This window comes from Callithrix jacchus, chromosome 6 (assembly GCF_049354715.1).
Source record: "Callithrix jacchus isolate 240 chromosome 6, calJac240_pri, whole genome shotgun sequence".
Taxonomy (NCBI): domain Eukaryota; kingdom Metazoa; phylum Chordata; class Mammalia; order Primates; family Cebidae; genus Callithrix; species Callithrix jacchus.
Genome location: NC_133507.1, coordinates 53,350,484 through 53,494,662, shown reverse-complemented (window position 1 = coordinate 53,494,662; position 144,179 = coordinate 53,350,484). Strand labels below are relative to the sequence as shown.

General features: G+C 35.9%; 1 protein-coding gene across 6 annotated transcripts; it reads right to left on the bottom strand.

Moving 5' to 3' along the window:
• Nucleotides 1-29,500: 29,500 nt before the first annotated feature.
• On the bottom strand, nucleotides 29,501-98,231 carry LNPK (lunapark, ER junction formation factor). Of its 6 annotated transcripts, none has more exons than XM_035304481.3 (14): nucleotides 97,580-97,686; nucleotides 91,808-91,896; nucleotides 89,605-89,646; nucleotides 88,620-88,807; nucleotides 75,894-75,952; nucleotides 66,438-66,478; nucleotides 59,739-59,822; nucleotides 59,605-59,656; nucleotides 48,042-48,254; nucleotides 40,444-40,549; nucleotides 38,986-39,056; nucleotides 38,013-38,183; nucleotides 36,367-36,449; nucleotides 29,501-30,602 (listed from the first exon to the last, which is right to left on the bottom strand). In XM_035304481.3, exons 2-14 carry the CDS (start codon nucleotides 91,832-91,834, stop codon nucleotides 30,594-30,596), a joined length of 1,146 nt encoding a protein of 381 aa, XP_035160372.1. In that variant the 5' UTR covers nucleotides 91,835-91,896; nucleotides 97,580-97,686; the 3' UTR covers nucleotides 29,501-30,593. The 6 variants fall into 6 exon arrangements, with proteins under 6 accessions (XP_035160372.1, XP_035160370.1, XP_035160369.1 ...); XM_008998666.5 differs by lacking the exon at nucleotides 29,501-30,602 and adding an exon at nucleotides 34,820-36,192; XM_008998664.5 differs by lacking the exon at nucleotides 29,501-30,602 and adding an exon at nucleotides 34,820-35,795.
• Nucleotides 98,232-144,179: the final 45,948 nt, after the last annotated feature.

Genomic DNA, 144,179 nt, shown 5'->3' with positions numbered 1-144,179 from the left:
GAGATACTGAAACTATCTGAACCTCAAATTTAGGGTACTTCAGGAAAACTCACCCGAGTGCCAAGGCAAAAAGGCAAATAACGGTGGATCCAAACCAAATCCTGAGAAGTTTAAATCAGCACCAATGCCTGAAGTGAATGCTCAGGCTGAATCATTGTATCATCCCTCATCCTGCAAATATCATTTTTAAAAGATAAACATTCATCTACAATAAATATGTAGTGGAGGATATCAGTCAGCGTATTCCCCAGTCTTCTTTCATGAGCCATCTTTCAAGTCTTAGCGTAAGGAATAGTTGTGTGGGAAAGTTGGTTTGTCTTATACTTACAGATATCATTAATTTCATAGCTTATCAGATTGTCCCTCTTTCCACTGGCTGCAGGAAAACTCAGAGTCAAATCAAAAATATTGTCTATTGCTTCTAGTAAGTATTAGACCACTGTTATAAGCACTTTGAAATTAGCCTAATTCCTGGCTCCATTTTATTTTCCCCACTCTTTCTCACTGACTTAAAAAAATTACTTCTAATGTTTATTATCTTGATATCTTTACTACCAAATAAATTGATCTTACATCCTTTGTGGAACAAGGCAGCTGGATGTATGTATGAATGGATGGATGGATAGAGAGAGAGTAACCATACAAAACAGTCTGGATAGAGGCAGTGACATCTCCTTCCTGGAGAGTCTTAAGAACAAGACAATTTTCATGACTTTGGAGTAGTTTAGTTACTCTAATGGCCCAGTGCTCTCTAGGTCACGTGCGAGGTCTTCAGTACTGCTCCTAGTGGTTTGACAATGTGTAGTTATTGATTTCCCAAATGATTCAGTTATAGTATCATCTGTGGGCCCTTTTCTCATAGACAAAACTATCAGTGGGAACAGGCAAAGATACCTGTCTAAAAGTAACAAAAAGCTAACTTTGGTGGGGAAAAGGAGGCACAGGGTGACAGTAAAACTTCTTGATGAAAATTGGAGCAGTCCCTGAAGATTTAGGAAAAGATCATCATGAACATGAACATTATAGATGCATCACTGCTGATACAATTCCAAAATCATGAAGACTATATACTGGGAATATAGGATTGTGTTAATATTTTTAGAAATTATCTTCTTATTTAGATTCCTTGACATTATATTATAGTCAGGGCTATGCTTCACCAAATCACTAATTGCTTTAGATGATTCATATACATCAATTAATACACATTTCTTGAGCATTTGCATATGCTAGATTGTGTTCAGGATATGAGATAGATAGATAAGTGAGATATAATCCCTACCCTGAGGGTCCCTACATTCTAGTGGAGACGGACACATTAATAATTATAATACAGTGGCTCGGAAAATCAGAACAAGTTTCACAGAGAAGGTGAGATATGAATTGGACCTTAGGAATAAGGAGTCACTCAAAACTCAAAGCCAAGGATGGCAAGATCAGGCAGAAGGCAAGAGTAGAGGCCTAGAGTCATGCAAGATGTCAAGGTTCCAGGACAGCCTGGCATTTGGCCTGACTGATGCTTAGATAGGAATGGGGAAGCAGTTTACATTCCCTTGCAATGTTTAGGTCTTTGACCTTTATCCCACATGTGGCAGGGAGCTACTGGGGAATTTTACATAGGCAGTAACATAATTCAAATTATATTTTCCAAAACTAATAGTGATTTTAAAAAATGGGGAGTTAGAAATACAAAATTATTGAATCAGGTATTCTTTATGACCTTCTCAGTATGGGAAATACTAAATTTGGAGTTATCAACATGTGGGTGCATACAGTATAATTAAAACCATAGGAATGGGTGAGTTCGCCAGTAAAGGAGCAAGAAGAGGACCAGAAGCAATGCTGACCAGCTGGTGGGGTGGGCAGAGGACAGCAAGCCATTAAAGAAGACTGAGAAAGAATGCCAGAACTAGAAATCATCTGGATTCAAAAAAAGCGAAGTTGCAGATGGATCAGGACTAAGAGGGGCTGTCAATAGTGCCTAGTAGAGTAGGGCAGTAGGGAAAAACCATCAACCAGGCACTCCATGGACACTGGGGACTTTTGCAAAAGTAGCTGAAGAAAACAGTGGAAGCAGAAGCCAGACTCTGCAGCTCAAGTGGAAAAAGCAGGAGCAGACTTAACTTTTTCAGATACTCGGCTGGGAAGAGGAGGGAACAAGGTAGGTCTACAAGAGGCAGAGTAGAGGAAAGATGCTTTAAATTTTTTGAAGGCTTGTGTCTGTAGGCTGATGGAAAAGTATAGTGAAGAGGGGAGGGTAGAAGAGAGGAGAGAGTGAGGGTGAGGTAGGAATTGATAAGAGAAAAATAGATGGCACAGGGCTTGGGAATGGGAGCTAGGAGATGCAAGCAGATGAAAGGACCAGTTTTAGAAAACCATCCAGTAGCACTGGGATAAAAGACCAGCTTAGCAAATTATTAGGCATTAAGAATACCAAAAAGAAATAAGGCATGCCAGCATTTTTTAAATGTTCCAGCCTGTTCTGTTCAACTTTTGAGGACCTAGCCATGTGACCTATTTAGAAGTCAGCCAGTAGAAAGAAAGAATGGTTTAAAATATTTTGTTGTGTTTTCTTTTGTTCTATTTTAAATAAGTAATCCTGGAAAAATTCATCAGTGCTTGGGAGAGATCTACCCCTCTACCATTTTTCTCATTTAATTGTTTTGATGTAACCATTGATGTATGGAAAATATGTTTTAAAATACTCAGATAAAATATCTCATAAATATTCTTACTACTTATAGAATAGGAAAATAAATGTTTGCTAACAAACAGAAAGCACGGTGTTTGTGAAAGATACTGTGGCTTCCAGGCACAACTCCCAGATCCCATGGGTTTGGATCCTTACCAAGACAGATAGTATTTCTTCTGTCTTTATAGACAAGCAACTCTGGAGCTAAAACTAGAACCAATTCTAGATCCTTCTCACTCTATCAAATATGATGCCTCCTATTAGAAAAAATGACCACCTGCACCATTAGGAAGTACAGAGAAACAAGCACTTTTATACAATTTAAGATTAGGAATACTTCCATCCATAACTCTTCACAATTAAGCACAGCTAAGGCACTGGCTATCCTCCGTTGTAATTCACATTTCCAAAATTGGCAGCTGGGCTTTTCTCATAGATTGCTCACTCTGTTTTCATCTGATGCCCAACACCTACTAGGAGACTGCATAAATCACATATAGTTCTTCTTTCTGGCAAATTGTCTATGCTTAACGATTTGAATTAAATTAAATCTAGTAGAGTCAAGAAATTTAAATTAAATCGAGTAGAGTCAAGAAACAGAATTTCCAATGTGTCTTATAATAGGATAAATCCTTTAATAGGCTCAATCTTTTACCAAGAATATAACAAGTTCTAAAATTAAGTACAACGATTTAAGAAATAAAAGGACTCATTGCCGGCTATAAGGCACGGAGCTATGTTTAAAAATACATTAAAGCTGAGTGCTGTGGCCTGTGCCTGCAGTACCAGCTCCTCGGGAAGCTGAAGCAGGAAGACAGCCTGAGCCCAGGAGTTCAAATCTAGCTTGGGCAACATCGTGAGACCCTGTCTCTAAAAAAACAAAAAATGATAAAAATACATTAAGGTGATATTTTTAAAGGCAGGATTAGTTACATATATTCCACCTGCAAGCAAAGAGAAGCATTAATTTGACTACATGAAGTTTCTGCCACAGTAAGAATGAAGCCTCTACATGTCACTTATGTTTAGGTTAATCTGCAATACACGACCATGCCACGTGACCACGGAGGAAAATCTGCTAAGTGTAGAGACAGGCAGGATGGTCAGGGAAGGTCTAACCAAAAATATAGCATTTGAGCTGGACTTTAAATGGTTGTTAAGATGTCAATAAGATAAGAATTAAAGGAGGAATTTGGGTAGAATGGCAGAGACGGTACCAATAAGACAAAACTGAAATGTACATATGTTTAGTCATCCCACCAAAAATTGATCTCCTCCTGTCTGCTAAATTCTGAAAATATGGAAATGAACCAGACATGGTCCAAACTCCCACAATTCTCACAGTACATGGGGAGAAGAGAAACAACAATCCAACTAACAGCATGTCAGTGTTTTCTTCCTTTAAGATACTTTGAACAACCAGAGTGTGAAGCTGGAACTGCAGCACATTTGGAGCTGCGCGTATTGACGAAGCAGGAGAAGGGCCATTCCAGCTGCGGAGCAGTGTACACAGACAAATAGATGCTTTTCCTGTAGGGTTTCTTCTTACAATTATGTGAGTATGGGAATAACAACAATTAACATGGATTGAGCTGTTAACTTTTTGCCAGATGCAGGTATTGAATCTTCATCAAATCCTCTGTCCTTCTAAGCTAGGTATTATCTCCACTTAACAGATGAGAAAACTGAGGCATAGGGAGTGAAGCAGCTTGCCCGAAGTCACAGTCAGAAGCGCAGATTTCAGCTCAGGAAGTCTGGCTTCAGAGTCCATACCCTTCACTACAATTTCATCACAAATTATTTATGAGGTGAGGTCAAGGAAATGTGGGAGACCTGCTCCTACCAATTTTATCAATTGTCACACTGTTACAGGCTCAGCATGCTCCTGCTGCACAACTCTGCTATCTTATTGGAGAACAGTTATATTTTTTAAGTCCTGAAAGTTATCTGGAATGCAATCAGCCTCAAACATGCATTGAGCATTCAGAACACTGCACTTAAGACACTACCACCTCTGTTCCTGGGGCATTTGTATTTCCATTTAGAAACTGTGATAAACTATTACCATGTTTTCCACCCTAAATCCCCCTCCTGTTGAGAACTTCTCCCCAACCCCCTTCCTCTTCAACCCTGTGATCCCAACGAGAACTACCATGTTCATGCATGACTTCTTTGGCCACAGCTGATGGATCTAGAGGTGTATCTGGCTGGCTTTATTGAACTAGAACTGGGAAATGAGAGTTTTATAATAAATCTAATGGCAGGAGTTGTAACATAGGCTTGGCATAAATGCTGTACATTCTCCATCCTATAAAGCAGGGGTCCCCAACTCCTGGGCCACGGACCAGTACCAATTTGTGGCCTGTTAGGACCCGGACCACACAGCAGGAGGTAAGCAGTGGGTGAGTGAGTGAAGCTTCATCTGTATTCACAGCTGCTCCCCATCACTTGCATTACCACCTGAGCTCTGCCTCCTATCAGATCAGCAGCAGCATTAGATTCTTATTGGAGCACTGACACTATTGTGAATGCATGTGTAAGAGATCTAGGGTGCATGCTCCTTATGAGAATCTAATGCCTAATGATCTGTCACTGTCTCCCTTTCCCCCCTTCCCCCAAGATGGGACCGTCCAGTTGCAGAAAAACAAGCTCAGGGTTCCCACTGATTCTATATTATGGTGAGTTGCATAATTATTTCATTGTATTTTGCAGTGTAATAAAGTGCACAATTAAATGTAATGTGGTTGAATTATCTCGAAATTATTTCCCTCAAAGGTTCACAGAAAAATTGTCTTCCACAAAACCTGTCCCTGGTGCCAAAAAGGTTGGGGACTGCTGACATAGAGGACATTGCTTTACAGCCATTAGGATTAAACCCAACAGACAAACAGAAACACAGTTGAAAGTTGGAGAGAATGCTTAGATCCTATTTCTGTAAGTTTTAGCCACATACCTCCCTGCCGAGAGCCAGTTCAGCCGTAGAGACCTCCACCAAGGCGGTGCTGAAGGAACTGAGAGGCAGACACCCAGACAAAACAGCAAAGTGGGTCTGTCTGGGAATCCAGCAGCCTTCTGAACCAAGAACCTCTGAGGCTGACAGCATTCCAGACCCCCAGCAGATTCTGATCCACGTATTTATTGTCTCTGAACAGGTGAGTATTATTAACAAACAGGTGTTCTGTATTTTCTCATAACACAAAAATACACCAAGTAGGCAGCTGTTGCCCACTTACCACTGACTACAACCAAACTAAAAAGTATTCTCCACGAGGGAGCCACAGGGGCTGTGTCAGAGATCTTAAAGAAGTTTTAACCGGTCTATGATATTTATACCTTGTCCTGCCACTTTAGAATGCCCCAAGTAGTTTTCCACTTGTTGCAGAGGGGAGCAGCTAGGTTTTCCTTGCCATCATTCTATCTAGCAAATAGTATATTTTATCTTACTCTCAGCATTTCTCAATATTCATAAACTTAACATTTTCTCAACACCTCCCTTGCCTCAATTTAGGTCACATGAGATAAACCTGTAGCCTTCTCAAATATTTTCTCCTTTCTTAAGCTAATTAGAGTTCTGCCACTTGGGGTCAAAAAGGGTTCTGGGCAGGAGCAGTGGCTTGTGCCTGTAATCCCAGCACGTTAGGAGGCCAAGGCAGTTAGGTCAGTTGAGGTCAAGAGTTCAAGATCAGCCTGGCCAACATGGCTAAACCCCATCTCTACCAAAAATACAAAAATTAGTGGCGGCACATGCCTATACTCCCAGATATTCAGGAGGCTGAGGCAGGAGAATTGCTTCAATCCAGGAGGTAGAGGTTGCAGTGAGCTGAGGTTGTGCCATTGCACTCTAGCCTTGGTGACAAAGTGAGACTCCGTCTCAAAAAAAAAAAAAAGGAGGGATGAGGTTCTGACTAACACCAGCATAAAGGATTCATAAACGTTAAAAAAAACTCCAAAACACCTTTATAAAATAACATGTGAAAAAGAACTGCTGTATCACTATAAAGTGACATGTAAATATATACAGAAAGTTTAATCAGGGAACCCTTCCCTGAAGGTAGTGATTGGCAACTGTCCACTCAATTAACATTGCCAAGTGGTTCAGTTTCATCCACAGTTCTTAGGACTATCCATCTTCTCTGACCCCAGAAATTTTAGAACTAGGTGATTCTCTATGCTTTAAACCATGGCAGTTCCCCAAGCTCTCTCTTTTTTTTTTTTTTTTTTTTTGAGATGGAGTTTCACTCTAGTTACCCAGGCTGGAGTGCAATGGCGCGATCTCGGCTCACCACAACCTCCGCCTCCTGGGTTCTGGCAATTCTCCTGCCTCAGCCTCCTGAGTAGCTGGAATTACAGGCACACGCCACCGTGCCCAGCTAATTTTTTTGTATTTTTAGTAGAGACGGGGTTTCACCATGTTGACCAGGATGGTCTCGATCTCTTGACCTCGTGATCCACCCACCTCGGCCTCCCAAAGTGCTGGGATTACAGGCTTGAGCCACCGTGCCTGGCCCTGAGCTCTTAAAGAATCTGGAAGATATATATTCTCTCAAACCTCCCGCAGTGGGGAGAGATAGCATGGGGAGAAATGCCAGATATAGGTGATGGGGAGGAAGGCAGCAAATCACACTGCCACAGGTATACCTATGCAACAATCTTGCATGTTCTTCACACATACCCCAAAACCTAAAATGCAATTTAAAAAATAAATAAATAAATAAAGACTCCAACTCAGTTGCCCTTGAGATAAAGAGACTATCCTTGTCACATGAGCTTTTGAAATCCATGGCCTAGACAGCAGAGTCAAGAAAAGTTGGAGAAATTCAAAGCAAAGGGGATTCCATGCACAAGAGAGTCTCTGTTGCTGGCTTTGAGATGCAGGGGGCCAAAAGTCAAGAAATGTGGGTGGCTTCTGGGAGCTGAGAGCAGCCATCAGCTGAAGTCAAAAGGAAATAGGGGCCACAGTCTTACAACTGCAAGGACCTGAATTCTGCCAGCACCCTGAGTGAGCCTAGCAGGGGATTCTTCCCCAGAGCCTGCAGGAAGGGACGTATCTTCAGCTGGCACCTTGATGTTGTCCCCATGAGACCCTGAGCCAAGAAACCAGTCACACTGTGTCCAGGCTTCTGATGTACAGAACTGTAGTTAATAAACAGATGTTAGTGGGGGGAAAAAAGAATCTGGAAGATATATATTCTAAGTCAAAATGATACAGAAGATATAACTCCACAATAAAGCAACAGATTTTTAAATATATACTGTAGAGTCTAAACCCCAAGTGTGCACAAAAAGATAAACACCACAAGTTCTCACTTATAAATGAGAGCTAAACAATGTGTACACATAGATATAGAGTGTGAAATGACAGAAAAGGGAGATTCAGAAGTGTGAGGGAGTTAGAGGAAGGTGACTGCTGAAAAATTACTTAATGGGTACAATCTGAGCGATAGGTACTCTAAAAGTCCTGACTTTATTGCTATGCAATATGCATATGTAACAAAGTTACACTCGTACCTCATAAATTTATACAAACTTCTAAAATTTTAATAAACCCAAAGTGCATTCTTCTCCCTTCAAAGCTGGAAGTCTAGGACTTTCCACTTAGCTCCATGAGGCTGCCATGTCTCAAAGCAACGTTGGAACTCCATTTGAAGGAGGGCCTTCACAGCTTACCACCTATCCATCTGAATAGTCTCAGTGGTACCAAATCTTTATCACTGGAGAAAAGTCTTGACTTTTGTGATAAGCCAAATATTTGGAGCCAAGCTTGTTGATTAAGGTGAGTAATCAAACTTAGAAAACCATTTGGTGTCAAAAATAATATTTGAGTATAAACCTGAAGATAGATTTTTCTGTCATTATTTACAAACTGCCACTGACAGGTGGTTTTGCTCAGTTGTGTACTGTCATAATTTTGTAATACAGTATAGCTTAACTGCAAAGTAAAATTTAACATCTTATTTATATGATTTAACTAATCACATTCATAAATGTGGAGAAAGAAAACTTCTTCTCCCTAAATTCAAGTTCTTACAATAAGAGGAAAAGGAGGACCAGATGTGGTGGCTTATGCCTGCAATCCCAGCATATTGGGAGTTCAAGGCAGGAGGACTGATTGAAGCCAGGAGTTTGAAACCAGGCTGGGCAATATAGTGAGACCCTATCTCTAAAAAAAAAAAATTAAATCAGCTGGGCATGGTGGTGTGCACCCATAATCCCAGCTACTCAGGAGGCTTAGGTGGGAGGATTGCTTGAGCACAGGAGGTTGAGGCTGCAGTGAGCTATGATAGTGCCACTGCACTCCAGCCTGGGTGACAAAGTGAGACCCTGTCTCAAAAACCCCCAAAATGCAAAAGATGTGCTGTCAAATTGATATAATATGCAAACTTGTAAAACAATCAGGTGTGATTTTTATAGAGTCCTCACTTCCAACCTCAATAATACTGAATTATCTGGACTGTCCTCTAGCCCAAGGGAAACATTTATTACCCAAGGGATGAGAAGTGACAATATGCCAAAATTCTTTACAAGTGCTTATTTTCTCTTTGAAAAACATAGTAATTAAAATATAAACAGGGTTTTTATTTTTGTTTTTTGTTTTTTTTGCCTTTTAATAAGTTTTCTTCCTCCACATTCTTTTGACCACCCATTGAGACCAATGAGTCTACTGAAGATACTCCAGGTGCCCAGGAGATAAGAACATTGGAGGATGATCTTAATATTTTCAGAAATGTTACCACTATGAAGAGCACTTCCAAAATCTCCTTTTCACATATGCTCTGTGAAGTTATGCAACACAAAGGCTTCAAAGCAATTGCCCAAGTTTCCCAGAAAATAAATACATCTGATTTGAAAAATCTTACATCAGCAAAAGTGTGCAAATATTATTTGTACCAGTTAGTTCTTAAGTAAATAAATAAGTAAAGTTCCAGAAAATCTTTTTTAAATTTCATTTTTTCAAATACTACAAATAGAACTGTGACATGGCATGGCAAGGCTGGCTGTTTTACTTGTGCTGTTTTACTGTTTCATATTCTGAGAAAACAGAGAAGCTATTTTCCCCAAAGAGTTCAGGAGGGCATACGATTTCATTTCTTCAGAAAATTGTTTCTCGGGATTTCAATCTTCTTAGCTGGAGATGACAAAACATAATATCAGAAACATTTATGCTTTTTATCTGCTATATTTTCAAAGCATAAATAAAAGCTCAGTATACATTTAAAACAGGTGGATTCCAACTTAGTGATAAATCACATACATATTGCAAAAGTTTTATGATCTAAGAACATTTTAATTTTAAAACGTTTAAGACACAACCAACATAAAAATAAGCTCTTTAGAATTATTTTGCATTGTCACTCTTATTTTACTTCAATAGCATTTGATTTTCTAAATCTTAGGGTTAATGAAGCAACTGATAAAAAATTAAATGGATTTTTAGAAAAAGGAATTCAAATGGGCACCATTCAGCTAAAGCTTCCTCTTTCTCTTTCTCTACACAGTGGAGAGCACTATTTTGGTTTTCATCCTCATTACACTTCTATTTATAAAGCATAGCATAAAAACTTTAAACCTCAAATGTTTTAAGAATAAAACAAATCATGCATCTCTGAAAAGATGAGCATAATGGCTTTTTTTTTTTGTAGCATGCCTAGTGCGCTTTTCAACTGGTCTTGCACAGCATTAGCTGAGCAATTCCCAATAGCATTAATATGCGCTTAAGTTTCTACTGTCCTATCATTTAAGCAATAATTTGAGGATCAGTTCAATTTCATGGGAATTTCACTATTCCAGGCTGGTTTTGTGGCTTTGTGACATAGAGAAATTTAGTTATTGAGATCACTTAAGGATTTGTGGTCTTTTGTGAAGTAATGGAACACATACATACACATATGCCATTAAACTAATGTCATGGATAAGACAAGTTACAAAATAAGGTCACTTCTGAGGTATGGATTCCCATCACTCTCCAACCCTTCTCTCAGCTCCCACTTGTTTGCAGACACCACAGCAAAATATCAGGGTTGGTCCCTTAAAGGATTTAAAGGACACTTAAATAATACTTGAGTCCTTATTCCATTCTGGTTGCTGTCTTGCATTGAAATATTATCTCTAGAAGATCTCTGGTCATACGCCAATTTCTGATTTGGGATTTAGCATTGAATCTTGTTAGTAGAGTTCTCCACATGTGTTTGATATATGCTTGAGTTGAAATAGCACCCATAAGATCACATCCATGTAACTGCTTTGCCCAATTAGCCATAAGCAGAAGTGTCTGAGGACAGAACAAGAGTCTTGAGCACTGGTTGGTGGTATGGGAGAGCACAGGAAATAAAATCCTACCTGAAAACTCAAAATTCTTATGTAACTGAACAAGATTTAGAAAGAGGCTTCAGTGTGTCTGAGCAACTATATTCTTGACATCCAAAGTTATTTCTAATGGTTGCAAGAAAATTCATAAAAGTCACCATTATATGCTTTAGGCAGTTTTTCATTTTATAGTGTCTCATTTGTTGGGAATGGGAGAGGCCTGAGCTGTGAGACTTCTGAACTTTCACATTAATAAACCTACAAACATTTCAGCAAGTCTTTGGGATGCTCTGGCAACTCACTGTGCACTTTACCAATGATTCTGCTCCAATCTTAGTTTAACTTACTAGGACAAGCCCTGAAAATGGCCAGTTATAAACAGCTGTATCCACATTCATCAAGAAAATGAAATACAGGCTCTTCTGCTATAAGCAGTATTTCAGAAAATATCTGTACTGTGCAAAATCACAGGACTTCTAGATCAAATAGGATTAAGAGCAGACCATTCAGAACTTAAGCAACTTTTTAACAAGAACACCAAAAAAAAATAATAAACCTAATAAAATATTCTCAGTTTTTAAAAAATATATATTTAACTTCCTGATTTAAAAGATACTGCGAACACAGGGGGGGAAATGAATATTTTACTACTGTAAAAGAAACAGAAAGAGAGAGGCTAGCTTGATGGAAGACATAAAATGAAGGGCTGAAGCTACTGACTTGAGGAGACAAAAGCAAAATACCCCTAAATCAGAGAAAGCCACACAATAAGGACTTCTGAGAAGAAGTACGTGGCAAAACTGTTTATGGTGTAATATTTCCCCTAACTTAGGCTATAAATTCTATACCCTATGATCTTCCATAGCTGGCTGTATTCAGCTGACAATGCTTTGCAATATAAAGCATTAATAATCTGAGAAAAATCATGTATGACCAACATGACATCTGAATTACACTAGCTTCATTTTCCTATTTGCCAGTTACATAAGAGCTAACTCATATTACAGAAACACAGAATAGACTACTGGGAAAGTTGTTGCCCAAATATAGAGATGGTATTTTTTGGAAAATAGAGATATCTCAGTGTCCTATTGTCTCACTAGTTCTATAACAACTTAAAGGCAGACGTCTGAAACAAATAAGCCTCCAAGATCCATCTAGTTCTTCCATTGTAAGAAATTCAATTCTGAAGGCTCAAGGGCAATTTAATTTTTTAAATGTTAGGTAAATGGCAGTAAGTGTAGATGTTATAGATGTGGATGACAACCAGTGTAGGTACTATCTGGCAGGAAACTATTGTGTGGCACCTTCAGTAGAAGAGGAGTATTCCGTAGCCATGATTCTCAAATTCCAGCACAAGGAAGAGGCTCAGTCAAACGAGAGGACAGTTCATCAAGTCACCCATCAAGAATACTCATGCTTTGGAAAACTTGTGCCCAAGGCCTATTGGGGCTTATAGATACAGGAGAGGAACTTTTCATTCACAGATCGTTGAAAATGCACTCATGGTAGTTGACATTTTCCACATTTTGGGATTGTTCAATTAATTCATGACCAACAGGCTATGTTCTACTCCTGCTTTTCAACAAAAGAATGAATTTGTCCAGGCCTCTTTCTTAGGCTCTTCTTGATTTTAAGCAGCTAACTTTTATAATCTATTTTATCCAGCACAAAATCTGAAACACAAAATAGAAGCAGTGGTTGACTTCCACGCTGCCTTTTGTTTTACCTTGTTGGCCCCTTTTTGCCCTATTTGAATAGTACTGAATCTCCTTCACATTCTGTTCTTAATGGGGTTATTTACCTTGCATACCCAATGAGACTGTACTTTATATAACAAATTCTCTGTTCTGAGATATGTCTGAGAGGGCAGCCTATTTAGCTATTAAAAGGTACAACCTTTTAACTGAAAGCAGTCTTAAGGCTTGACACAACTTTCATACTGAGCTTTCAATTATGTAAAGATGTCACCATAGCAGACAGAGGTGTTTACATTTACATACACAACTAGATCAGCCATACGAATACCCACTAACTTTGCAAAATGGCTAGTAAAAAAAGCTCATTTTTACTACATGTATATTGCCCTTACTTATGTGTGTTAATGAAAAACATGTGTACTAGTAATGCACACAGGGCAGTAAAGAACAATCATTTTTAATGCATTACTATTGCTATCAATTATGGATGCTAATGAAATGCATGAGACTACAATGCATATGAACTCTTCAAATTTCCTTTTAGCCAATAATTCTTCCCTCTACACTTTTTACCAGAAATGATCACATTGACTACCTTAATTTCATTTTATTATATTATTTCCCAGATGGGAAACAATGACCAGCAGAGAAATGGCCAAAAGCCTATAAGCAGAAAAGGAAGGAGGAAGAAGCACATAGCCCAGATAATCCACAATTTGGTCAGTAAGTTTGGCTTTACCTCTTTGATGGGGTGGTTATAGAGGTGAGAAGGGAGGTGGTCAATGGTTGGAGGCTAGAACAATTTTTTTAAAATTTTTTTACTTATTTAGGCTTATATATGTCATTGTATTTGAAGGTAATAATAAAAATAATTTTTAAAATATTTTTTCCTAAAATCTAGCTGACTTTTGCACATTTTACTCTCAGATTCTCATGAACATTCCCACCTAGTCTGCTTGATTAAATGTTGTGCTGACCTAAAGACAGTATGCTTTTAGTGGTATATAAAGGCATTGGAAGAGCAGCTCTCTTAAGCCAAAGTGGGTTGGTCTCAACTCTCAGGAAAAGAGTAATTGAAAGGAGAATCTCCCCCTGGACATAAATCATCTCCTCCATCTCTTCTGCAAAAGTCCCAGGAAAATCCAGGCTGTATATTAATACTAATGCTTAGAGGCTCGTAGGCTATTTCTAGAGAATTCAAATATTTATTGATAATCTATCTTCCAGGTACTTGGAATACAGCAGGGAACAAAACATTCTGAAATTTCTGGCAAGATGGATTTTTCTTTCTACTGAGAGAGGAGGTATAATAGACTAAATAAGTAAAATATACAGTATGTTAGTTGGTGATAACATTGCTACTGAATGTTGGTGATAATAGAAAAGCTAGACAGTTTTAATGGAGGGGGGAATATAGGGAAAGAGAAGATATTTTAAATGCAGTGTGCTTAGGTCAGTAACAAGGTATATCTCAGTAAAGATCTTAGGGGTCAACCCAAGCAGAGACTTTCAAGGCAGGACCATAAAAAGAAAGGGCCCTGAGCAGGAGTATGCCCAGTATGTTGGAGGAACAGCCAGGACACCAGTGAGGCCAGACACAGGATTATAAGAAGGGAAACAGCAAGCAGGGAATGGTGGTGGGTAGTATAGGACCTTATACGCCATCAAGATAATGGACTTCTACTCTAAATAAGATGGAGTACTAGAGGAGGGTTTTTAATGCTAATCCTGTGAACAGGATCACTCTGGCTGCTGTTGAGAATGAACTGTGAGGAAAGTAAATGAGTGCCTGCTACAATAACCCAGCTTAGAGGTGAGAGGGGCTTGGAGCTGTAAGAAAAGTTGAGCCCATGTCTGGACAGCATAGGGTGAGAATAGAGGCTGCCTATGGAGATAGCCAAGATCTAGGTTGTGAATGAATTTATTTCACAAATTTTTATTTATAACATTTATGTTGTGTGAAATCCATCCATAGGTGAGGACACAAACTGGTGGCCTTCAGGTGTGAACCTTTGTTATAAAATACATCTGTATGTGCATCATTTAAGCCTACTGCACATCCATCTTAAAAGCTGAGTCAAATGTTTGAGGAATAACAAAAGGACCCCGTGGAATCTTGGGTCTCTATGGAGCTCAGTATGAAAACTAGAGCTACCTAGCCTGTTGGAAAAGATACATCCTCTGCAAAGACTGGTGGAGATGGCCCCAGACTTCTCTTAGGAGGTGTCAGCAAGGTGGAGGCTGTTGAGGTGGCTGGAAGAATTAGGACAATCCACTTCCTCATCTCTCTCTTCTTGACCTTCCTGGTGGGCCTGAGTATCAGAGACCTACACCACTTTCTCATCTACCTTATCAAACATATGGCAATAATATTGGACAGCAAAATGTCTTCATAGAGTTTGTAGAAAAGATGTTCTTTGTGAATAGAACCTCTCAATTAAATATAATAAATAGGAGTCATGAAACACATGTTGAAAAGCCATAAAGAACTAACAGAAATGTTGATACTGATCCCAAGTTCAGCAGAAGAACATGCAAAGTACTGGGGATGAAGGTGCCAGGTGAGCACAGGATGACCACAGAAGAATGTGCAAAAAAGGAAGGGAACAGGAAGGGGAAGCAGACTTTTATGGAACACTCTGGAGGGCCAGTGCCTCTAAAGATTAAGTGGAGAAAGGCTGCTGGTCATCAATACCTGCACTTCTAGGTAAAGTTCAAGAGGATGACAGCTCTGGATAGCAGCAGCCCACGCCCTTCTCTCCTTGCCTTCTACTGTGCCACAGCAGAAAACCTAGAGGCACAAGAAAATCCAAACATTTCTTCATTCAAGTGCCCCAAATGTCAGAGGAGGTGAGGATCTGCTAGCAGAACACAGTGTCCCACTAAGAAACAAGCCAAGCCCTGTTCTAAGTTGAGAGTTGAAGGTAACTGTGATATTATTGTGTTCATATTTCTATAAATAACATGCTTTCATCAACTGTTCTTAGCTTATAATTCCCCAAAGCTGTTGTGATTTCTCCCCAAGGCAGCCCATAAAAACCCTGCCTTTCTGTCTTGGAGCTGGTCATAAAGAAATTATCTGGCCTATCTTGACTGATTAGAGGTCATAAGACCCCCATTTCAGAAGAGGTCTTGCCCCATACCCTGAAGGAAGGAATGCTGACAGAGAGGCCAAGGAGAATCAGAACAGTTAGGACTTGCTGGGTTTCTGTTTAGTCTGTTAGTATTAGTTCACACCCTGTTTGTCCAGTCCAATGAGATGAACCAGGTGCCTCAGTTGGAGGTGCAGAAATCACCCACCTTCTGAGTTGGTCTCACTGGGAGCTGCAGACCGGAGCTGTTCCTATTTGGCCATCTTATGCAAAAATTCTGGTCTTAATAATAGCAAAATCTCTAATAGTGCTTGGCAAAATCAAGCCAACCCAAGGAGTGGTCATTTTACCAAAGGCATTTTTCAGGATATTCCTCATTTCTTCAAAATATTGAACAAAAAAACCCACTATGGAACATTTTTACAAGATATTTTAATTACTGTAAAGTATATAAGGTAAAGAGGAGTGTTGCAGATAAAAAGCCAACCTTAACAAATGGACAAGAATGGAGGTTACATGATACATGTAATGTTTATGGGCTTAGTAATCACATCAAGCAGTGTTCAAATCCTGCCTCTGCAGCTTACTAAGTGACCTTAGTTAAGTTACTGAATTGAGAACTTCAGCTTCTGTATCTAAAAGATGGGCATGAAAATAATCTATTTCAAAGAATTATTCTAAGGACCAAATGACTCTGTATATGAACTGTCTTGCTGGGTATATATTAAGCATTCAGTTAATTATAGTTTCTCCCATAGGAAACCAGCACATCAGAGTGGCCTTCACTTATACTGCTGTACATAATTAGACAGTTAAAATAATTACCCCTTAGGTAAATATTCCTATAAAATCTTATATATGCCATAAATTTAGCTGAATTCTAATATTTTAAATAGCAAAATTCATTCTTACCTCTATTATTAATACAAATTATCACAATTCTCTATTGTGGAGCTTGAATTAGATCTTGCTATAATTGCTGTCACAAGACAATTCTAGACCAAACTGCTCTGATATGCATTACAGCACGCTGTATTGTGATCATTTAAAAATGTATATCAGAACCTAGGTTTAGGAAATTATTTTAATATCTATAAGAAGCAGTCTCAATATTAACTTTGTTGTGAAATACATTAAGGGAAGATCAAAGATTATGGTGCCATATTGAGTATAAAGAGCTTTACAGAGCAAAGCAAGTACATATTGGAAGACAAAGCAAGTACTTATTAGAAGACAAAATTCATTTCTCTTAATTAAAGGAATTAATGAGCTGTATGTGTCTATATATGTGCATATAAAGGGAAGGGGAGGAAATATGTAAATGCATGCAGGGAGCTTTCATACTACTCCACTAGCTGAGTGCACTTTAAGCTGCTGCAAGAAAAAAAAATCTTAGCTTCTCAGATTCCTTCCTTCCCAATTTTAAGCCCATGTCATTCATAAAGCATTCATTCCTCTTTTCTACTTCCAGTGTAATGGCGATCCCTATATTTTTACTGCTTAAATATTTTCTCAGGCTTTGATTCTCTCTCCCTTTTGAAGTTGAACATAAGTGAACTGTTTGTTTCCCAAGAGACTTTGCACATATGAAAATGCTCTGAATTTGGAAATAACTATTAACATGAATTTAAACATTTTTCTGTAACAAAGTGATTTTTGTTGCTATTATTATTCTAGATTTTAAACTTTTTTACTTTAAAAATTAGAATTGCTGAAAGTAATATACATATTTGATATTAAATTTAGAAAATACAGGGAAAAGGGTAAGGAAAAAAAAGTAACCCATATCCTACAACCAAAATAAAATCAGTTAAAAGATTATATTTCTTTTCCAGTTCTTTATATATACGTATGTGTGTGTATACTTGCATGTAGAGCAGACTATATATACTGTGTAACTTTATATCCACTTTTCTCTTAATATTAAATAATGAGAATTTTCTCACATTATTTTTAAAACTTCAAAATATTTTAAATGCATTATTTAAACACCCTCTCCCATTTCTGAACATTCTGATTGCCTATTTTTTTCCACTGTCATTAATAATTCTGTCATGAACCTCATTTTACCATGCAACCAGCTTTGGCTTACAGAATGCAAGTTCACACTCAAAATACATTCTGAGGAAGACATTAAAGAAGAGATACAAGGGAAAGGACTGAGACTAGGCATCCAAGCCCCCAGCCTACCTGCCTCAGTATGAGGGACAAAAACACATTACCATTTGACAGCTGCTCTGAGGTCTGTAAAAAGTTAGTTTAAAAGGTTCCAGTCTCTTCCCAATGGCCAGAGGTCCACATGGCTTCAGATGATACCAAATGGTCTATACTTGATTCTCGAGTTTAATAATGGCAGTTCACGTGAGCAGAGTTACAGGAAGCAAGTGTGATCCTACACACGAAGCACCTCACTCAGGCGGTTTTGGTTTAAGAATACAGCTGTGTACATATCCATCTATAAACATGTAAGCTAAAAGGGCTAAAGACTCACTGGAAACCCAAGAAAAACAATTAATGTATTACAATGAGAGAATGCAGTAAAATAGGTTTTTAAAACTTTTATCATTGTGCTTTAGATAGCCAATTTCAAAATAGAGAGAGAGAAAAATAGGAAGACATTTATGACATCATTCCATAGGCAAGAGCTTCCTGGGAGGGGGAGACTAGGGGACAATTAAAGAACAACCTGTGGTGGTAATGGGCGGAAACACAATCTTTATAATATTAAATCCAGTCTGATATCTTATGATTCCTTACAATACTCCCATTACTTTCAAAATTCACCTTTACCAAGTGACAGATTACTAACCTGACAAGTTTCAAGCTATTCTCATGCTTGAAAGTGATCCTTGATAAAGCTATCAGAAGTCTAAAAATATTCAAGACCCATGCACTGAATTTATTTGTGTATTAATTTTGCCACTTGTGCAGCATTGCTGCTTGTTTTACCCGACAGTATGGCTTCTGGCCATAGGAATATTTTGAAGAATTCTATAATGCTTGAAGAAAAGGTTCTTGAGATCCAATTGATTTTTTTTTACCTCATCAATCTAACTATTACAGTAATGATAATATCTTTGATAGCTATTCTCCAAGAAGAGAGCTACAACATTTCTCCTTTACCAACACATGGTCCCCTTGAAAATCAGATGAGGGCTATGTCTTCTCTTCCTGAAGAAATATGCATGTACACCTACAAAATTCTTCAATCTCCAGAGGCCCTTGGACTCCCTGAATCCCTGTTAACAGACTCTATACCAGAAAAAAAAGGGAATTTACAAAGAAATTGTAAACTGGCAGACTAAGAGTTGCAGAGAGAAATAAAGGATGGGAAGTAGAAAACGAAGTTTCCCACCCTGGGCCAGACTTGGCCTAGACGTTTCCTCTCACTTACTTTTCACAGCAGTTCTGTGCACTACATATTTTTTTATAGTCAAGGAAACTAAGGTTTAGAGAGGTTATGTGACTTTCCCACAGGTCTTACTGCTGCAAAGTGGCAGAGCCAAAACACAAACCTGATCTTCTGACTTTAAGTCCAGTGCACACCTCACTTAGCACTTACAAGGTGAACTTACTACAGTTTCACCTTGGGACTTCTTAAGACTGAAATGAACTATTAGACTAAATGCACCTACTGTGAACTCCCAGAGAGGAGGGTCCACGTCTCATTCCCTCTATATCTCCAGCACACATATGGCACATAGAAGGCATTCCATAAAAGAGGAATGAATGAATGAATAAATGCACACACTGGGGCAACAATCCCATTGATAGTGGCAGAAGGTATATGCAGCTGTATGTTGCCACAACATAAAGGTCCTTGTTGTCACTAAATATTCCTTTAGATGACCACTGAACACAGACATTAATATATTTTAAAAACACATATGGTAAAATTCTTGTAGTAGAACAGTGTTTAATCCTCTTGAAAAATAACCTTTTCATAAAACACAAAGTAGCTTTCTATCAATCTGCCCCATATTATCAGAAGAATTAACATCCTTTGTTAGCCAATTAGTGTAGCTTATGAAAAGCAACTTATATTAAAAATAAATACATAAATTAGGACTATTTTTTTAAATACTTAATTTTACTAATTTCCTAACTAGAACTTAAGTGCATTTTTGTTTTCTTTTTGTTTTTGCAATAATTGCTCTGAAGATAAAACCGAAGCACCATTTCAATGTAATGAAGGTAATTGGTGCATTTACTGCTCATGTCATGTTGATGTATGACTATGTATCAAAGGTCATCCTTCTGTACTCATACATTATCAAATTTGAAAGCACAAAATTTGATTCTGAACAACCTTTATACTGGGCAAAATGTGTGTGAAAAATAGATAGAGTTCTACCTTGGGTTGAAAAAAAAAATGAGCCCATGTTTTGGAAGCAAAAGGGTCAAGAAGCCATTGGCAAGGTTAGATGTCAGCACTATGAATCTCAGACTGTCTTAGCTTATCAATGAGGTCTAGTACAATGATCACAAGCTAAAATTGCTGTACTAATGAAGACAAAGGTCTAAAAAATTAGTTAGTGCAGTCCCTCTGACAGAGGGCAGTACCTGGTGGACAATAATGCAGAAATAAGGATATAAATCACTCTTTAGAGATAATAAAACCTATAACGCACAAATTGAGTTGTTTACATGTCTATTCAAGGCACTGTTATAAACAGAAGGTGTCAGCTGCCATATCTCTTCTTACTCATCTGGAATGCAGCTGCCCCAAATTCAGCTTCTTTATTAGAAAGCAAGGCATCTGCTTCCCATTCTCTTCTTCCAATTCCAGATACACAGCACTACTTTTCCAACACACAATTTAGTAGTCTTGTGCCATCCCGACCTGAAAGAAGTATTGGACATTCACTCTGGCTTCAAAGTTTTGCTTACAATTTTGCTGGGTAGATAAATTGGTCTTATCAGAATGTACTAAAACATGAACAGCTGCTGTTTTCTCCTTTGATGGTTCACGTGCAGGGGAAAACTGGGAAGGAAGAAAATCCTCTCCTTTTTCTGTAATGACTGTGGTTATTTTGAAATAAATAAAATATAATTTAGTTTCATCAAGCCCAACTACAGGAGATTGTCTTATTGAAGAAAAGATTATACAAACATACAAAAAGAATCCAGTCTTCAAAAAAGAAAACACTGCTGAAAAGGACCAGGAAGGACCCATTACATTCACCCAAAACATGTCTCAAGCATATCAATTTTCTTTCAGTCTGTACTTTATTGTATATAATTCACACCATTCCATTCTGAAAATTCAAGTATTCTTTGGGTATGTGAATATTCTTAATTGAGAATGCAAGTCCATTGCAAATACATTGTATTATTTTTTTGTTGCTAGAAAAAAAGATATTTTTTAAAACCAAGCCACTGTAATTTAATAAAATGTGTCAACTCGTGGCAGCTAGGCAAAGCCTTTAGAATTCTTGCTATAGACAGTAAGGCACAAGTAGCCAGTTTCACTTTTAGAAAAAAGACAATGAGGCTGGGCACGGTGGCTCATGCCTGTAATCCCAACACTTTGGGAGGCCCAGATGGGTGGATCACCTGAGCTCAGGAGTTCTAAACAAGCCTGACCAACATGGTGAAACCCCTGTCTCTACTAAAAATACAAAAATTAGCTAGGCGTGGTGACAGACACCTGTAATCCCAGCCACTCTGGAAGCTGAGGCAGGAGAATCGCTTGAACCCGGGAGGTGGAGGTTGCAGTGAGCAGAGATCACACCATTGCACTCCAGCCTGGGCAACAAGAATGAAACTCCATTTCAGAAAAAGAAGACAATGAATAACTTGGTTAGCTTTAATTCATAAATTATACCACACTAGAGCAAGCTTCAATTGCACTTGCCATGTACAGTAACACATTTCCTTTTGATGCTTTTTATTTTATTTTTGAGATAGGAGTCTTGTTCTGTCACCCAGTCTGGAGTACAGTGGTGCGATCTCAGCTCACTGCAACCTCCGCCTCCCTGGTTCAAGCACTTCTCCTGCCTGACCCTCCTGAGTGAGTAGCTGGGGTTATAGGTGCATGCCACCATACTTGGCTAATTTTTTGTATTTTAGTTGAGACAGGATTTCACCATGTTGCCTAGGCTGGTCTCGTACTACTGAGCTCAGACAATCTGCCCACCACAGCCTCCCAAACTGCTAGGATTACAGGTGTGAGCCACCATGCCCGACTTTTTTTTGAGACAGAGTCTTGCTCTGTCACCCAGGCTGGAGTGCAGTGGTGTGATCTTGGCTCACTGCAACCTCTGACTCCAGGGTTCAAGCAATTCTCCTCTCGGCAACCAGAGTAGCTTGGATTACTGGGTTTGCCACCCTGACTAATTTTTGTATTTTTAGTAGAGACGGAGTTTCACCATGTTGGCCAGGTTGGTCTTAAACTCCTGACCTCAAGTGATGCACCCATCTCAGCTTCCCAAAGTGCTGGGATTACAGGCGTGAGTGCCTGACCCCTTTTAATGCTTTTTAGATGCAAGTATCTGACTTTAAAGTCTGAATTCCTATGACCTATATACTGGAAAATAAAATATTCTTACATTATTTTGCATGTTGTATGTATGTGCATGTATGTCGAGAGTCCACTAGATACAGATATCAAAAAAGCAGCAACTTTATCCAGACAATTTCTAACTTAATGCCAACTATAACACTTAGTTAGAAAATAGATAATGAATAAAAATAAACATAAAAACAAAAATATTTTTAAATACCTCGTTCCATATATATTTATGGGAGCAGAAGTTGAAGGGTACTGAGATCTTCAATGGGAACTTAATAAACGAACCCAAAATATTTCATGTACAAGTTAGAAAACTTACCCAAATCATGGATTCATGTGAATTAGGGATGAGCTCCTATACTGTAATCCCCTTGAACAAATGTTGTGAGGTCATCTCCAGTTCAATTCATTCACGATTAGAGCTTCTCCTATGTTGGGCATTGAGAGTACAAAGCACATGAATCCCCTCACCCTCAATGTGCTCACAGTTTCCATATTCTTATGTCTTAAGCTAATCCTTCTCACTTTCTAGCTTCAACTCCTCAATTTATAAGTTTCAGGAGAAGCAGCACACCAACCATTGATGCTGAGAAAGTCAGATCTATCAGTTATATGAATCCACTCTAAACATACGTGTACCAGGCATCATGCCAGGTTTTGTTTTTATTTCCTGTTATTTTGTTTGAGGAGAGCAAAAGTGAGAAAATAAAAATTGAGGAACACGGCCTATCTTCAGTGTTAGGTCACAAGGGAGATAGAATGAATAATAGGAGGGGTCAGGAAACTACAAGATACATAAAGTGTATAAAGTGCAATCAGAACAAAAAAGCAAGTAACTGCTTAGAAAATTTGAGGAAGATGTCACTTGGAAGATTACAGATAATGCTAAGTCTTGAAGAAATGAGAGTTTAAAAAGAATAGATCATATGAAGGTAGTGCATGGCACCTCTCAGACATATGAAATACTTATCTATGGCCAAAGCATAAGGAGACTACTGGGAAATAGGCTGAAAAGGTGATTTTTGACTCAGAAGGGCTTCCTTGCAAGTTGCCTAAGGAGTTGCAATATACAAATGAGTCATAGAATATTTTTAAAGATGTGTGTTTTAGAAAGCTCCAAAAGCAATGTGGGCAATGGATCAAAAAGACAGAGAAACCAATTGGAGTTTGCCTAAATTGTGAAGAACAAGTTACCTGGCCCTTTCCCTTCTCAATATTTCAAACAACTTTAGATTTGCATAATTCTCCAAACTACAAAATCTGCCCTGAGTATATTTCCCATACTACGTTTGTGGTCTTTGTGTTTGTGCCTACTACCTACTCAACAGATACTGTCTTCTATGTGCTGGACACTGGGAAAAAAATGATGAGCAAAAAACAGATATGGTCCTGCCTTCAAGGAGTTCATAGTTTCATATGGGAGATAATATTATGAAGGAATTTCAAGGAAGGGAGTTGAGTAGAGTGTCTGGCAAGTCTTAAGACTGCCCTGAAGAAGTAACAATTATCACAAAAATACGAGAAATGAAAAACAGCATTAATCTATTTTTTACATCTACCAAAGGAGAAGATTCATAGGTACTAAAAAGAGCATGGACTCAAAGATCCTAGGTTCAGATTCCATTTGCAATGCCCATAAACTAAATAATCTTGGGGAATGAATTTAATCTGTTTGATAGGATTCTATCTCCTCACACAGTTATAAAAACTGTGTGAAAGTACTTAGCATACAATGCCTGACCAAAAGAAGGTATTCAAAAAATGTACATTTAATTTCCCACTTTCTTCACCCTTCAAAATATTTATTTTCATGAAAATAAATGATTTTTCCCAGCTGTCCTAAATCAAGTGCTAGGTATCTGGTAAAAGTCATTGGCAGCTGAAAATCTTGCCTATTCTTACAGAATCCTGGACTAAGAACTTAAAAATCTAATTTATGAGGGAGATTTTTGAGAACATTTTTTAATCCTTCCAGAGTACTTCCAACTTCCATATCAATTTTGATGCCAAAAAGGAAAGTATAAATACTTTAAAAATAGAGAAAAATGCATAAAGCAGAAAATCTAGGTTTTAAAAAGCATCAAATAATATAGAACTATATAATTGGATGGTGTTTCCTTCTCCTAAAGTCCATTAATAGAATGAATTAAACCATGTCTGAGAGAAGCTCTGGAGGAGCAAGAATGGAAAATTAAATGGAATCTAAGTTTCAAACACAGGCAAACTGATAAAGGACAATTGGGGCAGGATAGTTACTACCCAATAAATTTAGTAATTTTTAGTCATTTAAAAATAGCATTAAAGTAGAAAATGTAGATTCGTTTCTGAGGAAGAAGAAAAATAGGCTGAGAAATAATATATGGAGTGATACAATTTAAAAAGGTTTTCATTCTGTACTCAATTTCCATTCTTGTTTATATTCTAACAAATGTACTTTTCTATATTTATATATTCTGTCTACATTCAGAACCTGAATATGTTTACTTACTGACCAGTAGAATACATACACTTAAAACTTTAATAATTTTGAAACACGTCAAATTACATAACTGTAAGATATAGCAGATCACCAATTCACAACCATCTCTACCTTGGTTCATCTTTACATAAGTATTTGAGTTACTTTTAATGTCTCTTTAGGAGTTCATAAACTATATCTAGATCTCTACTACAATTTTCACAATTAATTAAGGTTATACCAGATGGTAACTCCATGACTATTTCAAAATAGCTATTCATAATTCATAAATTATCTTTATTCTTTGGCCCTTTAACTAACTGATTTGCACACAGGCAATAAATCCAACAGGAAATATTGTGAAGTATATTGTAAGAAGAAAGTTTTAAGATCATTAAGTAGTTGCTGTCCACTGGAAAAAAAGTAAATTTGCTGCATTTTTTAAATAACCTTAAACTCTGACACCAACATTGAAAGGCAGTGTAAAATTAATGGTTCAATACAAATCATCCTATATTAACAGTTAAGATCTAAGTTCCAGCTTGGCTCAGATGCCTGCTACACCTAAGACCCTGTGTCTTAGCCCACCTGTGTTAAGGAATACCTGAGGCTGGGTATATTTTTTAAAAAAAGATGATGATGAAGAAGCATATTTGGCTCACAGTTCTGCAGGCTGTACTGGAAGCATGGTGCCAGCCTCTGCTTGGCTTCTGGTGAGGGCCTCAGACCATTTCCACCCATGGCAGAAGGCAAAGGGGAGCTGGTGTGTGCAGAGATCACACAGCAAGAGAAAGGGAGCAAAAAAGAGAGGGAGGAAAGATACCAAGCTCTTTTAAACAATCAGCTTCCATCGAGGGACAAATAGAGCAAGAATTCATTACTGCAAGGACAACACCAAGATGTTCATGGGGGATCCGCTCCATGACTCAAACACCTCCACAATGGGGATCAAATTTCGACATGAGATTTGCAGTGGTCAAACTAAATATAGCACCATTTCTAAATCATTTAGGGTTTCTGGAAATTCAGCATACAATATTTAGTGAAAATTATCATATAATCAGAATATCTCTCCCCTATTACACAAACATCCACACCCAAAGCTATAGCTCTCCTGATACAATTATGTTCTCCATAACAATGGTGACTGTGTGTCCAACGCATAAAAAGAGTTTGTATGAGAAATAGCAACTTCAAGAATAAAAGGCCTAGCTTAACAAGAAGTAGCAAAATCTCCAAACTTGGGTTCCAAGTGGAATGATTCCAATTCAATTAAACAGATACTTTTTATTTAGTGCCCCAATGTCTATATGAGTGGAAGCATATCTCAGGTAGAGGAAAAGCTCAACAAGGCTGAGAGATGAGAAAAGACTTTGTATATGCAAAGCACAGAAAACACTAGTATTGCTACTTTTAAAACATGTGTGTGGCTGGGGGAGGTGGCAGTAGCCATAATTGTGGTGCCGATGCCAGCCATAACTAGGAGCAAAATTACACAGGGCTTTGCAGGCCTTATTAACAAATTTGGACCTCATCTCAAGAAGACTCAAAAGTCACTGAAGGGTCTAAGCAATGGTGTAGCATGATTCATTTTCCACTTTTTAAAAACTTATGCTGCAGGACACAGAATAGACAGCAAGTGTACAAGGTCGGAAACAAAGAAACCAGTTAAGAGACAGCTTTGGTAATCTGAAATGATGGAGGCCAAAATTAGAAGGCAGTGCAAGAGAAATTAAAAGTAAGTACTCTGAAGTCATTTACCTACATTCAAATCCCAGATTTTCCATTTACCAGGTATACAACTTTGAGCAAGTTGCTTCCTGCTATGGTTCGAATGCTACAAAAAGCATACGTTGGAAACTTATGCTGAACTGTTGTATTGGAAGCTGGAGCCTAATGGAGATGTATAGGTCATGAGGGTGGAGCCCTCATGAATGGATTAATGCTCATTATAAAAGAGCTTGAGGTTGCAAATTCCATCTCTTGCTCCCTCTTGCCCTCTCTTAACCTTCTGCCATGGGATGACAAAGCACAAAGGCCCTCATCAGATGCTGCATCATTCTTTTGGATTTCCCAGCTTCCAGAACTGTGAGTCAAATAAATTTTTGTTCATCACTTTACTCAGTCTGTGGTATTCTGTTATAGCAGCCCCAACAGACTTAAATACATATTCTCTCTACAACTCAGCTTATTCTTCCTATAATCCAAAGATAAAAATCTTCACGGAATTCTTGCCAAAGTACAAACAAAATAATATATATACATCAGTTAGCATGTTGCCTGGCACAGAATAAGAATGTGAATGTTTATCATTATTAATGCAACGTGAATAGAGTAATGAGAATATAACTAGAAGATGTTTAGGAGACAAAAATTTAGTTTAAATAAAAGAAAAAAGAGAAGTTTACAGCTTCTGGCTTACAGAGTAATCTATTTGATAAGATGAGAAACAGACTGCTGGAATGTTCTGAAGGTTTGAAGCAAAGGATAGTGTTTATTCTTAAATATATTGATTGTGAGTTCATTCTTGAATATATTGTGAGAGACATGCCAGTAGGCAGGCAAATATATAGATCTGAAATACAGGAACAGATCAAAGCTGGAGATCTGTGATTCAGAGAGACAGATAGTAAGTCCATGGGTGTTGAGAAGAAACCCTAGAGAAAGAATATGCACAGTGAAGAAATGATGACACTAGGTAGAACCTAAGGAACACCAACACTAAAAGGATATTGAGAGCAAGAGGCCAGATAAATAAGAATACTACTATATGATATGTGAAGAGCCAAAAGAAAGTGTCTCAAAGAGGGAGTATTCAACAATGTCAATAGTGCCAAGCAGTGAAACAAGAGGATTTGACAGCGAAGTATTTATTCACATAGTATGCATCAAGCATACTATGGTGCTAGACCATACTCAAAGGTGCTAGACCCTTGAGATACAGATGTGAATAAGAAAAGATCCTTGCACAAACAGACTTGTTGTGAAGATAGTAAACTAGCAAACAAATCAAATACAAATTGTAATAAGGATGGTCAGCAGAGAGTACCATGATAAGAGAGTAAAAGGAAAAGGCCAGTTTTAGGTGGGAGTTTCGGAAGGCATCTCTCTGAGGTAGAAAAATGTAAGCTGAAATCTGAGGCAGAAAAGGGCATGGTCAGAGAACTGAAAGGAGTTCCATATGGCTATGGCACAATGATGAAGGAAAGATGGAGAGAGAGAAGTTAGACCATGTTTGTAGATCATGCTCACAACATAGAAGAGTTTAGATCATGACCCATTGAGCATCTGTAATCAATGAAGCTAAGATCACTCTAGCTAATAGTAATTAACAGTTTGGCTTTCCTCATTATACTAATCTTAATAATCAGAAATAGGACATTTTACTACTGTTTCAACCATTAACTGTTTATTAAAATAATATCAGAATAAGCTTTTCTATCTTAAAAAATACTACATGGTTACAAACATGTTACCTATTGCATTAATTTTACTAATCCCCATCTAACCTTCCTCCATATTTCTTTCAAAGATATTTGTCATAGTATCTGTTTGAGTCCATCAAATGTCTCTAAGGTACTCACTCATTTTCAAGCAATGTATATCAGAGTTTGAATGTTTTATAACAACATGACTAAGTGAGATGTTGCTAAAATGTGTATGGGTCAATAACATACAAAAAACCTGATGAAATTCATCACCTTAAAAAAGATTATATTCTATAGTTTCAGTTTCCTATTTCCTTAATCTATGTATTTATATACATACATACACTAAAGGAAAGTTGATACAGAAAACATTGGCTTGAATCTGAGCAGCTGAATTACACATTTGTATTCCTTTTTAATTTCCTCATCTGCAAGAGGAAAAACTTATGGTCCTTCCATATTTTAAAGGCATCAATAATAATAAATGCCATCATCAGGTAGGGTGCTAGGCACATTAAATTATTTTTAATTATCCCAATACCTCTCAAAAATAAATATAATTCTTCCCATTTTACAGATGAAAAAAATAATCTCAGTGAGGTTAGGTGACTTGCCCAAGACTACAGTAGTGGAATTTAAGCCCAGTACAGTAGGCTCAAAAACTCTGGTTACTATACCAAGATGTCCCAGACTGTTAACAGATTGAGTTCCTTCGAAAAAAAAAAAAGTCAGATAGGAGATATTATATCATAAAAATAGATTTTTAAATGATAAAAATATTTTGTTCAGTTTTTAAGAAACTGTGTATAAAGAAACATTAGCCAGATGCACCATTTTTATACAGGTATATTTTTGCCTTCAGCATAATAACTTGATTTCTTTTTTTTTTAATATTGGAGGAGAGAGATAAAAGGAGGCCATAACAGATAATCACACTGTATTTAAGGTCCAAGAATTACCACTGAGTCCAATTTTTTTCCAGTTAATCCTTAATACAAATATTAAATTCAATTAACTACCAGCAACTCACTATCTATTCTCACAAAACTTGTTTCTCAAAGTTAAAAATTACAAATGGCTGGCCTAAGATGTTCCTGAATCAGAAAAACCTAACTTCTGATTAGAACCTCTAAATGTCACTATTTCTCTTAACCAGAAGGAAAACGAGTCTGAATAAAAGTATCATAATTTGCTCTAAGCAGAATCTACAGATGTATTGTATTGTGAGCTCTTCCTCCTAAGATTTTTCAGGTAGCCAAGTCACCCACCAAGATACTGTTTGAAGAAGACTAGATATTTAACAAAATGAAACTGATGCCAGATTTTTTTTATTTTCCTTAATAAAATATAAACAAGAGCACAAAATTCACTTATATATATCATCATTTTACTTGTATAAATAATGCTCAGAATTCAAGTACAGTCAAGTGCAGAAATATTTCCTATAGGCTAATGTGTAAATATAAACTAATCACATACATCACGTGCCGTTAGCCCAGTTTAAAGACATGAAAAACACTGCACTTGACTGTTTAATTGCATTCTCATTGAGAATTCGTACCAGTGCCTACATAGTTACAGTTTTACTTAACTGTTCCATTGCATTCTTATTGAGAATTCGTACCAGTGACTATGTAGTAATAACTACAACTTTCATACCACTCAATGTAAACACCTAAGTAGACATTTCCCCCAGTTGTAAATATCTCAGGAGCTAAACTTCTACCAATTTTTAATAATGAAGTAGTCAAAATCTTAACTGAGTTTCATTCCTTAAAACAAACACAATTAGAGAACTTGCTCTTAACCAAAGTTCTTCCTATGCCAAGATGGATATTTACAGGTTATACATACAGAAAACAAAATGCAATCATGTTTGTTTACTTTGAGAATAGACAAAAAATATCTAAAAGCTGTCTCTATAGTGTGAGTCTTTGTACATTCAAAAGGATCTTACTTCAGTGATATCACTTGCTTTTAATTTTAATACCTAGTATATATAACTTTGCGATGTTCAAATAGCTAGGCAATCTGAATTCAAATGATACACAAGCATACCCTTAGACAGGCAAGAAAAGAAAGTACCACCGAAAAAGCAATAACTGACATCAATAAGACTATAAATATCCAGTTGAAGGCACGTGGAAGCATTTACTACTCTGCTGTCAAAGACTCTCCACTTAGTTCAGGATCAGGAATAGAATCAACTCTGGGAACTGTGGAGTTGGCTTCCTCATTCTCAGTCTCTTCTTTCTCTTCAATCACTGAGGCTTCCTCATTCTCAGTCTCTTCTTTCTCCTCTGGCTCCTCTGAGTCAGATGCTTTTTCAATCACTTGGTTTGTCTGTTCTGTAGCTGGTATTTTGTCATCTGTCTGCTCTGTACTATTACCAAGAACATCTTGTTCTAAAGATTCTGAAAAGATAAAGATTCAAGACTTTAGGAATACCCAAATGTTAAAACTGCTAAATAAGGCAAGCAAAAGATACACACACACACACACACACACACACACACACACACACACAGAGAGAGAGAGAGAGAGAGAGAGAGAGAGAGAGAGAGAGAGAGAAATCATACAGTTGTCTAACACTATCCTTAAAATCTTTTAAAATAAGTACCTAACTCCCTTTACAGTATGATTGAAGAAAAAAAATAACTTAGACAAACCCATAAACATACATTTTCTAATGTCCCATATTTTCATAAAAAGTAAGTTCCTAAAGACACATCTGAAAGTTGAATGTCCAAAAATCATAGTCCCAAAAGAATTATGTGCTATAATACCACAGTCCAGCAAACAATGCAAATGTATTAATGTCCAGATTGTTTCCTGAAGAAATTGTTTCCCTTGTGTCCAGGCAACCCTGTGAGCAATGTGTAAATGTGTACTTTTATGTGTGGGTGTGGGTGGATGGTGCTTTCCTACACTGATGTACGACTCTATTATCCAAAAACCGGGAAGTCAGGGTCTACCTTTTTCAAAGGCATGACAAGTCTCTCTCCTCATCCCTCTGCAAGAAACAAGTCCTCGGTATTTAACCTCTGGGTCAGAATGTGCTACATACCTAGCATGCTAGGGAGAGAAAGAGAAGGGTCTTTCAACCCCACCTCCATAGCAGAAGCTAAGTAAGGGTACTAGTCCCTACATGAAAATTTACTCCTTTTAACCTCTAACTCTTTTTAAGTATGATTGAATTCAAATCCCTTAATAATATAACAATTGTATTAAATAAACTGCCTTTAATTCTTTAAAGAACAGGATAGGGGAGGGAATAACTGGAGCAGACAACCTTTGGGACACGTATTTCTACATTACAGATAAAAATCCAGCTTTAAGGTATTTATTTTTGTAAAAAATAGCAATTAATATTTTTGCTAGGAGAAATATGGCTAAACCACATCAGTTACGGGAAAAAAAAAACAGATTTTTCTACTCTCACAGGTGATTGCTTATGATATACTACAAATGTTACTGATTCAAAAAATCTGGAGGGAAGGCCAGTCCTAGTGAAAAGTTCTAATTAAGTTTCTTGTATAATACAGGCCAGTTTTGCTAAATAAATAAAATTGTTTTACAAATAAATTATGTGTTATATGCACATGTGTTAATATGGAAGTCTTAGAAATCCATGGTTTTACCATACCAGTTTTAATAAATACAAATTATCTATATCTCACATACTCTATGACAATACTTTTAAAATATTTTAAAAGAATTACGAGGTCAAGAGATCGAGACCATCCTGGTCAACATGGTGAAACCCCGTCTCTACTAAAAATACAAAAAATTAGCTGGGCATGGTGGCGCGTGCCTGTAATCCCAGCTACTCAGGAGGCTGAGGCAGGAGAACTGCCTGAACCCAGGAGGCGGAGGTTGCAGTGAGCCGAGATCACGCCACCGCACTCCAGCCTGAGTAACAAACGCGAAACTCTGTCTCAAAAAAAAAAAAAAAAAAAAAAAAAAAAGAAGAATTTCTTCAAAGAGGTATAGAGGTATCTTGGACTCTGGCTTATATAATTAATTATAACCACCTTCCTCCTTTTTATATGCAGAATAACGGCCCAAATTCCACAATTAAAAACATTTTAGTTATTAAATTATAGTAAAACTTAATGATGTTTTCCTACATGAAACATTCCTATAATCACAAAAAGTAGCAAAAAAAAGTCCATAAATTAATTTGTACCAAATTTCGTTTTTAAAAATCTTATTTGTATCTTAATATGGAACTTAAAGTGGCATTGCTACACCCTTGGAATCTTACAAAAATCCAAGTTAGAAAATCAGTAAGTCACTCGAATTTTGTTATTTCAATGTTCCAGAGCAGAAAGGAAAAGCAGAAAGGGCAAATGAAACTACAGGCAACTACAAATCATTTCTGCTACAGGAGCAAACAAGTTATTTGTGGAAAACTTCAGGAGTCACCAATCATTTGTAATACTACCCTCACAGAATTTATCCAAGATAGAATTTAAAGAGTCATGGTTTTCCATAACTCTCTGGCCATACAGCAATATTTACTTGGCAAGAACTTCACAATTTCTTATAGTTTAGTACTTCTGAAACAAACCAATAAAGCCACAAGAAATGAAAAAATAAAAAGCTCAGAATCCAGGATGTAACTCACCAATAAACATGTTTAAGTGAAAACAGGCCCACATAGTTTGTCATATTCTGTCTGACAGATTGCCTCAATACTGTATTGAAACAGGAGAGGTATCAAAATTCAAGGCTTGTCATATTAAAGTTTTGTGATGTTACTATTTTCAAAAATAAACTTTACTAGTCAAAGCTAATTTAATATACAAATTCTGGGGCCATAAAGAAGTGGTTAATGCAAGGAGGAGAACTACAATCCTGAAATTTTTAAATGTCTGCAACACAAGAATTCAAAGAAACACCATGTGCTATCATAATCAGAAAACAACATGATACACAAAGTTTTCCAGTCACTATTATATTTCAGAGAATATGTGAAAGATTACAAAACTGATGAAATGATGGGTGGAGATTGAAAATAATCAAAGAGCCTATTAATGATTACTTTTCTTCTCCTGGGTTAATTTGCAAAAAAGCAATTTTTTAATAGCAGTAAGACTACAAAAAATTGGTATGTGACATGACACAATGTAGACATCAGCCAGTCTAAATAAGATAGTTAATTGATGTTTGGATGCCAATGCCATTTTGTAAGAAGTCATCAAACAAGATCTAAATAATTAAGTGTAAAAGATTAACAGATAATTACATATCAATTTAATAACCACAAAGCTTTATAAGAAGATTAATGTATAACAAACGTGCTTTTTTCATTTCTATGGAAGCATATCATTTGCCTATTCTAACAAAAACAGCAAATTTCTTCCATGAAGTTGTAGTTTAAAACAGCTTGTTGGAACAAATATATTTCTGAAGATGTTAATATTTGGGCATAAAATACTATAAGAGAAACCAGGCTTTGTGTTCACACTAATTAAAGAACCCTACTCTTCACTGTATGGCCCAGTGCAAGACAAAGATATGAAACAATTACCTGAATAACCTAATTCCATCTATAAGAAAAAATTTAAAATTCACTCTGGCATCTATAATGCCAAGAAAACAATAAACCACAATGTGATAAAACAAAAAATAATCTATGCAATTTCTTTCTTTCCCCACTCCTGCCATCAGCCCACCCCAGCCTCAATATTCTTAAGAGAGTTTTTTTTTTAAACCAAATAGTAACAATTGGCTTCCAGTTGTTTGGGCATAGTCTAAACTCAGCTAGAAAACTGAAACTCATAAAACAGCATAATTATATAAGGAATATCACTGCCTTACCTATAAACTACATGCATGTAAAAACATGTAAGAATATCATATTTAGGTTTTTACTCTAGTTCTTGAAAGAACAATTTTTTAAGAAAATTAAATAATAGTCTAGCAAAACAACTTCATAAATTTTTGCCTTACTAACACATAAAAATTTTGCCTTGCTAACACATAAAAATTTTGCCTTGCTAACACATCAGTGCCCAGTATATATGTAGGCTACAAACTTACCAAATGACTCAATATATAAAATTCAATTAAATTATAACCACTCATAAGAAAATCGTTAGTATTCAACACATAGAATATCATTAATTATTTACCATTTCTGAACAAATCAATTAGACAGGAGTTTTTTGTTTTGTTTTGTTTTGTTTTTGAGACAGAGTCTCACTCTGTTGCCCAGGCTGGAGTGCAGTGGTACAATCTCCACTCACTGCATCCTCCACCACCCAGGTTCAAGCAATTCTCCTGCCTCAGCCTCCCATGTAGCTGGGACTACAGGTGTGTGCCACCACGCCCGGCTCATTTTTGTATTTCTTAGTAGAGACAAGATTTCACCATATTGGCCAGGCTGGTCTCAAATTCCTGACCTCGTGATCCTCCCAAAGTGCTGGGATCACAGGGGTAAGCCACTATGCCTGGCTAAGAGTTTATTAGGCAATGATCAAAAACTATACTACTAAGTGAAGGTGTTTTAGAAAAGGGAGTCAGAAGACCAAATGATCTCTATGTCTAAAATGAACATTCAAAAACATACTATAAGCAAGTTTTTATCTTGAGAAAGTAGCACATAAGTAAATATAAACAAAGGTATAAGAACATTATTTAATGGATTTGGTAAATACATGGAATTCAACAAAATTTACATTACCAAATAGTTTAATTTTCTGGTGCATCATAACAAAAATATTAAACACAGAATTTTCCCTTGTTCAGCACAATCTAATGGTAACAGTATTTTATATAAAAGAAAGGGAAGGACTAAAATTACATTATAATTTCACCTTATATAAATTTTGCTTGCTATTTTTGATAGTATTGATTAGATACCATGAGTTTTATTATTAGGAAGTTATTTCTAATTGGAGAAAAACTGTATTCTACTGAAATTATTGCATGAAACCTAGACAAACACAACTGAGCAACAAAAACACAATATCAACATTAACATTTTTTAAACATGGTAGTCAAAAAAATCACTGCACTAGAATACTAACAATGTAGAAACCTAGAACTCCAATGATTATCACATATCATAAAAAGGATCCTATATATCAGTATTTAGAAAGTACATTTTCTAAAAAAGGTAAAACTGATAAACCACTTTAATGTGAATTAGCAGAGAATCAAGTATTATGGTGCTATTTATTTAACCATAAAAGAAACTAAGGAACCTAAAAGCAATTCATTTCTTGGCATATCATATTTAGTATGTCCTCAAAAAGACAATCTATATACCCAATTTCTCGTTATTTCTTTAATAATCTATTACCAAGGCATCTGGATGTAAAATTCCAGAAAAAAAAATATTCTAGGTATTCAGGTAAGAAATTAATGGGAGAAATTTCTTCTAGGTCTCCTCCTTTGATGAAAACTTTCCAAGATTCTGTAAGTTTTTCTAAAGAGCGGTCCAGAAATTTTAACAGCTTTGTGCCTCATCCTAAATGCAAAATCTTCCAATATCAGAATCCAGGCAAAACTTAATTTCAAAATCCTTATATCACAGATTGAAAAATATATATTTCTTCTATTAATTCTTGATTGTTCATAAAAACGGTTACTGGTATCTGTTTAAGGAAAAGTTCAGATGGAAGAAAGTTATCTTTTGGTTCTATCTGTAACTTCAATAACTTAATCTCTACAATCTCTGTTGCTATCAAGGAGCCACTTCAGTACTTTTAATAATATAAGAATTAAAGCAGAGTTTTTCTTCAGACCTCAAGTATCTATATCATTTAGAAATCAGAAATCTAAAACACTGGCTGTTAGCAAAGAGTAGATGATTGAGATGGTATGGTTTTAATTAATAGTTCAATATAATCATAAGCCACCAGTGTTCAAAACAAATGCAGTTTCATCTGTTCATAAGAAATACTTCTAGTTGTTTACAAAGGAAGCCAGCTTGGAATTGATAACTGTGTGTCATAGTGTTGAGTTAGAAGTCTTCAGAAAAGTTTCAGTCTTCTGGAAAGTCAAAGAAGAAAAAGATGCTTATGGCCACTTTGATGAATCCAAAGAGAAGTATGAAAGTTATTATTCTAGAAACTATCTTAACCAAATGGAATTGTTGCTTCAGTTTTTAGCATTATGGAGTTATCAAACTCTGCCTCAAGTTTTGTCTTCACCTAATAACATTACCTTATTTGGGTTGAGTTTGAGCCAGTAAGACTTCTTTCCAGAGATTTCAGACAGAAAATGAGACATCTGGGGTATTGCTCCTCCTAGATTAGATGAGAAGGAAAGGTATAGCTGGGTGTTGTTTGCTAACTATCCACCTTGATCTTAGCAGAAGATATAAAATATGGGACTCATTATCAAGATTTTCACTCTGTTGTCTGTTTTTTCTTGTCTTGTCTATTTTTTTTTTTTTGTCCCAACTATTATCTTTCAAATATTCACTTTAGCTTCTCTAAACAGGACTAGTGATAGAAATGACTTCAGATTTTCCTCTAGGCATCTTCAGTATGAAATCCTTTAATTTTCAGTTCCAAGAGGCTGCAATGGTAAGGCAGGTGGTTTGCATGTGACTGCATGCAGCTCAGGGCACGACTTAAGCAAAAGAAAAAAATTGTCATTCTGTTTGGAGTTGATGCTGCAGACTTGGAGAAGATGAATGCATTCATTCAGTGTTGAAAGTATACAGGCCTCTCTCACAGCTATCTGTATTCAAATTCGTTTCAATATTTGTTAGTAAGCCAAAAGCCAAGCCCAATTCAACACAAGCATTTTAGGTTCACTCTTCAAAGTTAAAAAAAATACATAGATACTCAAATCCCATACTAAATTTCTGATATCTGAAAATTCACTGCTTCATATCATGTTTTCAATTAAAGCAACTTTTACAGTACTCAATGTTTTTATGAAGAAGATATCAAGTATATATAAATTATAATTACTAGAAATTAAAAAGAATCTTGACTGATAAATAAATTATGGGAACTAAACTTCTAATATGCATATTTTTTCTATATCACACATAGCACCAAAATATTATAGCCTAGCTCATAATTTTGGCAAGCTTTATAATTCAGAGCTGATTAACAAAGAGCTCCTAACCAAATATTAATGCTGTAGTAAGAAAGAGCTGGCAATAGTCAAATCTCCCACCTAATCTTTTCCATTTTTTCATGAAACCTCCTCAAGAATTCCTAAAACAGAATTGTGAGATGAATTCTAAAACCCAATAAATTCTGATATATTCTGTTTCTCTAAAATAAAGTTGATTTTTATGTCAAAGGCAATGTTAATCTTGTGAACCTTTATAAATTGTCTGTTTCAATGAAATATCAGTCCTACTGATACAGTCATCCAAAAAAATGCAAGGATAATGTTATAATTCCAAAGTTTCCTGCTTCCTGGTAATATCTACCAATTCATGTGGTAGATACAAACCTATTTTATCAATGTTAATCACAAATCTTATATTTTATCCTTTGAGTAGTTGTTTCATAATTCCAATAATCTGTTTCATTCAGATAAATTGAAAAAATTATCCCATGAAAATATTACTAATCAAATCTCCCAACGGTTTTTAGAAACGGTCACTCCATAAAGAATGTTTAACTAGCTGATGCTAGATGTTGCTTATCACAATACAATCTACATGTTAAAAGTGAAAAAATCACACCAATCACACAGGAGGCTATAGTAACAGAGCAACAGCCGATATATCCATGCGGCAAAATCTGATAAATTAATCCATCCTTACCTAAAAGCATTATGCTTTTATTACTGTTAAATAACAACATGTTATTAAGGGATAAAACTGTTTAACATATCCATACCTTCATTAAACTGGTTGTCTGATGAAAGCACACTTCCTGATGGCAAGGGGCCAACTGAACTTGAACCTTCCACCACCTGCCTCTTCTCAAAACTAAACTCGGGAAGTCTTGGAGCCTGAGGTCTGGTTTTTCTTGCGGGGTTCAAGAAAAAACAGTAGGCACATCGAAAAGCTGCAGAGAATATTTTAAAAATAAGCAAAACCACAAACCAAACAAAGTTCAAGGACTAATTAGTTAACTCACAAGATTACTTAGTGCAGAGATACTCAAAAGAACCCTTTAAAAGTTACTGTATTTGTTATTTTAATAATATGATAGATGTTCTAAACAGAACTAATTTACAGCATATTTCCTACTTATTAAAATTAAAATTGTAATACTTAAAATTAAAGGCAGAAAAGGCATAACAGGTTATATAGCAGGCTAATTATGTAATAAGTTACATAGGAGGTTGATAGCAAATAATGATTTAAATGAATTAGTGAGATTACATTTCTAGTCACCAGAATCATTAGGTATTTTAAAATCCAGAACCTTACACATGTACCCAAGAAAATGCAGTACACAGTATTTTAGAAGCATTTTTAATTTACCACAGTAGTTTTTAATAGTGGTTACACATGAGAATCATCTGCAGAGCTTTAAAAAATGTACTGATGCCTGGGCCCCATAGTCGGTCCCTTAAAGGAGACTCTTTGTAAATGGGTCCTGGGTATCATAATTATTTTAATCTCTTCAGGTGACAGTGATGCACAGTGGGCTTTGCGAACAACTGGCCTAGAGGCTGTTCATTATATAGGAAGCAGTCTAAATTGTCTTCCCTGCTTTGCTCTATGTACCAAAATAAGGATAATATGCCTAACCAATGTATACAAAGAGAGTATATAAAATAAAGTGACAACACATAGAAAATGGCATAGAATAAAATATTTAAAAGTAAAATACTTAAATCTCATTGCCCAATAAAACTTACCGATATATTCAAACTCTTCCTTCAAAGCCATGCCATTATGAGAAAAACACTGCTGACATATAAGTGCATACCTACACCATAAGGAAAAATGAACAAACCAGTTACAAATGCAGGCAAAGCTTATGGGAGAGGGTATTTTACCCATCATGGCTAATTTATATTTTAATGTAGCTAAATATGCCATAACAAATTACGTGATAGTAAAACATACACAATATTTGTTAAAAAAAAATTAACCAAAGCCCAAATTTAAAATATTTAAAAACATAATTTATACATCAAATTTAAAAAAACTAAACAGGAGTTAAATGAATATGTCTTTACTAAGTTAGCAGAAACATATTTGATAACTGAACACTTAAATTTGGGAGGCCGAGGCAGGTGGATCACGAGGTCAAGAGATCGAGACCATTCTGGTCAACATGGTGAAACCCCATCTCTACTAAAAATACAAAATATTAGCTGGGCATGGTGGTGCATTCCTGTAATCCCAGCTACTCAGGAGCTGAGGCAGGAGAATTGCCTGAACCCAGGAGGCAGAGGTTGCAGTGAGCCAAGATCGTGCCATTGCACTCCAGCCTGGGTAACAAGAGCGAAACTCCGTCTCAAAAAAAAAAAAAAAATTTGGTATTTCCCAAAGTATAGTCCTGAGGATGAAAGCCTCCAAATCTGTGGTCAGATAAGGAAAGTTGGAACCCTCTTAGAGATTCACAAGGAATATTATTAAAACCTGAGAAGTCTTCTAGCAAATAAACATATTTTTGTTTAGTCCCACCCAAAGATTAATTTCTATACATGATTCCTATACTTTTTCCAGTTACACTAAACATATTTCTCATTTTCTATTTATATACTTTCTCAGTTCTCTGTGGATATACTCAACAAATACTTGCCTGTATCAAATGTCATTCTATTTTGAATAACATAATTAGGAGGGCTATCAAACACCTACTATCCTATGAATTTTTAAAAAATCTATACTTTGATCATTACTCTGCACATATCACACGATCTTCCTAGAGTTATTGTAAGAATAACTGGAAAAGCATTTTCAGAACTGTTAAGTACTAAATACATGCAAATTGCTCCTAATGTTATTAAAAGTACTACTATCACCAAGTCCAGTACTGGTATCTATAAAGCTCCATTTCTTAGAACCTATCAGAATTGCACTATAAGGATTTGCTCTTTAAGTTTAAAAGTTTCAGTGAAATAATCCACTTTCTCTAAAAGTTATAGCAGAGCTAATATTTTTTCCAAATGGATTTAATGCAGACTACATTGTCAAAACTTCTACTGTCAAACAATTGAATATGTATTCTTTTGCAGGGCTATAAAATATTCCCTTATGCTCTAAAATCAGAAAATAGGTGCCACAAAACTGTAGAACATCTAGTGTGTGTACACATACACATCCTGATTTCATTTCCATTTATCTACCACCCCAGTAAATATTACCTGTTCTGTGGACCATCACCAACCAAATATTCTACAATTCTATCCAAAGCGCCTCGTTCTCGGGGGAGAATAGGTCTTGCTAAAGGTGGACCTGGAGGATGAAGACCTATTAAATAAATACATATAAAATTTATATGTATGAAATACACATAAAATTTAATTCTATTATCAAGAACTATCTATGCTTGTTAACACTTTTAAAAGGTTTTAACAAAATTACAAAATAATAATTCTTACAAATCTCTGAAGACTATTCAAATTTTCATTAAAAATACTACACTACAAAAATATATTTAAATATGTGCTAATCTACATAATCTACTAGATTCCTACTATATAATCTATTAGCAAATACAATTATGCTTAATTCTGTTCAAACTGATTTTTTAAAATGCTCCAACTCTTAAAAATCTATGTAATCGTAAGTCAGGGGACTTCCATTTCAGATCATAATAGAGTTACAGGAGTCAGATTTAACGTCCCAACTAAAACACTGTGCAAAACATATGAAGTAACAGTTTTAAAGACACAGGATATCAAGCAATGTAGGTTATTGTTCCCTGAGAAGACTAAAAACAAGACACGCCCTACATCTGCCCCAGCTTATTGCCTATAGAGTTTTTACTCAGCAGTGAAAGGAAAATAAACCCAGCTGAAGGGTAGCAGACTCTCATAGTTGAGGAGACAAAGCCAGAATTCTGAGGAGGCCAAGGCAGCTTGAGTTCACAAGAAAAAGTACCAAGGAGGAGAGAAGGCACAGAAAAAGAACAACAAAGATCTATAGAGGGTTTACTAGAGAATTCAGCAGAGTACTGATTGGTGCATGCATGTGAGAAAACTATCTGAGGATGGAGGAAAAATTACCCAAAAATGTGAAAAGAAAGTGTTCATACAGGGCCAAGAATATTGCCCATTTCCATTAGGAAGGAAAAACCTCCTAACACACAGGCCATTGGGTATTCAGAAGAGTACTGTATAGAAATTTTTAAAATCTAGCATTCAATAAGGTAAAATTCACAATGTCTGGCATCAGATTAAAAATTACTAGACATGCCAATAAGCAGGAAAATATTACCAATAAGAAAAATCAATCAAAACTGACCCAGAAATTATGAAAAATGACTGAATTAATAGACAACTAATTCTTATGACTGTATTTCATGTTTGAGAATCTAGAAGATTCAGTATGCTAAGTAGACATGAAAAAAACTTAAAACCAAATTGAATTTCTACAGATTAATGTCTAGTATAAAAAATCCAGATTATGTGTACACCAGTTCAGAAACTGCACACACAAAAAACTGGTGAACTTTAAGACATAGCAATAGAAACCATACAAAATGACACCCGGGTGCAGTGGCTCATGCCTGTAATTTCAGCACTTTGAGAGGCTGAGGCAGACAGATCACTTGAGCTCAGGCATTCAAGACCAGTCTGGGCAATAGCAGAAAGTCCCATCTCTATTAAAAAAAAATACCAAAATTAGCTGGGTGTGGTTACATGCATCTTAGTCCCAGCTACTCAGAAGGCAGAGGTAGGAGGGCTGTTTGAACCTAGGTCAAGGCTGCAGTGAGCCATGATCATACCACTGCACTCCAGCCTGGGTGACAGAGCAAGACCACAGAACAACCTCAAGCAGCCAATATATATAATTGGAATCCATCAAGAAGAGGAGCGAAATGAAGAAAAAGACAAAAATATGTAAAGAAATAATGTATATTTTCTAAATTTGATCAAAGCTATAAATGCACATATTCAAAAATATCAACAAATCCCAAGCACAAGAAACATAATTTTGTTCCAAGACAGTGAATGACCAAATTGCTTAAAACCAATAATAAAGAGAAAAATATTAAAAACAACTGGAAAAAAATACATTATGTACAGAGAAAGAGATAAGAATAATAGCAGACTTCTCATCAGAAAAGATGCAAGCCAGAAAACGATGAAACAATCTTTAAAGTTCTGAAAGAAAGGAAATGCCAGATATAGGTGAAGGGGAGGAAGGCAGCAAATCACACTGCCATGTGTGTACCTATGCAACAATGTTGCATGTTCTTCACATGTACCCCTAAATGCAATAAAACCTAAAATGCAATTAAAAAAAAAAGTTCTGAAATAAAAAATTGTCAAAAATTCTATATCTACTGTGAACATCTTTTTTAAATGAAGATATTTTCAGATATAAAAAACTGAAAGAATTCATCACTAGAAGAGCAATACAAGAAATGTTAAAAAGAAGCCCTTAAGGCAGAAGTAAAGTCATAGCAGATAGAAAGTAAGATCTACACAAAGGAATAAAGAATCTAAAACAGTTATCACATGGGTAAATATGTAAAACTTTTTATTATTTAAATCACCTTAAAAGATAACTGACTGCACTGTATTATGCATTATATGTAATCTAGAGATAACTTGAAGTATATGGAAGGATATGTATAGATTGTATGCAAATACTATGCCATTTCATATAAGGGAGTTGAGCATCTGTGGATTCTGGTATCCGCTGGGGGATTCTGGAAACAGTCACCCATGAATATATGTTCTTTCAAGTAAATAGAAAACATTTACCAATACATGGCATTCTTACACATAAAATAAGTATCAATACACTTTTAAAGATTCAAATAACACAATGTATGTTTTATAACAAAAGAATTAAATTAGAAATCAGCAGCAGATAAACAACTGAAAAATCTCCAAATATTGGTGACTAAATAACATACATTTGAATAACCCAGGACTCAAAGAAAACAGGAAAATTAGAAAGTATTTTAAATTGAATGAAAGTGGGAAAAAAATCAAAATTTATGATATGCAGATAAAGCAGTACTGAGAGAAAAATTTGTAATGTTAAACACCTATATTACAAAAGAAGATAGGACTAAAATCCATAATTTCAGCTTCCTCATTATGAAAATAGCAAATGAAACCCAAAGTACAGAAGAAATGATAAAGATCAGAGAGGAAATCAATACAATAGAAAATACAAAAGAAAAGATGGTTCTTTGAAAAGATCTATATAACTGTTAACCTCTAGCCAGACTAATGGGGGGAGGCGGGGGGAAGAAGATACAAACTACTAATATCAGAAATGAGAAAAATGGCCTAACTCCAGATTGTAAAAACACTAAAAGGATAATTAGGGAATGTTACACGCAACTTAATGCCGATAAATTCTATAAGTTGGATAAAATGGACAAACTCTTTGAAAGACTACCAAACTACCAAAGTTCACTCAAGATGATAAAAATAGTTATTTGATTTGTTAAATTTTATTGTGAATTTTTGCATCTATGTTCATATGTAATATTCGTAGTTTTCTTAGAGGAACTAAATTTTTAGTAAAAAAACAAAAACACCTTTTTCTCTCAGAAACAAACAAAAAAAAACAGGCCTAGATGCTTCAACTGATCAAATCCACTGAACATTTAAATTAAGGAAAAAATAATACCAATTCTACAAAAATTGTTCAGAAAAATAAATAGGGAATACTTACATGAAACCAACATAACTCTGATACCAAAACCAGACAAAGTTATGACAAGGAGAAAATAAAAAAACACAGACCAATATTCCTAATGAGTACTGATATCAATATTTTTAACAAAATATTAGCAAACTGAATCCAATAACATGAATATAAAATAATTCATCACAATAAAGTGAGATTTATTCCAGGAAAGCAAAGGAAGTTTAACATTTAAAAGTCAATTTAATTCACTATATGAACAGGCATTAAAACAAAGAAACAAACAAATCCCAATATAAACATCTCAATAGATGTAGAAACAGCATTTGAAAAAATCCATAATCTATTACTAATTTAAAAAAAAAAACAAAAAACCTTCAGCTAAGTAAGAATAGATGGGCACCTCAAGTTGAAAAGGAGGATTTATTAAAATAAAAAAACCCTAGAGCTAACATCATGTTAAAATGTGAAAGAATAATTGTTCTTTTCCTAAGACCAACAAAAAGGCAGGGAGGTCCACTCATAGTATTAATAGGAATTAACACTGTACTGAAGGTTCTCACTCATGTAATAAGGTAAGAAAAATAAATAAAAGAAAACCAGATTGGAAAGGGAGAAGTAGAATTTTCTTTATTCAGACAATGTAGCTGTCTAGGTGGAAAATACTATTTAATCTACAAAAAAAGTTATCAGACTAGATAGAGCCAATAAATTAATTTATCAAGGTTATAGAATACAAGAGCAATATACAAAAATCAATTGTATTTCTACATATACTAGCAATAATCAGTTGGAAAATAGTTAATAAAACAATGCCATTTATAATAGCATTAAAAATATGAAATAATTAGATGTAAATTTAACCAAAAAACGTGCAAAATCTATACACCAAATACTACAAAACACTGCTGAAAGATATTAATGACCTAAATAAAGAGAAATATACTGTGTTCATATAATAAATTAGACAATATCAGAAGAGATTAATGGTAAGTAGGGAGTGGAAGAATAGCACATAAAATTTAGTTAATAATTTTATTTTATATAAAAGTAATGATAAAAATAAAGAGTTACACATTCAAACTTATGAATTGTAACCCTACATAACCCCTGAAAATTGAAAGAGAACTATTTGCAGGAGATACTCGGAATTGAGACAACACAGAAGGCACTGAGAAGAAAGTGACAGAATAAAATAAAATGTGTTATTTGCTTTTGTAAAACAAAACAGAATGAACCTAATAAGGTGAGTAGCAATGGAGGTTTACATGGAGACTTCATAGAAGACTCTGAAACAAAATGGAACCCTGTTGAAAGAAGCCTTGCAATATACGGATACAAGGGTTTCAAAATGGCTGTGATAAAATCTTTAAAGTATTCAAGATGGCTTTAGGATAGTAATACTGTATTATACTAATATTTTAAAGGAATAAAAAAGAATTTCAATTTTTAAGTAATCACAAATGTAAAGGCTATTACCATCTATAAAAGGGCAATTGATGTCAAAATTATAGCTATTAGTAAATAAAAGTTAGGTTCTAGAGCAAGTTCTTAGTATTAGAAATCAAGTACACCTTTTTCTTTCTTTCTTTCTTTTTTTTTTAAACATATCTTGCTCTGTTGCCCAGGCTGGAGTGCAGTGGTGTAATCTCAGCTCACTGCAACCTTCGCCTCCCAGGTTCCAGGGATTCTCCTCCCTCAGCCTCCCAAGTAGCTGGGATATAAGTGCCTGCCACCACTCTCAGCTAATTTTTATATTTTTAGTAGAGACAGGGTTTCACAGTGTTAGGCTGGCCTTGAACTCCTGACCTCAGGTGATCCCCGTCTTGGCCTCCCAAAGTGCTGGGATTACCGGTGTGAGCCACCACACCTGGCCCTCAAGTACACTTTTAAGATTCCATCAGTAGCAGGGTGCAGTGGATCATGATTGTAACCCCAGCACTATAGGAGGCCAAGGTGGGTGGATCACCTGAGGTCAGGAGTTCAAGAACAGCCTGGCCAACATGGTGAAACCCCATTGCTTTAAAAATTAGCCAGAAGTGGTGGCACATGACTGTACTCCCAGCTACTGGGGAGGCTGAAGCAGGAGAATCGATTGAACGCAGAAGGCAGAGGTTGCAGTCAGCCAAGATCCATGACACCGCACTCCAGTCTGGGCAACAGAGCAAGACTCTGTCTCAAAAAAAAAAAAAAAAAATCCATAAGCTAAGTTACTGGTTTATTTGTGCTAACGACATTTAATTATTATCATCGAGAAATAATCTTGAATCCAGACATGGTCATCCCTCATTATCAGATTTTCAACTTGAATAAGCAAGCCATATTAGATTTGGAAAGCATTTAAGCCAACATAACTTTTGCTACAATATTTTACTTCTACATATTTAAAGTGAACATACCCACAAAAGAATCCGGATACACGAAATAACAGATTTCATAAAAATATCTTAAAAGTTTTGCACATGCATCTTTATATTCATGCTGTTCTAGACAATGGTAATTAATACAAACATCAAAAGCAATCATTGTAAGAATACTGGTCATTTTTACACAGCTTGGCAAATTATCAAGTACCTGCTGGTTATTAATTTTCAAACATATGGGAGCCCTGTGGTAATACATGTTAAACTGATTCTCTTCCACAAATATGGCATAAAGAAAAAATTAATTATTAATCTTATTTATAATAAATTATTTAACTCATTCACATCTTTGGCAATGTACAATTTAAACACAGTCACATAGAAACGAATTAAAAACTTTAGTAAAACATGTTATATTTACACAATCATAAAATCTAGGCTATTATTCCTTCTATAGCCCTATTCTTACATGTGTAATACAGTTTTTATTACTATATATTGTAAATTTTTTTCTTAAAATAAGTTAGATATAAAAATGTATATAATCCATACATTCACAGCTAAAAAAGTTATTTCATTAAATAACCAGGAATTTCTATTTACAAATCATGGGCATCTTAAATCCACCAGATAACAACTGAAAGATCAGTAATTTTCAATCAATTTAACTTTTCTCATTTTATAAAATATATGGCTGCCTTAAGTATTGTCATTATATATCAAATTTAAAAGTATTATTTTACATAACTATTTTTAAAGTTTTAAGATTTGCATACATTTCATTTATAGTCAGTATTCTTAATTTGTTAGTAAATGAACAGTTTTTTTAATCTTCTAAAATCTTATACTGCATTTTTGAAGGAAAAGAAAAACATCTACTGTACTAAATAACATTCCTATTTTTTATTGATTTTACTACACAAATGCTCTGGTTACCTGATATGAGCTACTGCCTAGCCTCAAAATCCTTATAAATTATATATCAGTAATTAGTCATGAAATAAAAAAGTAATCTACATTAGAATTAAATAATCTAAAAAAAAATTTACTATCACATTCAACAATATGACTTGGAAATCTATATAAAACAATGCGATCTACACTAAAGCAATGGACTTCCGTGCCCCAATCACACTCCAAAAGAAACTGCAGGGTACTATAGTCTATTACACTTCAGAATGGGATCTTCCCCTAGAGATCCACCACAGTGAAAAGAGAATCTATGAAATAAAATAAAAGAGAATATATTCATTTAATAGAACTTTATAAAGTATCTATCAGAAAATACTAAGGTTCTATGCCCATATTAACAAATATTGTATACCACAATACAAGAGTATTATTCCTGAAATATGTTAATTGTCATGTCTAAAAATATATGTACGCAGTTTAGCCAAAAATCATTAATACATTCCAAAAGTGTTTTCTTCTATCTCCATTTTATATAAATCTGGAGGCATTCTAAAGTTGAATATAAAAAGATGTGCTATACTGTTGACTACAGACTACTACTACAAAGTTTTATTGCCATTTAAACAAAGAAGCCATAACAGTTAAATGAGCTCAAGAAATAGGTTTCAGTATCACAAGGTGCCAGCTGTAAAGAGTTATGGCTAATTGAATATGGAACTCCTGCTTAATCAGATAACTGCTCTGCTATTTTCAAATAAAATGCCATTTCCATACCATCTGAAAATGGCCCATTTTATTGGTAACCAGAGAAAACAATATAAACTGTAAATAACATTAAGTGCTCTGTTTACCCATTCCAGGCACTGAAGTAGCAGGGGATCCAAGATGTCTTGGTAACACATTTGATGGTAGTGCTGGAGTAACAGTCCTTTCTGGGGGTCCACCAGGGGCAGAACTGTCCTTTGGTGGTCCAGGAGATACTGGAACTTGTGGAGGAGGGCCCTGGTTAGGACTTGCTGGTGTTGGAGAAAGTTTTCTTTGAGCTGCAGTTCGCTGACGAATCTCTGAGAAGAGTAAGTATATACTAGACTTAATTTCCAATATATCATATTAACCAATATCACAAACAATTTATATTTACTAAAATTCTGCATCTCCAAAAAGCACTGTAGTTTCAAAGCTGCTTATAAGAAATCTATAAAATGTGACATTGAAAACAAAGTACTATATTTCTGAACTTACAGTTCAACTGTACATCTTTACACAAGCTGTGATCTAAGTGTAGCTACTGATATCACTTTTCAAAATAAATTCAGTAAAATAAAATCACCCAATTATGTGTCATGTCTTTTTACAGTACTCTTCCTAATTATGATAAAGGAAAGACAGTTTATCAGAATTAGTGAAAACTCCAAATTGCAGAGTTGTTTTTCAAGATTTAAAAAACTAAAAACTAAGAGTTAAGTGAATAAGTATATTCTGGAATATCAAAGTCATTAATCTATGTAGTCATAGAAATGCTGAGAAAGTATTTTTACTATTAGGTACCATTTCCATTCTCCTTTATGATTTGCTATGCTTTTGGCAAATTTGTTCTGGCCAAAACATTCAATAGATCTACTCTGTATAAACAACATTTCATCATTAATAAATCTTAGCTTATAATTGCAGAAATTACAAGATTCTCTGTAACAGGGGTCAGCCAACATGCCAAATCCAGGCTGCCGCCTGCTTTTGTAGTTTTATTAGAACACAGCCCCACTCTTTTGTTTACATATTGTCTATGACTGCTTTAGAAGAGTAGAGTAGTAGCAACAGAGACCATATGGCTCTCAAGGCAATTTAACTATATTTACTATCTGCTCTTTTCAAAAGAAGTTTCATGACCCGTACTCAGTAACATAAAATTCAATTCTATTATTCTCCATTACCACCAATATTTTCCTTGAAGGTCAGTGGTAAGATTTCACTTAAAGAAGCCTTTGTAATTTTTCAGTTCTACCTATCACATTAAATTATCACAAATCCTGAATTAGTGGACTGAAACTAAAGAAGTTATTTTTAATTGGCATAAATAGTAAAAATACATACATCCAGAAGCAAAACACTTGTACTCTATTTGACAGTTAAAGATTTTCATGAAAGTTCATTGCAGAAAAGTACAGCTCCAGTGTCAAATCTTAGTTCATCACAATCTAGTCTACCAGCTAAGAACCAGGGCCCTGAAGTCAGAAGTATTTGGTTGGAATCCTGGCTCTGGCTACATGACTTCAGATGGATTACTCAACTGTGATAAACCTGTTATTTTATCTGTAAAATTAGTATAATAATATTAACCAATATAATTGTTAGGAGGATTAAATATGATGTCTATAAACTGACAGCTCACATTTACTGAATACTTACTATTTCAGACAACAGTGTTTTTATACAACTAAGTATTTTCAAATTATTTTAGCTAAAATTACTGGGACCAACTAATTTTCCACTGGTTCACAGTTTAGTCTTTAACCAAGCCAACGCAATAATAAATTACAAGCATAGTATCATTATATAAATGGAAACATCTTTATATTTTGCTACTTTACATGCAATTTTATATAGAAATTCAGCTGTTACCTGAACAAACCATATCCTAATATCTGCTAATTGGCTGCTAACTTTACTCACAAGGAGTACTTTAATAGGTGGTTGCATATTAGGGAAAGCCATTAAATGCTGCAAATGGTACTGAAATCAACAAAATCATATTAGGATTTGGTAATTTAAACTGCTAATTTAAAAATAAGGTACCAAACACTGTAAATCATTTTTTCACCAACTTTCAGGTAAAGCATAACTCAAAAAGTGATATTTTTCTTCCAGATAAATAAAAATTTAGCATATATTAGACTTTATTAAAAGCAGCTATTATCCTTCCTCTTCACAGACTTGAGACTACTTCCTCTAAATGTGCATTCGCCCAGTGAAAATTACCTGAAATGCTTTTACTATCACTAGTACACTACTGAAAAGCGACCAACTAACAAAGGACATTACGTCAAGCATTCCATAAAAAAGACATACCTTAATAATTCTAAATCTAAATTTAGGGAGCGGGGAAAAATGTTATAGCAGAGTCACAAAAGGGAGAAAATGTAGTTTCATCATTTTCAAAGGAAAAGCAAGTAACAAGGGTTACAATATCTTCAAGAGTTTAAAATAGATACCAGTGTATTTGGCAAAACATTATAAAATATTCTGGTAGTCTCAGTTTAAAATATTTCAGATTCATCTACTTTTAACTATTTGTGTTTCATAAAGTTTTCTACAACTCTAAAAAGTTTCCAGTACTCAACATATTGGATATACTCAACATTTTCTGCCTTAAATGTAAGAAAGAAAACCCCCAAAGAGCCACCAGGCATTCCACAGGAATCTGCCAAAAAATCATAAGAAGCACGCCATGAGGTTAATTCTCAACTGGAATATGTTTTAACATCCTCATCAATGATCAATGACACAACAAAAATCATACTGAGTATGAGGACATGGCTGTATTAGGTTTAAATTCAAAATGAAGCAAATAACCAACTTCTTTTCAAAGAGGTTATAAAGGGTTATGAATAAAGGTTGGTTAGTGGGTGCAAAAATATAGTTTGATAGGAGAAATAAGAGCTAGTGTTTGACAGTACAGAAGGATGACTACAATTAACAATAATGTGTCATTCAAAATAGCTAGAAGAGAAGAACTGGAATGTTCTCAACATAAACAAAAGATATGTTTGAGGTGACGGATATCACAGTTACCTTGATTTAACCATTATAAATTGTATGCAAGTATCAAAATATCACATTTACCCCAAAAATATGTACAATTACATATCAATTAAAAATGAAACAAATAGAATCCAAATGATATATTTTAAAAACTACTATATTAAACAGAAGCTTAAATTAATGATAAAACAGTATAGCTGTGCAAAGCAAAGACTCTGGAATCAAATGGTCATAATTTTAGCTCCAACCTGTTTACCTTTTCCAAGTTGATGACATCACTCAGTTTAGTTTTCTCATAATGTGAATACTTACCTCTTAGAGTTGTTGTAAAGATGAAATGAGAAAATCAAGACAAAGAGCTTAGCCAGAGCACATTTGAAGTACTTAACAGGAAATAACTATTAGCAGAAATAGTGCACATCTGAAGATTCCAACGATTATAATAAATCAAAAGCTAAGCAATCTAGAATTTTTAAGGCAATTATTTTAAATATATAATTTACACATTTAATATTTTCCTAAAGTTATTTGTGAACACATTTAAATGTGTAACTTCACAATTTATATAAAAATTTAAATGTATAACTCTAGTTTGTTATTAAATAATATTGGGATGAATGCTTTATAATAAAAATACTCATCTTTTAACTTATCAGATTTTTAAAATACTGACTCTTTTTATGCTGCTAGAAGGTTTGTCTTTGTTCTGTTGTCAAGCTATAGTAGTAGAACACCATACAATAATTAGGAGGCCTGGATTTTCATCCTTGCTATTAGTACTAGTCGCTTTATTATTTCCATAGGTTATTGGAGAACAGGTGGTGGTTCGTTATGTGAATAAGTTGTTTAGTGGTGATTTGTAAGATTTTGGTGCACCCATCACCTGAGCAGTGTACACTGCACCCTATTTGTAGTCCTTTATCTTCCAACCCCACACTTCCCACCCTTCCCCAGTCCCCAAAGTCCACTGTGTCATTCTTAACCCTTTGCACCCTCATAGCTTAGCTCCCACTTAAGAGTGAGAACATACAATGCTTGGTTTTCCATTCCTGAGTTACTTCATTTAAAATAATAGTCTCCAATCTCATCCAGATTGCTGTGAATGTCATTAATTCATTATTTTTATGGCTAAGTAATATTCCATCATATATAGATTTAATCATTATAAATTGATATAATCATTATAAATTGTATGCAAATATATATATCACAGTTTCTTTATCCACTCATTGATTGATGGCATTTGAGTTGGTTCCGCGTTTTTGTGATTGCAAATTGTGCTGCTATAAACATGTGTGAGCAAGTATCTTCTTCATATAATGACTTCTTTTCCTCTGGGTAGATACCCAGTAGTGGGATTGCTGGATCAAATGGTAGCTAGCTCTACTTTTATTCTTTAAGGAATCTCCACACTGTTTTCCATAGCAGTTGTACTAGTTTACATTCCCACTAGCAATGTAGAAGTGTTCCCTGTTCACCACATCCACGCCAACATCAACTATTTTTTTATTTTATTTTTTTATTACGGCCATTCTTGCAGTATTAAGTTGGTATCGCATTGTGGTTTTGACTTGCATTTCCCTCATTCTTAGTGATATTGAGCATTTTTTCATGTTTGTTGGCCATTTGTATATTTTCTTTTGAGAACTGTCTATTCATGTTCTTAGCCCACTTTTTGATAGGGTTGTTTTTTTCTTGCACCTTATGTGAACTAAAACCCCACTAGGTTCCAAATTTCCTTAATATGAGAGTGTTGGCAAAACTACAAAGGCAATATTCCTATTTTCCTTAGCACTGGTCAAAGGCTTTCTGAACTACTGTGTCCAGTTCTAAGACTCATAAGAGAAAATTTCAATAACTAGAATTTTAGTAATGAGGGTGGGGGATATCTTTAAGCCTATTCACATATGCAGATGTGGAAACTCTTAGACTTAGGGTAAGTTTTGCTTTTTATAATTGTGAAAAAAATTATACTATAGTATAATTTCATATTACAGTACTATAGTTAAGGCACAGGGATATATTCTCAGGTGAATTTCTATTGTTTTCAGTTCTGTATTTTTTTAACTTATTTGAATGTATTTTCTTTAAATAACCAAAATAATGAACACATCTCTTCCTTCTACTTTCAAAATTTTCTGAAGGCCATATTCACTGTATCTTCTATTCATATTCACTCATACTAAGCTGCTCCAAATTTAGCTTCTACCCTATTTCTCTACTAAAATTGACTCTGGTCAATGTCTTTTTATTGATAAAAATGACTCTATAACCTCTTCCTTCCTACAGAGGCAAAGCTTTTTGAAAAACCAAACAAAACTTATCTGCATTTCACTTCTTAACTCAACTCAATCTGGTTTTTGTGCTCCTTTTTAGCTACCACAGTACTACCCACCACTGAAAGCATCATTGCTTTGGTCACCAACAATATTATAATACCACTGCTAATAATGTTGCATTATCCTAGCTACTCTTTATTAAAATGCTATTTTCTGCTAGGAACTAAAGTAGGCACTTTATATGAATTTACTAATTTTATCTAATATTTATATGAATCCTTTGGGGTAACTCCTATCCCCAGTTTTCAAAAGAAGAAACTAACATTCAGTGGTTAAGTAACTTGCTAAAATTCTCACAGTAAAATAAGAGATGGAGCCAGGATTCAAATTCTGACTTTTATGACAAAAACGTCCAAATTCTCTGTGTTTTGCAATCTGTCAAATTCAAAGGCCTCATTTCAGTCTTCTACTTAATACTAATCTAGCTCTACTTTTGACTCTGATCATTCATTGTTTTTCCTGGGTTCCTCTTTATCTACCCTTAAATGTCAATGTTCCCTGTAGTTCTACCTTAGGTGCTCTTACTCTTTACTTTCTCTCTCTGGCCAATTTCACCCAATCTCATATTCCAATGATAATCACCTATACCTCCCAATTATTTCTCATCTTTATATCCATAACCTCAACCTTTCTCCTGAGCTCCATATGAAATAATCAACTACCTATGAACCTCAGCATCTTGATATAACTCCCATTTGACAGATCTAAAAGTGAATTTATTATCTTCTACAGAAACCAGTATTACAATTAGGTTCTTTATCTGGCTTAACATACTAACACCTAAGCAGTTATCCAAGCCAAAAACTTAGGTCACATCTTGATTCACCCTCTTACCTTCTCCTTTCCAAATCTAATTTGCCTATACCAATCTACTCCTGAATTCTCTCTTAAATCTCTTCTTTTTCCTCAGCACTATTATCATAACTTTATCTAGTACAGGCCTTTATCTTGTAACTATTTTAGATGATATTCCTAATTGATCTCCATGGCTCAGCCATATTCTCTCCAATCCATTGTGCATGTCACCAAAAAAAAAAAAGTATTCTTCCTAAAATGCTAACTTGATATAAAATTCAAAGCCTCTGTTGACATGCTGTATATAAGATAAAGTCCTGAACTCCAAGACTATACTGTATAATGATGCAAATAAAGCCCTTCATAATTTGATCCCTCCTTCATATGAACCCTTCCTTCTTTTTTCAGGGATATGGCATTATTTGCAGTGCCTCAGGTGCCAAGTTGTTTCTCTCTTCCAGTCATTGCACATGGAGTAAATCCTTTACCTGAAGAGTACTTTCTCAACCCTATTCTCACAGCAAATTATTATTAAAAGTTATAATGCATTTTAATTCATGCCTACCTTCATTTTGGTCCTCAGTATACCATTTATTTACATGTGTATAGCTATTTTAATCAAAAGTTAATAAGCAGGAACTGCATCTTTGCAGCCACATGATGTGGGCAAGTTAATAGGTACAGAGTATGAGCTTAATAAACACCTATGAAATTAATCTTCTTTCCTATTGCATTTCAATGTTAAATTTCCAGCTGCCTATTACCCAACTTATTTAGTGTGATAAACAGAATAATGGCCTCCCAAAAAATGTCCCCATCTTCATGTCCATTCTGTAAGTGTTACATGCAAGGCAAATAAAGACTGCAGATGGAATTAAGATTGCTAATCAGCCTGCTGTGTTTAGAATCTCAGCTTAACTTCAGGAGACCATATAAAAAAGCTATCTTTAAGCAGAAAGTTTGCTATTAATAATAATACATGCCACTTGCCAGCCTTTAGTTGAATTTATTCTTTTGTTGTTCTGTTTTTCAAATAAAAATACATTTGCTTTATAGGTATTTATCTTAACATTTACTTTCTTTTATCACCTTAATAATTTATTTCTGATCTGGTCTAACTTCTAACAATCTCAATATTAAACAACATGAACCATACAGTTCACCAAGGTCCTATCTGGTAAATTACTATTTCATAACATTTAAACTAAATACAGGAATGCCAATATAAATGTTTACTTTTATTTTTTTCAACTCAACACATTTATTAAGAAACCACTAACAGCAAAACACCAGGATAAGCACATTGAAGGGGATTCAGAATTATATATAGAGGTAGCAAGCTATCTTTAAGACAAGAAATACAAACTCACTAAATATTTTAATGCAAGCTAAATGCCAAATAATGGAAGCCAACAAAGTACTATAGAGTGAAGTGAGGACTTCACAAGAAGTGAGAACTGACAACTTAGTCATCTAGATGGGATGAAGAAAGCGTTTACAGTGATGGTGACATTTGAGATAAACAATAAAAACTGGATTGGGATAGAAATGTCTTTATTATCTATATTAAGGCACATGTGGCAGTTTTAAAATAAGAGTCCAAAATTCTTTGATTCTCCTTTCAACAAATGGGATCGGAGGATATCTATATACCCTCCCCTTGAAACTGTACTCTGATGGTTTGAATCAACAGAGCGAAGTTGTGCCAGAATCCAGGACTTTCTGTCTGCTGTCAGAACCATCATGGAGGAGTAAGCTCAAGTGACCCCAGAGAGAAGTCCACATGGAGAGGAACCAACAGCCAGCACCAACTTGTCAGCCATGTAAACTACCTTGATAGTAGATTCTCTAGCTCAATAAAGTAGCTCCAACTGATGTGAGACACAGATGAACTGTCTCCACCAAACCCTAGCCAAATTGCAAATTTCATGAGCAAAAAAAAAAAAAATGCTATTTTAAATCACTAAATTTTAGGATGGTTTGTTATATACTAAATAATTTTAACAGTATAAAGTAGATACTTATGTAAAGAACAACCAAATTTCTTATGAGGCAAATTTATTAAGGTAAATTTATTATTTTATTAGGTGTTTTTCAGATTTTCTTAATCAAACACATCTCCAAAAAACAGCAAAATATAAAGTATTGCTCCATTTGGTATAAAGATAAAGAAAATCTTTAATTTCTACTTTAATTTTCAATACATGCTCACTGTTTTAATGTCATCCACATGCTAATAACACAAAAACTTATATCTCCAGGCCAGAAAATTCCTGTTTGCCAGACTCATATTCAACTGCTTTCTTGACATTTCTAGTTGGATGTCTGTCTAATAGGTGTCTCAAACACATGTCCAAAATCAACCTTGTTCTTCACTACTCCATCTCAGAACCTCTCCAGAAAGTATTTCTCTTGCAGTTTCCACCATCTCAGTAAATGGCAACTCCATCTTTCCAGTTACTCAGGCCAAAATCTTTAAGGTCATCCTTGACTCCTCCTCTTCTGACTCCATATGCAATGCATCAAGAAATCTTTTGGTTTCTACTTTCTTAGCAAATTTCTATTTTTAAAATATATACAAAATCTGACCATTTCATAAACTACCTTAAGCTGGGGTGTAGTGAAAGAGAAAATTAAATTTTAAAAAATAAAAAAATTAGTTTGTTTTTGAGATGGAGTCTCACACTGTTGCCCAGGTTGGAGTGCGGTGGCACAATCTTGGCTCACTAAAAACTCCACCTCCTGAGTTCAAGCAATTCTCCTGCCTCAGCCTCCTGAGTAGCTGGAATTACAGGCACCTAACACCATGCTTGACTAATTGTATTTTTAGTAGAGACATGGTTTCACCATGTTGGCCAGGCTGGTTTCAAACTCGTGACCTCAGGTGATCCACCCACCTTGGCCTCCCGAAGTGCTGAGATTACATGCGTGAGCCACCATGCCTGGCCAAGTTAATTATTTTTAAAAACCACTTCCAATATTACTATGCAAGGTCTAAACCAAGCTTGTCCAACTCACAGCCCATGGGCTGCTTGTGGCCCAGGACGGCTTTGAATGTAACCAAACACAAATTTGCAAATTTTCTTAAACATTATGAGATTTTTTTTTTTAGCATCAGCTATCATTAGTGTTAGCGTATTTTATATGTAACCCAAGACAATTCTTCCAATGTAGCCTAGGGATTAGATACTCCTGGTCTAAGTGATCATCAAATGCTTTCCTGTATTACTGCAGTAGCTTCCTAATTAGTCTTCCTGCTTTCACCTTTGCTCCCTCTGTAGCCTCTTCTGAATACAGTAGCCTTGAAGACATAATGGAGACCATGTCAATCCTCTGCTAAAAACAAAACTTCTTAAACAAAAAATCCTAACTGCGAACTCAAGTTTTTACAATGGCCCACATTCTACAAAGCCTTACATGAGATGATCCCTTGTTACTTTCCTGCTGCCACTCTTCCTACTCTCCCTAGTCCAGTCATACAGGCCTCCCTGCTATTCCATAGCACTCCAGACATGTTTTTCACTCAGGGTCTTTGCACTTACTGATTCCTCTGTCTAGTATGTTCTTCCCTCAAGAATCAATGTTCCTCCCAGAGGGAAGAACATTCCAGATAGAGGAATCAGTAAGCACAAAAACTCAGTTACCTCTGTGTATGTGTGTGCTGAGAATACAAGATCTACTTTCTTAGCAAATTTCAAGTATACAGTACAGTATTAGTATTGTCACCATGCTATAGTTATTCACCTGAAGTTATTCACCTAGATAACTGAAATGTATCCTTTGACTGATATTTACCCATTTCTCCCATGCCTGCTCTCCACCCCTAGAAATAATATCTCCACTCTCTGCTTCTATAAGTTTAACAGAAAAATATTCTTGGCTGGGCATGGTGGCTCATGCCTGTAATCCCAGCACTTTGGGAGGCGGGGGGGGTGCAGATTACCTGAGGTCAGGAGTTCGAGACTAGCCTGGCCAACATGGTGAAATGCCATTTCTACTAAAAATACAAAAATTAGTTAGGTGTGATGACATAGGCTTGTAATCCTAGCTACTTGGGAGTCTGAAGCTGGGGGGACTCACACAGGAAGCCAAGGTTGCAGTGAACCAATATTGTGCCACTGCACTCCAGCCTGGGGGATGAAGCAAGTCTCTCTCTCTCTCTCTTTCTTTCTCTCTCTCTCTCTCTATATATATATATAATATACAATATGTTATATATATTATATATATTATAAAATTATATGTATTATATATTATATATATTATAAAATTATATGTATTATATATATTATATATTATAAAATTATATATTACAAATTATACACACACACACACACACACACACACACACACGTTCTTGAAAAATTAGTACCAGTTATATAAATGCTTTAGAAATTATAGAAATCTGGTCTATAGGCCAAAAAATGTTTTTGTATTTGCTAGAAAGACATATATACATTGTAGAAAAATTTCAACTGGTTATGAAAGTAGGAGTTTATCGCAATTATATGCCTAATTCATTTTAATCATGTGAACTTTCACTTTTTGCAAAAGTGAAGGAAGGCTTCAAAATAAAAAAAAAAAAGGTTAATATTTCTGTGAACCAAAATCCTACTTATGGATGATGTGGAGGTAGAGGGGATTCTTCCCATATAGCCCTGCCAATCGGAAAACCTAAAATTATTATGACTTCTTTAATATCCACGATCTTTGTGAATATTTATAAAAAGATTTCCTTTCAAAGGTCTAAATGTCATTCTACCTTTACAAAGCAGGTTATAATTCTTGGGCGGGGGATGCACAAATTGAAGTTAAATTTTTTAGAGTAACATATTCTATATTGCAACAAAACCCTTACAAGCTATACTATTAGAGAAAAGAACAAAGACAAAAGTTGTTGCAAACTCAGAATATTTTTTCCCATGCCAGACTTAGGAATATTTTATGTAATCACTCAATATAATGACTGTTAAAATTTTATATTACATTTAATGATGTAATAGTGAAGACTTCATTAACAATATGGTAATACAACCTCAAAAATAATTAATATTATATAGTAATAATTCAATTTTCATTTTTCTTATTTCTAAATTATTTTATTCTATTCTTAAATAAGTGTTATGTTTAAAGCAACTTCCAATTTCATAGAAACCATTACATTTTTCAAAAAGAAAACATAAAAAGGTAAGGATTTAAATAACAGATATTCAAGAGATTATGATCTAAAAGTGGGAAATATTTAAAAAATATTGATGAAATTACTTAAATTTTAAAAAATTAAAAAGAATTTTATATTTAATCTCAACAGATGTGATATCCTAACTTAACATATCCCCTTAAAATCAAAACGAAATAAAATTATTACCATCCACCCTAAGTCATATCCCAAATTACCAACTATAAATTAACATCAAAGCATTCTACATAAGTTTTTGCACACCTCCAACACACTTTTGAACTCACTTGGGTAAATATGGATCTTTCCAACAGCAGCAGCAGTTTCTACAAAGTTATTTACCTTGTCCAGCTCTTGCAGTTACAGCTGCTCCAGCAGATGGCGGCTCACACTCCTGTCAATTATACTAATGTTATTACAGTGACCTATTACAATGTGTAATTTATAATAAAATAGTAATGATATCACAGTCTTACCTTTGCTTTCTTTGAGTCTGGATCAAACCTTTCAAGAATTAATTTAGCCGTCTTGTAAGTTTCTTTTTCCATGACTTCTTCAAGCTACAAACAAAAATTTTCATAAATTGTCACATTTTAAAACACATACTACTTATTTTTGTAAGTCCTATTCAAAAAGGTTTAAAATAAATACCCTTAATATATCCAAATAGAATGAAAGACTTCCTACATTCGAATAATTAAAATCCAGATTTTAAAACAGCTTCTAACCTCTGTTACTTGTACTTAATAGCTTTACTGCAAGGAAATACCAAATATCGCTAATTGTTTACATATAATGAGGAGAATAATTACATGCACCAACTTCAATAATGGAATGTGCAAAAATCTATCAGCCATCATTATTGGAAGTTATTAGACATGACAAGCAAATGACAGGCAATTCTTCAGATTTATTTCCTCATAGCACTTAATGCTATTAATTTAAAGAAGGTCGTTAGCCAAGAGCTTTACAAAATAAAATCTCTGTGCCAATTAACTGCTGTCAGCATCGATTTTAGATTATTTATTAGCAAAAGCAATTAGCTTGCCGCAAATGCAGTGAAAACTCACTAACTGGGAGAACAGCCATGGAATTTGTTCAAATGACTTTAAAAGATAACCCTCACCTCTTTTTGACTTAGATCCAAACAACTTTAGCAGAAAAAACTGAATACAGAATTTAAGTAAAAATTTTACTGAGTTCTATGTTCACACTAGAAACTACAATTAAATAACTTCATTATTGTTACATTTTATTTACCATTCACTCAAGTCACTTTATAGCTTAATACATGGGTTTAACTTAAAATATAATCGTTAGTAAAGTATCACTAGTGGTTATGGCCCAATATCAAAAAAAGTTGAACTTTAGTATAAGACAGTCATAGTTATGACAGATTACCTAATGTGAAGGATAAAATGCTTTTCCAAAAATTGGAACAGAACCTCTTTATCAGTGACCACTGATAACCACTTAGATTCATTAAATGTTATATTCATTCCAAAGATTTATTTTAAAATGCAACCCAGAGCACATTTACTGAGTTAAAAATATGCTGCCACAATAGCAGTTAACAGATTCCTCATTAAACACTCAATTCAACATTTAAGAAGTTAAGTACTTAGATGAATGATTTATTAGACTTGCTTTGGTCTAGTGAAACTAAAATATTTTCCTAATTATTTCAAAATTATGATAAATTCTCAGAATAAGCAAGTTGACTTTTCTGATGTAAAGATGTTTATAGTAACAATTTAGTTAGAAAAAACTACGAATGTAGGTAGAAAGAGCGCATAAAATATATCCCCAAATCAACATAATCTACATGGAATATCAAAGAACCAAATCCCTGTACTCTACACATTAGACTTTATGTTTTATATCAGTGTTGTGCAATAAAACTTTATGTAAAGATGAAAATCGTCTATATCAGCATAATAGTAGCCACTAAGCACTACGCAATAAATGAGCACTTAAAATGCTGCTTGTGCAACTGAAGAACTGAACTGTAGTTTGTTTCGCTTTGTTTCGTTTTAGATAGAGTCTCTCTCTCTGTGGCCCAGGCTGGAGTGCAGTGATGCAATTTTGGCTCATTGCAGCCTCCACCTCCCAGATTCAAGTGATTCTCTGCCTCAGCCTCCCGAGTAGCGGTGATTACAGGTGCACGCCACCACATCCAGCTAATTTTTGTATTTTTAGGGATGAGTTTTCACCATGTTGGCCAGGCTGGTCTCAAACTCTTGGCCTCAAATGATCCACCAGCCTCAGCCTCCCAAAGTGCTGGGATTACAGGTGTGAGCCACTGCACCCTCCCTGTAGTTTTACTTCATTTTAAACTATGTAAATGTAAATAGTCATACTGATTTGGACAGATCTTTAGACTAAAACTACCACTAGGTTTAAAAAGATTAAATTGTGATCTTTAAAACAACACACAAAACTCCAAACCAAAATGCTAATTTTTCAAATGATTACATTCCTGGTAGATTATTCGGCAAGTATTCAAGTACATCTGTTTTTATGTATCTTAAATAAAATCATTTTTAATACTAAAAGATACAAATCTATTTCCCTTCTTTTGCATTTACTTCTAGCAAAATATTTTCACATAATAGCTTAACTAACACACATTCATCCAACATTTAAGTGAATAATATGTTTTAAATGAAGAGATACTCTATTCAGTGGAAAGAATGTGAACTTGAAGCTTCAAAGTAAGAAAAGATCTGGGTTCAATATACATTTCCATTCTTAGGAAGACTGTCAGCACATCTGTCAGCCTCAGTTTCTCCTCTGCATAGATATTTTAATACTTTCTTCACAGCACTACTGTGCAGTTTTTTAAAAACGTAATGTAGGAGAAAGGGTCCACAACAGTGCCTAAAACATTAACATAATTTTCAATGACACCTCAATTATTCAAAATGGGCCTAAAACAATTTTCAAAAACTCAACAGATTAACCTCAAGATTCAGGAACAAGAAACTAGAATTCTTGAGAATTCTCTAAATCAAGATTGTCCAATCCTCGGCCAAAGGCCACATGTGGCCCAAGATAGCTTTGAATGTAGACTAACACAAATTCATAAACTTTAAAACATTATAACTTCTTTCACAATTTTTTATTTTCGAGCTCATCAGCTATTTTATTTGTGGCCCAATACGTTTCTTCTTCTTCCGATATGATATGCCCAGGAAAACCAAAAGACTGAATACCCCTGCCCTAAAACATAAATTACTCTGTATTTTTAATAAGTTTGCATTTTAAACATAATGAGTGATATAACAAAGAATGAATCATTTTTCTGTAATATGGTGGTACTAAAAGTTTTAGGAGTTTTTTTATTTTAAAAGATAGAACATAAACACATGATTATATTACATGATAACATTATTGTGAAATCATTTCTATTTGATATAGCCATTTCATCTTGGAAAACATTAAAGGAAGGGCACACTAGCACAAAATAAATGTCAAAAAAAAAAAACCTTTTAAGTTTTGAAAGAGAATTCTACAAATAATCCTACAATTATCATTCTTGAAATAGAATCTTAAAACACACAAAGCATTGATTTCCCTATCCAATATTTATTGATGACATATATTCCAGATGTAAGAAAACTTTCATTTTGCATTGACTTTGCAATTCAGAATATTAGGGAGCATGTTATACCATATAAACTCGTCCTTTTATCATGCTGAAAATACTTTCTTGTTACCCTGATTTGGGGTTTGCTGTTGAAAGTGATGATGTTTTTACTAATTCAGATGTTACATCATTTTCTGCTTTCATATAAGAGTATTCCACAATAATAGTCACACCTTTCTTCTTTGCATTTTCTTCTGTTACTGTGTAGCCTAAAGTGAATATTCAAATACTGGGAAAAGCCAGAAAATATTATTGGGTAATATAAAAATGTAACATTTGAAACTGCTATAAGGTTAAGAGCTCTATAAAGAATAAAAGCTAAAATTGCCAATTTAAGGACTTCTTTTGCTTCCAAAACTTATTTAATGGAATAACATGCATAGGATTTATACTTAATACATTTATAAATTATAGTAGGTACATAAACATTAATATTTATTTGCAAGAATGACTCACCATTAATAAGAGAGGGTCATAAAAGCACACTTATAATATGCCCTCAAGACTGATTAGATTGTACCACTTCTAGATGTTTCTGTACTGTTCCCAGAAATGTCAACATTAACCTGTAACTCAGCATGTCAGAATTTCTTGCTCTTGCTTTCAGCTGACATTAGTGAATTCCTTTGAACTAGTAACATCTGTAGTTGATTGTTAAGCTTTAATTCTCAGAGAACTGTAACACTTTTCCTTAAGTTCCCAATTTCTTAAGTGATTTTTCTCAGGATTCAGAAAAACATAAATTTCCCAAAGAATGCTAGAAATTACCACATAGGACTACCATTCTGAAAAAAGCACAAAATTTTCATGAAGCCACTTAAATAGGTAATCTTGACTCTTGTATTTTGATACAGCTTGACTTTTGAACTGTTTTGAAGGAATGTTCATGGATGCAGAGGGATTATCTGCTTGCAGAGATTACTCTGTGATTATTAAAAACTAAAGTTTTATTAAAGGACCACAAAATACATGAGTGGTAAAATGCACACATCTAGACTTGAGAATTTTTTAGCTAACTAAAGATTACTTCCTAACCTTATATTAATAAGTATATACACTAAGCTCTTAAAACATTAAGATGCTACATTTTCCTAATTTAACTTTTTAATCAATTGATAATTCATATCTGTCATTACAAATTATAATTTTACAAATTTCAAATTACATTATAAATCTTTTTAGATTAAAGGGATGCATCCCCAAGGAAACCACTTTTAATAAAATATCAAGTAGTAAATATAACTTGTATTAATTTTGTTAATGAAAGAGAAGGTTGGGACTTACATAGTTTTAGATGACAAGAGTTCTTTTTCCTGTAGTCATTTCAGCAATAAAAGTATTTTTTAAAACTATAAATGTAGTATTTAAACCTAAACATCAATGAACAAGATCAGTTTTGATTATGTTTAGCTTCTGCCTCCGACTACTAACATGATCATTAGTTAGCACTATGCTCCTTACTAATTTGCCCTTAATACCTATCTTTCCAAAGTATAAAACCAGCTGGGTGTGGTGGCTCACACCAGTAATCCCAGCACTCTGGGAGGCCGCGGTGGGTGGACCACCTGAGGTCAGGAGTTTGAGACCAGCCTAGCCAACATGGTGAAGCCCCACCTATACTAAAAATACAAAATTACCCAGGTATGGTGGCGCATGCCTGTAATCCCAGCTACTTGGGAAGCTGAGGCAGGAGAATTGCTTGAACTTGGCAGGCAGAGGTTGCGGTGAGCCGAGATCGCACCATTGCACTCCAGCCTAGGCAACAAGAGCAAAACTCCATCTCAAAAAAAAAAAAAAAGTGTAAAACTACTCAAACAAAGTAGCTGCTCTGTTAAGAGCTTGACCATAGACTAGTTCCAGTAGCAAACAGTATTATAACCAAGTAAATGCAAATTGTGTTTAATTAATAAATTAGAGCCAACTTGCTTTTCTTTAGTCACACTGCAAGAGTAATGCCATACTGAATTATAAATCTGAGGCCTAATGCACCATTTAAACATACAGAGCTAGTGAACTCTGAACTTTCCCAACTGTTGACAGACTTAAAATGGAACATCTTTTATGATGAGATTCCTTTAAAGGCTATTTAAAAAGCAGTAAATAGCTTGACTTGTCCTTTGACACAATTTCCAAGTCAGCTCTGTTACTCTATTGAGAGATTTTCCAAAATAATATATTCTTCAAGATCCTATTTTCTGGCCATGTGATGCCAGTGGCATTGGGCTGCTTTTCATCACTTAGGACTTTTTTCTTTTCTACTTTTCTTTTGTCTTCTTCATCTTTTCTACTTTAATACTTTGCCATTTTGGTATAAGCAGGACTTGTCTCTGATCACCAGTACCAGCTCTTCTTATTATCTCATCAGCAAGCCAAACCAATCATATCACAACTTCGAAATCACTGAGACCATCAGTATTTCCTCACTTTGAATTTCTGGCTGTTCCATAATGTGCAGAACAGCAGAAACATAATACTAAGATATTTCTGTGTTTCAATTTGGACCACCAAAATTGCCAATGCAATTTTGATAAATACCTCTCATAGTATACTGAATAAGGAGCAAACAAATAAAGCTAATCCTTTTAAAATTAAATATTTCTCTTACTTTTCAGGTACTTAAAGCCCTTAAGACCAGTATCTTTTATCAATTCACAGAAAAATTTTTTACATTAATTTTAACCTTTATAATATTGGTTTCATAATTATTACTTGTTACATACTAGACTAAAATATATTGATCATTTGCACCTGACTAAATTTCATTAAATGCATTTCTACAACATAATACTATTAGCAGTTATCATTTTCATCCTTCAAAAATAAATCATATGATATATTATAAATCATATAAAAAATATATCATAAATCATATAAAAAATAAGAAACTCTATGTCAAATACCAACTTCAATTCACTTATTACAGACTACTATATATCAACAGCTAGAGCTCCTCCTGTCTTACTCTTGGCCCTCTTTCCAACACATTCAAAGGGATGCATCAACTAGCCCCACAATAGATATCAATGTGATCAGAGTTACTGACAGAAAGTAGAAAACTCTGAAGAAAACAATTCTCTATCTCTCTCCCCCCCATCTCTTCTTCAGTATTTTCATGTTGAATTTCTCTCTTACAACCAGTCTTCTTGATTCCCTCTCTTTCTTGATGTTAAGAGAACCTGAGAACTGACTTGTAGAGATATTTGGTCCTTTTTTAGCTCTAATAAACAATCTGGGTATCCACCTTTTTACCCTCTCTGCATCATTTAGGCCTCCAATATGATTCATTTACTTATTTCTCAGCTTCCAACTGATATAAATTCTCAGAATCTCGAAAGTCCTTCTAAACTACTTTTTCCTGTCAATCATTATTAACTAGCAAAAATATTCACAATTTCACTTCATCATTAAAATGCTATCTAAAAGCATACTTGTTCCTTGGAGAGTTATTAACCTCTAACACGTAAACATTAATTATTCAGTTCTTATTAGTTTAATATAAATTAATTTTAAATAAAAGTTAACTTACTATTTTTTTCCTCTGGGACTTTAAATCATCCAGTGCTTCATCTAGAAAACAAGATCCAAATCAAAGCTAAATCAAATATTAAGATAGTTAGATAAAAGAAAAAAATCATGCCAAACAGTAGCAAACACAAGAAAACCTTCTCATTTTAGGATTTCTCAAAATTTAACCGATGTGTAGAGACAAAAATTATCTCAATCTTCACCCAGATATAGTTCATATTTTTGCCTGTAATATATATTACAAGCCATTTAGGGAAAAAAATTGACTTTACATAGTATAAAGCACCTTTCTAAACTGAAATATATCATATTTTTTAATGTTTTCAGAAATATTACTTTCTATTATTTCTTTTTCAACACCCCACCTGCATTAATTTACAAAATCAGTATCAAATCTCTTTTTATACACTGGTAATAAAAATATTCTCTTTGTTTATAAGGAAGTAAGTACATGTTTTATTTAGTCAACCCTGAAACTATTAAGCACTACTTTTTAAAAAACCTTGAAAATCTATCACATTACATCTGAGAAGGGACATAGAAAGGAATACTAATAACTTTTCAAAATTAAACATTTCTAAAATTTGCCTGCTTATATAGGTTGGCATGGTGGAACAGAAATAATCATCTCAGAGGAGATCTTTTATGAATGTCAATGTTTGATTTACAAATTTATTTAAGTTTCTAGTTTTTCTCTAGAAATATTTAACTAATATAAATTGAAACTATTCCATATGAAAAGCAGAACTTATGACTTGAATGTGTTATCAAATGGAATGTAAATATTCTTAATACTTAATTAAATTTATAAATAAAATTATTACTTTTCACCGAAATTCTAGGTAACAAACAGCTGAATACCAAATTCGAAGTACATCATTATGTAATAATTCAAAGATAAACATATAAAAAGATGATTTTACTATAAAATGTTTTTCAAAATAGATTAAGTAGTCTTTAATGTGCTAGCTAACTTATTACTTTTTAAAAGGGGGCAAAATCTGCTAACATCTTTAAAGAAAACAGTAATTTTTTGTTAGATAAGACCAAGCCAAACATCTGTACTTTGATCCAGGAGTCAGCAAACTTATTCTGTAAAGAAAAAAGTATGTTGGGCTTTATGGGACAAAAAGCAAAATCCAATCTGTATTTTTTGTGTTTTGAGACAGGATAGTGCTCTGTCACCCAGGCTGGAGTGTAGTGGTGCGATCTCAGCTCACTATAACCTCTGCCTCCAGAGTTGAAGCAATTTTCGTGCCTCCACCTCACAAGTAGCTGGGATTAGGGATGTGTGCCACCACATCAAGCTAATTTTTGTATTTTTAGTAGAGACAAGGTTTCACCATGTTGGCCAGGCTGGTCTCAATCTCCTGATCTCAGGTGACCTGTTTTGGCTTCCCAAAGTGCTGGATTAGAGGTATGAGCCACTGTGCCCAGCCTAAAAAGTACAAAATAAATACAAAATGTCCACAAAACTTTATTGACTAAATTCAAATAAGGTTGAGTATCTCTTATCTGAAATTCTTGGTGCTAGAAATGTTTCAGATTTCAGATTTTTTTGAATTTCGGAATATCTACAGAATATACCCCAGCTGAGCATCTCAAATCCAAAAATCCAAAATCCAAAATGCTCCCAGGACCATTTCCTTTGAGTATCACATTGGCACTCAAAAAAATTTTGGATTTAGGAGCATTTAGATTTTGAATTTTCAGATTTGGAATGGTTCAACCTACATAATAATTAAGTTCAATTTTTTGTAATATAAGTCTACCAGTAAAAAGAATGGAATACTTTGGGGGGCGGGGTGTTGAATAACATTTTGCTTAATTGAGGTTCAAAGCTAAGTGTTCTCTATCATCAAAACTGATTGCAAATGGTAATCCATTAATGCTGATCTGTAATGAGATTTTACATATTTGATCTTTTAAAATGTCTTTTCACCCAGGTAATTACTGCCAAATACTGATGTCAATCCACAAGCACATGATTTTAACTGAGCATATTCACTAGTTTGGAAGGCATTTATAAAATTCTATTAGATTCTTCTCTTGGCATTTGCCTTTTAGAGTATTATTACATTGGAAGTTAATCACTTCCAGTCAAAGACTGAAGCTCTTCAATTACACAGTGAAATGGATTTAGAAACATGGAAATTTCCTTTGCACTTGCATTAAGGTCTGAAAAATTCTACTGGAACTATAATTTCAGCTCAGACAATGTATTTGCTGCAAATTTGTGTGGGAATGGTGATCTTGCTCCTTGTTTTCATTGTTATAGCACTTTTAAAAAGATTACTTGTCATTACAATGTTGTTTTCTAAATGACTTTACCACATTATAGGTTTTGCATACATACATTGTTTTGCTTTGCAATCTTAGGTTGGATTAATTAAGAACCATTATCAAGTCTGTAGCAAAAGCTAATTTTCAAAGCCAGTCAGTATTCAAACACAGTAGCTAAAGTTGGTTCTTCTCATTCAGAAGTATTTCAATCTAGATTCTGAGCTCAAAATATCACTATAAATCTTTACTACTGCTAAGCCATAAACTGCTGTGAGGCAAGTCAAGATAGCCTCCATTCCTGATTAAAATTCACATAACTGACAATGGCTAAGTCCATGAGAGCAATAAAATGCCCTTTGGCACTACACAAAGACAAATTCAAATATGTTCTGCAAAGTACCTGTTGTTGAATAATACAATGAATAACCACAGAATTTAAACACCTTACAGTTTCAAGAGTGTTGTACAATGTGTACAACTAAGTCTTTTTCTGCTACATACATATTTTTACTACCAGTAGTTACAGGACATCTTAGCAGATTCCACTTCAGGTTGTAGTAAATCACTGTTTTCTAAACTTCATTGAAAATATTCTCACCTAAAGTTGTTCTGCAAAAACTTTTAATAGAGATTAATTCTTCAGTCACTTCAAGCTCAGCTCAGTGTTGACAACTCGGACTACAATTGAGCGGTACTGATAACACTTGTCAGCTCAACAACAGCCAAGAAAGATCACTTGAAATCATTTGCCTTGTTCTTTAATAGACTACTCATGTTTGTTTTCCTGAATTTTCTCAATTTTTTAGGCAACTGTTCTTGCTGAAACGTTACTAAAGTATATTTTCCCTGAGCACATTTCTTCTGCTGCAGCAAACAACTTAACTCATCATTGGTAAATGGCTTTCCTTTCTTCACAAACAAGTCACTCAGAAACTTCCTTTGGCTAAAGCCCCATTTTCCCTTTTAGTTTTATGAAGAAATTCTGCAATAATATATTCTATTTAAAATTTTCTAATTTTTTGTGTCCATTGCTTTCTGCGAGCTGGGAATATGATGTGTAGTTAGTATGGTAATGTCAATCAACACACATTGTACTATTTTAGCACAGCTATAACATCATTGCATAAAAAGTAGAATGCTTTGCCTTTTAATAACAAAATAGTCCACATTCCATTATGTACTAAAAGTGCAACATTCAAAGTTCACTTTTCACTTTTGGTTTTTACATGATGGGTATGCATGGGTAATAAAAATTGTCACAGTACAACAATACATGTGACACTTTAAAAATGCTGTCAAGTTATAACTGCATTGGTCATACAACAATCTGAAAAGATGAAATGATTAGTCCTATAAGTGCCTGAAATAATGAAATGATTAGTACTACAAGTGCCTGAAATAATGAAATGATTAGTACTACAAGTGCCTGAAATAATGAAATGATTAGTACTACAAGTGCCTGATGAGAGCACCACATACAGTCTGTCACAGATGCTCAATTCTGCCATTGTAGGATGAAAGCAGCTAAAAACAGCAAGGCTATGTTCCAATAAAAGATGAAATTAGAATTTCATGTAAATTTTACATGTCAAAATATTATTCATTTTAATACTGCAATAATTTAAAAATATAAAAGCCAATCATGAGCTGTACAAAGCAGTGAGCAAGAGTTGGCTTACAGCCTGCAGCCACCAATCCCTGTCATTTATACAGGGTCCAACCTGTAAAACAAAAAAACTAAAACTAATCGAGAACAAAAAACAAGGACAGGACCAATAGTTTCAGGCTTAAAAAAAAATAGGGAAATATCACCCTCAGAAAACTGACACAAGAACAGAAAATGAAACACCGCATATCCTCACTCATAGGTGGGTGATGAAAAATGAGAACACATGGACACAGAAAGGGGAGTACTAAACACTGGGGTCTATTGGGGGGGAAAGGGGAGGACCAGAGGGAGGGGGAGGTGGGAAGGGATAGCCTGGGGAGAAATGCCAAATGTGGGTGAAGGGGAGAAGAAAAGCAAAGCACACTGCCATCTGTGTACCTACGCAACTGTCTTGTATGCTATGCTCATGTACCCCAAAACCTAAAATCCAATAAAAAATTAAAAAAAAAAAAAAAAAAAAAAAAATACTATGTGACTGCAAGGCAATCTTCTATAAAGTTGATTTTAAACGTACATGTAATACCTATTCAAATGAATTAGTACAATTAAAAACAAAAAGAACCTCTGAGATATATTTTAAAACAAAAAAAATCCCTTTATAACCACATCCAGATCTGCCTATCACATAAGTTAAAAATATTCCTATATTTGAATTCCTTAAAGAAGTGCTCCAGAAGACTCTTGAAAAGGGTTTCTTATATGTTTTTACTATCTTGCTATTCCTTGAAGTCAGAAAGCCTATTTGCTTTAAACTTCTCCTATTCTTCCACCATCTGCTGTATTACTATCACCAAAAACAATATCAGAAGCTTAAATTTCCTTAATCTGATAAAAAGTATTAACAGTTTTTTAAAACTACAGCAAACCTCATACTTAATGGTAAAATATTAAAAGCTTTCCCATTAAAATCAGGAACTAGACAAGGAAACTTGCTATTCCCACTTCAAGTGAATACTGTACTGGGTCCTAACCCATTTATTCAAGAAAAATAAAAGAAGAATCAGTTCCATTAGCTCACATTTGTTTAACACTTCCCAATTTTTATATGCTTTCCTATATAGTTACATTTACTACTTTTAACAGTGCTACCCAAACTAATATTTCTGTTTTCATTTTATTTTTTGTGGGTACGTAGTGGCTGCATATGTTTATGAGGTACATGAGATGTTTTGATACAGGCATACAATGTGAACTGTGAAATAAGCACTTCACGAAGAATGAGGTATCCATCCCCTAAGCATTTATCCATTGAACTGCAAACATCCATTTATACTCTTTAAGTTATTTTAAAATGTACAGTTATTATTGGCTATAGTCACCCTATTGTGCTAACAAATACTAGGTCTTATTCTTTCTGTTTCCATTTTATAAATTAAGAAGCTGTAAGGTTCAACTGGGCACGGTGGCTCATGCCTGTAATCCTAGCACTTTGGGAGGCTGAGGTGGGTAAATCACTTGAGGTGAGGAGTTAGAGACCAGCTTGGCCAACACGGTGAAACCCTGGCTCTACTAAAAATACAAAAAAATTAGCTGGGCATGGTAGCAGGTACCTATAATCCCAGCTACTTGGAGACTGAAGCAGGAGAATTTCTTGAATCCACAAGGTGGAGGTTACAGTGAACTGAGATCATGCTACTGCACTCCAGCCTGGGCAATAGAGTGAGACTCCATCTCAAAAAAAAAAAAAAAAAAGAAAGAAAAGAAAGAAAAAGAAAAAAGAATCTGTAAGGTTCACGGAACTTGTTTGTAGTACAGAAAGATGCTGAGTGTGCCTGGAGCAAAAGTGAATAAAGGAGAGTGAAAGATGAGGTTGAGAAACAGGAATAAGCTAGAAAGTCAGGGTAAGAATTCAGATTTCACTCTGGTTGCATTGGGAAGCTATTAGAGAATTTTAAGCAAAGGACCCAAAGGTCTGATAAATATCTTTAAAACAGACTAGTGAGAAAGCAGTTGTGCAACCAAGAGATGATAATTCATTAGAACTGTAGTAGTAAAGAAGGTGAGAACTGGTCAGATTCAAGACAATTTTGGAGGTAAAGATTATATGACTTGCCAGTAACATGATTAAATATGAAAGAAGATCAAAAATGGCTCCCAGGTTTTTGGTCTTGTGATGGTTAATTTGATTAGGCCATCCAGTGTATCAAGATAATTGGTCAAACGTTCTGGGTGTCTGTGAGGCTGTTTTGGGGTAAAATTAGCATTTTAATCCATAGACTGAGTAAAGTAGATTGCTCTCCTTAATGAAGTGGCCCTCATCCAATCAACTGAAGACTTGAACAAAAAGTTTGTTCCTCCCTCCACTGAGTGTGAACACCCCATGTCTGACTCCCTTGAGCAAAGATATCTATCTTTTCCTGTCTTCAGACTCAAACTGAAACATCAGCTCTTCCTGGGTCTTGAACCTGCTACCTTTCAAACTAGAACTTACACTTAGTGGATCTCTTCATTCTCAGGCCTTCAGAGATAGATTGGAACTAAACCATTGGCCCTCCTGGGTCTCCAGCTTGCAACTACAGATCTTGAGACTTCTCAGTCTCCACAATTGCATGAGCCAATTCCTCATAATATTTCCTATTGGTTCTGTTACTCTGGAGAACCCTAACTAACACAAGTTTTAACTATTCATCATATAGGGTAAGCATTTACTGAGATGGAAAAGACAAAGAGAAGAGCAGATATGAGTGGGAATAAAGGGGAGGAGCAATATTAATTCTCTTTTGGCCATTTTACTCATGAGATGCCTACTTACTCCTAAGTGGAAATGTCAATTACATAGTTAGCTATACAAGTCTCTACACTCCTACGTGGAAATGTCAATTACATAGTTAGCTACACAAGTCTATAGCTGAAGAGTCTGGCCTAAGGATTAAGATTTGGGAATCATTAACAAATAGACAAGATTTAAATCCGTGGAAGTGAATAAAATCATCTAGAGATGCACTGTCTAATGTATTAATAGTAGCCAGTAGCCACATGGGGCTATTTAAATTTAAGCTATTTAAAACTCAGTTCTTCATTTACATTAGCCTCATTTCAAGTGCTCAACAGTCACAAATGGCTAGCAGATACCATATTGAACAGTACATACAGATTATGCTCATCATCATAGAAAGTTCTATTAGACAGCACAGACTCAAACAAGTTATCAAAAAAAGTCAAAGGCAGAATTCTAGTAAAAGAAGTAAAGCAAATAAAACTAAAAAGAAATGACCAGTGAAGTGATGTCAAAGCAGCTTAAAGATAAAAATTTTTCAGAAAAAGGGTGAATAATCGAATTAATTCAAATGCTATTAAGAGATCAAGCTGGATGAGAAAAGAGAACTGATTACTAGCTTTGACAAGACATAGTTAATGGGTGACCTTGAAATGAGCCACTGCAGTAAAAAACGGTAGAAACAAAACCTAAACAACATATACTGAGAAGGAATAAGTGGGGGAAAAGAGGAGATACCAACTATAAACAATTTTTTTAAAAATTTTGTTTTGAACAAGCAAAAGAAATTGGTGGTAGCTTAACAGAAATGCAGGGTCAGGGGAGGTTTCCCCCCAAATAGTCATACTGAGGCAGGATTATATACCAATAGGAATAATAAATTAGAAAATGATGCAAAAGAGATGTTAACTACAGGAGATTACTATAAGAGCAAAGCTCTAGAGATAGCCAGAGTATTTAGAATCCAGAGCATAAATGACAGCCATAGATAAGATCAAGGCCAGTCATTCAAAATACAATGAAGGATGAAACCATAATGAGTACAGATAGAGCTAACTTGATATACAGTCAGCCCTCCACATGGATGAGTTCAGCACTTATAACAATTAAATCAACCATGGATCAAAAATATTCAGAAAAAAATAATAATACAACAATAAAAAATAATACAAACTTAAAAGTAATACAGTATAACAACTATTTATAGCATTTACATTATATTAGAGATTACAAGTAATCTATAAATGATTTAAAGTATGGGGAGGATGTGTAGGTAACATCCAAATTCTATACCATTTTTATTCTTAGGGGTCCTGGGACCAATCCCTCACAGATACTGAAGGACAACTGCAGTTGGTGGTGTAGGTAGCTCTCATCTGTTTATATCTATTTTCTGCATAAAGTAAAACTATAGTTTAAGAGTGACCAGGTAGATTTTGTAGGGTTTTTTTGTTTGTTTGTGACTTTTGATTTTTTTTATTTGGTTGGCTGGTGGGTTTTAGTTTGGTTAGATTTGATTGTTGGTTTTTGGTAAGGAGGCAGGTATTAGTGATTTGAGCAGAAATGCAGTAACAAACATCAAGCTGAAAGAGAAAAAGATGAATTTACTGGAGAATTACAAAAGAACCGTAAAGCAGTTTTAAGTACATATTTGATATTTGCAATCATAGATTTAAAGTAAGTCTGATCAGGTGAGCATGTTATATGATTTTCCTCTAACAAGTTTAGCTGCTTCAGTGAGATTAAACCTGTAAGCGTATTTAATCAGAATACTGTTTTGCCACTCATTGAGTAGGCATATAATCATATTTAAAGAGGGTAGGCTTTCACAGATAAGTAGGATGATAAGGAGGAGCCAAAGGGTCAAGAGTGTCAGCAAGGAAACAGTCACTGGGGTCGATTATAGGACCTAATGTGAGCAGAAAAGAAAAGAGGTCATGAGTGAGGACGGCAATTTGAAAGCCATATATTAATATTTGTAAAAACTTTATTTGGATCCTTAATCAAACAAAATTTTTTAAAAGCAAACTATACTTATGAGACAACAGAAAAGTATTTTTATATTTAATATTTTATGATATTAAGAATTCTTTTGTAGGTATGAAAATGGAGAGATTCATTTGGGATATACTTCAAAATAATAGATGGGGTAAAAATATGGGGTGAGGTAAAAATGAAACAAGACTCTGTAACAAACTAAGTTTTCCTTAAAGATTAATTTAACAAATATAAACTCTCTTTACTTAAAAATGTTTGTTTCGGCCAGGTGCTGTGGCTCACACCTGCAATCCTAGCACTTTGGGAGGCCGAGGCAGGCAGAATGCCTGAGCTCAGGAGTTTGAGACCAGCCTGGACAACATGGCAAAACCCCGTCTCTATAAAAATACAAAATATTAGCTGCGTGTGGTGGCACACGCCTGTAATCCCAGCTACTCCAGAGGCTGAGGCACGAGAATCACTTGACCCAGGAGGTGAAGGTTGCAGTTAGCCGAGATGGTGCCACTGCACTCCAGCCTGGGCAACAGGCTCTTCCCATCCCCCTCACTCTGTCTCAAAAAAAAAAAAAAAAGTTTGTTTTACATAAAAAAAATCTAAATGAACAAGATGGAAATAACACAAATTAAAAACAGAACCATCATGATCATTTATAACCTTTCTCATGATTTATAATAACTCTTCAATATTTACCACATTATCATTCCAATATATTATTTTATAACTTGTCTTACCAGTATTCTCTAAGATAGGTATTTTTTAAAGTATTTATTAAAAATTGAAGTTAAACTTACTATTTCTTTCTGTTCTCTTGGAAAAGAAGAAAATAAGTACTGTTCTTATGCTCCAGATGCTAAAGGGGAAGCAAAATTAAGAAACAAAAACCATCATTAGAAAAAGTGAATTAGAAGCCATGTAAAATGAAAACATGTATTTCAAATTAGAGTTAGGTACATTGTTTCCTTTTATATAGAAAACCAAAAAGCACTCCCTTCTGCCAGAGAACTTTAGAAACTGTGCTTTCAAAGAAAGAGTTCTCAACCTAAAGTCCACAGACCTTCTGATGATCCCCTTAAACTGCAAAATTACCTTCGTGTGCATAAGTGCATTTCTCTGGAAAGACCACTACTTTCATTCAATCTGAAAGGGATCTATGCATCCCCCAAAAGATTGAGAACAGTATTAGAATCCCTTTTTACCAAGCAAGCATCAATTCCAAAAACTTAATTTGTCTATTCCCACACATTAAGGAAAAATGCTTTTACAAATGTAAGAGCATTATACAAATGTAAGTAGCCACTCCTTCCCTATTATTTAACATTAGAGGGACAGTCTCTACTCTAAGAGATTAAGCTATCTGGGAAAAATAAAAACTTTACATTCAAATAAATACTTGATAAGTAAAATTAGCTAAATATCTCCTTCCAAATACTTTACAAGGATAATTCTTTAGGTCTTGCATTAGTAAGACATCAAATGAATTAAAAGAATTAAACTAAATGAACAATTATCATTGCAAACTTGTCAGGGTAATCTCTTAAATTCAACGTAAACATAGCAAAATACTTATTCTTCATAGAACATGGCAGAAATAATTACATAAGGCTGGGCATGGTGGCTCACGCCTGTAATCCCAGCACTTTGGGAGGCCAAGGCAGGTGGATCTCCTGAGATCAGACATTTGAGACCAGCCAAGCCAACATGGTGAAACCCCGTCTCTACCAAACATACAAAAATTAGCCAGGAGTGGTGGCACATGCCTATAGTCCCAGCTACTCAAGAGGCTGAGGCAGGAGAATCATTGAATACAGGAGGGCAAGGTTGCAGTGAGCCAAGATCATGCCACTGCACTCCAGCCTGGGCAATAGAAATAAGTATATAAACATTATTCATCATCTTAAAAAATACATTGTATCTCTTTTAAAAAGAATCCACTGTACTGGAAATAAATTCAGAAGTATGAAAATTAGTCAGTCCTTCTCTCTGAAATACGGCATTGCTATTTTGGGGAGTCAACCTGCAAGTAGTCACCAGTGATCCCTGTCTCTTGGTATTCACACCATTATGTAGTCCTCTCTCACCAGTGTTGGTTTGTGCATGGCAGAGTGATAGTATATCACTTCAAGATTAAGTTATAAAGGACTACAGCTTCCATTTTGGGCCTCTTCTTTCACTTCTCTCTCTTGGATTAGTAGCTGTCATGATATGAGAACAGTCAGAGAAGTCTATGAAAAGGTCCATGCAGTGAGGAAGAAAGGTCTATGGTAAACACTCAGCAAAGAACTGATGCCTGCTAACAGCTGCCTGTGTGAATTTAGAAGTAGATAAGGAAAAAATCAGCCAAAATGAGTTAAGAACACACCAGATATCTTATTGGGATTTGAATTCAGAACCCATTTTAGTGGTGGCAAGACAACTGTCTTTGGCATAATTTATAAATCCTTGGATTATACAAAGAAAAAGGAAACTAAACATAGGCTTGCCAAATAAACACCCTATATGAAAAGAAAAAGACCTCAAGGAAACAGCAAAAGGAACACAAGAACAGAACGAAGAAAGTCAGGGGGGTTGCAAATACCATTGCTGATGATGGCAAAAAGAAAAAAAATATCTAGCAGTGAGCTGGAGATTGGATAACAGCAGAGGGGTTAAAGATCTGCAGTGACTTTATCTACAGTGATTGTGTGGATTTAGTTAAGCCTTGAGATGACTGTGGACCCTGCTAACAGCTTAACTGCAATTTATGTAAGAACAAAACATCCTGAGACAGGACTACCCAGCTAAGCTGCTCCTAATATTCCTGCCCCTCGAGAGCTGAGACATAATAAACACTTCTTGTTTTAAGCTAGTAAGTTTTGGAGCAATTTGTTACACAGAAATAGATAATACACTTTTTTTATATTGCAATGATTTATTTTTGTGACATGAAAACACCAAACAACTAGCATCAGATTGCTATATGACACTTGGACAATTACTTAAAAGTACAAAAAACACCAAGCTTTGTCCTCATCAAGGGAAGGGAGATAAGAGAATAGGTTAAGCATAATGCTCATAACCCTCAAGAATCCTACAATAATAGAAAAGTCTCATATTACTTCTCCACTGCAAACCTGCTGATGTAGTAACAGGCTGGAAGAGAAGACTTTTAAAAATCATACAGAGAAAGAAAACGGGACAAAAAAGATGGAATTGCAGAGATAGTGACTAGAATTCTGGAGGAAATGTACAAATATTCTTAAACAAGTAGATACTTTTTTTAAAGCATATATAATTGTCAAAGTGTAAATACTACAAAAATTGAAATATACTCTCTTCAAAATAAAACTCACTAAATCCCCCTGTGGACAATAAATTCTTCCTCTGGTTTTTATCAGAATTCTTCCTGAATAACATGAGCTATCAAACAATAGACATTTCTATATGTCAATTCTTCACAACTTGAAACGGTAATACATAGAGAATTTATTATTCTTTAGAGCTAAATAAAATGAAATTCTTTGTTTTGTTTTGTTTTTCTGTAGAGAGAGGATCTCACCATGTTGCCCAAATTGGTCTTGAACTCGCCTCAGGCGATCCTCCTGCCTCACCCTCCCGAAGTGCTGGGATTATAGGCATGAATCATCATGCCTAGCCCTTTTGTATTTTTAAATAAAATTTAGAAAAAGAACTAAAGTACTTCAGGAATCTGTTTTAGTTAACCCAACAAAAGTTTTGCTCTCTCAATAATTAAAAACGTATTAAAATATAGCAACATGCTTTGTGAAGATAATGAAGATATTAAAGATACTATTACTAACCTCTGGTAAGAAAATAGTGACATAAGCCGGGTGCGGTGGCTCACACCTGTAATCCCAGCACTTTGTGAGGCTGAGGCGGGTGGATCACGAGGTCAAGAGATCGAGACCATTCTGGTCAACATGGTGAAACCCCGTCTCTACTAAAAATACAAAAAAAAAAAAAAAAAAAAAAAAAATTAGCTGGGCATGGTGGCGCGTGCCTGTAATCCCAGCTACTTGGGAGGCTGAGGCAGGAGAATTGCCTGAACCCAGGAGGCGGAGGTTGCGGTGAGCCGAGATCACGCCATTGCACTCCAGCCTGGGTAACAACAGCGAAACTCCGTCTCAAAAAAAAAAAAAAAAGAAAATAGTGATATAAACTCCACTTCTCTCTTCTCTTCTTAAAAATAATCCAAATCAACAAGGAGAACAAAATAAAAATGCAAACTCCTTCTCTGGTAAAACAGATATAACTAAAACTCAACCATCAGAATATGTGGAGGCATTCTCAAAAGCAATGGAGATTATTATACAAGGGCTCCAAAAAGTAGAAGCAAAACAAGAAAACCGCATATTTCACAAAGAGGTAGCAAGGTAAACTTTTCCAAGTGTACAACATAAAACCCATGTTTGTAACAATGAAAACAAGATGCACAGCTACAGGCAGAAACTCCTCAGTTTGTTTCCAACAAGAAAAGAGAGAAGGCAGAAATCAAAAAGAAATTATTCAGAAGTACCCTATTCACAAAGAGCATTCTGTTTCTAAGGCAAGGGCATTGGAAGCGAAGTTTTGTATTGTGAAAAAAAAAAAAATGCCTAGCCCCATTGGCTGGGAAAAGATAACAGCTAAACAAATTCATACACAAAATCCTGAATCATAAGGAAAGTTCTAGTTAGCCTGGAACACAGGAGGACATGCCTTTATACTTACACAACTTATAAATAACTGAACGAAAGTAAATATACCACATAGTAAAAGGTTTTAATTAATTATAAAAACAAAAAACAAATTATTTCAAAACAGACCAACTTCTTACATATCAACAAATATTAAGTGGGCTAAACTCACTAAGGTAAAAGAAAAAGATCTTCACACTGTATCACTAGACAAAACTCAACTCTATAATGAAAACAGACAACACATCTAAAACAAAATGTCTTTTAGGGTTGAAAAATAAAACCACAGATGAAGGTATAGCAGGCAAATGCAAATAAAACAAGGGTTGTGGTCTTAAAACCCCAAAAGTTAAATTAAAAAAAAAAAATCTTTAACCTAGAAAAAGGTCACTTTATACAGTTAAAAAAAAAAAAAAAGGTGTGACTCCTTTCCAACAAATGGTGCTGGGGCAACTGAGCACAGCCACAGGCACAAACAAAAAACAAAAACAAAACCACCTCAACCTGGACCTCAATTAACTTAAAATGGATTATGAACTTAAATGTAAAAATAAAAAAAAATTAAGGCATAGAAAAAAACATTAAGAGAAAACCTTCACAACCTGTAGCAAGGTAAAGTGTTCTCAGAATTGACAAGAAAAACACAATTAACAAAGGGAAAAACTGATAACTTGAACCTCTTCAAAATTAAAAACTTTTGCTCTACAAAAGACCCTATTAAGAGAATGAAAAGACAAGCTAAAGACCAGGGGGAAAAAAGTTGTAAACCATATATCCAACAAAGAACTTATCTATAATATATAAAGAATTTTCAAAACTCAACAGTAAAAAGAAAACTAACAATCCAATCAGAAAATTGGACAAAAGCCATGAATAAACATTTTTCTGGAAAAGATACATATAAATGGCATATAAGCACATGAAACATCCTCAGCCATTAGGGAAACAAAAATTAAAACCACAATGAAATATTGCTACATACCTATCAGAACAGTCAAAACAGAAAATACTGATTAACACCAAATGCTGGCAAAGATATAGAGAAACTAGATCACTCATACCTACCTAGTGGAAATGTAAAATGGTATACCTACTCTGAAAAAGAATTTGGCAATTTCTTACAAAACTAACATGTACTTACCATATATTCCAGCATTTGCACCCTTGGGCATATATATAGCCCAGAGAAATAACTAATGTTCATATAAAAACCTGTACAACACAAATATTCATTGCAGCCTTATTTGTAATAGCCAAGAACTGGAAACAATGCAAATGTCCTTCAGCAGGTGAATGGTTAAACTATGGTACATTAATACCATGGAATACTACTCAGAGAAAGAAAGGAACTATTGACACATTGAACAACTTGGATGGATCTCAAGAATATACTGAGTGAAAAAAGTCAATTTCAAAAGGTTACATACTATGTGATTCCATTTTATAACATTCTTGAAATAACAAATTTGTGGAGATAGAAAACAGATTAATGGATGGCAGGGGTTAGGAATGGGGAAAGTGGAGGAAGATGTGTATGGCAATAAAGGAGTAGCAAAAAGGAGCCTTGAGGTGATGGAACAGTTCTGGATCTGAATTGTGGGTGGTTACACAAAGCTACAAGTGATGAAATTGCATAGAAATATAAAACCCACACAAATGAATTCATATAAAACTGATGAAATCTGAATAAGCTCTGTGGATTGAAGCAATGACAATTTCCTGCCTGTGAAAATTTACTACAGTAGTTCTCCCTTATCCTCAGTGATATGTTCCAAGACCCCCAGTGGATGCCTAAAACCATGGATAAGTACCAAATTCAACATACACTGTGTTTTTTCCTATAAATACTTATATAGGGATTTAATTTATAAATTAGGCACAGTAAGAGATTAACAACAACAACTAATAATAAAATAGAACAAGTATAACTATACTGCAATAAAAGTTACATGAATATAGTCTCTCTCAAAAAACTAATATTTTCAGACTGTGATTGACCACAGTTAACTGAAACTACAGAGGGCAAAACCATGGATAAGGGGGAAACTACTGTATACTCCTGCAAGATGTTATAGTTAGGGGAGTCTAGATGAGGGTATATGCTACCTGCCTGTAGTTTGTTTTCTGCAACTTCCTGTTAACCTTTTATTTTTTCAAAATTAAAACTTCTTTTAAAAGGATGTTTTTACTATGAAGATGTAACAGAAATATCCATGCAAAGAGCAAAGCATCAACATTCATAAAGCAAAACTAAAGGAAATATAGGGAAAAGGAGAAATACATCGTTATTAGGATATAGAAGATCTATACAGAATAATAAGGTATTTCTCATTGCTAATATTAAGCTCTGTGTAACTGAGAAAAGATAATACATCTTCAAATGTTCATGAAACACTTAAAAAACTGACCAAATAACATTCCACCAAAAAAACTCAATAAATTCAAATTAGAAATATTTAACATTCTCTGAAAGCAATACAATAAAACTATAACTACAATAAAATTATAACTAAGACAATAAACGAAAATATAAATATATATTTGCCATCCATAAACAACTCACAGATTATAACTCCCTCCAAAAAAAATCATATCTTGACAATAACCAAAATAAATCACTATACATCAAGACCCATGGCATAAAACCAAAGCAGAAGTCGGAAAAATGTCATAGTTTAAAATACATGTACAGTGTTATGGTTTCAACAAATGAAGAATGAAAATAAAGAAAAGTTTTGGGATGTTTTTATAAAATGATCATAATACTGGGCTGGGTGCAGTAACACATGCTTGTAATCCCAGCACTTTGGGAGGCCAAGGCAGGCGAATCATGTGAGGTCAGGAGTTTAAGACCAGCCTGACCAACATAGAGAAACTCTGCCTTTACTAAAAATACAAAATTAGCTAGGCATGGTGGCACATGCCTGTAATCCCAGCTTCTCGGGAGGCTGAGGCAGAAGAATTGCTTGAACCTGGGAAGCAGAAATTGCGGTGAGCCAAGATTGTGCCATTGCACTCCAGACTGGGCAACAAGAGCGAAACTCCATCTTAAAAAACATGATCATGACACTGAAAGCAGAAAATTTTCCTGGAATTCAAGAATGATTCAGATGAACAATGAGAACACATGGACACAGGGAAGGGAGCACTACACATTGGGATCTATTGGGGGGAATAGGGGAGGGACAGCAGGGGGAGGAGCTGGGGAGGGATAGCATGGGGAGAAATGCCAAATGTGGATGAAGGGGAGGAAGGCAGCAAAACACACTGCCACGTGTGTACCTATGCAACTATCTTGCATGTTCTGCACATGTACCCCAAAACCTAAAATGCAATAAAAAAAGAGTGATTCAATATTTAATATAAACCCTTCATATCAAGAGAAGATAAAAAAAAACATATGATATCTCCATAATAAACTGCATTTAACAACATTCAACAACCTTTCTTGATTAAAAAAAAAACAAAACTAAACTAAATACAGTAAGAATACCTAAAAAGTTCCTTAACATGATCAAATACATGTCTCAGTCCAAAAGTCAGAATAATGCCCCATGGGGAAACATCAGAAGAATTCCCAAAAAAATACATTAAGTATATCCACTATTTTCTCTACAACTTAACATTGTCCTGAAGGTATTAGCTAACATAACTAGCCAAGAGAGAAAAAAATCAAATGAAAAAACCAAAAGCAGGTGGTAAAATTATTGCTAGTTACAGATTATATGATTGCATACTTAAACACTCTCAAAGAATCAACCAAAAAAATTATTAGAAACAATAAAACTATGATTGTAGTTGAATATAAAATCAGTATAGAAAATCACTACACTCATATATACAATCAGCTGAGAAATACAAAAAACTCTGACTCACACTCATCGAAGCATTTGTTGTTCTTTTCTGAATGAAATTTATGCTATTTGGAGCATTACTACAGCAGGAATTTTTGTTCAATAATATCTAATGACTTGAACTAAAAAAATATACAAGTATCCTAGAAGAAAACACTTGGAACTTCAATATAATAGAATCACACAGAGGAGAGAGTAAACATTTTAAAACCTCAATATTTGGTGTTTTACTATACTCAAACTAAAAATGCTAAAGGTTGAAATATACCAGAATATCTCAATTCAATCAATATAATTAAATCTTCCTTTGGGTAAAAAAATTAACATTCTATAAACCTGGTGGTTTTTCACCAACCTTCATATATGCAACATTTTTTTTTACCTTTTTCGCCCTTTCTGCCAAACTTAAGTGTTTCAAACAACCATAACATAAGCCCTATCTAATTTATCAAAATGTTTTAGATGAGATTTAGCAATACATAAATCTAATGATGGGCTGTGCATGGTGGTTCATGCCTGTAACACCAACACTTTGTGAGGCCAAGACAGGCAGGTCACTTGAGGCCAAGAGTTCAAGGCCAGCCTGGTCAACATGGCGAAACCCCATCTCTACTAAAAAAACACAAAAATTAGCCGGGCATGGTGGTGAATGCCTACAATCTTGGCAACTTGGTAGGCTGAGGCACAAGAATTACTTGAGCTTGGCAGGAAGAGGATACAGTGAGCCAAGACTGCACTACTGCACTCCAGCCTGGGTAACAGAGTAAGACTCCATCTCAAAAAAAAAAAAAAAAAAAAAAAAAAGCTAAAGATTAATTGATATACAGGTCTTAACATTCATAACTATGTTGACTTCTTTGTCAGCCTATTTAACCACCAAAGACTTCAGCAAGAATTACCTTCATATTTAGGCAAAATAATAACAATGATTTACTTTTGTGTAAAGAATAAGAATTAAGTATTTCTGGCTTTTGTTTTTTTGGGGGCATATAACTTAACACCATTTTTCCTTACCGACTAATGTCTTCTTTATTATACATAAAACCCATATCTAAAAATTCCTTTTGAGTTTATTTCTGAATTCTCAGATCTCTATCTTTGGTCTATATGCCTATTTATACACTGTACCAAACTATTTTAATTAATGAAGCATTATAAAGCATTTGATACATGGTAGACCTCTGCTTCTCATTCCTCTTCTTTTTTAGAATTCCCATGGTTATTCTTACATGCTATTTTTCCATTAAAACTATGGAATATGTGTGCCTAGATTTTTTTAAATATTATCGGTATTTTTACTGTGATCACACATTTTTAGATTTAGAGAGAACTGATCTCATTATAATACTGAGTCTTTCCATCCAATAATAGGACATATCCCTTAATTATGTCTGAGTATACAATTCCTTTTCTTTTTCTTTTTTTTTGAGACAGAGTCTCACTCTGTTACCGGGCTGTATTGCAGTGGCGCAATCTCAGCTCACTGCAACCTCAGCCTCCTGGGTTCAAGCGATTCTCCTGCCTCAGCTTCCTGAGTAGCTGGGATTATAGGCACCCACCACTACGCACAGCTAATTTTTTGTATTTTTAGTACAGACACAGTTTCACCATGTTGGCCAAACTGGTCTCAAACTCCTGACCTCATGATTCACCCACCTCGGCCTCCCAAAGAGTTGGAATTACAGGCGTGAGCCACCACACCCGACCGACAATTCTTTAAGGATGAAATCATATTGAATGAATATCAAGCAAGGAATGCTTGCAAAATTATTTTCTTATCAACTGAACTAACAGTAAATATCAAGAGGTGTTCATAGATACCTTCTCCTTTAAGAACCAACTATAGTTGATGAAAGACACTTGTATTTTTATTAGTGTATCATGAAACAAACATTTAACTTTCTCCAAAAGGTTACAAACTATGTTTGTCAACATAGCTAGGCTGAGGAAATACCTAACTTATGCTACTTGTGGGGAGAGAGGGAAGAAGGCATGAAAATTGTATAAGAACAAATCCCTATCCTTAAATGGCTTTCAATTAAAGTGGAGATACAAAAAGAGAAATAGGAATATGACCACCTTCCCTCAATTCCCTTGTTTAAATTTCTTCCCCAACAACCCCATTTTGAGAGGCAAAAACAAACCAAATAAGAAAATTATGGCTAACTCCTTTGGGAAGGTCAACATCTTATGACAATGATCAGTCTCTAAAATTACAGAGAATGAAATGTCTAGAAAATTATAATTTGTAAACAAATAAGGTATTCAGAAGTAAAATCTACAACATTGCTTGTAGCATTAGTCAACAGCAGAAACAAAACTTAATGGTTGCTGACTTAGAAAATGAACCAACTCCCAAGGTAATGCACATTTGCCAGCATAATGCAGAAATACAAACTTGTAACTTTATATAACCCAAACCTTCCCTCACTATGGTATGTAGCCTTAATGACTTCTATGAATATAAATTCAGCATTTATATTACGATTTAAGTTTCAGTAATAGTTGAAAAGATCAGAGATAAATACACTATTGAATCTGAAAGGTAGAACAACAGTATGTAGAATTATACTAAATCCCTCCATATTACATTCTAAAGTAAGAATATAATAAAATTTCAAATGATGTTATATGGAGTATTGTTATTCTACCATAAAGAATAATTTTGGAATAGTTATACAATATATGCTCAGTCCTGATCCATGACCTCTCCAGTAAAAGCATTTGGGAAACTGGGAATATGACAGCAGTTACTTTTTGCAGATATCAGGTAAATTTCCAAGCTATATAATCAATGTAGACAGTGTTGAGCGAAACAACATACTTTATTGCCCCTTTTGCCTTGAAGTCTTTAAGTAAATCCTAGTCCAGCCCTCAAAACTGATTGTTATAATTTGGATATTTGACTCTCCAAACCTCATGTTGAAATTTGTCCCCCAGTGTTGAAGGTGGGGCCTAACAGGACGTGTTTGGGTCATGGGGCCAGATCTTATGAACAGATGAATTCCCTCCATGGGACATGGTGAGAGTTCTCACTCTATTAGTTCCTGGGAGAGCTGGTTATTAAAAAGAGAATGGAACCTCCCCCATCGCTTGCTTTATCTCTCACCAAGTGATCTCTGCATATGCTGGCTCCCTGTCACCTTCTGCCAGGAGTGAAGCAGCCTGAAGCCCTCACAAGATGCAGATGCTAGTGTCAAACTTTTTGTACAGTCTGCAGAACCATGAGTCAAATAAACCTCGTTTCTTTATAAACTACCCAGCCTCCAGTATTCCTTTACAGCAACACTAAACAGACTAAGACACTGTTTCCCAAAGAAAAAAGTCCAGGGATAAGCTCACATTACACACAAAAGGCAACAACTCACATTACACACACAACAAAACGTCCTGTGTTGTCTTCTTTTTACCACAACGTCCACTTTCACATTGTTGTGTTTTATTTCATGCCTTTTTGATTGTCATCAATCAGAAGGACAATGCTATTCCTTGTTGGATACTGGTCTATGCTTCGAAAAGTAAAAAGCTCACTGAAATAGAAGCTACAACAGTTGAGAACGAGGTCACAAATATCAATGAGACAAAGTGAAAAATGTCTCTGAAGCTTAACAAGCCAAGAAATACTAGATGCAGGTGATGCAGAAAAATCAGAGGGACACTGTAAGGATAAGAAAGCTTCATACCCAAAATAGCAGAAAGATCAAATTGAAGAAATTACATTTTTCAAGAAATGAAGTTTTCCTGCTTCTAAAGAACAATTAGCATATAATTTATTTGTCCAGAAAAATCTTTTATGAATCATAATAGCAAATCTAGTAGATCAAAGTTTTTGGATAGTCATTAGAATTAACACAGTAGAGTTCTCTATCAGACATTCTGTTACAACTAGATACAAATCTTTTATGATCAAAAAAATCAATCTTTATATGGACATAGATATAAAGTGTATTTTTGAAAATTTAAAAGTGCTTAAATCAACTAAACATCTCATACTTTTTTCTAAGTTTCTTTTCTCTCCTCTTACAAAAAAATATAAGGGAAACAAGAAAAAGGGGCTCACAAATTATAAAATCCACTACCACTCCTGGGATAAAAGCATTTCAAAAGATTTCAAAAAATGAAAATAAATTAGCATAGACAATTATTTTGCAATATTACGCATGCATTCAATTTCAGCTCTGATAGCTACATACAAACATAATTTTACAAGCTTCAGGAATTCCAACTTGAAAATATGCCCTGCACTAAAGACTAAACAAACACATTTTTTATAGTAGTACCCAGACTGAGGCGAGGCCCCTATTAAATGCTCCCATAGCATTTTACACTTCTCTTTTATAACATTCATCATACTCATTACTTAACGTTTGCAGCCTAAGATATACAGTCAAAGAGTTTTGTATTTTTATGTACCATACACCATTATACTCCAATGTCTAAACAATTGATACCATAAATGTTTGTTGACTGAATAAACAAACTTTTTATTAAATTGTCTCTCAAAATTCTCAGTCATGATACCAGTGCTATATTATAAAATATTTATAAAATAAGGGTCAATTGCTTTATAGCAGTGACTATATAGCAGCAAAAGAGGGGAAGAGAGCTAGGTGAATGGAATCTATTCAGAATAATTTGAGTGGTTATTCTTTTGGTTTTACAAACCCTGCCCACTTGCCGTTACTCTCTATTCCATGCCCAATGCCTGTAGGGTAGCATGGACATCTATTAGAAAAACTACAAAACACTGCAATATAGAGCAATTGTTACTTATGTTACTAGGTAATATTCCTCAGGTATATTGGATTACAAATGAAGGTTTAAAAGAATTGTTCTACTGTTTTAAAAAAATCTTTTCAAATTGTGAGAAAAATTCAAACTCAATCAGATATTACCATTTAATAATAAAGAGACTGAATATACATATTAGATATGCATTAAGACTATCTAGTCAGAAAAGGAAAAGATCAACAAAGAATAATTTACTTACATCAATGGAAAAGCAAAAAATGGGAGTGTCATGGCAAGTCTTGCTGTAAATTCATCAGGAAGATACCATAAATATACAATTAAGCATGTAAACAGATAGAGAACTGAGGAATACAGAATTAATCTTCCAACCCATAATTTTTGTAATCTCTGATTTTTTTCCCTGAATTCTTCCAATGCTTGAATTTCCTGTTAAGAGAAAATTACTCCATGTTAATAAATTTCAAACTTCATTAAAAAATTAAAATATTAAAAAATTTTAACATGACAGAAAGATTATATTTAAGAACTCTTAAAGTTCAATAACGTATAATATACTATAAAACCCTAACAGTTTAAAACAATAAAGTATAAAACCCTAACAGTTTAAAATAAAACATAATATGAAAAAGAAAATTATAAATGAAGTTAAAAATTTATAACACTTATTCTGACAAATCATTTTTATAATGCAAAATTAATTACTATTTTTAATCTATCAAATTGGCAAAGATTCAGAGAATAAAACTGGTATCAGTAAATAATATTTGTTGAGTTAAGTAAGTAATAATTTTTCCTATAAAAAAGATTTTTAAAATCTAGCAATAAGAAAAAGAATAAAAATTAAAACAGTAACTCATCTATTTATCAATCTCAATATTCCCAGAAAATAATCATTTTTGATAATAGTACACAAAAAGCTGTGAAAATTTTGTAGACTGATAAAAACTGTTGTAAACTATCTCTTCCATTTTGTCCTAACTGTAACATTGATTTACACCACGCTACAGCTCGAATTTCACTCTAACTGGCTCTGTTACTTGATACAGACTTCTTAAGTCACTGATAGACTTTGGATTTTTTTGAGATCACATAACATTAAAGTTCTCAGACTCACTCTACATCATTTCTAAATTCCCATACCAGGTTTGGTCTCCAAAATATGTACGATAATATTTACTTAGTACCTAAAATGAATTAAAATACCTCTCAGCCAAAGAGCATACCTTATCTATACTTTCTAGAACTTCCACAGTTGAAGGCTTTGTCTGTTATGGAAACAGAAATAAGAGACAGCATTAAAACTTATTATCACAAACCTTTATATTTTGATATAATCATTAAAGAACATTTATTTCAAAATTAAATTTTCTCAAATGTTGTCATGTGAGTATGCATTCTTATTTATAACTAAAATTTATTTAAATAAAAATAATTACAAACAGACTACATAAAATTAAAGAAATAAGAATTTCCCTACTTAACTTTTTAATCCTAGAAAGACTTTTTATTCTGATGGCTCAATAGGTTACCATTCTTACCCTCAATAGAACACACTGGTATAGAAAGAAACAAATTTTGGCCAGGCATGGTGGTTCACACCTGTAATCTCTGTACTTTTGGAGGCCAAGGCGGATGGATCACTTGGGGTTAGGAGTTCGAGATCAGCCTGGCCAACATGGTGAAACCCCACCTCTACTAAAAATTAGCTGGGCATGGTGGCATGAACTTGTAATCTCAGCTACTCGGGAGGCTGAGGCACAAGAATTGCTTGAACCCGGGAGGCAGAGGTTGCAGTGGGCCAAGATTGTGCCACTGTACTCCAGCACTCCAGCCTGGCCGACAAAGCGAGACTCCATCTAAAAAAAAAGAAAAGAAAAACAAATTTTCCTCCAAAAAAATTCCTTAGGAATGATTACTCAAAAGAATTAACATATTAAAAAATTTACAGACTAAAGATGTTCTGATCTGCTACTGCTAAAAGTTCACTTAGGACTCTGGAGGTCAAAATCAACAGGCTATCTTTTTTCTAAATTCCTAAAGTCCTTTTTGAAGATCAGATTTTAAATGGACATCTAAGAATACTTCATTATAGCAAAGCTTGTTTGCCAAAGATTTTTTTATACATCAAGAATAAAAAACAGCCAAAATCATTCATAAAACACTTGAAAAAATATTTACCAATTACATACTCAACAATCCAAGAGGGTAATGAATATCAGTTCACTATAGTCCCATAAGAGTTGTTAACATTAGAGTTAACCATATGAAATTGACATTTTGCTAAGTCGAAGCAGTTGAATACTGGCAATTTCATATGGTTCAACCTAATATGAAAGACAAAGGAAGAGAGGTAAATTTGATCTTTGGACAGATTATTATAAGGTCATAACAGGGTCAATATAACACTAATCCAAAACAAGGCTGTTCCAGCAATAGCCCAAAAACTAAATTATGTACCAAGTATAGTTAGACTCCATTACTATAGTGATAAGGAGTAAAAAATAAGTAGTTTATCCTAGACTACCTTATCTTCTCTTACATTTGAAAAGAGCATTAATATAATTTATACAATTCATATTTTCTAGCTGTAACTTTGAGGTACTTCCTCTAAAATCTTATGCAATAAAACCAAACTGCATGTCTAATTTTGTTTAACCTGTAATTTCTACAAGCATATATAGTGTGACTTCAGTCAATATTTCTGACAAGCTTCAAGTAAAAAGATAGAGTCTGTAAAAAACAAGTAAAAAATAAGTATGGTATAAAATACTTATTTTCTTTTTTTTTTTTTTTGAGACAGAGATAGCTCTGTCACCCAGGCTGGAGTGCAGTGGCAGGATCTTGACTCATTCACTGCAACCTCCGCCTCCTGAGTTCAAGCCATTCTCCTACCTAAGCCTCCCGAGTAGCTGCGATTATGGGTGTGCACCACCATACCCAGCTAATTTTTGTCTTTTTAGTAGAGACAGGGTTTCACCATGTTGGCCAGGCTGGTCTCAAACTCCTGACCTTGTGACTCACCCACCTCAACGTCCCAAAGTGCTGGGATTACAGGTGTTAGCCACAGCACCCAGCCTAGAATACTTATTTTCAACTACCTTTCAAAGGAAGGTAGGTACTTAGGAAGTCTAAGAAGAAAACAAGAAAAGATAGCCATTTGCACACAAATACATAAATACAGAAATAAAAATAATTCATGCATCAAAGTGAAATAATTCTGTCAAACAGAGGCACTGCACAACTATAGAACAAGTGGAAGTATTAAAAATTAAAAAACAGACAAGTAATACAGAAGAGAAGAAAAAAAGAGTTAAGGAAAATAGCAAACTACTATTCAAGACTATAATTAAAGAGACTTTCACAAATAGCTTTATGTGACATTTTTATGTTAGACTCAAGAACTAGCTGTCAAGAAAAGTACCTTACCCTCCATCGAGAAAATAATCCACCCATCTTTTATTTGTAGAAACTGGGCACAATGATGAATATCATCAATTGTCCAAAGGAATTCACAGCTAGAAATAAAGCAAGTATTTAAAATGTTAAGTTAAATACACAGCATATCCACTATAGACGCTTCAATACAGCCTAAAAAAAGTTAAGAAATATTAATTTATTTGGACTCCGCATATATGGAATTTCATTTCATATAGTCATTGGGATACAATCTACCTTTTTTCTTTTTTTTTTTTGAGACAGTCTTTCTCTGTTGCCCAGGCTGGAGTACAGTGGCAAGATTTCAACTCGCTACAAATTTAAGCGATTCTTGTGCCTCAGCCTCCTGAGTAGCTGGGACTACAGATGCATGCCACCATGCCTGGCTAATTTTTGTATTCTTGGTAGAGACAGAGTTTCACCATGTTGGTCAGGCTGGTCTCGAACTCCTGGCCTCAAGTGATCCGCCCGCCTCGGCCTCCCAAAGTGCTGAAATTACAGATGTGAGCCATCGCACACTGCCAAGTCTACCTTTTAAAAATTCATTCTTCAAAACCAGAACAGATTTAAAAGTGAAAATAAAGCTTTTCAAGCTTTTTAAATAACAATGCAGTTTAGAAATGTATATTCTTACCATTTAGCTATTTTCTATTCTTTAAAATAGGTTCTCCATATTGTTCTTGTAACAAAGTTTTACCATACTACTTTCATATTACATACTTAAATAATTTTTACTACCCAGCTGTCTCTCAACTAAACTAGTTATTTGGATTAGGAGTGTTTTACAATGTTTAGAATATCACCTTACAAGTAATAATAGAAAGCCAACTGAGTGTTGAGTAAGAAAATAAGGATTACAAGGCTATCTACGACATTTAACGAATTACTTAATGATTCCGAGCCTTAATTTTCTTTTCTCTAAATTAGAGTTAGTAATCCCACCACTTTCTCACAGGATAGTCTGTAATATTACCATCTTACAGATAAGAAAACTAAGTGAAAAGAGGATTAGTGATTTGTCCAGCTCAGAAGCAATATGGCCTATAGTCCCTTTATCTTCAGATTTCTAGTCTCTATTACTAAACACTGCTGTTCAACACCCAAATAAACATTTCTCCCTGACATTTTGTATAAGTCCCTCAAGCCAGCTGACCTTCAATTCAGCTAGCTCTATAACCACTTCTTTTAGCTGTTTTTGTATTACTATCAAATGTTTTATAATGGACTCAACAATATTATACTCTAAATCAACTTACTGGACAATAATTACATAAATTTTTATTCTTTTAAGTTGAAATGGTAAAAGTATACTTTCAAACTGACATATTTCAACCAGGTTTCTGTTAGATACTTCCCAATGTATAAAACTACTTCTTTTCCACCCAAAAAAAGGTTACCTGTGTCATACTTCTCACACTTTTTAACCATAAATGTAATCAGAAAATACCAGCATCAAGTAAGAACCCTCACTCTACAACATTATTTATATATTATAATCAGCATAAGGCATAGCTATCTTGCAGTTTCTGAGAAAAGTAGCAAATTGCTTAACTATAAAATGCTTTTACTTACAAAGTAATTTTAAAGGACAGAAACACCTATAATCTGTCTTGAAAAACTCTAATGTTTATATGAATGTTTCAAGTCAAATTTAAGTTGCAATCTAAATATTATTAATCATTTAGCATTAACTTAGTACTCAAATTTCTAAAATGTGGTTGTAGAAAATCCAGGAACTTGAATGAATTAAACTATAAATTTCTATCTGAATCATGACAGTAAATAAATCTAAAAACCTTCTTGAGATGCTAAAAATAATTACCAAAAAGGTGGGTGGAGGGAGTAGATTCATATGAATCACTTGTTGTTCTCAAAATGTACATCATTCCACTATTTTAGAATTAGTGTATAGTGTCTAGCAGTGGTCTGTAAACAACTAACCCACATATTTTGGTTTGAAGTAGAATTATATCCTTCTATGTCAAGTTTGTAACCATCACACCCTGAGACTGTGATCAGAATTTTTAATATTTGAAATTAATGACAACAACAATATCAGGTAAATACTTAATAAATACTTCATTTCTAGCAGGCCCTAAAACAAATGATGTGTGTGTGTGTGTGTGTGTGTGTGTGTGTGCCCATGTGTTTTGAGACAGGGTCTTACTCTGTCACCAAGGCTGCAGTGCAGTGGCGTGATCTTGGCTCACTACAACCTCTGTCTCCAGGGTTAAAGTGATTCTCCCACCTCAGCCTCCAAAGGTGTAGCTGGGACTATAGGCACACACCACCACACCTGGCTGATTTTTATTTTTATTTTTTTGGTAGAGACAGGAGTTTCACCATGTTGGCCAGATTGGTCTGGAACTCCTGGTCTCAAGTAATCTGCCTGCCTCAGCCTCCCAAACTGCTGGGATTATAGGCATGAGCTACCATGCCCAGCCCAAATGCTTTATATTAATTTTAGCATTTAGATACAACTCTACCTCCATTTTAGAAATGAGATACGTAAGGCAAGAGAAGTAGTGTGCTAAGTAACATCCCAAAGACAGTAAGCAGCAGAACCAAACATAATATTTTAGTTTTTTTAAGTACCCACTTATTACCAGTAACACAAATCAGAAATAAAGTCTGCTTTACTTCTCACTCTGTCTGCTGCCCAGGCTAAAGTGCAGTGGCAGGATCTCAGCTCACTGCAACCTTCATTGTTCTAGCAATTTTTCTATCAAATTCTGATATTAAAGGAACTGATTTACTGTAATGCACATGTAATAGGTAGTACTTTCTAACAGACGTGAAAACATAACAAAATTAAATAATTAAATCAAATATTTCTCCATAGCTTTAATTTCATACCTCTTCTGTATTCAACCACTGGTTCTCTCCCTTCCACCCAAACGTCTTAACTCCAAGTCCTGTGGCCCATCACTTACTGTAAAATTTTGGACAAATCAGTTACTTAACCTATCTGCTACTCAATTTCCTCATCTGTAAAAGAGGGATAGATAGTTAAGGACCCTCTTAAATGTTGAAAGGCTTAAATGACACAATGTATTCTAAACTATTTACAACAGTGCCTGACACATAATGAATGCTCAATATAAATTGTTTTAACTGCTGTGGTTGTTGCCATTTTCTAATCCATCTCTCATTTCTTTCAAATACATGGAAAATACATGGGAACCAAATAACCCTTGCATTTCCTTCTGAGGCATAAATCAATTTGCTTGCCCTGGATTGAACAGATGGTTCAACCTCAAGTGACTTGTCTCGAAGAACTCTTCCATTAACATGTACAGAGTGTTTCTTTCCACTCTGATACCACAACAGGACCTGTCATGACCTTAAGAGCTGGGTACATCTAAGTGTGTTTTTTTTTGAGACAGAGTCTCACTCTGTCTGTTGCCCAGGCTGGTGGGCAGTAACAAAATCTCAGTTCACTGCAACCTCTGCCTCTTGGTTTCAAGTGATTCTCCTGCCTCAGCCTTCCATATAGCAGGGATTACAGGCACGTGCCACCACTCCCGGCTAATTTTTGTGTTTTTAGTAAAGACAGGGTTTCACCATGTTGCCCAGGCTGGTCTCAAACTCCTGACCTCAAGTGATCTGCCTGCTTCGGCCTCCCCAAGTGCTGGGATTACGGGCGTGAGCCACCATACCTGGCCTATGTTTTTCAATGAACAATAATGCTATCACGTTATTTGAATGTTTTCTACTAATGGCTATTTACACTCAAGTTTGGGTGTCAGAATTTTAAATCTTGGAAAATGTTTTTCTTAAATTTTCACCTCACTCCAAGCCACATTCAAATAATGTAATAAAACAGATCTGGATTCAAAATATGGCTCAGCCACAGACTATGCAATCTTGGACAGATTACCTAAACTCTCCAAGCCTCAGTTACTGCATTTGCAAAATGGTAAAAATATCTACACTTCATAGAATTGTTGTATAAATTAAATAAAATTATGTATGATTTGGCACAGTGTTCAACACATAGTAAGTGCTTACATTGTAGCCATTATTACTATCAGAAAACAGAAGTCGTATTTACATGAAACACATTTCTTTCTAACTTCTTCTAAAGAAAGCACCTATTTCCTAATTCTAAAATTGGAAAATTATATTACAGTTTGTACTATAATTTTTTTACTAAAATCAATTGCTCTCATTTTCTCTAATATAAGAAATAAAGCAAAATATTCTGCAGACCCTGCTATTAAATAACCCTGTAGACTTTTGAAGAAAACAGCAAAGAAAGTTTTATGTTTATCAAGTTCGAAAGTATAAGCTATTTAATCACCATCAACAGTACCTCCATAACATATTGTACTATACAATTGAAGAATAAAGGTGATTTGTTCTAGAACTCTTAACTTTCAAATGTCGTAACTGAAAAGACAATTCTGAAATAGCCCGTCACATTTATTGCTCCTCAAAAAAAAAAAAAATATATATATATATATATATATATATAAAGTGCTTAAACTATTATATATTAAGCACTCTTAATATATAATGATTAAGTGCTTGCTTTCATGGTAAGCCAATTTTCATCTGAACTAAATACCACCAAAAAAATTACTATTTGGTTATAAAGATTTCTATATGAAGTCATACCTTTTTAGTAGCCATATAACTTCTCCCTTTTCTTGTATTATCTTCCAAGTTAATTATATAAACACTATATAAGTTTATTAACAGCTTTACTGAGCTGATCTCAATAGATGACAGAGAAACTTAAAATTCTAATTTTAAACGCACCACTCCTGTTTAAGAAAATGTTAAAAGTCAACTTGGTCTTCTGGGGGCTGCTGAGGAAAAGAGATAGCATTCCCTGCCAGGTTGAACATATTCCTGAAACCAAGCTTACTCACACCCACCAACCCGCTGTTGAAGAGTCAATTTTGTCAGTGCTGACACCCAGGCCACAAAGAAAGGAGAAAACAGTAGACACTAAGCAACAAACAACGGAGGCCACGGGGGAAAACCGGAACACGGAAAACTCAGTGACTCACGGGTCTTACTTAGTACTGTGACAGCTCCATCAGCCAAGCTGAGTTCACCAATTACAACTCTTTCACAATCCGTAAACTACGTACTGATGGAATTTAGATTTGTTTTTCTCCTCCTGCCACGCCTCTGACACTACGTGTCTTCGCCCTTCCCCTCCACCCGACAGCCCACCATCCCTGGAATAAGGACAATGGTTGGATTGCCTCTTCTCTAAGTAGCACGTACTCCACGCCCACACGCCAGAGCCCGGCAGCATGACACTGACAGTTTCCAGTCCCTTCTGATCTTTCCAAGTCTTGGGAGCCTCTGCACAACTCAGAAAAACAAGAGGCGGACAGAACGCTCAAAGCGGATGGCTGGGCGTAGGAAATGCTAGTTTGGGACCTTCTGACCCTTCGCCTCGACACAGGTGGGCCAGAGAGCTGGGGCTCAAGAGTCACCACCTGGAATCTCCCAGAAAGAAGCTGGAGAAACTACCAGCCCTAGAGGGGAGAAAAGGGTCTCGAGACTCCAGCACCATCCCTGCCAGTGCTGAGAAATCCAGGGTCCAAGGCGGCGAGCCTGAGTCTGCGCGCACCACCGCGCAGCCAGACTAGCCGCCGCCGCAGAGCTCTAGGCCCCTTGGCAGGAGGCGGGGGTACCGCGGAGAGACAAGCGGGGAACCCGCAGCTTATTTCCCAGGGGCACAGCTCAGCATGCCTCTCCCCTGCACAGCCCTCCCAACTGCCCTCGTCTTGAGCGTTCTACCTGCAAGGAGCCGGCGCAGCCCGGCCTGGGCGTCCACCCCCGCCAGTCTCGGCCGCCACCGCGCAGCCTGCCTCCGGAGCAGGCAGCAGCAGCCACTGACAGAGACTGGCCCGGCCAACTCCTTCCCATCAAACCCCGCGCTCCCGCCGCTCGCCAATTGGCGCCGCGGCCGACGCGCGCCGCTCCCCCGACACGTGACCCTACCCGGGGCGGGCAGTTGTTGGAGAGGGTGGGCCGGGAGGTTGGCCTGCAGGTGTCTGTGCCTGTGGCCCCCGTAGCCAGCCTAGGCTGCTCTTTGTCGCGTTGGAGGCAAGTACTGCCGCTTATTATGACTCTTAGAATATAGTTATTTCTTACTCTTCCGCTGCCTCCTTTTCTTTTAAAGCCTGTTCTGCCAGGTCTCGCTGGAGGGGGAAACCCCTGAAACTGGTCTCGGTGGTCTCAGACCGACCGCCGCGCAAGCGAAGAGTGGGAGTTAAGGAGGATGGAGATGGGTGCGTCTGGAAGGGAGTCCGTCCTGAGGAGTCCCCGATCAGCTGTCAGCCAGCCGGCAGCCGAGCAAGTTAGACTACACAGCTCAGGAGAAGCCAGTTCCCATTCAAGCCAGTGGAGAAAAGTCAGCCTGGCCCCTAGGAGTGTTTGACGCTCTGTCATTCATGGACGTCAAAAAGGGTCATTTGATGACTTGGACGCTTACCTCACCGGCGTGAGGTAAGCTTCAAATGCCATATCATGTTACTTTGAAGCCTGCAGTTAATAACATAAGCTGAGTTTTCTATCTTAGAACTCTCAACCTCAAGAACACTCTCCACAGGCCCTGATAAGTGGACCCACAAAAAACCACCCAGGTTATATTTGACTCAGATTTGAAACGCTGCTTAAACGGTATTAAGCTTCCTCCTCAACTGGAAAAGACAAATAACAAATGATACCTGAATGAAAAAAGACTAGACGTGCATACAGTAATGTGTGAGCAGGGAAACTTCCGCAAAGCTTTTTATCATGCTTTACCCCATGTGCAGACATTTTTTATGTTTTTTTCTTTCCTATTTTAGTTACATATACAGAAAAGTTTCAATGATTTTTAAAGAGTATAGTAGTTTTAATATGTTACATTTAAACTTCGACGACGCAAGCAAGTTATCAGGAATGTAAGCATTGTCTGGTTCCTAAGAACAATTTATTATGCTAGAAGCTACCACATAATTCACTGTGGAAGTTGCTTGCCCTAATTGCCTAAAATATTTAGTTACAGTTCTGTACACTTGAAAGGCTGAAAGGGAACTGAAGTTTAGTGTGTTACTGTGGATCACTTTCCCAATGTAGAAGAAAATGGACAGAAACATTTCACCTGTTTTGATATGGAAATTTAGCCATTTTGTTTTTCAACCTTTGCTGTTTCAAAGTATTAAAGTCCTGTGCAGTTTTGCAAATACATTTTACCTCAGAAAGATATCCTTTCCTAAGAAGACTGGGAGGAATGGCTTTCCACTTGCCAATAATGTGTCCTCTGGTTTTAACTGAGCCATCAATGTCTGTATTCCAGCCTGGGCTACCAAGCAAGACCCCACCTCTAAAAAAGGGGGGGAGTAGCGGGGGAGGGTGGACAGAGAAGAGCTGGCTGATGCACCAGAGTCCAGAAACCTACTCCTGAGATAAAATTCCCTAGGGAATTGCTCTACCAAGACTAAAGATTTGACCTGGCAAGAGGAGGGAGAGAAGTAGTTAATCATTAACTCTTTTAATCCTCCCAACAACCTTTTTAGTATAGTATCATTTTTCAAATGAGGAAACTGAAAAGTAGAGAGATTATGTACACTGTTGAAGGAAACAACATAAAAGATTATGCACACCTTGTTACCTTCAACAGTGTACATAATCTCACTGCCTCCTTTATATCAAGAAGAGTTCATCAAGCAAATAAAGTGAGGGAAAGACATTACACGCAGAGGAATCAACATATACACTATTGTGACTGGACTTCAGGCTGTAGGGTGATTCCAAGTATTTATTCACAAGGCCATGTGTTAAGTGCTGAGGATACAGGGATAAATAAACAGCTGTCCTAAAGCAGCTGACACTAGTGAGAGAAACCTTAAAAAATATATACAATGTAGACTAAATAAGTTCTGTGATAGAGGCTAATGTTTGCAGTATTGGAAAATGATAAGACAACAGCAGCCGGAGGGGATGTGGAAAAGCTAGTGAAGGTGCTGCTTTAGCAGAGTCCAAATGTCAAGAGTTATCCCCTGCTAATCCTGAAATTGTCCTGAGATAGGGTCTATGGAAGTGAAATCCAAAGAACAACAGAAAAGAACACCAGAGAATACTTTGAGAGAAGAAAAAATTGCTCTAGCCAATGGAGTTTTAAATGGTCTAGTTTAACAAATAGGTTGAATTTATCTAGGTGCTATGAGAATGTACCTAAGTGGCATTCATTGATCTTGTCAGAGAGGTTAGGTAAGGCTTCTTTGAGGAAGTCACACTAGACTGGAGATCTGAAAGATGAGAAACTGAAAAAGTGAGAGAGGGAAACAGAGGGAATATCATGTGTAAAGCCCTTTTATCAAGAGGGAACACCACAAGACTGGGGACTGAAAGGAGGCCGTTGTGGCTAGAGCCTAGGTTGCAGGGACAGAGTGCACCAGTTTGAAGCTGGAGACCAGACTAAGCAGAGTCTGATTGACCATATTAAGAACTGTAATCTTAAGAGAAAAAGGGAGGGGGAGGGTATTTGACATGATCAGATCTATGTTTTGAAAAGATCATTCCAGCTGCCGTGTGGGAACACAAGCAGAGCCAGCACTGGACTAATTAAATCTATGACTGGTGGTTGGTGTTAGTAGACATTCAAATGGATTGGGATAGGAACAAGGAGATGACAGAAGTGGGGGAAATGGAACAATAGGATGTAAAGTGGGAGGTCTTGGTGATGGATTCAAATATCATGGGGTGGGATGGGGACTGAGGGAGGAGGAGTCAGATAACTCAGAATTTCTAGCAGACCCAGTGGGTGGATAGTAATGCCATCATTGAGATATGGAGGACACTGGAAGAAAGCCAGGTTTGGGGGAAAAGGGTAATTTCAATTTGAACACGTTTAGTTTAAGATATTTTTGTGACTTCAAGGGAAGATGTAAACAGTTGGATCTATGGGTCTGCATCACTGGGCTGGAGAAAAAAAAAAATGTTACCATTAACTATTTGTCATTTTCTGCAGGGTACTTCTTTTTTCAAAATACAGATATCTTTATTGTAAGCAAGATGTTTTGTTTTTAAACATATTTAGAAGCACTTGAACCCAGGAGGCAGAGGTTGCGGTGAGCCAGGATCGCACCATTGCACTCCAGCCTGGGCAACAAGAGCAAAACTCAGTCTGAAAATAAATAAATAAATAAATAAATAAAACTATATTGAGAAGAACAGAAGTTTAAAAGTGAGTCTGTAGAGCAGTTTCCCAGACTTCTCTGACAGTCACCAGGGTCCCTTGTCAAAAACTCAAATTCTCAGGCCCCTCTCCTAGAGATTCTGATTTCACTTGTCTGGTATGGGGGGGCTAGAAATGTGGATTTTTAACAAGTACCACCGGAGAGTCTTATCACTGAGTTTCTCTGGGAAGTGGTATGCCAATGCCAGAGGCTACCTGCATAAGAGTCACCACAGTGCTTATTGAAATATAGATTCTCAGGCCCTACAGACTAAATCTCTAGGTATAGAAGGGTTGTAAGGAATGGAAAAAGGAATATGGTACCATGTCAGGTGGTCCAAGACCTCACACTTCATCTTTGACAGAGGTGTCCTACGCTTTCCACTGGGCAACGCTGAGGAAAGTGGATGTCCTTTGTGGGTGATGCAGATTTCGGCAGCAGGCAGCCCTCACAGGCTGCAATGATAATAGCTCTTTGCCTAGGCCTCCTGCCCTGTCCACTGAAATGGCACTCAGTCCACTTAGATCATCTCTTTTTTCCACCAATCCTATCAAGGTTCATTGTTCCCTCCTGGCCCCCAAATCTTTTTCAATGTTATTTCCACACCCTGTCATTCTACTCCCAGTCTAGGTGTTTTTCAGCAAATCTCGTGGCCAGAGCTGGGGAGAAATAGGGTCAAATGCTATGTTTCATTCCTGACATGGCTTTTTTTGTTCTTGAGAACCTACTTTGGAAGCGTTTTTAAAGACTGAGCTGTGTCAGGGAGAAAAGACTTTTCTTCTGCTCTCTTATCTTTCCTCTTTGGGGGACTGCAAATTAAAACGACAAAGATAGCAAGAAAAAAAAGAATTTAATTACATATGTACACAGAGAGAGAGAGAGAGAGAGAAATTCGCAAATAACTGTGACCCTAGGTGGTTAGAATTTGGAACTTATATGCCATCTTACTAGGGGATGAAGAAGGGCAGAGAGGCCCTTCTAAGAGAATAAATGACTTCTTCAAAGAAGTGAGGGAGAGACAAAGCACTTAGAGGAAACAAAAGACTTTTTGGAAAGAAAAATGGACCTTTAGGAGACTAGATGGAAGATATGATAGTTTTGTAACAATGTCTGGGTATGGTACAGATATCTCCTCTCTCAGAAGAAAATATTAGAGTTGCTCCCCAGGAGAGGATTTATAACAATTGAGTTCTTTGGGGAGGCTTTGCTTTTAGGCACATAAGGGATTTCAGGAACTCAAGTGCCTTCAGCTCAAAATAATTTTTATGCCATTGTAGCTTATTCTGAACCCCTTCAGTTATTGTTCTCCTTGTAGTCTTGCTGTAACAATTCCAAGTCTCTGTGAAACACCGTAGATGCTTTTGAATAGAGGAAGAATCAGAACATATGAAGAAAAAAATGATTAGAATGGTTTGTTTGTGATGGCAAACATACATAAAAGTTTATAAAACTAATATTACTACTTAATGCAATAACACAAACACTCACGTAACCCCATATGGGCCAAAGTAGAACATTCAACACTTCAAAAGGCCCAATGTGCTCCTTCCCTTATAACCTTCAAGTGCTTAGAGATGACTACTATCATGATTATTATTATATTCACTTTCTTGTTTTTCTTTCTAGTTTTACTGCCTAATTACTCATCTTTAAACAATATCATTTTTTAGCTCTACGTATATGGAATCACGGAGTAAGCTTTTTATTTACATGTCTTGAACTTTTTGGTTGATATGGCTGTAGTTTATTCATTTTTGTTGCTGTGTGTTACTATATTGCATTGGTGTATCATAATTTATTTTATTGCTGATGGACATATGGGCTATTTCTAGGTGCTGTAAAAATTTGTGTAAACACACACATATATGTGTGTCCTCTGAGTACATGAATGTGTGTATAAATTTATTTGTTTGTTTATTTATTTATATTCTGGAGCACATAAACACAGATTTCTTTGGAGTCTTTTCCTTGATATGCAGTTCCTGGTTTGTAGAGCATGTTTATATCAATACATTTAGCTTAACAAGATCATGTCAAAAATTTTTTAAATGATTGTACCAATTTGTATAACCAACAACATACAAAAGTTTCTGTTGCCCTGCATTCTCACCAACACTTGATGTTGTCAGATACTTTAGTTTCTGTTACTCTAATGAATGTGTAATGCTGTTTTACTGTGACTCTATTTTGAGTTTCCCTGATTTTTAATGAAGAATAGCTCCTTTTTACATGAGCATTGTCTAATTATTTAGGACTTTCCCCACTTTTCTATTGGATTGTTTGTATTTTTCTTATTTTGGTATTAATCTGTTATATAATGTTGAAACAAGTTTTATTGATTATGTATGCTACACATGCTTTTCCTACTTTGTTGCTTGTACTTTCATTGTCTTAATGTCTTTTGGTTAAAACAAATTATCAATGGAGTAAAATTCATCACTCTTCCCTTATGAGTAATGATATCTGTATCCTATTTAAGAAATCATTTCCAACCCTAAGGTCATTAAGACTTCTATATTGTCTTCTAAAATTTTATTGCTTTGCTTTTCAAATATTATTCTAGGCAGACCTGAAATTAATGTCCTTACATGTGGAGAAAGGGAGGCATATGTAGATCCCCAACCCTTCCATCTGGAAAATTAGACCAGCACTATTTGTTGAAAGATGGTCCTCTCTGCCCTACCCTGCAATGTGATCTTGGTCATGAACCAAGTAGTCATATATGTATGGAGTTGTTTCTGACCTTGGTATTCTTTCCATTGATCTATTATCTTTTTTATATATTGCTGGATTTAATATGCTAACATTTTGTTTAAGATTTCAGGGGATCTCACAGATAAGACCGACCTGTAATTTTTCTTTTTGGTAATGTCTTTTTCTGAATTTGGTACCAAATTATTCTACCTACCCTCATAAAATGAATTAGGGAATACACTTTCTTTTTTTTGAGATGGAATTTCGCTGTTGTTACCCAGGTTGGAGTGCAATGACACAATCTCAGCTCACCGCAACCTCCGCCTCCTGGGTTCAGGCAATTCTCCTGCCTCAACCTCCTGAGTAGCTGGGATTACAGGCACACACCACCATGCCCAGCTGATTTTTTGTATTTTTAGTGGAGACAGGGTTTCATCATGTTGACCAGGATGGTCTCGATCTCTTGACCTCGTGATCCACCCGCCTCGGCCTCCCAAAGTGCTGGGATTACAGGCTTGAGCCACCGCGCCTGGCCCACTTTCTTTTTCCTACTCAGTTGTCATTACTTTTACCCACCTATTCTTTTTGTTTCTGGAATCAAGTTGTCAAGAACTCCCAAAACTCTGTGGATTTTTATTAAAACTTCTGTTTGTATATTAATTTCAGGGAAAACAAAATTCTTCTACATGAGCCTTTCTTTACAGGAGTCTGTATTTGTTCAAATGTCCTCATATATGTTTTCAAAAAAAATGATCATTTTCATCATATAAGTCATGTATCTTATAGTAGGCAGAATTCTAAAGTCCCGCTAAGATTTCCACCCCTACTCAGTAAAACACTAATCTAGGCACTGCTAAGGATTTACAGATAAGTTAAAGACCTTAAAGTAGGGAAATTATTATATCCGGTTGGCCCAATCTACTCCCTTGAGCCCTCATAAAAAGAAATTTCTTCAGCTGAAGTCAGTCAGATGTGGCAAAAAGAAAAACTGAGAAAACATGAGGCAGAAAGATCAGAGACATTCAAATCATAAGAAAGTCTTGATACTGCCGTGCGGTGGCTCACGCCTGTAATCTCAGCACTTTGGGAGGCTGAGGCAGGTGGATCACTTGAGCTCAGGAGTTCTAGACCAGCAACATGGTGAAACCCCATCTCAACTAACAACAGAAAAATCAGCAGGCCAGGCACAGTGGCTCAAGCCTGTAATTTCAGCACTTTGGGAGGCTGAGGTGGGTGGACATGAGGTCAAGAGATCGAGACCATCCTGGCCAACATGGTGAAACACCATCTCTACAAAAAATACAAAAATTAGCTGGGTGTGGTGGCGTGCTCCTGTAGTCCCAGCTACTCAGGAGGCTGAGGCAGGAGAATTGCTTGAACCCGGGAGGCAGAGGTTGCAGTGAGCCGAGATTGTGCCACTGCACTCCAGCCTAGCACCTGGTGACAAAGTGAGACTGTCTCAAAAAATAAATAAACAAATAAGCTGGGTATGCTGGCACATGCCTGTGGTCCCAGCTACTTCAGAGGCTGAGGCAGGAGGATTTCTTGAACCCAGGAGGCAGAGATTGCAATAAGCTGAGATTGCACCACTGCACTCCAGCCTGAGTGACAGAGACTCCATCTCAAAGAAAAAAAAAAAGTACAGGTAGCTTCTAAAAGCTAAGAATGGCTCCTGGCTGACAGCTAGCAAGCAATGGAGAGCTTAGCCCTACAAGTGCATGGAACTAAATTCTGTCAACCACCTGAATAAGCAGGGAACAGATTATCCCTTAGAGCCTCCAGAAAGGAACACAGTAATACCTGATTGCAGCCTTGTGAAACCTAGCACAGAGAACTAGCTGAGTCACTCTGTGCTTTGATTTCTGACCTACAGAACTGTGAGATAATAAATGAGTGTCATTTTAAGCTGGTAAATTATGGTAATGTGTTATGGCAGGAAAAGAAAACTAATACATATCTTATTGGGCAAAAATACTTTTGGTAGCTCATCAGGTAGGCCTTTAAGTAGAATGAGTCACACTACTCAAATCCTGTGGCTGAAATTGTTTCACCTTTTAGAATTTTGACTAAAAGTGGATATGCTGTATTTATAAGGCAGATGGCACTTGGAGTTGCTATCAGCTACTTCCTGAAAATGGGCTTGATAGAAAAGACAGATACTACTTGGGAAAAGAATGAAGTAAATACAGGAAAAACACAGCATCAAAATCCAAAAGCATGGGGTAAGAGTAGAATGAGCAGCATAGCTTCTCAGCCTGTTTGCTCATTTCGAATTTGGACTCATCCATCACACTCTCCTGAAATAAATGTGTGCTAAATGTGGTTCATATGTTCCACTTAAAAAGTGAGAAAATAGGCCGGGCCCAGTGGCTCACACCTGTAATCCCAGTATTTTGGGAGGCCAAGGCAGATGGATCACGAAGTCAGGAGTTTGAGGCCAGCCTGGCCAAGATGGTGAAACCCCGTCTCTATTAAAAATACAAAAATTAGCTGGGTGCAGTGGCAGGCGCTTGTAATCCCAGCTACTCAGGAGGCTGAGGTAGGAGAATCACTTGAAACTGGGAGGCAGAGGTTGCAGTGAGCCAAGATTGCACCACTGCACCCTAGCCTGGTTGACAGAGCAAGACTCCATCTCAAAAAAAATAAAATAAAATAAGAAAATAAGCTCTAGATCTCTGTGAAATAACTCTGCAAATATTGAATGTATTTTGATACTGACATTTATCAAGTCTAACATTAAAGTTTCTATTATCATAAATAATACATATTCCAGAAACCATTTGTGTCTGAAAGGCATGATTTAAAATTAGAACACAAGGTATCCTGGCATGTAGACCTGTCTCAAACCTCCATGTGAGCTCAATCTAGTTATCAAAAAGAGAGGAACATTTCCTTCTTACAATTAAAAAAAAAGGTCTCATTCTAGATATATATGCTAAGTAGGTTTAAAAAATGCATTCTTGGCTTGGTGCTCAGTAACTCTGAAAGGTGATATTCTAATGCTTCCTAAAAAGTAAATGATACACATGACAAATCAGGTAGCTGGTGAAACTTGAGTCTTCCCTAATATGCATGTAAAGCTTACACATAAAATAAGGAAGATGGAGCTTCAGCTAATTCAGACTGAGATTTATTGTTAATAGGAGTCATAAGAGTGCATGGTATTTCACAAAGCATAAAATATGGAAGACAGATTTCCTGCCCTGAGGAGCTTAGTAAAACATGTGCAGACAGTAGGTAACAGGAAAAATATTAAGTCATGGTGATTTACAAAGTGCTCATCAATGGAATACCAGATAGAAGAAGATGGCTTATAAAAACAATGGGAAAATGTCTGGCTTTTTGAAAAAGATCTTCTTGCAAAAGCTTGAAGAAATGAAAGTTCTAAGAAATGATGAAAGGGGAAAAATTGAAAGGAAAGGTGGAGAAAAGGCTCAGGCTGCTATGAGACCTAAACCAATATGCGAATTATAGAATGTAGGATTGACTTGACAAACCTCTGAAAACAGACAACTGGAAATTCTAAGTATACATCTCATTTCTTATAAAACTTAAGAGACAGTTTTCTCAAATAATAGATACTAAACCAAACCTTGTTCAAGCCATATTATATTCTGTCTATAACATATGTACATATAAATAAAATTCCATGTAGATCTGTATACTGCTGAATTGTCAATAACTTTATAAGTTTGATTTTTTGAGTTATAGTATGAAAGTAACTTTACCTTAGAAGATGTATTCAAAAGTACTAGTTTTCTTTATACATACATACGTTACAGAAAAGGCCCAATGCTGTAGCAATACTGAAATCAGAACCAATATTTCCCTATAAGATAAAGACCAACTTCCTATACAGTACATTCAAGGCCTGTATCATCTCCAGACTCCACCTTTGTTGACCAGACTTCTCTTTATTCCTCCAATGGGTTGTATTCATCAAATTGTCTGTCCCAGTAATTTGCCTATTTTTAAATGGATTATTTGGCCAAGCACAGGGACGCATGCTTGTAATTCCAATATTTTGGGAGGCCTAGGTGGGAGGACTGCTTGAGCCCAAGAGACTGAGTCTGCAGTGAGCCATGATCACTACTGAAGTCTAGCCTGGGCAACAGAGCAAGATACTGTCTCTAAAAAATAAAGTTAAAAAAAGAAAATTGGATCATTTGTCTTAATTAAAAGGTTTTGAATATTCTTTATATATTCTGAATACTAATTATTTTTAGATATGTAATTTTCAAATATTTCTCCAGGTCTGTGGCTTGTCTATTCATTTATTTAACATTGTCTTCAAATAGCAAATTTTTTAAATTTTGATGAAGGAAATTTATAATTTTTATGGGCTTTGCCTTTGGTGTTATATCTAAGAAATATTTGCCTAACCCAAGATCACAAATATTTTATTCTATGTTTTAATCTACAGGTTTATACCTTAATATTTTGCTTTTAGGTCTTACAGTTATGTTGAGTTGGTTTTGTAAAAGTATGAGGTAGGGGGTTAACATTCCTTTTCCTTGCATATGGATGTCAAACTGTTTCAGCACCATCTATTGAAAAGACTATCCTTTTCCATTGAATTGCTTTTGTATCTTTGTCAAAAATCAATTGTCTGGATATTTGTGAGTCTATGTCTAGACTCTCTTCTTTCCATTTACCCATGTTCTCTATTTTTGCCTTTTGCTATACCATCTTGGGTACTATACCTTCGCAGTAAGTCTTGAAATGAAGTGGTGTGAGCCCTCCAACTTTGTTCTTGTTAAAAATTGTCTTGGCTAACCTAGTTCTATATGAACTTTTAAATAAACCTCAATTTCTAGAAAAGTATTTTGCTGGAATTTTTATTGGGATTGCATTGATCTATAGATCACTTTGAGAAAAATTGGGTTATTAACAATATTGAGTTGTCCTATCCATGGATACAGTATTTCTATCCATTTATTTAGGTCTTTGATTTGCTTTATCATTATTTTGTAGTTTGCAGCATACATATTTGCATATTTTTGTATTTTAAATTTATGGCTAATTATTTCATCTTTAGTGCTATTATAAATTATACTGTTTTAAATTTTGATTCCCAAATATTTATTGACAATATGTAGAAATAAGAATTATTTTGGGCCAGGAGCGGTGGCTCAAGCCTGTAATCCCAGCACTTTGGGAGGCCGAGGTGGGTGGATCACAAGGTCAAGAGATCGAGACCATCCTGGTCAACATGGTGAAACCCCATCTCTACTAAAAATACAAAAAATTAGCTGGGCATGGTGGCGCATGCCTATAATCCCAGCTACTCAGGAGGCTGAGGCAGGAGAATTGCCTGAACCCAGGAGGCGGAGGTTGCGGTGAGCCAAGATCACGCCATTGCACTCCAGCCTGGGTAACAAGAGCAAAATCCGTCTCAAAAAAAAAAAAAAAAGAATTATTTTTATCTTTGTACCTTTTGTTACTTTTCTAAAATGAGTAATTCATTCTAGGCTTTTTTTATAGATCCCTTGGGGTTTTTTTATATAAAAATTACATAGTCAGACAAATGGGACCTAAACAGACTCCACAGCTTCTGCACAGCAAAAGAAACAGTCACTAGAGTGAATCGGCAACCAAAAAACAGAATGGGAAAAAATGTTTGCAGTTTACCCATCTGACAAAGGGCTGATATCCAGAATTTACAAAGAACTCAAACAGATTTACAGGAAAAAAACAAGCCCATTCAAAAATGGGCAAAGGATATGAACAGACACTTTACAAAAGAAGTTATATATGAGGCCAACAATTATATGAAAAAATGCTCATCATCACTGATCATTAGAGAGATGCAAATCAAAACCACACTGAGATACCATCTCACGCCAGTTAGAATGGCGATCATTAAAAAATCTGGAGACAACAGATGCTGGAGAGGATGTGGAGAAAAAGGAACACTTTTACACTGTTGGTGGGAGTGTAAATTAGTTCAACCATTATGGAAGACGGTTTGGCGATTCCTCAAGGCCTTAGAAATAGAAATTCCATTTGACCCAGCAATCCCATTACTGGGTATATATCCAAAGGACTATAAATCGTTCTACTATAAGGACACATGCACACGAATGTTCATTGCAGCACTGTTTACAATAGCAAAGACCTGGAACCAACCCAAATGCCTATCGATGATAGACTGGATTGGGAAAATGTGGCACATATACACCATGGAATATTATGCAGCAATCAGAAATGATGAATTCGTGTCATTTGTAGGGACATGGATGACTCTGGAGAACATCATTCTCAGCAAACTGACACAAGAACAGAAAATGAAATACCGCATATTCTCACTCATAGGAGGGTGATGAAAAATGAGAACACATGGACACAGGGAGGGGAGTACTAAACACTGGGGTCTATTGGGGGGAAAAGGGGAGGGCCAGCGGTGGGGGGGAGCTGGGGAGGGATAGCCTGGGGAAAAATGACAAATGTGGGTGAAGGGGAGAAAGGAAACAAAACACACTGCCATGTGTGTACCTATGCAACTGTCTTGCACGTTCTGCACATGTACCCCAAAACCTAAAATGCAATAAAAAATTAAAAAAAAAAATTACATAGTCTGAACAGAGAGTTCTATCTTTTCCTTTCCAATCTATATTTTTTTAATCTTGTTTCTTGCCTTGCTGCACTATCTAATACCTCCAGAATAATGTTGAGTAGAATAGTGAAAGCAGACATCCTTGCCTTACACTCAGTCTTAGGCAGAAAACATTGAATCTTTCACCTGATAAAAAGATGTAGACCTTTTTATCAGGATAAGGAGGTTCCCTAGTTTGTGGAAAACATTTATCATGAACAAATCTTGAATCTTGTCAAATGCTCTTTCTGCAACTACTGAGATGATCACATGGTTTTTCTTATGAAGTTGCTGTAATGAATGACATTGACTTTCAAATCTTGAACAAGCCTTGTGTTCCTGGAATAAACTCAAGGTGGTCATGACATGCTATTCTTTTTATATATTGTTGGATTCAATTTACTAGTATTTTGTTAAAGAGTTCACATTCATGTTTATGGGAATATTGCTCTCTAGTTTCCTTTCTTATTATGGAATGTCTTTGTTTGGGGATGAGTTGGGAAGTGTTCTCCTATTTTCTGAAAGAAAGTGTGACGTATTGGTATTGTATTTGGTAGAACTTACCAGCAAAACCAGTTTCATTGTTGGAAAGTTTTTAACTGCAAACTCAAAATCTTCAATAAATGTAAAACAATTCAGATGATCTAGTTCTTCAGTGAGCATTGACAGTTTGTGTATTTCAATAAATTAATCTCTTTCAACTAAGTTGTCAAATCTATTAGTATAAAGTTGTTCACAATATTCCCTTATTTGCTTTTGTTTGTTTGTTTTGTTTTTGTTTTTTTTTGAGACAGGGTTCCACTCTGTTGCCCAGGCTGGAGTGCAGTGTCACAATCTCAGCTCACTGCAACCTCTGCCTCTTGGGTAAAAGAGATCTTCCTGCCTCATCCTCTGGAGTAGCTGGGACTACAGGCATGGGCCACCACACCCAGCAAACTTTAGTACTTTTAGTAGAGACAGGGTTTTGCCATGTAGGCCACACTGATCTTGAACTCCTGATCTCAGGCAATCTGCCCACCTCAGCCTCCCAAAGTGCTGGGATTACAGGTGTGAGTCACCATGCCCGGCCCTGCTACTTTCATGTTTGATATTGGTAATTTATATCATCTCTCTCTCTCTTTTTCTCAGTCTGGCTAAAGGTTTATCTCTTTTAAAAAATAAACTTTTCGTTTCAATAATTTTTCTCTATTATTTTTCTACTTGTAATTTCGTTGACTTTTGCTTTTCATCATTTCCTTCCATCTGTTTGCTTTGGATTTAACATGCTCTTCTATCATTTTTTTAAGTGGAAATTTTGATCACTGATGTGAGATATTCTTATTTTCTAATCTTAGCAATTAATGCTACAGATTTCTTACTAATCACTGTTTTAGCTCCATCCCCATATTTTGATGTTATGTTTTATATTTTCTTCAATCAAAATGTTTTCTAATTTCCCTTGTGACTTTCTCTTTTACCCATGCTGTATTTAGAAATCATTGTGTCTGTAGTATCTAAATATATGGTGATTTTCCAAATATCTTTTTGTGATTGATTCCTAACTTAATTATTTTATAACTGAGATCATGGTTTCTATGATTTTACTTTTTAAAAATTTAAGGTTGGGTGTGGTGGCTCACACCTGTAATCCCCGCACTTCGGGAAGCCTAGGTGGGCAGATCATCTGAGATTAGGAGATCGAGACCAGTCTGGCCAACATGGTGAAACCCCGTCTCTATTAAAAATACAAAAATTAGCCGGGCATGGTGGTGCACACCTTTAATCCCAGTTACTTGGGAGGCTGAGTGAGGCAGGAGAATCATTTGAACCTGGGAGGCCAAGGTTGCAGTAGCTAAGATAGCACCACTTCACTCTACTCTGGATGACAGAGTGAGACCCTGACTCAAAAAAAAGAAAAAAAAGGAGAAAGGAAATTTGGGCCAGGTACTGTGGCTCATGCCTTTAAGCCCAGCACATTGGGAGGACAAGGCGGGTGGATTGCTTGAATCAAGTGTTCAAGACCAGCCTGATCAACATGGTAAAACCCCATCTCTACTAAAATACAAAAATTAACTAGGTGTGTGGTTGATGCCTGTGATCCCAGCTACTAGGGTGGCTGAGGCAGGAAAACCACTTGATCCCAGGAGGGCAGAGGTTGCAGTGAGCTGAGATTGCCATCTGCACTCCAGCCTGGGCAACAGGGCGAGGCTCCATGTCAAAAAAAAGTGTTATAGTTTGTTTTATTGGCCATAATATTGTCTTTCTAGATAAATGTTCCATATGCAGTTGAAAAGAATGTGTATACTAATATTGTTGGGTGGAGTATTCTATAACTGTCAATTAAATATAGTTGGTTTCAAAAGTATTGTTCAGGTCTTTCATATCCTTGTAACTTTCTGTCAACTTCTATCAATTACTAGGAGGAGGATGTTAAAGTCTTTATATGTAATTGTGGATTTATTGCTACCATGTTTTGCTTTATGTATTTTGAAGCTCTGTTGTTAGGTATAAACACATTTGAGATTATTATATCTTCTTGGTGAATTCACTATTTATCATCATGTGATGTTTCTTTATATTCCTGATAGTATCTTTATTCTAAAGACTATCTTGCCTATATTCTAAACACTAATATAACTGCTCCAGCATTGTTTGATTAGTCATTGCATGGTATACCTCTATTCATACTTGTAACCTATCCTACATCTTTATACTTGAAGTGGGTTTCTTGTAAGCAATATTTAGTTGGGCCTTTTTAATACAATCTTACAATAGCTACTTTTTTACAGTTTTATAGAGGTGAAATTTATTTATACCTTTTGATATTGTCCCACAGGCCCTTGAGGCTTTGCTTACTGATTTTTCAATCTATAATATGTTTCTCAGATTAGATACTATTATCTATCTTTAAGTTCACCAACTCTTCCTCTGTCATCTGCAAATTCCTGTTGAGCCCATCCAGTGAATTTTTATTTTGAGTATGCTATTTTTAGTTCTAAAATTTTTATTTAGGTTTTTTAAAAATAATTTCTAACTAAGGGTGGCCACTGCACAAACTAGATTCTGCTCACTCCGGGCCTCACTCCACTTCCTCCATGAAAGATCATATGACACATGATATGTCAGACATGTCATGTCTGACAAGCCTGATATGGTGAGATCAAGAAATTTGATGTCAGAAGACAGAATTGCAAGAGAAAAATCCACTGCCTTCCAAAGAAACAATAGAACAGGAGAAGCAAGCAGACAAATCTTATGGAGGCATGTGCCACCAATATGCACAATACATTCAACAAAAATTGCCTTCTTATTTTACTTATTTCAGCTGTTTAATTTTGTATGATGCAAAGAGGTTGGATCAGATTTTAAAGGACTGTGTAGCCCTTTTCTATTTCTTTTCACAATAGAAAACTGCTGACAATGAAAACCACACCTGCCTCTCCCATCTGCTTGTCTGGCTGGCAAGGAAGGAAAATAACAAGCATGTTGATGAAGGAAGAAGCAGAGTGGGAAGACAGGTAAATCTAGAGTAAAACCAAGCAGCCCCAAGGTGTCCTGCAGGCTCTCAAATGCAGTTTAAATGAAGTCGTTCAGATGATTTTAATTATTAGAATGCACAAAATTTTTATTTAAAAAATAAACAGTTTTAGGCTGGATGTGGTGGCTCATGCCTGTAATCCCAACACTGGGAGGCCAAGGCAGGTGGATCACTTGAGGTCAAGAGTTCAAGACCAGGTTGGCCATCATGATGAAACCCCCGCCTTTACTAAAAATACAAAAATTAGCTGGGCATGGTGGCTCACACCTGTAATCTCATCTACTTTGGAGGCTGAGGCAGGAGAATTGCTTGAATCCCAGTAGCAGAAGTTGCAGTGAGCTAACACTAGTGTCCTCCAGCCTGGGCAACAGTTGAGACTCTGTCTCAATAAAAACAAACAAAAAACAGTTTTAAACCCTTTAAAAATCTTTGTATTTCTCTGCTGAGAACTTTTCATTCACTTCAAGGTTGTTTACCTTTATTTCATGGAGCACAGTTATAATAGCTGCTTTAAAGTCTTCGGTAATTTCATCATCTGGGGCATCTCAAGATTAGCACCTGTTGAATATCTTTCCTCTTAAAAAATGGTCACTTTTTAAAAATTTATTGTCAATTTTAGATTTATCCTAGGCACGTTAACTTTTAATTATTTTATTTTATTTTATTTTATTTAAGACAGGGTCGCCCTCTGTCACCTAAGCTGAAGTGCAATGGCACCAACTCAGCTCACTGCAACCTCCATCTCCCAGGTTCAAGCAGTTCTCCTGCTTCAGCCTCCTGAGTAGCTGGGATTACAAGCACATGCCACCACACCCGGCTAATTTTGTAGTTTTAGTAGAGATGGGGTTTGGCCAGGTTGGCCAGGTTGGCCAGGCTGGTCTCAAACTCTTGATCTCAGGTCATCCATCCACCTTGGCCTCCCAAAGTGCTGGGATTACAGGTGTGAGCCACCATGCCTGGCCGACTTTTATTATTTATTTTTTTATTTTTGCAGCAGTATATTACAGAAGACTTTTATTTTTTATAAAATAAAATCTTATAATCTATTTTTTAGATTCTGGATCTTGTTTAATTTGGGGGCAGAATGATGATTGCTGTGCTTTTGTGTGTGTATAGTAAGGAATTTGGTCTTTCCCAAAAAGTGGTCTAGTCTTTGTCCTTGGCTCCTGGGAGATAATCTCTGGCTCCTGGGAGATAATCTCTAAACCTTTAGAATTTCCTGAGTGACAAGAGTTCCTTTGTTAATGATGGTGGGCTTTCCTTACTGATAGTTTATGCTAACGAGTTGACTCATGGTAGGCCCATGGAATCAGGTCATATTAGCCCAACCTCTGGATAGGGAGAGGGCTGGAGATTGAGTTGAACCATGTGGTTAGTCAATCAATCAATGAAGCCTACAAAATGAAGCCCCAGTAAAATCTTCAGACATCAATGCTCCAATGAACTTCCCAGGTTTGCAGCACTTCATGCATATTATAACACATGGATACCAGAGAATATAATACATCCCAGAGACAATGGAAGCTTGTGGTTAGAACTGTCTTACACTCTGCCCTATACAATCTTACAATCTCTTTGGATGGTTGCAATTTATACTCTTTCCCTATAATAAACCATAACTGTAAATATAATAGTTTTCAGGAAGTTCTAAGAGTCTTTCTAGTGAATTATCAAACCTGAATATGGTTTTGGAGTCATTCCTGAACTTGAAGTTAATGCCAGAAGTTTTGGGCAGACTTGGCATTCTAAAGGGCTGTGCCCTCAAATCTCACAGTTTGATTGCTTAGTATGCAATCAATCTAAGTTCAGAACTCAAGTCTCATCTTTTTTTCTATAGGTGATGGTCCAATGTTAGTTCAGTGTTTTTGTTTTGTTTTGTTTTGTTATCATTTCTTTTTCCTAGCCTGTTGTATTTATCTCATGTACTACCTGAAGGTTAGTCTGAGTTTTGAGATGTGTAGTTCAGTTCTCAAAGCCTTTGTTTTTGTAGCCTTGGGACTGTTTCACACAAGTGCAACTCAGAGGTCAGACCTTGAATTATGCTGATGTCTCAACAGAATTTGGGAGTTGACTTCTCCAAATATCTCCCAAGATTTCCTCCATACCCCCCAGTCCAGAGAGTTTCCTTTTCCTGATCTTCTAGCCAGAAAGATGGGCTACCTTTCTGTCCATGTCGTTGCACAGTTCCCACAATTAAGGCCACCCATGGGGCAATGCAAAGGAAAAAAAGATTTTAAAAAGCAGGAACTCACTGGATATCAGGTCCCCTTTTCTCAACTCCTCCATGTATAAAGCCAGGGAGCACACTGCTTCAGCTCCACTATAGGTCAGCCATGTATAAGATAAAAATACAACAAAGGAAGAAAAAGAAACAAATATTACTGTCAGAGGCATTTAAACCAGAGTGACTCCATCTTGAATAGGGGCTGGGTAAAATAAAGCTGAGACTGAGTAGGCTGCATTCCCATCAAGCTTCACAGGATGAGACAGGAGGTCAGCAGGACTGGTATCAGAAGATACAGGTCATAAAGACTCTGCTGATAAAACAGGATGTGGTAAAGAAGCCAGCCAAAACCCACAGAAACCAAGATGGCGATGAAAATGACCTCTAGTTGTCCTCATTGCTAGTTATATACTAATTATAATACATTAGCATGCTAAAAAAAAACACTCCCACCAGCACCATGACAATTAACAAATGAAATGGCACTGTCTGGAAGCTACCCAATATGGTCTAAAAGGGAGAGGAACCCTCAGTACCAGGAACTCCTCACCTCTTTCCTTTACATGAGTAAACTATCCCTTGTTTGGCATATAATCAAGAAATAACCATAAGCATACTCAGTCAAGCAGCCCATGCCAGACCAGGGCTTTTACAAAATGATTAATTTCAGAGTACTTCAGGGGCTTTAGGAATATTTCGCCTATATATCAATAAGTTATTCATATTTTCACCTATATATCAATGATTTGTGCATACTTTCCATCTAAATTATTTAGCCAGAATGTATTTATGACCTATTTCTCTGCGATGATGAAGTAAAATACTTCAAATATTCTACTTAAGATGTGCTCTGTAAGGAGTACTGTTAAACACAGTTAATGGAAGCATAAACTGATACTTACTTTATTTATTTGAAAATAGCTACCAAATTTAAAATATGCATAAACACATATTACTTTAACAATTAAAATAATACTTTTTTCTTTTTGAGACAGAGTCTCACCCTGTTGCCCAGGCTGGAGTGCAATGGCACAATCACAGCTCACTGCAACCTCTGCCTCTCAAGTTCAAGTGATTCTCCAGCCTCAGCCTCCCAAGTAGCTGGGATTACAGGTGCACACCACCACGCCCAGCTAGTTTTTTGTATCTTTAGTAGAAATGGGGTTTCATTATGTTGACCAGGCTGATCTCAAACTCCTGACCTCATGATCTACCCACCTTGGCCTCCCAAAGTGCTGGGATTACAGGCATGAGCCACCAAGGCTGGCCCAAATTCATACTTTTTGAAGTAGTTTTTTCCTGTTCTATGCTTCTAGGTGACAGAGTACAGGGTTTCTGGCATCGAGGACTTCAAACTTTAAAGGTGAAGTAAAAAAGAATAATAACATAATCTTTATATAGGGCAGTATTTTAAGGTTCTGAGGTATGTTTTCATATTTTAATTATCAATTACAATCCACAATAAATTCATATGGAAATGTGAGCAGAGTCTAAAATTTCAGAATTGTCTTAATTCTATTCTTTGAAATTAAAGATAACTTTATATTAAATGCAAATAATCCTCAAAGGAGAGTAAATTTGTTGTTATTCGACTCACAATATTTCTCTTCTTGAATTACTTGGCTTTTTTCTGAATGGGTAGTATATGTATGACACAAAATTCAAAAGTTGCAAAAGGGTACAGAGTAAAAATTAAGTTTTTTTTTTATTTTTTTTGAGAGGGAGTTTCTCTCTTGTTACCCAGGCTGGAGTGCAATGGCGCGATCTCGGCTCACCGCAACCTCCACCTCCTGAGGCAATTCTCCTGCCTCAGCCTCTTGAGTAGCTGGGATTACAGGCATGCACCACCATGCCCAGCTAATTTTTTGTATTTTTAGTAGAGACAGGGTTTCACCATGTTGATCAGGATGGTCTCGATCTCTTGACCTCATGATCCACCCGCCCCGGCCTCCCAAAGTGCTGGGATTACAGGCTTGAGCCACCGCGCCCGGCCCCCAAAATTAGTTTTTATTCCATCTCACCCTCAAGGTTCATGGTTCCCTTCCCGGGAGGCAACCAGTATTACCAGTCCTTGAGTAGCTTTTCAGATATATTTGGTGCATATATGTATATATTTCTCTGTTTGTTAACACAGTGAGTAGCTCATTCTATACACTGTTCTGCATATATCTTAATAATTATTTTCATTCATTTTAATGGCTACATTATATTCAATGGAAAGGATGTAGATTTCTTTAACTGTTCTTCTGTTGATGGGCATTTAGGTTGTTTCTGGTCTTTACTATTAAAAACAATGCAGGAGTATATAACCTGTGCACATGCCATTTCCTTGTATGTCAATGTACAGCTGTAGCAAAGAATTTCTAGAAGGAAGATTTCTGGGCTAAAGGATATGTGCAATTAAAATTTCAATAATCTCACCAAATTGCCCTCTATAGAGGTTGTACTAAATTACATTCCCCAGGAATGTGCCTCTTTTTCTATCATGGACAGCACAGTATATGATTAAATTTTTTATTTTTAACAATTGATAGATTTTAAAATAATGTCTCATTATAGTTTTAGCTTGTACTTTTCCTATTATGAATGAGGCTGGTCACCCTTTATATGTGTTCTAGCAATATTTACCATCAAGCTTCATTACTTAAAAAAGTAGTCAGATTTCCTTCTAAGTCTAACGAGATTATTCCCCCGCAATGAAAAAGAAAACCTCCTTCTGAGTTGTAATTTTTAGCATCTGCCATTAATAAATAAATAGATAAAGAAAACACTGCACCATATTAGAATATAAAAGCAGTATTGTCACCTTTTCTGGAAGAATTCAAAAATTTATCTTTGGTCTATTAACAAACACATAAAGCTTCACTAAAGTTATTTATTAATAAAGTTGATGAAGTGGGCAGATCATTTGAGGTTGGGAATTTGAGACCAATCTGGTCAGCATGACAAAACCATATCTGTACTTAAAAAGTATAAAAATTAGCCAGGCACAGTGGCTCGTGCCTATAATACTGGCTACTCAGGAGGCTGAGGCAGGAGAATCGCTTGAACCCAGGTGGTGGAGGTTACAGTGAGCCGAGATTGCACCACTGCACTCTAGCCTGAACGACAGAGCAAGACTCCATCTGAAAAAAAAAAAAGACAACTAAAAAATAAAATAAAGTTGAAGTCCTTACAGTGAGCTGAGATTGCACCACTACACTCCAGCCTGAGCGACAGAGCAAGACTCCATCTCAAAAATTAAAAAAAAAAACAATAATAAAATAAAGTTGAAGTCCTCACAATATGTAAATCCTTAATTGTTTTTCATAATAACTTGTCGAAATGCAAAATATATGTATATACCAATCAAAAAATGTTGACCTTTAAAATAATAGCTATAATATTATTTAGTATTTAAAAATAAACTAAGACTTAGGAAATCTTTCATATGATAAAAGAGTCCTTAGGGATCTTTGGACATGATTATTTTTTAATATAAAAATAGTATAAATTTTAATACGGTATTCAAAAATAGTATTATTGCATTGCTACTAGTATTACAACATAAGTGTAAATAAATACTGTAAATGACTATCAGTTATAACTTTTTTCTGTGGAATTTTACTGTTGACATTAAATTACTATCTTTTCATCATTGCTACAGCAGTTAATCTTATTAAATAAAACAGCAATTGAAATTCACTAAAGTCTAAAGACTGACTTCCAGTTAATTTGTGTTGAGCATGTAGAAATTACTTAGTATCTTAGAGTTCTAGATACAAAATATACTTTTTAATATTATTGTTTTGGGAGGTTAGTCTTTCTACTCCCTACTCTCCTCTCTACCAGCCTCACCCAGAGAAATAACTTTCTCAAGGTACTGTTAAGAGATGCCACAGTCAGGCTAGTCAATGAAGTGAAAGATGTCACTGCCAGATCCCCTGTATAGTGGCACAGACTCCTGGAATTGAAAGAGAGCTAGCTTAAGGAGTCATTTAATCCATACCTCTTTGTTCCTACAAGGAGTCTGCCTGAAATGTCTAAGACAGATGGTTTGTCCTTAAAATTCACCAGGGACAGAGATTCTACAATATTACTCTGGAGCCTTTTCTAATGTTTAATCACTATTACTGTCAGGTCAGTTTAAGCTCTTTCCTGCTAGTTTTTCCTCTGCAGACCTGGGAAACAGTTGAACAGTAACCTCTTTATAATCACCTTGCCAATACAAAAAAACAGTTACCAAGGTGCCCTCCAGCCTTGTTTTTTCAAGAGTATATAATTGATCTCCTCTCCATTTTTAACACATCAATATTTTATCTTATTAATAATTTGGGTTAATTTTAATTAAACTATTTCCATTTGTAATATATCACTTCTAATGTGGCATTATAGTAAGTTCTTAAATTGTAATGTGTTTTATTTTTAATCATTATAGGGTTAGGTAGAACTACACTTCCATTTATTCACTAAATAAGTACTTATTGAGTGTTGCACCAGCCAGAAAAAAATAGGCAATCTCTTGCTCTCACATAGTATATATTCTAGTAGGAGAAATAAACCATAAAAGCTATAAAAATGGATCTATAATGTCATATAATGTTATAAGGATAAAACATCTTATATTAACTAGAAAAAGGCTAGACTGCTGTGATAAAGAGACCCCAAAATAATGCACTGGTTTGAAAAAGAAGTTTGTTTCTCTTATTTAACAGTCCAAGGTAAATGTTCTGGATCATCAAGAAACTGCTCTAAGAAGTCATTTGGGGACTCCATTCCTTCTATCACGTTGCATTACCACTCATGATAATGATCCTTATCATTATCTCTATACTATAAGCTGAGTTACCCTGAGTTTCAGCCAGCAGGGAGGAGAAAGACAATGGATTAGGCTACCCTAGGTTCAGAGGTGGCACACATCACTACCACTCCATTCTACTAGAAAGAACACAATTACATGACCACACTTGGCAAGGAGGCTGGGAAATGCATGCAATCTACCCACATGTCCAAGAAGTAAAGGATGTATTTGGGGGAACCAGATAGAGTGTTGCAAACACTGTCAATATTTCACCCCAGTATCTTCAGATCCTTTTTTACATATTAGTGTGTTTCTGCTTCTAAACAGCAAACCCCAGGCTGTTTTTCAAAAGACACTGGATCCCAGTTGGCCAACACTGGAAAATGCCTGGAAATTTACTTTCCGCATTCCACATTGCCCCCAAGGGGACTGATGGGTGCAGAACTATGAAAGACCAGCTCCCTTGCCCTCCAGTCAGGACAGCTCAGGCATAAACCTTTCAGAGCTCCCCTGCAGACACAGGCTGAGGCAGCCCTCTGGGGAGTTGGCCTGAGATCCATCCTTGCTTGGCTGTCTTCTTTGTCCTGTCCTGCATTCCACAATCCCTTACTGGTTTCTCCCAGGGTTATTTTCTTAATAAATCACGCATGAATCCTCATCTGATGGTCTGCTTCTAGGAAACCCAATCTAAGACATGGGATAAAGGGTTAGAGGATGATAGCAGGTGCTGAATCATTTTTAGTGGCTTCCCACATATTATCAAAAGAAGTATTTGGACAAGTATGAATGACCTAGCTCATAGATAGCACCACCACTACGACAGAAAAAAGAAAACTCTAAAATATATGTTTTAATTGTTTTGCAAGGGTCACATTCACATACACAAATTTCACTTTTGCAATGTGGATATCTACAACCCACTCTAAAACTGAATGCAGTGGCATCTGCAGCTGTGGAGAGCGAGCACCACTGCAATAATGGGCCTCGAGTCTGGACATCTGACTCAAATGCAAGATGCAGTCACCTACAGCTCGGGGCCCTCAGAGCAGTGGCCTCCCCCCATTACTTCAGCAAGGGCATCCCCAACAGCTGTGCAATAATACTTGGGCACCCTTTTTTTGCATGGAGCCACTATTTGCAGTGTTTCATCTCGTCTACACACAGGAGACCTGGGAGTCTGAGAAGTCCAAGAATAACCCAGCTGCCTATGAAAATGGCAAATTAGCAACTCATCTGGAAGACTCATCTGGTTCCCTGTCTCTGAAAGACCTTTCTTTGGGATAAGAGTCTTTGTTGTAGTGTCTTGAAGACACGATAAATTTATGGGCTACACTGTTGTGTTTTAAAAAGAAAGTGAATGCATCTGCTTTTTTTATTATCAAATTACACTTCATAAACAGAGTATCTTCCAACTGGATATTTGACAATGATAAGAATGCAGTTAAATGAATGGAGTAGATGGGCAACAGAAGTCCTCAGTAATATTCTACACAGTATAACCCACCACAGACTCAGAGCACTGCAGAACACAGGACATCAGCCTCAATGGCTCACTCCTGTAATCCCAGCACTTTGGGAAGCTGAGGCAGGTAGATTGCTTGAGTCCAGGAGTTCAAGACCAGCCTGTGCAACGTTGTGAAACGGCGTCTCTACTACAAATACAAAAAAAATAACTGGGCTTGGTGGTGTATGCCTGTAGTCCCAGCTACCTGGGAGGCTGAAGTGGGAGGACTGCTTGAGCCTGGGAGGCAGAGGTTGCAGTGAGCTGAGCTGGAGCCACTGCACTTCAGCCTGGGCAACAGAGAGGCCCTGTCTTAAAAAAAAAAAAAGATATTATAGATTCTGAAAACTAAAACACTGAAGGATGCAGGAAGCAAATATATCCCATGTAATTGTTTTGCACAAGGGTCTTGGCAGCATAACCATGATAAAGTCTGGGAATGGAGTAATTGGCAAAAGATTAGCTAATTTAATTTTGACTTTACTAATTTTAACCAACTGTGATTCCCTTCTATGATTCTAACTAATAAATTAATGTAGAGTTTTATGTCACATATTTTTTACAGTAGAATTGAAATATGTAAATATTAGACTCATTTGTGTGCTTTAAAATCATTCAGTTTTATGTGAGTAATTGACTCAGAATTTTTTTAAAATAGGTTTCCAATTTAAAGTATCACCTTTGATGAACACAAACATCAGGAAATATATATGCTACTTAGAGTTAAATTAACTTATATTGAGATTGCCTTATTCAAATTTTACTCTCTCAGAACTCTGTAGACATTTTTGTGACTCTGATCACAGTTAAAATTGTACATTTATTTTATGATCATTTAGTTAATGTCTGTCTCCCTCAGTAAACTGCAGATCTGTGAAGGCTGTTTTTGATCATCAGCAGTACATACAGTGCCCGAAACATAGTAGGTCTCAAAAAGAATTTGTTGGCGGAGAAAAATTAATGAATACCTAAATCTAGAAAAGTATATCTTAATTTTCAAAATAATGATCTTTACCAAGAACGTGGTATAAGTATTATTACTTACTACTCTGTACATTATGGAAAATGGATAATACAAATGACTCTTGTCCAGAAAAACACAAATGTTTTTATCCAGTATATGCAATTGATTATTGCTATCTGGATAGATCAGTTTTGCATCAATTTTCAGCATTTCGTATCGTCCCTATGTATGTGGATCTTTGAATTCTTTTTTGAATTGCTTAGAACATCTTACTGCTTCCCTCATTAAGTATGCATTGAAAAGAATTTTTGATATATGCTAGTTTTATATTTGTAAGACAGTTACCTTCTTTTAGAAAATAACATTTAATCGTTTAACAATACCTTAAAAACATCTTAAATAGTGCTAATACCTTCCTCTATGTACACAAAAGTATATTGAGAATGAACTACATGAAGAGTACCGCGCTATGCCTGAACATACTGAACAACAATATAGTGATGGAGTCTGTTATTATATAAGCCAAGAGTGGGAACTGAATATCTTTATCACACTTCTTACTAGAATTTAGGGCAGGTGTGGTGGCTCATGCCTCTAATTCCAGCACTTTGGGAGGCTAAGGTGGGAGGATCACTTGAGCTCAAGAGTTTGAGACCAGCCTGGGCAACAAAGTAAGATCCTATCTCTACATGAAATCAAAATACAAAAAAAATAAAAATAATTAGCCAGGTATGGTGCACATGCCTGTGGTTCCAGCTAACAAGAGGCTAAGGCAGAAGGATTGCTGGAGCCCAGGAGGTTGAGGCTACAGTGAGCCATGTTTATGCCCCTTCACCCCAGCCTAGGTGACAGAGCAAGACAGTCTCAAAAAAAAAAAGAGAGAATTTAGCCAAGCTGCAAGGAGATTAGTAGAAGAATTAGGCATACATATCTAGCTTTTCATCGTGTTGTTACTTCATGCAACCACAAATTACTAGCACTGCACTGGACCAATGGTACCCAGTCTCAGGTATCTGGGATTTGCATGTCAAAATATTTTATCTAAACCAACCACAGGAATATTTCAAAATATTCCACTTTGCAGTTAAATTCTTTCTTTTATTTCCTTTTTTCTTTTTCCTTTTGTTGTTCTTTGTTCAATTTTTCATACTTTATAAATGAAGACGAAATACTTAAAATTGGAAAAAGAGATAGCTCAAGCATTGAAATTTCAACTCCAGACATGTTTCAAAGGGTGCAAAAGGTTATACCTCAGGGAGTACTTAAAATTACTTAAGATTTTTTTTCAAAAGAATGCCAAGAACTGTATCTGCTAATAAGTATTGCCCAGCTTGGAAACCAAACTCACCCACAAAGTATGAGAACACCAGATATACGACAATAAATATTTTTGGCATAGTTTCAAAGCTACATAATGCCAGACATAGACATGTAAAAGTAATGGCAAGAACTACAAAGATTATAAAAGAAATAAAGTCACAGTTCGTAATTCATATGATTATGTTCAATAGCAGGCTTAGACAGCTATTCACATAATAAGATCCACATGTAAAAGCATCAGCTTATTTTACTCAGTAAAAGATAACAAATATTAAAATGGCTTTTAAAAGTAAAATTTTGTTGAGAGCTTGTAAATGCATTTTTGCAAGCTCAAAGAGAATAGCTGAAATTTTTTTTTGTTTCTATTTAGATTTCCAACTTTTGTTTCCCTTTTCATCACACACAGAAAAGTTAAGTAAAAAAAATGAAAGAAAATACAATCTCAAAGATCAAAACAGCTTTTAAATATTGTCACTATAATCCTGTGTATTAAAACTGGAGTTTAGGGGGGAAACACCATTCCCCTAAAATTAAATAAATTCTTCATTGCATTTAGAGAAAGGATGAAGGAAATATAGCTGTCAGGTGTTCAGACCTTGATTTGACTACTGGGCACAGATTATGGGGCTCAAAGCCAAAGTGAATAAAGCTAAAGCAATTCCCTTGTATCCTCCACTGCAAGGTGAGTATATAAAGCTGGTTTTTAAGAGCAGGGATTCTAGCAATATTTTTGGCTACCTGGAATCTTTTATTTTACGCCCAAGAAAATCAAATTAAATTAAGTTTGTGATGGGTTTGATTTTCAAAGATAAAAGAGAGCACACTTTCGTGTTTTCTGTCTGCTTAATTTATGAATTAGAAGTGGTCAACCATTAGGGTGGGCTAATGAAAAGCAAGACTGAGGGGAAAAGCTAGTGGAAGAAAGATGGAAGAAACTGTAGAATCTGAGATAAACTGTCAGTGCCTTAGGCAAGATAAACCAGAACACCACAGTGTCAAGAATAACTAGCCTTGGGTTCAGTTCTTAGTCACAAGCAATACTGTGAATTGTAGTTCATTTTTTTAGAAGAAATTTGACTAACATAGAAAACAATAATTCAGTAGGTGAACTGAAAATAATCACATTGTAAGATGTTATATTAAATACAATGAAATATTTTTGTCAGTACTATAGGTCTATACTGTACTGAATTTTTATTCTGATGTATAAAATATAACAAAAGCTTTTGTTCCTTTTCAATCTAATGAAAATTTATAATGTAGGGTAAGTTACATTGGATCTCTTATCTATCAACTGTTATAAAATAAAAACAATAATGTTTTGAAAACAAATATTTTTCTTAATTCAGAGTTTTGCATGAAATTTTTAAATAGCCCTTTAGCAAAGCACTGTGTTGAATACATTTGTAATGCATTGATGGTGATATACACTTTTCTTAGATGTTAGTGAAAACTTTTGTTACAAAAAGACACTTTCGATTGAGTTCTGTCCCTATTTACACATAGATCCTTTTAATGGATGTTGAGAGTCTTGATTTAGAACTTTAATAGGCTCGTTTACATTTTGCAAATCTCTACCTTTGAAATAAAAATGCAGTGATCCACCCATCTGCAGACAATTAAGACCAGCAGCCAAGTATAAAAGGGTGGAGAACTTTTAATGGGTGTTTATAGATTGGAAGCACCGACCCCCTTTTAAATGAAAGAGGCCTAAGAAGAAATAGTAAGTGTTAAGGATAACCATGAAATTCATTTCACCCCCCAAGCAGAAGATCTGTTATCAAAGAATTGGCAGGATTCTACACCTTCCAACTTAAGGTTCTCCGTTTAAGTGCTTAGCAAAAGTACTTTAAAAAGAAGTATCTTATTAGAAGTGTTTTGATTATAATTTCTTAGCTGCTTGAAGGTCAAAACACAAGCCAGCAGGAAGACCAACAGTAAGGTATGTGATATAAAAACAAATATTTCCATAAAATCTTTGCCCCAGCAAAAAGAGAAATGCTTAGTGGGTTCAAGGTGGGAATTTAGGGAATAGTATTTTTTTACAGGAAATACTGGTTAGGCGTTTTATATAGGGGGTTCTGCATTTGTGAAGGGATAATTTGCTCTAAAATATGTGGGCAAACAGCCTAAATTCTCTAATTGAGTAGTTTGCTCATAACCTGAGGCCATTAGGTGAATGTAAACTGTTACAGGCTTAGTAAGAAAATAGTCCCATTAGGATTTTTTCTATTTGTATGTGGTTGCGGGTTAGAGTAACTGTTTCCAAAATCATGGACTAATGAAAAGCTCTTTTTTTCTGAGTTTGCAAATACCAGCTTTGAAATGCTCAAACTCACATTAAGCCAAGGATTCTTTTTTCTTTCTTTTTTTAACAGTTAAAAAAAGTTTTACAAGATCAAGTCTCAACTATAAGTTCCATTGTAAGTTATCAAAAAAAAAAATTAGAGATATTTAATTGAATGGTTGTTAATAATAAACAAAAAACAGCCACATTTTCTTTGAATCTGTCATTCAGGTATTTTGTTCATGTCCTAAAATGTCCAGTATTGGCCAATGCCAAAGACTTTGATGCACAGAAAATGAGTATGACTTTTAGAAAATAAATACTCATGCAGAAATTCAAGAAATGTTGTATCCACAGATTTCATTCGGTAATGCTCAGATGCCACACATGCTGCACGCATGCCCATATATCTGTGAAGGAGAAGACAACTTTATGTGCTGCTGCTTGCATTCAATTCTGAACTCTTCTCATAATGAATCTCTTCAGTTAAACAGTCTACTTCCTTTCCTGTTTCCCAATTCCTGTTAACTCATCACATTGTGCTTTTTACTAAGTATGGTACACTTGTATAGCCCAGAGCAGGACATGGAAGGAACACAACACAGACAGTACAATATTTCTTAAAATCAGTAGTAACTGTGGGGAGGAAAAATCTGACCAAATATGTTAGGTAAATTTAATAGACATACTCAAAATTGAAGTAATTCATGTGTCTTTTTTATGTCTCTATTTAAATTGGCTCCAGCACTAGTAAGGTTGTGAGTGTTAGTATTACATCAAATCTTATTTTAAAAATTGAATTACACAAAACCTTTTTTAACAACTCAATTTTTTAAATATACACTTAGAGCTGAACACCAATCTCTCACTCACCTGAGAGTGCTAGGTGTTTTCTTCAGCTGTTTAACTTTTTACTCTGTGACGTTTTCTTTTTTTCATTTTAAAATGTCTCATTTCAAAACATTACAAGATTACAGAAATACCCTAAGTATATATTTGTCCAATAACTTAGCTGGAAAAAAATATCAGAATAATATGGGAGAAACTCCTTAAAAAGAGAGTTTTTTAAATATTAAAGCAGAATTGTTCTAAAATGACTTACAAGAACTGGAGAGATAAACTTATATACACAAACTGGAGTACATGAAGAGAGAAGGAATTTTCAACAAGCCTTGCTCTACAATGAAAGTATGTCTAAACTCTATACCTTGAAAGAAGGTAGAAAAGATTTCCAGAACAGCTTGATAATTTTTAGTAGCTTTAAAAACTTTCTAAAAGATAATCATAAAGAGAATCTATTTAGTATCTTCTTTAAGTCGAGATTGAAGGTGGAATTCTTGAATCATAAATTTTGGAAGAGCTGAAAGGTGAGACTTGCTAAAAGAACTGATGATAAAGGAAATATAAATTGATCCTGGTAGCAACCAAATGGAGAAAAAGAATTTGTCATCAAAATTGTTCCCTTAATTCCTCATTTTCAAAAATAATGAAATAATACTATAAAGAAGAAAGGTGGAGATTAATTAGATTCTTTTACATATCAGCTTACCAATATTTTTAATATCAAATAAAACTAGGAATTTTGTTATAAGCAAAATGAAAATGGATGTTTCTATAGCGAATAATCACACTTGAGATGACCAAAGACACATTAAAATTATAATGATAAAAATCAAAAAATTCATTCATGTAAACATATTATTAGAAACTATTTGCACATAATGAGGCTTCAAAAGAATCCTAGATGGTTTCTCAGAAGAGATATAGGTGGAATTTTAAAAGAATAAAGGTCTCATCCCTCTTACATTCCATCTTGCATGTACAGCAATTTAAATAAATTTTTTTAAATGAATGAGAAAAAAAGAAGAAAAGCAAACTGGTCATGACACAATACCTACTTTGTGAGAAAGAAAATACTACAAGTCTAAATATTTGTCCTTACTAAAATATGACTTAAAATAGGTTTTCCTTGTAGATAACTGTTGAAGTTAGGTAAAAGTGTTTCATTATAGTATTCTCTTTTGTATATGTTTAAAATAATAAAAAGTTTAAAAGACAAAAAAACAGATTCCTCAAAATTTGGAGAGTAGAGAAATTGGCATTTGCAAAGTTTGCTTCTATTTAGGAATAAAAACTTGGAGAATCATTGTGGAATTTCTTCTCTAGTAAGGATTTACGTGGGGGAGGGATACTAAAGTGACATCTGCTCAGCCTAGTGAAAATAAAATAAGAAGGTAGAGTGAGGCAGAAAGGGAAGCCAGAAGGGAGGGGCGGGATAGTAGTTTTAAGCACGGTGGCTATTTTAATAGTACAAGACTTTGTTCTTCTGACGCTTCACTACCTCATTAACCTGTGTGTCATTCTGAAGTATTTTGCCATGCTCTGATGATTAGAGACTCGCCCGCTAACAACACATTTTAAATGCAAGTTCTTCCCTGGAGTCATGGTGAATTAATTTTCAATTAGTTTTCATTAATGAACTTCATTTTTATGGTCTTAATTGCTGTCCCAGCTTCAGAAAACTTAGCAAGTACTTTGGTGGCATGTGGGGTGGGAGGCCGCTCTCAGAGCCAAGAATATTCTGGGTCCTTTTCAGAAGACTTCAATCATCCTTCAAAACAGAAAATTACATCTAAATCATAAATCAAACACCCACCAATAGAACCCATGCATCTTTTCTGTGGTTTTGAGAGGTACGTTATTGCTAACTTCATCTGGAGTTTATCTTGCGTCCCTAAACCAGGATCAAGGAGGGAAACCATCAGATTTAAGCAGAGAAAAAGAGCTACTGGAAGTTCTAGAGAAATTGACTAAGAAAATAAATCATTTTCTCTTCCAGGAGAAAAAGAGACCAAGGATGTCTATGATGATCTTACTGTCATAATTATGTCTATATTTTCAATGAGCAAACAAAGTTCCTGCAATCAGGTCAGTTTGTCTTTTTTTTCAGTGAAAAGAATCAATACCAACCTATATAGAATCTTCTTTCCTCTATAGGGAAATTCACCACCACTTCCTTCTGTAAGCATCACTCTTAAAATCAGAGAAGGCTATATCTGCACTTCAGGAAATGTTGAGTAATCATTATATATAGTTTAAAATAATTCCCTCCGGTTGTTAATATTTTTTAAATTTGTCTGCCTTGTGGAAATTATATCCTGAATTGTTTCTGTATGGTACTAATGCCAAATTTCTTCCTAATTGGAAAATTTAAAAAAAAATTTTTTATGTTTTAGGGATGGGTCTCTCACTATATTGCCCAGGCTGGCCTCAAACTCCTGAGCTCAAGCAATTCTCTGGCCTCAGCTTCTTGAGTACAGGCATGCACTACCACACTTGGCTTACTTGGATAATTTTCAGTCATTGTAAATCAGTATCTGGACAGAATGAACATGTTTTACAAGCATAATGCATATAAATAATAAAAGAATAAGAGATATAAGTTTGTACCTGATAGAGTTCTGCCCCCAGTTCTATGGTTCAGGCAAGTTACTCTTTCTTTTCTTTTTGACAGGGTCTTACCCTGTTGTCTAGACTGGAGCGTAGGGGCACAGTCTTGGCTCACTGCAGCCTCCACCTCCCAGGCTCAAGTGATCCTCCCACTTCAGCCTCCCAAGTAGCTGGGACTACAGGTGTAAGCTACCATGCCTGGCTTATTTTTGAACTTTTAGTAGAGATAGGGTTTTTCCATGTTGGTTAGGCTGGTCTCTAACTCCTGGGTTCAAGTGATCCACCTACCTCGGCCTCTCCAAGTGCTGGAATTTCAGCCACCACTCCTGGCCTCACTTGCTCTTGCAATGACTGTTTCCTCTCAAGTAAAAAAGTTTAACCCGGATTTTCCAGAGTCAAATAATGATCCAAAAATAGTTTGTAAATAATTACACATACGTCTAATACATGAAGACAAACTGCAGAGTAAAATCAGTGTTCTTGGGTTGCTAATGAAGGACTAATAGCCTGAGTAACACACCCACAAACCAACATTCTAACAACTCAGGAAGCCACTGTGCTGCTCTGTGCGTCAGGATAAAGACAGTAAGATGCCTGTACTCTGCATTTCCACTCCAAAAGCGAATCTGACACTCACCAACTATTTATCACCCACAGCCTGAGACTTTGTCTTTATAAAATTTAATAAATATTTTCATTATTATTTTCTTCATGAAAAACTGAGTTTGTTGGTAGCTTAATTCTTGTTTTCTCTGAAGGAGGAACACACTTTAAAGCACATCATGGTTTTAGAATTTAAAAAGTATTGAATTTTATCTTGTTAATTTGACTTTAAAATGTTATTTTATAATTAGTTGTGTGAATTCTTTTTTTTTTTTAGGGAGGGAAGGAGGAAGGGAGGAAGGCAAGAAGGGAGGGAAGGAGGAAGGGAGGGAGGAAGGAAGGGATGAAGGAAGGAAGGGAGGAAGGGGGAGGGAGGAAGGGAGGGAGGGAGGGAGGGAAGGGAAGGAAGGAATTCAAGCAATGAGACAGACATTGCCGACCTGGATCTAGAGGTTTACAAGTTGATTTCTTTTTTTTGAGAGAAGGAAAGAAAAAAAAAACGAGTAAAGGAGAGAAAGAAAGAGGAAGAGAGAAGGAGGGTGAACGGAAATATTGCTTTATTCTGGAAAAAAAATGGGTATTAATAATGGCCAATCAATGTTTCATTTAAACCTATGAGTAGGTGTGATGTGGTATTGACAAGAATGTATATTTTGTGTATTTGAAGTGGAGAGCTCTATAAATATTTATTAAGTTTACTTGTTCCGGATCTGAGTTCGAGTCCTTGATATCCTTATTAATTTTCTGTCTCATTGAATCTAAGTCTCTATGTATCTGGGTGTTAGGATCGTTAGCTCTTGTTGTTGTATTGATCCTTTTACCACTATATCTTTGTTGCTTTAAAATCTATTTTATCCACTATGAGAATTGCAACTCCTGCTTTGTATTTATTTATTTATTTATTTTTGCTCTCCATTTGGTTGGTAAATCTTTCTCCATTCCTTTGTTTTGAGTCTTTGTGTATTCTTGCATGTGAAACAGGTCTGGATGTAACATGCCATTGGGTTTTGGCTGTGTCTTTTGATTGGGGGATTTAGTCGATTTAAATTTAGGGTTACTGCCATTTGATGTTAACTGGCTGTTTGATCCATTAATTGATGAAAATTCTTCTTTATGTTGGTGCTCTTTACTTTTTGGTATATTTTTAGTAAGGCTAATACTGGTTGTTTCTTTCTGTGTGTAATGCCTCTTTCAGAAGCTCTTGTAAAGCAGGCCTGGTGGTAATAAAATCTCTGAGTACTTGCTTGTTCATAAAAGATTTTATTTTTCCTTCAGTTATGAAGCTTAGTTTGGCTGGATATGAAATTCTGGGCTGAAGGTTCTGTTCTTTGAGGATATTGAATATTGGCCCCCACTCTCTTCTGGCTTGTAGAGTTTCTGCTGAGAGATCTGCTGTAAGTCTGATAGGCTTCCCTTTGTGGGTAACCTGACCTTTCTCTCTGGCTACCCTTAGCATTTTCTCCTTCGTTTCAACCCTGGTGAATCTTAACAATTATGTGCCTTGGGGTTGCTCTTCTTGAGGAATATCTTTGTGGTGTTCTCTGTATTACCTGGGGTTGAATATTGACCTGCTTTGCTAGTTCAGGAAAATTATCCTGAATAATATCCTGAAGGGTATTTTCCAGCTTGGATTCATTCTCTCCGTCGCATTCAGGTACACCTATCAAATGTAAATTTGGTCTTTTCACATAGTCCCACATTTCTTGGAGACTTTGCTCGTTCCTTTTTATGCTTTTATCTCTAATCTTGTCTTCTTGTTTTATTTCATTAAGTTGGACTTTGACCTCTGATATCCCTTCTTCTGCTTGAACAATTCGAGTGTTTAAACCTGTGCATACTTCTCGGAGTTCCTGTATTGTATTCTTCAGTTCCATTAATTCACTTATATTCCTCTCTAAGTTGTCTATTCTCAATAGGATTTCGTCAAACCTTTTTTCAAAGTTCCTAGTTTCTTTACGTTTGGCTACAACATGTTCTTTTAACTCACAGAAGTTTCTCATTATCCATTCCTTGAAGAGTGATTCTGTCATTGGGATGCGCTCGTTCTCCATCAAGCCTTGTTCCATTGTTGATGTGGAACTGTGATCATCTTTAGAGGGAGAGGCATTCTGATTTTGAGTATTCTCAGCCTTTTTATGCTGGTTTCTTCCCATCATTGTAAATTTATCCTCCTGTCGTCTTTGAAATTACCAACTTTCAGATTAGGTCTCTTGAGTGGACGTCCAAGTTGTTAGTTCCCAGGGCCAGAACAGCAGTGTTAAGACTGATGGTGCTTTTCTGCCCAGGATTCTCCTGTCTGGCTTCCTTTTTGTGTCCATAATGGGCAACTCTGCCTTCCCTGGGCTTCAAACCTCGGTCAGAAGGGGAGCCGGCCCTGTTTACTCTGTGCTGAGAGCTGCCGCGCTGAGGAGCCGACCACAAGAGTCGCGCTGGTGGCCCGTGTGGGTCCTCCAAGCCTTGTTCAGAGGGGAACCAGCCCTGTTTACTCTGCTCCAAGAGCTGCCCCGCCGAGGTGCCTGCGAAACCGCTGTGCTGGCCACAAGAGTGGCACTGGCGACTGGTGTGGTTCCTCCACTGGGGATCTTCTGCTCCGTGAGTGACCAGAATTTGTCTGAAAGTGTGGCATCCTCTAGTTCTCTGTGCTTTGACTGAGAGCTGCAATCCCAAGCTGTTATTGATCGGCCATCTTGGATCGTTCCAGTTGTGTGAATTCTTCCCTTTGCACAGAAAGGATTATTTCACTATTCTTTCAGTTAACATTAAACAGAGTGAGGATTTCCTCATAATACTGAAATCTTCAGGATCGTATCTAAACAAAACAAAACTTGAAGATGGGATCCTGCTCTGGAAGGATTATAAAATAATTGAGATGACAAAAAGGGATACATGAAACTACAGAGCAGTGAGAAAGCAACAGATGAGTAAGTACAAAATAAAGCAGCAGGAACTGTAAATGGAAGCGTCCAGGGCATGTAGAATCGAGTAAATTATGATGGCCATAAACCTTAGCTAGTGTTTTACTGTCTTCATTTACTTCCTCCAGCAGAAGCAGTTTCTCCACATTGCTGATCACTTTATTGTAAAAACAAACTCAGATTTTAATTCTTCTCAAATGAGAAGTGTCTTATAGACAGAAGCATTTCCTGACATTCCATTTTTTTTCCCCCATGGAAAGGCATAAAGACGAAATTGGGGGCCGGGCGAGGTGGCTGATGCCTGCAATCCCAGCACTTTGGGAGGCCGAAGTGGGAGGATCACTTGAGATAAGGAGTTGCAGGCTAGCCTGGGCAACATAGTGCAAACCCCATCTCTAATAAAAATACAAAAAATTAGCTGGGTATAGTGGCGCATACCTGTAATGCCAGCTACTCCAGAGGCTGAGACAGAAGAATCACTTGAACCTGGGAGAAGGAGATTGCAGAGAGCCAAGATGGCACCACTGCACTCCAGCATGGGCGACAGAGTGAGACCCTGTCTCCAAAGGAAAAAAAAAAGATACAAAGACGATGGCTCTCACACAATTCAGCAATAAACTATAAATGAGAAATACTTTACTATGTAAGTCATTTTTTTTTTTTTTTTGAGATGGAGTTTCGCTGTTGTTACCCAGGCTGGAGTGCAATGGCACGATCTCGGCTCACTGCAACCTCTGCCTCCTGGGTTCAAGCAATTCTCCTGCCTCGGCCTCCTGAGTAGCTGGGACTACAGGCATGCACCACCATGCCCAGCTAATTTTCATATTTTTAGTAGAGACGGGGTTTCACCTTGTTGACCAGGATGGTCTCGATCTCTTGACCTCATGATCCACCCGCCTCGGCCTCCCAAAGTGCTGGGATTATAGGCGTGAGCCACCGCGCCTGGCATATATAAATCATTTTTAAAGATCTGGAATATCACTGTAGAGTTTAAGTGGACAGATTATAACCCAATCTATAAAAATATAAAAAGAACTATAGATAATAAAACTATAAAAATATAGAAAGAGGCCAGGCGTGGTGGCTCATGCCTGTAATCCCAGCACTTTGGGAGGTTGAGGCAGGCAGATCACCTGAGGTCAGGAGTTCAAGACCAGCCTGGCCAACATGGTGAAACCCCATCTCTCTTTTTTTTTTATTGCATTTTAGGTTTTGGGGTACATGTGCAGAACATGCAAGACAGTTGCGTAGGTACACACATGGCAGTGTGCTTTGCTGCCTTCCTCCCCTTCACCCACATTTGGTATTTCTCCCCAGGCTATCCCTCCCCAGCTCCCGCCCCCACTGTCCCTCCCCTGGTCTCTATTAAAAATACAAAAATTAGCCAGGTGTGGTGACTTACACCTGTAATCCCAGCTACTCCAGAGGCTGAGGCAGGAGAATTGCTTGAAACCGGGAAGAAGAGTTTGCAGTGAACCAAGATTGCCCCACTGCACTCCAGCCTAGGTGACATAGCTAGACTCCATCTCTAAATAAATAAATAAATAAATAAAGATAAAGAGAACTACAGATAATAAAACTCAATTAATAATGGGCAGGAACAACACTAATCTTCAGAATTGGTCTATTAGGTAATGCAATGAATTAAGGGTGATAGATATATCAAAGCATTTAGAGGTGCTTAATCTGTAATAAATTTTTGTATTTTTAACAAAATATTGTCTGACTAATCAATTATAAATGTAAGATCCACTGTCTGACAATGGCATGGTAGAAAGATGTCAGATTTTAGAGTAAGACACACCTGAATCAGAACCACTTTTGACATTTATGAACAGGTCCTTGGGCAAGTTTCTTTACTTCTCTGGTCTTGGTTTTCTTACTGGTAAAATACCAATACTAATCATACCTCCATTATAAGGATTTTGTGAAGATTGACTAACTCATGTAAAATGTTTTACAAATGGTAAGTATTCAATAAAAATAAATCATTGTTATGATACATACTCAGCTAAACATTCAGACCCAAACAAGACTCTCTAAGGAGGATGAGGGAAATTATCTTACAAAATCATCTCATCAGTGAAGTCAACAAAATATTTTCATTAAAAACCACTAAAAATTTGAAGACATAACCAAATAAGCATTATGTGACTGCCTGGCAGCCACTTCAAAAAACTGAGATGTCACCAGTTTACAAATCTCAACCTCCAGCACAAAAATCAAGTAGTTAATATCATTCTGCCCTTATAATTCCACTGAAACACAGGATAATTGGTTCTATCTTTTGTCTTAAATGATCCTGAGTTAAAATCAACAATAATATACATGTCCAGTGTCTTCTCATGAATAAAACATAAGTGGATATATGTGGTTTTATTAGGGCAGATGGGAAAATAAACTTCCGTGCAGCCATGCACCTGTTTTCTACACATTCCAACATAGGAAATGTCAACTCCTTTAAGAGGACCACTGTGAAACTGGCCTCTAAGTACATTTTCTTAAGCACCACATAATGAGGATTTTTCTAACACCTTACGTGTTTTCCCAAAACACTGAACAATGTTTCAGGATTCTGTAACCTTAATGATAATGTTCTTATAAGATGGATGATTTATTATATTTATAACAAATAATCAAGTTATAGTAGCTGAAAGTTGAATAGCATTACCAGAAAAAAACAGTGAGAGAGAATAATAACAGTAATATTATAATTCTGACTCTCGAAGATACATTTTAAAATACGCCATCTTACCCGTGGTAAAACTAATATTATTACTCCCATTCTAGCCTAATAAGATGTTAGTTATTTTGTTTTCTTTTTTTGAAACAGTAATACATGTGCATAGTTTCAAAAATTGAAAAGTTCACTGATCTTCCAGTTAAACTTGTTTTTTTTTAACACTGAAGCACTAGTCAATCATGCATCTTATAAATGTAATCTCACATTGATTTACCTGATACCAAGACAGATAGATAGATTAGATAAATGGATAGATATGCAGAAACTTTTACTTTTGATTTAATATATATAGTATTAGTTAATAACATATTAAGAAGTAAATTAACAAATATCACATGTTATCGAGATTTTTAGTTCTGAAGAAAATATCTAACACAGGAAGAGTCTACTGTACTACAAAAGACCATTGAAAGAAGTTCTGAAAACCATATCACTGAAAGTACCACCTACGTGGAAGGAGAACTGAAACAAATATATAAGCTCCTATCTAACCATACCCAAACAACAGAATTTTTGTAGTCGTAGACAAGGATAATTTATGTTCCTATTGATGGTCCTAAGAGCCTGCAAGCTGAAAGTGCCCTCTGAACAGCAAAGCAGTCCAATTGTTTGATTTAGTCTTAATATTAAAGTCATCTAGTTACATTCTATTTCCTTGACATTTATGATCCAGAACTAAAAGTTTCATATGTGTGACAATTTTTTCATTATCCAGAATGTTAAATAATCGTAATATCTTATTATTCTTAATTATTTAAAAAGAGGGGTTTCCTTTAAGTATAATATGAAAATAACAGGGACTATGGGGAAAATGAAAGACAATCTTTGTCCGTATGGCTTTCTAAGGAAGACTTCTGTTTTGTCCTCATTGTTGAGTGAATTAGTATTAATACTGGCTTAACATGGACTAAACAATTTTATCATTTTTTCAATTTTTCTAATAAACAAATTATAATCAAACATTTAGACATTTACTATATTTTGATTCCATGAACATAGTATCTTAAATGCAAATAAATGTATTTCAAGTGATTAAAGGGTATTTATTTAGATATTTCAAACAAGAAAAAATATCCTTTAGCAAATACAAGTAATTATGCTGAGATATCATAAATATATAATGAGCGTTTATGGTACTCAGTATTCTATGAGTTAACAACTTAATACAAATTTTACTAATTTCTTCAGAGCTACTACTTTCTATTTTTTACATTTACTTATTTAAATAAATTATGCATTCTATATATATGCAGTTTGAATAGACACCTTAAACCCTCTCTCCCTAAATCTAATTTAGAATGTAAATTATTACATAGAAAACTGCTTTAGAACTTCCCATTGATGATTGTAAAAATATTTTAAGGATGCTTTGCTTTGAGTTTTAAAAATATTTTGAGCATATTAAATTGTTCCATTATTAACTATTAATTTATTTACATTTATATGCAACAACATTAGAATATTTTTGTTTTGACAGAAACCAAGGGAAGCAAAAAAAAAAAAAAAGCACGATTAAACCAAAAAGAGAATTGTGTCATCCCATACTCAAACACCACAGAACATGTTCAGAGAGCCATTAAAATAGCATTCTATTGTGTTATTATGACATATGGTAGGCTTCCAGAATTAAGGGTATTTTGCTGCCTGTTGGCATGCATCACAGTCTTAATACGGTTTTTTTTTTTAAGGGTAGGGGAAGAGTTAAAATGTCTTATGTGTTCTGATAAGTACTTCTTTTTTTCTGAGACAGGGTCTTGCTCTATTGCCTAAGTGGGAGTGCAGTGGTATGATCACAGCTCATTGCAGCCTCAGCCTCCCCAGATTCAGGTGATTTGCCCACCACCGCAGCCTCTTGAGTAGGGACTACAGGCATGTTCCATCACACTTGGCATGATTTCGGCTCACTGCAACCTCTGCCTTCCAGGTACAAGCGATTCTTCTGCTTCAGCCTCCTGAATAGCTGGGACTACAGGCTTGTACAACCATACCCAGCTAATTTTTGTACTTTTGGTAGAGATAGGGTTTCACCATGTATGCCAGGATGGTCTCAATCTCTTGACCTTGTGATCTGCCCACCTCAGCCTCACAAAGTGCTTGGTGAGCCACCGCCCAGCCAACTAATTTTTTTTTAAGAGATGGGGTCTCCTAATGTTGTCTAGGCTGGTCTCAAATTCCTTACCTCAAGCAGTTTCCCCACTTTGGCCTTCCAAAGTTACAGGCACGAGCCACTATGCCTGGCCCTAATAGGTACTTTTGAGAGTTTATTAGGCATTGATCACTTTTAGATATGTTGTTTTGGGTGAGAAAACACTCAGCAATCACATTTTCTCTATTTTTTTTTCTAGAATTCTTTTCTCTATGTCTATACCAGCCTGCTTGCTTATTGGGGTTGCTTCTCTATTCTCTTCCTCTCAGCCCAATTGCATTTTAAAAGGATACTTGAAAAACAAATTGGTGAAGGTATAAACTTGTTCAGTTGTGATATCTGTTCCTGCCTGACCTTATAGGTTAGGCACTCCCCTTGGTCTTTCACACTTGCAGTAGCATCTCCAATTTTGTTCAAGATACATGAGGTTAACTCTCTCTCTGCATACCCTTGACACACACAATGTAACTAGAGTCACTCTCAGTTAGCTTCAGCTTTCTGAAATATTCAATTTATGCCCTAGAATGTACTCACTGTGTAAATCACATTTCAATATGATTCCAAAATATGGAATGTATTTCAAAACTATAAGGAAGAACATAGAATCTCATCTCAAATTCCACATAGCTAGGTCACTATGTGGCACTGACTGTTTTCAAGATGAAATGAGGGTTTCAGAGTTATGTAAACTCAACCTCACTGTCCATGCATACACTTTCCAAATAATAATTAGGATACTGTCTGTGGCTTCAATAAAGCGGCCCCAAACTGGGGCCTCCTCCTCCAAACCTTCAACCACTGCCATTTGAGTATGAAGCATCCATTGGCCATTTGTTTCACCAGGTGTCAAATTTCTCTTTGAGCATGTTATATTTAGATTTCTGAGTAAGATGACAGCAATATTTAGCTCAATGCCCCTCACTTACTCCCATAGAGGTTAAAGGGCAGGACATATTTTGAGGCCAATTACTCTGTCTCTTTGGTTTGGAAGGACCTTAGTTATGCACTCTTCAAAACACAAAATGTAAAGTAGCTTTCCTGCATCCAAGATTACGGACAGCACACAGTAAGAGATTCCAGCCCTGCTGAGTTACTTTTTCACATGGTGTGACATGACAAAACACAGACACAAATTTACCAGGCAAAAGATAGCTGGAGTGTTGATAGTTGCCCTTAGATGACTTTCTCTTCCTGGAGCCAGAGGAAGGATTTAGACATAGCATGTATAAGAAGACTGGCATTGGATTTAGACAGCCTGGGTTCAAAATTGACACATTGCTAGCTGGTGACTTTGGGCAAGTTAATTAAGCTCAACTTTCTCCTCTATCAACTGGAGTTAATAACAGCATCTGCATCACAGGGCTTAAATCAGATAATGCATGCAAAGTGCCCAGTATATGGTTAGCACTTAGTAAATGTTATTTATTATTATTTCATTCATTCATTCAACAAGCATTAAACACCAACTACGAAGCATCTTCTGGATGAAAAACTGAGGCACAGAAATGTTGGACAGTTAACCAAAGTTACTGTTAAAACAGGACTGGGACACAGATGTCTTCATATCAATTTATCTCACTAGGGTAAGCTGGTTCTCTTAACAGGTTATTAAAAACCCACCTTAGATTCGGGTAACAGCCAGGAGCTTCCCAATAAATAAATTGAAAAGCCAGTTTTTTGCTGTGGTTTTGTGAAGGGTGTAATGATTTCAAACATATCTGCAATGAGAAACAAATTTTTGCAAACATATCTTCCATGAGTAAAGCAAAACAATATTGACCCACCAAAAGAAAGGCCAACAAATCCTTAAGATACACAAAAATTCATCTCACTGCTTTACCTGTATCTTGCACAATCTAAAACAAAATACCCTGTTGTCAAGTAGGGCCTGGGACTTTTATTTCTTTAATTGTATGTATTGTCTTTATGTCTTCATGTAATGGGATTCATATAAATTTCAATCAATACTAAGGACAAAAGCAAATGGGTGAGAATCAGGAGGAGAAACAGTCCCTGTGGATTGATTGTTTATTTTCTCCAATGAGTGGTTATACCCAAAGACTGACTAATAGAGAAGTTATATTGAACAGATTAGCCCACATTCACCATGCCAAAGCTGATAATGAATTCTCTATGGAACAAGTATCATATCACTCAGATCTTCATACATCACTACTACTGAATTGTAATTTTCAGTCTCTGTAAATTACAAATAACAACACAAAATAATATAAGAACACATAAAAGACTGTAAGATGATGTCAAAGTAAATATAAATTTTTTCACCTTGTTTTTCTTTTTGTTGTTGAGACAGAGTCTTGCTCTATTGCCCAGGCTGGAGTTCAGTGATGCAATCTTGGCTCACTGTAACCACCAACTCCCAGGTTCAAGCAATTCTCCTGCCTCAGCCCCACAAGTAGCTAGGATTAGAGACATGCACCACCACACCCAGCTAATGTTGTATTTTTAGTAGAGATGAGGTTCCACCATGTTGACCAGGCTGGTCCTGAACTCTTACCTCAGGTGGTCCACTGCCGTGGCCTCCTAAAGTTCTGGGATTAAAGGTGTGAGCCACCATGCCCAGCCTTCTTCACATATTTCAGTTGAAATCTAAACATATGATAATATGGTTGTTTCTGCCTGCTTGTGCAAAAATATGCTTTTATAAAAAAGTGACAAAATCAGTAATTAGTGGTCACAAAACACTTCATTATTTATTTACCACCAATCAAAAAATGAGACTTTTTCCCACAGGAAGAATAGAAAGTAATTACAGTACAGCTGTTCAAATAATTTGATGAAATTTAACTGATGCCTTATAAGTGGAATTACCAAACCTCTTTGACCAGAATGCTGAGGTTTGCTGGGAGGGAGTAAATCTAAATTTGATGATGTAAATATTTCAGAATGTTGAAACTTGATCTTTCCTAAACTCCTCTATTTGAAAACTACCAAAAATTAATATGAAAATAAAATTTAAAACAGCAGGAGTCAAAATGCATAGTTTGAATGACAGCAGTTCCACTGGCTTATAATCATTTCTTTAGCCCAGATGAAAGCCTGTTTGTAGCCTTGGTTCCGAGATTGTGCATTTCTGATGCAGTTAATTTATTATAAGAAAAGTAAGACAGTCCTAGTCTATGTAAATGCATTTAAAATTTACACTTCTAGGAAACACCACCTTGATAACAAAAGAGAGTGTGAGTTAATATTATTACAAATGACAAGTTTTTTTAATGCAGAACTGGCATTTGACAGTGTCATTTACAATAACTGAGTTTTTTTTAATCCATGTAATTCCTGGAGTATCTTTCTGTTGTGCATAGCACTTAGTTTTTGGTCACATTGCAATATAGTTTGGAGCTTAGTATTCAATTTATAGTCTTCCTCCCTGGTACCATGCCATTTTTTAAGCTGACCAAATAAGGTTTTTCATTATTGAAGAGGGGTTAACACTAATCTTTTCATTCATTTCACACAAAAAAAATTTTTCTTCCTTGAAGAAAAAAGTCTCACTGGGCAGCAGCCCAGGCAGAAGTACAATGGTGCAATCATGGCTCAATGCAGCCTCAACCTTCCTAGGCTCAGATGATCCTCCTATCCCTCCCTTGCAAGGAACTGGGACCACAGGCATGCACCACCACTCCTGGCTAATTTTTTTTTTTTTTTTTTTTTGGAGAGACCAAGTTTTACCATGTTGCCCAGGCTGGTCTCGAACTCCAGGGCTCAAGTGATCCATCCACCTAGACCTCCCAAAGTGCTGGAATTACAGGCATGAGTGCCACACCCAGCCCATGTTTATAGAGTGTCTTTTATGTAGCTATTAGGGATGTGTGCTGAGAAAAAGTCATGGTCCCTGATCTCATGTAGCTTAGAGTCTAGTGAAGAAACCAGACTTCTAACAAATAATCACACAAATAAGTGTATGCAGAAGCCCTCTTGATCCCTGGTTTCACCTTCCACAGTTTCTGTTACCCATGGTCAACTGTGATCTGAAAATAGATGAGTACAGTACAATAAGACATTTTGAAAGAGAGAGAGAGAAAAAAAAAAGAGATTCACATAACTTTTATTATAGTATGTGGTTATAATTGCTCTATTTTCTTATTATCATTATTAGTCTCATTCTGTGCCTAATTTGTAAGTTAAACTTTATCACAAGGATGCATGTATAAGAAAAAACAGTATATATAGGGTTCAGTACTATCCCCTGTTTCAGGCATCTACTGAGGGTCTTGGAACATATCTTCCTGGGATAAGGGGAAACTACCATAGTTTAAAGGCAATAAGTATTATGACAGAAGACTAGAGGGTGCCATGAGCTAGAACAGGAGGATTCTGACTCAGTTTGGGAGATCAGGGAAATCCTCTCTGCAGATCTGATCTCTAAGGTGTAGACTAAAGAAAGAATGAGTTTGGGGGAGGGATCCAAGATGGCCAATTAGGAGCAGCTCAGGATTGCAGCTCCCAGCAAAAGTGTGAAGGGCGAGTGGACGCTGCATTTCCAGATGGATTTTTATTGCCCACAGACCAGGAGATTTCCAGGCAGAGGACCCCCACAAGTTGCCAGCATGGCTATTTTGCCAGTGCCCCAGGGCAGTGATTCTCCATACAAAACACATGGGTCCCGGTGCCATTTTAGCTGGTGATTAGAGCTCCTGGGAGACAGAGTCACCTATTCATCTGATTAAAAAGGGGACTGAAACAGGGAGCCAGGCCAAAAGATTCCTGGGCAAAAAAGCGCCATGAATCTCAGCATGGCTGTTTCGGCCAGTGCAGTGGGTCACCGCATGGGAAATCACACAGATCCCGGCACCTTTTCAACAGGCGACTGGAACACCTGGGAGATAGAGTCAACCATTCAACTAAAAAAAAAGGGGGGCTCTGGGTCAGGGAGCCAGGTGATCAGGCTCCGCTGGTACCACCCCCACAAAAAAAGACCAATCAGAAACGCTCTGGATTGAGAGATTCGCAGCAAGCACAGCTGAACCCAGGACGGTCCAGCTCTGTCGGTGAGGGGCATCCATCATTACTGAGGCTGTCCACCACTACGGAGGTAGTTTGCCATTACTGAGACAGCCCGCCATTGCCGAGGCACCCTGCCATTACAGAAAGAGTCTGCCATTATAGAGGTGGGCCGCCATTGCTGAGGCAGTTCTAACTATACCCATATAAACAGGACTGCAGGGAAGTTCACATGGCAGCTGGGCAGAACCCACAGTAGCTCAGCAAAGCCTCTGCAGGCAGACAGTGACCAGGCTGCCTCCTCGCTGGGCAGGGCAGCTCTGGAAAAAATGCAGCAGCACAATAGAAGCTCACAAATAAAGCCCTAACTCCCTGGGACAGAGCACTGGGGAAAAAAAGGAGGGATTTATGAGTTCTACTGCAGCAGACTTAAACATACCTGCCTAGCAGCCTGAATGAACAATAGAG

Bases quoted from the DNA above. Each gene is read 5' to 3' on its own strand.
- LNPK (XM_035304479.3), bottom strand. From the start codon at position 91,834: ATGGGTGGATTATTTTCTCGATGGAGG. The intron at 59,823-66,437 runs GTAAGTTAACTT...TTTTGTTTGTAG, and splicing joins AGTCCCAGAGGAAAAAAATA to CTTGAAGAAGTCATGGAAAA. The intron at 30,603-38,012 runs GTATGGATATGT...TTATCTTTTCAG, and splicing joins AGACAACCAGTTTAATGAAG to AATCTTTAGAACAAGATGTT.